The 105,560-nt window shown below is 42.3% G+C and overlaps 4 protein-coding genes across 4 annotated transcripts in view; 1 reads left to right on the plus strand and 3 right to left on the minus strand.

Annotated features, from left to right (window-relative positions):
* The window catches only part of map1lc3b (microtubule-associated protein 1 light chain 3 beta), an 8,149-nt gene extending 7,416 nt beyond the window's left edge, over positions 1–733 (plus strand). The window contains exon 4 of the mRNA XM_054620110.1: positions 1–733. This exon is cut by the window's left edge and continues 1,190 nt beyond it. The gene's annotated coding sequence lies outside the window, so the exon portion shown is untranslated.
* An 11,984-nt stretch (positions 734–12,717) lies between these two features.
* zcchc14 (zinc finger, CCHC domain containing 14) lies at positions 12,718–38,150 on the minus strand. Its single transcript, XM_054620078.1, has 15 exons — positions 37,288–38,150; positions 35,231–35,452; positions 29,540–29,762; positions 26,302–26,372; positions 26,065–26,136; positions 25,684–25,751; positions 24,134–24,234; positions 24,058–24,102; positions 21,821–21,857; positions 21,221–21,725; positions 20,953–21,062; positions 19,548–19,642; positions 19,179–19,331; positions 15,543–16,754; positions 12,718–14,618 (listed from the first exon to the last, which is right to left on the minus strand). The coding sequence occupies exons 1-15, from the start codon at positions 37,780–37,782 to the stop codon at positions 14,563–14,565; spliced, it is 3,465 nt and encodes a 1,154-aa protein (XP_054476053.1). The 5' UTR covers positions 37,783–38,150; the 3' UTR covers positions 12,718–14,562.
* A 4,382-nt stretch (positions 38,151–42,532) lies between these two features.
* Positions 42,533–85,563, minus strand: jph3b (junctophilin 3b). Its single transcript, XM_054620468.1, is given in 8 exon segments — positions 42,533–42,619; positions 52,340–52,415; positions 52,417–52,985; positions 52,988–53,325; positions 54,381–54,505; positions 66,220–66,585; positions 69,788–70,274; positions 85,182–85,563. Coding segments are annotated over 8 exon segments (2,424 nt in total). The 3' UTR covers positions 42,533–42,538.
* A 9,168-nt stretch (positions 85,564–94,731) lies between these two features.
* klhdc4 (kelch domain containing 4) lies at positions 94,732–103,662 on the minus strand. Its single transcript, XM_054620264.1, has 13 exons — positions 103,415–103,662; positions 102,951–103,042; positions 101,989–102,067; positions 101,687–101,785; positions 101,119–101,255; positions 100,715–100,807; positions 99,449–99,611; positions 99,234–99,312; positions 98,925–99,133; positions 97,054–97,291; positions 96,771–96,959; positions 96,421–96,549; positions 94,732–95,102 (listed from the first exon to the last, which is right to left on the minus strand). Exons 1-13 carry the CDS (start codon positions 103,511–103,513, stop codon positions 94,930–94,932), a joined length of 1,779 nt encoding a protein of 592 aa, XP_054476239.1. The 5' UTR covers positions 103,514–103,662; the 3' UTR covers positions 94,732–94,929.
* Between the last annotated feature and the right edge of the window lie 1,898 nt (positions 103,663–105,560).

The raw sequence follows: 105,560 nt of genomic DNA on the forward strand, positions 1-105,560 counted from the left end.
GTGTGAATGGAGGATGATGATAAGGTGTTTCTGTAAATGCTGATGAGGGGGAGGGGGTTGCCATTTCCCCTTTTACTTTTTCGGGTCCTTTGTCACAGGTATTTATTAAGGTGATCAAGGAATGGAGGAAGGTCAAACAAACAGTGAAACAGAGACAGGTGGATGAGCATCGTGTCTGACTGTTCATCTGTGTTCTGCCTTTGAGCTACAGGGGCAGATTTCCCAGAGCTGTCACTGTTGTTTAGTTTCACTTCGCTAGAATTCAACAAGCACTTTCACTCTGTACACCTGCCCAGCGGGTTTCCAAGGGCTGCACTCTAAAAAAAAAAAAAAAAAATAGAATATCCTGTCTGTCTATAGATGGTCCTTCACACTGTGCTGTGCTGTGCTTCTCCTCCTCCTCCTCACTACTATCTTCTTACCAGATCGAGGTTTAGCAGCTTTTATATATCGCGGTATTTTACCATTTTGGTTCTTTTAATTTTATGTGAGTTTTATTTCATTGTACGACATGTCTATACTCTTCGCTGTCTACAGTATGTGATGTAGGCCTACAAAGTTTTCCTGACTAGTGAAAGCCACTGTGTGTTTGTTACAGAGGGGTGGAGCGTTTGTTTCTGTAGTCTTTTCTGCCTGCTCCTCTGTTTCACACACACACACACACACACACACACACACACACACACACACACACACACACACACACACACACACACACACACACACACACACACACACACAGAGATATATCCACAAACGGCAATATCACACAGCCTCTTCTTATGTATTTATGTTGGTATTTTGTAAACAATAAAAAAAAAAAAAGTTATTTTGAGTAATCTGGCATCATAATGTCACATTTTTCTGTCCAATGCTTTACAGAGGCACATCAGTTGTGTGGTGCCTGTGTTTTTCTGCCTTTAAACACTTATCAACATGCTCGTTGTTAAAAAGCTGTCATAACTTTCAAACATGAATGCTTCATATTTTGAGTAATCTGGCATCATCATAATGTCACATCTTATCACATGCTGTCCAATGCAGTTTACAGAGGCAACTCCCCAGATATCACTTGTCTCACACAGTGTATTTTGACTCTGGAGGGATACTGAACTACTTGATTCTGCTAGGATAGACTAAGTATATTGTTCTCTGCTTTCTTAAAATTGATCTTAAACTGTACCAAGCCTGCTTAAAAAAGGGTTAGTGACTGATGCTGATTCTCTTGATTCTACTGTTCTGACATTCTCTAATCAGGAAGTGTTTGATGCTCTGTTGTCCTCCTGTCCCTTTAATCAGGAACTGCTTTGAGAGGTGTGCTTTAGCTTCAATAGGTCAATTGTCCTCTTAACTGCTAGGGGGAGTGGCTTACACTCCTGGCAGATCAGGAACTGCTTTGAGAGGTGTGCTTTAGCTTCAATAGGTCAATTGTCCTCAGTGGCTTACACTCCTGGCAGACACATGAGCAATCAGTAGGTAGGTCCTTAACCACTGCTGCTGGCTGGAAGCGTCAGGCAAACGAAGGCTAGGGCGAACAAAGGCAACAGGGCGACTTATTCAAGCCAGACTTCGTCAAGCAAAGACTTCTCGAGCGTGTACTTGTACGGGTCAGTAATTTGTTTGTATTGACTACCATGTGTCTGCATCCTATTTCTGTCTGTTCCTCTGTCCGGTGGTCACGTAGACAGTGGGTCACTCCCAGGTGCCGTGACCCCACTAACCTCATCTATCCCACTCTCTCAGCCCATGGTGAGCAAGTGGTGTCGGGGGGCTTTGGAACTGCCAGTCGGCAGTGCCGAAAGCTGAGTTCATCTCAGGCTACGCATCCTTGCTCTCCCTCAACTTTCTTGCTCTAACTGAGACCTGGATCACACCAGAAAACACCACCACACCCGCAGCTCTCTCAGATGTGTACTCCTTCTCTCACACTCCCAGAGCTGCGAGGCGAGGTGGTGGCACTGGCCTGCTAATTTCCCCAAAATGGAAATACTCTCTTGTCTCTGTTCCACAGTTCTCCCCTTCCTCTTTTGAATTTCATGCTGTTACTGTCACTTATCCAGTCAAGCTCACCATTGCTGTTGTGTATCGCCCACCAGGCCCTCTTGGTGAGTTCCTGGAGGAGCTTGACACACTAGTCTCGCACTTCCATGACGATGGCTCCGCGCTCATCATGCTCGGCGACTTCAACATCCAGACTGATAAGTTAGAACCTCTGCTTTCCCTCCTCTCCTCCTTTGACCTCTATCGCTCTCCCTCTCCTCCTACCCACAAGGCCGGCAACCAGCTGGATCTTATCTTCACTAGACACTGTTCTACTGCTAACCTCTCTGTCACTCCCCTCCAGCACTCGGACCACTACTTCATGTCCTACTCCCTCTCCCTCTTTACTTCCTCCACCTACCCACATGGTTTCTACCCGTAGTCACCTCCGCTCCCTCTCCCCCGCTGATCTTTCCTCTTCCGTTACCTCTGCCCTCCCTGACCCTGAATCCTTCTCTCTCCTATCCCCCGATACTGCTACTGATCTTCTCCTCTCCACCCTTTCCTCCTCTTTGGACAACCTCTGTCCCTTCACCTCCAGGCCTGCACGGCCAACTCCTCCTGCCCCGTGGCTGTCGGACTCAGTGCGTACTGATAGACGGAGCCTAAGAGCGGCTGAGCGTAAATGGAGAACAGGCAAACTCCCGGAGGACCTTCTTAACTTCCAATCTCTCCTTTCCACTTTTTCCTCCTCTCTAGCTACTGCTAAAGCGGCTTTTTTCCGCTCTAAAATCCTAACCTCTGCTTCCAATCCTAAAAAAACTCTTTGAAACTTTCTCTTCACTCCTCCAACCCCCACCCCCTCCTCCTACTTCCTCCCTTCTCCCTGATGATTTCGCCAACTTCTTTGACAAGAAGGTAAACGATATCAGATCCTCCTTCTCTCAGCCCCCTCTCCCTGTCCACCCTCTCCCTCTCTACCCTCTACAGCTCTTCCCCCTCAGCTCCCCCTTCCCTCTCCACACCCAATCTTACCCCATTTTGCTCCCCTCTCCCCTAACGAGGTCCTCGACCTTGTTACATCTAACCGCCCCACCACGTGCTCCCTTGACCCGATCCCCTCCCCTCTTCTTCAGTCTATTGCCACTGAACTCCTTCCTTTCCTCACCCACCTCATCAACACATCTCTCGTCTCGGGATGCTTTCCCTCGGCTTTCAAGACTGCCAGAGTCACCCCCTTCTGAAAAAACCATCACTTGACCCCTCTGATGTCAAGAACTTCAGACCGGTTTCTCTTCTACCCTTTCTATCCAAAACACTTGAACGCGCTGTCTCTAAACAACTGTCTTCCTACCTCCACCAGAACAACCTCTTGGACCCCCACCAGTCCGGGTTCAAGGTGGGTCACTCGTCAGAGACGGCCCTCCTTGCGGTGACAGAGTCGCTTCACGCTGCGAGAGCGAACTCTCTCTCCTCTGTCCTGATTCTCCTGGACCTGTCAGCGGCGTTTGACACGGTGAACCACCAGATCCTCCTCTCCACCCTCGAGGGGATGGGCGTCTCAGGCTCTGCACTCTCCCTGCTTGCATCCTACCTGACAGGCCGATCCTACCAGGTGACATGGAGGGGGCCGTGTCAGAACCACGCACGCTGTCTACGGGGGTTCCACAAGGCTCAGTTCTGGGCCCCCTTCTCTTCTCGCTCTACACAACATCTCTGGGTTCTGTTATTCGCTCGCATGACTTCTCTTACCATTGTTATGCCGATGACACCCAGCTGGTCTTGTCATTTCCTCCCGGTGACACCCAAGTGGAGGCACGCATTGCTGCGTGCTTGGCTGACATCTCGAAGTGGATGGCGACACACCACCTGAAGCTGAACCTGGACAAAACCGAGCTACTCTTCCTCCCGGGGAAGGGTTGCCCGCACCAAGACCTGTCCATCACCATTGATGATGCCGTGGTGACGCCAACTCGGACTGTGAGGAATCTGGGTGTGACCCTGGACGACCAACTGTCGTTCTCAGCAAACATTGCATCGGTCACACGCTCCTGCAGATTCCTCCTCTACAACATCAGGAGGATTCGCCCCTTCCTCACTGAGGAGACGGCGCAGGTGCTCATCCAGGCTCTGGTCATCTCCCGCCTGGACTACTGCAACTCACTACTTGCCGGAGCCCGGCGTCGGCCATCAGACCCCTGGAGCTTGTCCAGAAAGCTGCAGCACGTCTGGTGTTCAATCGCCCCAAGTTCTCTCACACAACTTCCCTTCTCCGTTCTCTACACTGGCTCCCTGTAAGAGCTCGCATCCAGTTTAAGACTCTGGTGCTAGCCTACAGGGCAGTGAAAGGAACAGCTCCTTCCTATCTCCAGGCCTTGGTCAAGCCCTACACCCCTGCCCGACCACTTCGCTCTGCTGCCTCGGGCGATTGGTTTCCCCGTCGCTCAGAGGTCCCTCCGGCCGATCCACCCGGTCACAGCTTTTTTCTGTCCTGGCCCCTCAGTGGTGGAATGAACTCCCCACCGACGTCAGGACAGCAGAGTCGCTGCCCATCTTTAGGCGCAGGCTGAAAACTCACCTCTTCAAGAAGTACTACCCTGAGCCTTCCTCGTAGCACTTATTGCACTCGTATTAGTTGTCGCACTTACTGTATTCGTATCAGTTCGCAGCACTTATTGAATTTGTATTTGTTTACTGCACTTATCCTATTCGTAGTAGTTTGTAGCACTTACTATATTCGGATTAGTCTGTTGCAATTATTGTTTTCGTAGTAACTTGCCTCTGCACTATACTTTTGCTCTGGCTTATGCTTTGAGATGCTTGTTTAAGAAAGGAGATGCACTTATGACTTCTGGTGACTAGTAGTTCTCTTGAATACCTATGTTGAATACACTTCCTGTAAGTCGCTTTGGATAAAAGCGTCTGCTAAATGACTGTAATGTAATGTAATTTACACCTCAGAGGGCAAGACTGAATGTTTCATTAGAACCACAGTCACAGAGAAGGAGGGAGGATGTCAGCAGAGACATGTAGTGGAGGGTTGTGTATTATAAGGGCAAATATCAAATGCTATGATCTGATTTGTGTTGTGCTACTTGCAGCGTGTTTCTATATTTATTTGCGTCCCTTTCTGCTGAACATAAAGAAAATGTTCCCTTATGTCTAGGTAAAAAAACAATGGTCACCACTTTTTGGCTTGCCAACTGGTACCAAAATAAAGGCACATTGAAAGTAATTTCATGCAACACTAAAGATGTTTCTTTATTCTTTAACATTCTGAAATCATACATGTGTAAATATGGGTCTATTCCACTGTCTGCCCTGTAATTTTCTATGGACGAGAATGGTTGTTTTTATCCATGACAAAATGAGACCTGTAATCTGAGTGTTGCTGATTACAAGTCTTCTAGTCCACTAGTAAAGTTTTAAGATCTGACTATTTAAACACAAATCTTATGAACTTTTATTGGATTTATAGCAGAGTTATTCATGAAAGTATAAGGGCAACAGTAGACCTGTACCAAGCATGTAGAGGTGGACGTAGCAGTTAGATACCCAAGCCTTGCGGGTGGCTGTGGTGTAGTGGAGAGCAAGGTAGTTCTCCAATCAGAGGGTCGGTGGTTCGATACCCGGCTTTGGCAGTCGATGTGTCCTTGGGCAAGACACTTAACCCCAAGTTGCTCCCGAAGGCTTGCCATCGGTGTGGACTGGATGTTGCATGAATGTTAGTTAGAGTCTGATGGTGGCACCTTGCATGGTAGCCTGTCATCAGTGTGTGAATGGGTGAATGATATGTAATATACTACTGATTGTAAGTCGCTTTGGATAAAAGCGTCTGCTAAATGACTGTAATGTAATGTTGCTAAAAGTGTTGTTCTTTATGTTGTAGAGAGATCTGATTATGTTCATCGATATAAATGAAAGTTCAACCGTTTTAAAGTCTGCCGTGATGGAGCCATTCTTCTTGATTGTTAATTATTTTTATGAAGTAGTATACGTTCACTTGTGCCAATTCCCCTTTTTTGCAAAGTAGGGGATATGTTGAGTAAGGGGAAAATACTAATAGGTGAATCAGTAATCAGAGGGCAGGTATGAGGACCGTACTGGCAGAACATACTATACAGTTCAGTTAGAACACAGGCCGTTTAAGGAAGAAGTGGGTAGTTCTATACAGACTAAGGTTTGATCACACATCATCCTATATTTACAATATAAATGATAAACAAAGTTGGCATACATAACTGATTCCATGTCAACCTATAACAGCAGCAGTACAATTTGGCACAGAAGTTAATTCAGATCAAGAAGCTACAACTTTTTAAAATATGTGAATGGTTCTGTCTCTATGTGTTTTTGTACATCTCCGTCCACCAGAAAATACTGGAGGAACAGCCTATGAAGATCCGGAAGGCTCTTCAGAAGCAGCTCAGCCGCCTCCGAGAGGACATTGAAGTTGGACAAACTTGCAGAGAAAGAAAACACCAGAAATACAAGATTTTTGCTCCATACTTTTCTTATTGTTTCAGATTTTTAAATTTGTTTGTAAAGATATATTATGCAGCATTTTAGCCTTTTTATATTGATAATAGGGGCATTACATAGTATGTATCAAAACCACTTGACTACCTGGACATGCATGCTATGTTTATTGTAGATCTGTATTTTATTATATATGACTTTTTTTAACCAAATTAATAGACTAATCATGTGTGAGTCCTTTTGTTTTAAGGTGCCTAAAATGTAAGTCACTCCTAACTCCTTGTCATAATTACACATGGCACATTGTGATAACATGATCAGATTATCAGTGTATGACCCAATATACCTACCTGTGTTTTGTGTTGTTGAAGGTTTTGATTTGTAGGCCATGAAAACTTGTGTAAAATATCTTTAAAAAGTGGTAAACCAGAGTTTGTATTTAGAGTCAGAGAGACTTTGTGTATTTTGTAAATGTTGGTGTAAATGTGTCTCTTTTCTGTCCAGACTGCTGGATGAACAAAGGGACTTGAAAGGCCTGGAGGAGAAGAGAACTGAAGCATGGAACAAACATTTGGTAACTATCAAATCAAGTAGTAGTAGTAGTTGTTACAGTTGAAGTTGTGGTAGTTGTTGTTGTAGCCTAATTAGTAGTTATTCTTATGGTAGCAGTAGTACCAGCTGTAATAGCTGATGTCGTAACATTAGTAGTAGAAGTTGTTTTTGTAGTTGTAGTAGTCATTAAAAAGTCATAGTATAGCAGCTCTTAACACTATAGTATGACATAAAGTGTCACAAAAAAATCGTAGTATAGTACACCATAAAAATGTGGTATAAAATGCCATAAAGAATTCATAGTATGAAATGACAGAATATTATGCCATTAAAATTACATAAAGAATGTCGTAGTAAAATCGGGGTCTACTTTACCAAAAAAATGTCATAAAAAATCCTTTCAAAAAGACATAGTATAGCATTTAAAAAATGCATCATAAAAATGACTACTATAGTAAGTCATAAAAACATCATAAATAGTCATAGTTTAGCAAGCCATAATTTCATTAAAAAAGTCATACTATAGTCTGTTCAGAAAAAACTATAAGAAAAGTGATGGCCAAAAAGTAATTGTACAATATGGCGATTAAAGTATTTAAAAAGTAATAGTATTGCATGTTAAAAAATCACAGTATAGTATGCCATGAAAATGTATTCCAAAAGTCATAGCATAGTGCGTGCGTCCAGAAGGCATGTCAAAAAGGGTTAGTTAATCACAGTATAGTATACCAGGAAAGTCCAATCATAAGTCATAGTGTATTATGTAAAAAAAAAACCAACTCATGTGTCATGGTATAGCATGTCAAAAAAGTAAGAAAACAGTAAAGTTTACTATACTTCATAAGAAATTCTAATGAAAGAGTCAAATGGCCTAGTATAGTATGTCACACTCCTCAAACACTGCACTCCACCAGCACTCCACCCCCACTCCAACAACCTACAGCACACAGCCCCCACCCCCCAACTTGTCCCTCACAAATAACCAGGTGAGAAAAGAACTGAGGAAGATAAAGGTGAGAAAGGCCACGGGTCCAGACAGCATCAGCTCAAGGCTCCTCAAGTCCTGCGCAGACCAGCTGTGCGGGATAGTGGAGCACGTCTTTAACTTGAGCTTGAAGCTGGGGAGGGTACCACAGCTGTGGAAGACGTCCTGCGTGGTACCAGTCCCAAAGACCCAGAGGGCCAAGGACATCAGCAGCTTCAGGCCGGTGGCTTTAACATCCCACCTGATGAAGACCCTGGAGAGGCTGGTCCTTGTGCACCTCCGCCCCCTGGTGAGCTCATCTTTGGACCCACTTCAGTTCGCCTACCAATCTGGCATCGGGGTGGATGACGCTGTCATCTACCTGCTACACAGATGACTTTCTCACCTGGAACCTGAACCAGGACTTCATAGGATGGTGCCAGTGGAACCACCTCTAGATCAACTCTGGTAAAACCAAGGAGCTGGTGGTGGACTTCCGCCGGGGTAAACACTGTCCTCCGGAACCAGTGAACATCCAGGGACAGGACATTGAGATTGTGAAATCTTATAAGTACCTGGGTGTTCACTTGAACAATAAACTGGACTGGACTAATCACACTAACACACTTTACAAAAAGGGTCAGAGCAGACTCTATTTGCTGAGGAGACTGAGGTCCTTTGGAGTGCAGGGAGCACTCCTGTACATATAATATTTCAGTTAGTGTATATTTTACTGGGTTTTTTTTATTGCTTATTTATAATACTTGTTTTTTATTTCATTTTATTTTATCTTGTCTTTCTTTTACTATGTCTCTTGTGTGCACTATACCCTATGCTGCTGTAATCCTGCAAATTTCCCCGCTGCGGGACTAATAAAGGATTATCTTATAAAAAATAATAAACGTATTGTATGCTATAAAAAGGTCATTAATAAAAGTAAGTGTATCATTACAAGGCCGTAAAAAAGTGATAGTATGGTACATAAAAATATGGTATAACGAGTATAGTATGTCCCAAAAAATCATAAAAAGTCTGAGTACATTATGTCGATAAAAAAGTAATTAGAATGTGATAGTATTACATGTTAAAAAAGTCACAGTATAGCATGTTAAAAAAGGTAATTAAAAAGTAATTGGATATTATGACGAGAAAAAAGGTCAATAAAAGGTCTATCATGAAAATAGTAATGTAATGTAATGTAATGAAAAATTATATCATGCCATAAAAACGTATAAATAAATTATAGTAGTCTGTTGGAAGAAAACATAAAAATGTCATAGCATAGTGTACTATACATTTTCATTAAAATGTAATCATGAAAGTCATAATGTTATAGTAAAGTTATACAATTTCATAGTACAGTACTTTGTGGAAAAAGTCCATAAAAAGTCACATTATTGAATGTTGGAAAAAAAGTCATAGTATAAAATACCATAAAATTGCCATAGTATAGTATACCATAAAAATCAATTTAAAAAGTAATATTATGGTATGCCTTTTTTTCGACATACCATACCATGACATTTTTTTTAACTTTTTCTTTGATCAAGCAGCAACCTCTGTATGGTTTACTTTATTCTCCAAATGTGCAAAAAGCATTTTGCTGCTCCAGAGGGAACTGTGTGAAATCTGATACATCTCCGTCATTTCCTCATCGATTTGACGAGACTAATGTCACTTCACAATGCGAGATCGGGGCAGTTCACTTTTAAGAATTCAATTCAATAGGTCTTTTTCACAGCAGACAATTTCATAAAAAATTTCATAAATTGTAAATCTCAAGATGAATGACAGATGAAGTTAATTTACTGTGTCAGTTTCATGTATTTGATTTTGTTTTAAATGGCGGATATTACCTATAAACTTAATTAATTGGGCTTATACACAATGTGATAAAAGACAACAAGAACATATTTTATTACTCACCTCAAGGTTCAGATAAAACATGTTTTAAAACACATTAAGTAATGAAAAAGTCTGACCTACACATGAACTGTGTTCAAACATTTGCAACACAAATATTCCAAAAGCACATTTTACTTAAGATGAACATGGATGCTGGAGAATCAGCTAACCAGGCACTGTTGTGATTTTTACACATTCAAACTCATGTCTCGTTTAAGAAAAGTGCAAAAATCTGCAGAGATGACTTATGATATTTTTGAAGGCCAGCCCAGGAAGTTATCATCACACTGGTTCCCTGGACAAAGCCAAATGGGATTTTCCATTGGGTTTTGTATTCTTGCAGATAATAAGCTCTGTGGCAAACACAAATTATAACAAGTTTTGTTTAGCAAGATCATTTTCACAAATGCACAAAACTTTTAGAATTTTATAAGAGGCTAATGTTAGGTTATAAACAAACTACACCATGGTTGCATGAGTGGAAGTATACACTACAACGCTGTAAAGGCAGACTAGATGGTGGGACAATGTTTTTGTGTCTAATTTAGCAACTTGTTAGCAATTACCTTTTTTAAAGACATGTAAAAGCTTCCAAATTCAAAATGGATATTTACTGACATATTAAATGTCGTAGAACAAAACATTTAACTCTCTTAAGCTTGTGTTCACCACCGACCTTATTTCAGGCATCTAACCAATAACCCATTCAAAAGACCCATTGACTTCCAGACAAGGGAACCTTGAGTGCAAAACGCTAACTCATTTCCAGCTTTTAGGACTCATTTCTTTCTGTGACACATTTGACCCTTGGCTAAGCCCCGCCCCCTGCTGCTACTGCGTCAAGCTATCAGAGCTACCACGGAACCCACACTGTCACTAACTGCACTCCGTTAAGAAGTATTATCTAAGTTAAGGGAAAACGGAAAAGCGTTTTTAGAGAGAAGCAGTCAGATGGGTCTAAAATATGTGCTTGAAGGACCATCACATCACCTGGTGATCAGACAGAAGACAATGAAATTAAGGAGCAACGTTGTTCCTGTAAAGCCTGGTTGGTCTTTATTTACTGTTACAATCACTAAAAGGGAAAGCAACAGGTGTATACATTCAGCATACAATCAGGAGCTAGCGAAGTAAAGAAGTGATAACACTATACACAATGTTTTAACTACAACTAGCTCCAAACCCAAAAAACCAGCCTGAACATGAAGAAAACGTCTGCATGAGAGTCTATGGAGCAGAACCAGATAGTAACCGGACGCTGGTCAGAGCAGGCTGATTCTACGCTATGATTGGCTAGTCTGCATTGGGTGGGCGGGATTTAGCAAAGGGTCTATTTACAATACAATACAAAAGCATTAGTTTGAACAACAGACAGAAGTTGTTATACATACTGAATTTTCAGTTTTTGCTATTTTAAATAAAAACCCTGTGTTTCTCTGGTGGGCCCTCCAGGGGCACAGATAGAGCTTCATCTTAAGGACCAGCTGTCCTCGTGTCTATAAAACTCTGGGTCCTGCCCAGGGACTCGCTCCCTCAAGAGTCTTCAATACACTGTGAAACATTTTTTCTAACTTACTTAGACTCTTCCCAATTTTAACAGTGCTGAATTGTCATTTGCATAAAGACTGTACATACTGTATTGATTACAAAAAGAGTCAGATCCACCTCTCCAGGAGTGAGAACAAGTTTAGGATTGTCGTCCACTCAACCTTAATTCACTTACACCAAACACATGGAAAAAGAAACACTATCAAACTGAACTGAAAACAAATCGACACTTTTGAAATGTCCAACACAGGTGTGATCTGAAGATTCAAAGTTATTCTGCAGCGAAAAGTGTCGGAAAATATTTACCATGCATTCTGATTGTCTTGGTATAGAAGTTCTGTATTTGGCACTAGAGGCCATTTTACCATCGGGTTGGCCCAGAGGTAGAGAGGCTGCAGATCACCTGAAGGTGATGGTTTAGCCCCAGACTCCGGTGGAGGAGGTTCATGGACAAGAATGATGAATGAATCACTTTGTTATCCCTCAGCTGCTGAAAAAGGAGACTCCAGTTTCCAAGTGTGACCTGACCACACAGACACTTAAATGATGACGGTTATGCCCAGCACAGAGGTTACATACACCATGTGCATATTTCTTGAACCACTATGTCTTTCTTGACCCATATCCATCATATGTTGTTTTGAAACTTGAAATGTAATCCTTGGTGCAATGGAGTTTGTTTGTTTTAGCACTTCACCAGCCTTTTAATATCACATTGTGGTCATAAATCTTTGAAGCGCCTGAATGCATCGTCAGTTTTGTACTTTGTAGGGATAGACAACATGTTGGCGGGTGGAGCAGTAGGTGCAGAAGAACCTCAGGTCCTGCTTCAGCTGATTCCTTTTGGGGATCCAGCCCTCGAATCAGGGGGACTTAGTAACTTTTAAAACATTCCCTGTGAAGTGTTTTTGTAATCAAACAAAAGTTATGTTTCCATCAAGTGTGTCTCACCATAAAGCATTGTGTGTATCCTTAGTACTTGATCCTATATTTAGAAAAACCTGCACTGTTAACATGCATTTTTACCACAAACCTGCTGATAAAATAAATGTCTCTATAGAGCTCAACAGTGGGGATCTGGAAGTTCCCATTCTGAATAAAGTATTTTGATTATTAGCAATTATATCGTAACCATCCCAGGTAGATTTACTCACAAGCTATGAGATGGTGAAACGATTGTAGATGATCCCCCTAGAACCGCGTTTTAAGAAAAACACGTTTTACTTGCAATGTCATGGAGAAGTACTTTTGCTCCATGGTCTGCTCCCAGATTTCAAAACAGACCAATATGGCGTCTCGTTTATGAAAATAGTTTAGCAAAATGTTCCTGAAAACATCTGAAGTGAAAAATAAGGCATGAAGTTAAACTAAATCTGTCTTTGTTTTAGATCAACAACGGTTAGCTTAAAAGTTTTGGGGATTTTCCAACGGTGACGAACACCATTCTCAATGGTTTATGGAATGAGTAGTTTCTTTACTCTAAAAATAGTTATGTAACAGTTTTTCATTCTTATTTTTGTTGCTCCAAATCAAATGTTTTTTGGTGACGATTCATCTCGTAGTTGGTTTGCTTGGGTCAATTCCTAAAACTTTATTAGGATTTTCTGAAACATTTATTGAGTGACTGAATGGGAATTTCACTTCCAAAACCCAAGCTGTTCAACAATTGGGCGGTCAGTGACTGTGTTTACATGGACCGGGATAATACATTTATGACTTGGTGGATTTCACACTTGCACAGATAGTCAGCGGTGCACGATAACCCAACAGTTTCTTTCAGAGTACTCCAGCTAGCATACTTGCGTTTCCCATGAACAGGATGAGGGCTTATCCCAGTTTCTTAAAACTAGATATGGTGTTTATAAGAGCAAACCCCAAAAACCCAATCATAAATGAGTCATTCGTGTCCATGCAAACACACTCACTGTTGAGCTCTATAGTGCAAGTGGTAAAAAAGGTACCACAGGGAACCTTAAAGTGACTCTTTTTTCCTCCTCTTCAAGGAGGATGAGCAAGAAAGCGATAGAGCCGAAAGTTTACTTAACACTAATGACAAACCTTAATCTTGAGCAGGTTTTGATTTTGTAGTGCGGCTACACTGGAAACATGACAGAATTCTGTATATTCCAAATCGTTGATATGCATACTAAGTGTGTTGTTGATGGATACAACTCTCCCACAATGCAATGCTCAAAGGAAACACAGGAACTGTTCACAGGTGCAAAAACTTGCAATTGCAGGTGGTATTTAAGCTTCTCTTTGAGAACTTTAATTGGCAGTGGCGCTCTAAAGTCTGACTTTGATTGCCTTTGCAAAAGTATTGCAACATTTCCTGCTGGCATAAAATGAGAAAACATTTGGTTGATTTCTAGCTGCAAAAACAGTATACTCTAAACATAAGAATATACTCTAGATAAGTATAGTATGTGGCATGAACTGGAGCACAGCTCTTGCGACTGGACTCTGTTGTACAAAATAGCTGTTTTATTTTAAGTGTCAAGGCGTTGAAAAGCATGAGAATTTTTATACCAGCATATTCAGTCAAAGTGAAGACAACACTGGTGCTGGGCGAACATCCAAGGTATCCAGTCTGTCACCATAAGGACATGATATAAAACAAGTAGAAATGCACTTGCCTCAGTGCCCAGGAAGTTGTTAGGATACTTGAGTGCTGTGTCTTTGCTTTGTGAAACACCTAGAGGACCATAAGTGCTGAGTCATTGAGCTGGGAAGCAGATTTTGAGACTCTCTGCTTGCACTGCTGCACCATAGGTAACATGACAGGCAGAGTTCCAGCTACGTCTCTGAAAAGAAGCGAGGCAGAGTTTACAAATCTCCAGCTTTGTATTCCCAGAGAACCGAGGAAGGATGAAAGCTAGTCTGACGACACGGACTGTGACAATCTGTTTCTTTTCCGTCCTCCTCTCATTTCTCTGTTAGCTGCTGTAAAAAGAGTTACAACAGATGCAATGGGTCTGTGCCTTCATATCAACGGCCTTTTTTACAGACTCGCTTTGCCTTGTTTGTCCCCAGAGGCAGTCTGTCTGTGGCTGCTGCCTGCTAGCTTCAGCAGGAACATGAGGTACAGTTGTGTCAGGAGTATGACAGTTCTAACCCGCTGGCGTCTCTGCTGCTTAGTCCCCCGAGTCCTTACTGTCAGAGTGAGGAGTGTACTTCAGTCGAAACGTCCCTGTGAAACAAAACAGAGAAACACAGTGGCAGTGTTGAATTTTTGGCAACGCCCAAGTCTTAGATGTCTGAGCCAAAGTCAAACAGTAGTAGGCCGTTGTTTTCTTGATGAAAAACCGTAGGGCTGTAACCAACAATTGATTTCATTATCGATTAATATGTTGATTATGTTATCGCTAATCAATTTGTTGTTCGTTAGAAAATTGTGAAAAATTTCGATCAGTATTTCCCGAAAGGGTGTCCTCAAATATCTTGTTTTGACCACAACTGATAGATATTCAGTTTAACTGTCAAAGAGGGGTAAAGAAACCAGAAAATAATCACGTTTAAGAATCTGGAATCAGAGGATTTGGACTTTTGTTGTTCTTCCTAAAAAATGACTCAAACCAATTAAATGATTATCAAAATAGTTGGCGATTAATTTATTAGTTGACAACTAATCGATTAATAATATTAATAATATTAATTATAACTTTCTCTGTAAAAATCACAAAACGTTGTTAAAAATGTAGCATAGAACTTTGTATAAAAGTATTTGGCAATCAGGGAATCTGAAGTAGAGCTGAACAAAATAAATAAATGTGCAAAATGTGTCACAGAGTTTGAGAAAAAATGTCAAGCACTATGGTAAATATAACTTTTTAGGTAATAAACAAAACATGTTTTACATTTACTGATTTTGGAGGGTTATTAAATAAAAAGATGACACATTCTTCTTTTGCACTAATACAACTGACTTCCTTAGTTTTTGATTATAATCAATTAACAAATGAATAAAATTAGCATTGAAAGCATGCATGAGAAAAAAACAATACATTTGCTAATTTATAATTACAAATGAATAATTATTTTCTATAACGGAACTATAGTTGATTATCATTGAATCAACAAGTTGATTCATGTGTTCCTTCCTTCCCTCACTCACCTTGCTGTGCTGAATCCATGGCCGGCTGTTTGCATTCCTCTGCCCTGTGTCCGTTGGCACCGCAGTTATAACACGACACGTTACCTGCTGACCGTTTGTGGCCTCCAATTCCCACGATGCCATGAGGCTGGTAGAAGGCAAAGGCCTGCTGCTGGTCATGTGACACAGGGCTGTGGCGGTAGAGGGGCGGAGGCACCATCATTGGGTAGGAGAAGGGCGTGGCCCCGTTGCCGGCGGCGCTGGACGAGGCGATCAGCGGGCTGAGATGGAGCAGAGGACCCAAGGTGAAGAGCGAGGGGCCGCCGGAGAACGGCTGCAGGTAGCCGGCCGCCGCGTATCCAGGCAATGCCCCATAGGCACCACAGTTACCGCGGCAACCGCAGGAGCTGCAGACACACATGGAGGGGGTGTGACCTGAACTTTGATCCAAGGAAGAGGCAGAGGAGGGGGAAGGGGAGGGGCTAGAGGTGGGCTGGGCCGGGTAGTAGGTGTTGCCGGGCACCGCAGCCACGGGGACGCTGCTTGCTGTTGCCATGGGGACAAAGCCACCACCACTGCTGGAGCTGCCAGACTTTGTGGAAGGACAGGAAGAGGAGAAGGAAGTGGCTGGGTAGGAGTAGAATCCAGATGGAGACGGGGATGAAGAGGACGAGAGGTGGAAGTGCAGCGGGGGGTGAGAGACGTGGTGAAGGCTGTTGGAGGTGGAGGTCAAAGCAGAACTGGTTTCCACCATCAGACCCACCGCACCTCCAGCCAGGCCACGGCAAACCAGCGAGTCCTGGAGTGCGGAGGAGCCGTCCATGTTCAGCCCAGGGAACAGGTTCTCCAGCCTCACCCCCATCCCCACACCCAGCCCTGACGGGAAGCCTGCACCGGCTCCAGGCGGGCCCGAGCCCAGCGGCTTAGTCCGGTCATCCGTGCACAGCGGAGGGGGCCTGGGCTTACGGGGGGAACTCAGGATGCGTGCTTGGTTCGAGACCGGGGAGAGCAGGGTCTGGGGGTAACTAGACTGCGGGTGGTAAGGAGACTGCGGAAGGCCGAGGGGGAGGTGGGAGGAGCAGGAGGGAGGGTGAAGAGGAGCTGGGTCGGTTTGGACAGGTAGGACCTGGGCTGTGGGTCGACTGGAGCCCGTGGGGCAGCTGGAGTTCAGGATGAAGAGACAGGACCGGTCTTTCTCTGGACCCCCTCCTGAAGCGTCAGGACCTGACACACCTGGAACACAAATACACAGTGATTTGTTGAAAGCTAGTTTCCATGACAATGTGTGTGTGTGCGCAAATCTGTTGGGACTGAATGTCACATCTAAACAGTATTATTAGTTATGTTAGGTATCAAGGATAAGCATTAACCATTAAATCTTTTCAATTACATCACTTTTAATCTAAAAAGTTCCTGATAACTGTATAAAGTGTAACAGAGAAAACAGTACCTTGTTTTCACTGTACGTATGTTGGAGTGTCAGAAGTTCTTGGACTCCAATAAATGTAAGGAAACACAAACACATTCATTTCTTTCTGTTACAGACTAAACATGAAACTGCTTGGAAATGACATACAAAGATTAAATTCTATCTGATGGATTAAGTAGTTTGGCGTAAGAGAGGTTAGCTAACACAACAAAAGGTAAAGCTGGAGAATTAGAAAAGGCAGAAGTCTGATCGATTGATTAACCTCAGCAACCTTGACGTTTAAATCTTTCATCTTGAACTTTTGGTGTCTGAAATTCACATACAGTGGGGCAAAAAACTATTTAGTCAGCCACCAATTGTGCAAGTTCTATGAGACTACTATGAGAGACAAAATGAGAAAAAAAAATCCTGAAAATCACATTGTCTGATTTTTAAAGAATATATTTGCAAATTATGGTGGAAAATAAGTATTTGGTCAATAACAAAAGTTCATCTCAATACTTTGTTATATACCCTTTGTTGGCAATGACAGAGGTCAAACGTTTTCTGTAAGTCTTCACAAGCTTTTCACACACTGTTGCTGGTATTTTGGCCCATTCCTCCATGCAGATCTCCTCTAGAGCAGTGATGTTTTGGGGCTGTCGCTGGGCAACACGGACTTTCAACTCCCTCCACAGATTTTCTATGGGGTTGAGATCTGGAGACTGGCTAGGCCACTCCAGGACCTTGAAATGCTTCTTACGAAGCCACTCCTTCGTTGCCCGGGCGGTGTGTTTGGGATCATTGTCATGCTGAAAGACCCAGCCACGTTTCATCTTCAATGCCCTTGCTGATGGAAGGAGGTTTTCACTCAAAATCTCACGATACATGGCCCCATTCATTCTTTCCTTTACACGGATCAGTCGTCCTGGTCCCCTTGCAGAAAAACAGCCCCAAAGCATGATGTTTCCACCCCATGCTTCACAGTAGGTATGGTGTTCTTTGGATGCAACTCGGCATTCTTTCTCCTCCAAACACGACGAGTTGAGTTTTTACCAAAAAGTTCTATTTTGGTTTCATCTGACCATATGACATTCTCCCAATCCTCTTCTGGATCATCCAAATGCTCTCTAGCAAACTTCAGACGGGCCTGGACATGTACTGGCTTAAGCAGGGGGACACGTCTGGCACTGCAGGATTTGAGTCCCTGGCGGCGTAGTGTGTTACTGATGGTAGCCTTTGTTACTTTGGTCCCAGCTCTCTGCAGGTCATTCACTAGGTCCCCCCGTGTGGTTCTGGGATCTTGTGATCATTTTGGCCCCACGGGGTGAGATCTTGCGTGGAGCCCCAGATCGAGGGAGATTATCAGTGGTCTTGTATGTCTTCCATTTTCTAATAATTGCTCCCACAGTTGATTTCTTCACACCAAGCTGCTTACCTATTGCAGATTCAGTCTTCCCAGCCTGGTGCAGGTCTACAATTTTGTTTCTGGTGTCCTTTGACAGCTCTTTGGTCTTGGCCATAGTGGAGTTTGGAGTGTGACTGTTTGAGGTTGTGGACAGGTGTCTTTTATACTGATAACAAGTTCAAACAGGTGCCATTAATACAGGTAACGAGTGGAGGACAGAGGAGCCTCTTAAAGAAGAAGTTACAGGTCTGTGAGAGCCAGAAATCTTGCTTGTTTGTAGGTGACCAAATACTTATTTTACCGAGGAATTTACCAATTAATTCATTAAAAATCCTACAATGTGATTTCCTGGATTCTTTCCCCCCATTCTGTCTCTCATAGTTGAAGTGTACCTATGATGAAATCTCTCATCTTTTTAAGTGGGAGAACTTGCACAATTGGTGGCTGACTAAATACTTTTTTGCCCCACTGTATCCAATATGAGCAGCTTCATCTTTTTCATTTTCATTTGACCTGATTTTGTAGTTCTGAAAAATGCTACTACTAAAATTTGAACTTGAATTAAGTTTTTTTCAACAGATTCAAATTTTATGTCAGAATTTTAACTTGAAACTGTTGCACAACATGCAATTATATGCTGGAAATTTCAAAGGGGAGAATTTGAACGTGCAAATTCAGACATATGGTTTTCAAAGTAAAATATTTCAATGCTAACTTGGTTCTGTTTGATATAAAGGAAATATCACTAATTTGCCACTAATGTCACTTTGCAGCAGCTGCTGTCCTTTTTTCGAAGATTATCCCTCTGTGATAATTCAATAGCTTTGGGAGAAAAACTCACGTCTGTGAATGTCTCTGGTCCTGTCGAAGGTGGAGTCACAGCAGAGTGGCGTTCGGGGGGAGCAGGGAGAACTGGAGTAGCCTGAGGACGAGCTGCTGTCTGTTGAGACGGGGTGATGGTGCGGCACAGAGTCCACCTCCACTCGCAGCTCTCCTGCAACACAGATCGATACACTGACATTTTAGGATGTTTTAACCTTGTTTTTCTATAATCCAGGGAACTAAGCATTATGGCTGTTTTACAATTATACAAATCCATAGATTCACCCTGGGAACTGCTTACTGCAAACACTGCCTCATACTGCTGGACACAAGACGCTTCACATTTTAATTACATTCAAATGAATCAACTCATTTTGAACATTGTTACCTGCAGTGGAGGCGGGATGTGTTGAGGGTCCCATGTGACTGGAGGGCGTCACCCTGGCGATGCCGCTGCAGGGCCGCTTCTCCATCTGCATCTCCCTGCAGGGGACACACACAGGCAGAGAGGTAGGATGCATCCTGTGGTTCATCCTGTGTTCTCTACATCCCATTTTCCCTTTTCAGAAGCTTATTCTTATCATAAAAGGAGATAAGACATTTGCTGTTTTTAAAGGAATGTTCATGTGATGGATGGACCTTTTCTTCTAGACTGGAACAGAAGAAAATATCCTAAATACAGTGCATTTCAAATTGTATCGTCTCCTTAAATCAGGGTACAGGTAACCAAAACCCTCTCAGTTTGCACCAGCTTGTGTCCACTTATCACCACCAGGGGGAGACATTATCCACTCAATGTGCTCCTCAGCATCTCAACTGTTCTTCTACAAACACATCTGCAAACCCGTCCCATGGTGTCTTTTTCAAGTATTCACACACACACACACACACACACACACACACACACACACACACACACACACACACACACACACACACACACACACACACACACACACACACACACACACACACACACACACACACACACACACACACACACACACACACACACACACACACACACACTAGTGGAAACCTGTTGATTCTGGGGATGGAAACATGATCGAGAGATAATTAAGGCAGGTTCACATGTGAAAAACCCAGGTGTGTCTGTGCGCCGGATGTGTGTGTGTGTGTGTGTGTGTGTGTGTGTGTGTGTGTGTGTGTGTGTGTGTGTGTGTGTGTGTGTGTGTGTGTGTGTGTGTGTGTGTGTGTGTGTAAGTAAGAGAGTCGGAGCATGTGGACGCATTTGCTTCCAAGTCCATGTTGTTGTGGCTTTTGCGTGCGTTTCTGTTGGTTATCTTCTCATAAGTATATCTAATCTCTACCACCCACTCACAGCTGGTTAACCATTGACGATGTATGGACCGTTTCTGCTGTATACTCGCCTTGGAAATCAGCAGCTGATCGGTCTGTCTGTTAATCGTTAATAGGACAGAGCGTCTGCTAACTTCACTCTGCATTGCCACAAAGATCTGCACTGGAAAGGATTGCAACAGTGTCACCTGCCAGCACATCACCGCTGCAGCCATACTGAACTCAGCAACTCCACTATATGGGAATTTATTATTTGACAAAAACAGTTATTTTACGTCACAGAACACAGGGGATGCTGGTTTGCTATAATAACTGTTTTTGTCAAAAGGAGTCCGGTAGTTTGGAAAAGAGCACAGATAACGGCTTCAGTTCACCGCCAGAAAGGGCTGTCTGACAGCAAGATTAAAAGCGGTGAAAATATTCAAAATATAGCGTACACTCAGACTGTGATAACAGCAGCTCACTATACTGACTTTTGGATCTCTAGTTGAGTCTTTTGTAGCTCTAGCTGAGTCTTGAGTTTCTTCTTTGCTCCTTGGGTCAGGTCGTACTTGTTCAGGTCCTCCTCCGTCAGCGCTAAAAACTGAAGGTGACACAGAAAAAATAAACGTATTGGTTTGGGTAAAAAGCTTACACATGACCGCAGCTTGAAATACTGATTTTAGTGAGTGATTGAGTGTACTTGCTCTTTCCTTTAATAGATCTTGAATAAATAAATGATAGCATCTAAAGCCGACCCACCTCCTCCATGGTGAGCTGTTTGAACACGGGGTAGTATTTGTGGAGCCGAAGCCTGCGGAGCCAGTCCAGGATGCCGTTCTGCTCTCCCATGTTGGGCTGGGACTGGCATGGTGCCTGTGAGTGGGACTGGGAACGAGACAGGGAATGCGACTGGGGGTACGAAAGGGACTGGGAATGTGAGTGGGACGCTGGCTGGGAATGGGACAGGTGCAGGGACTGAGGGGGCGCGCCTGACTGACCGCTGGTTTGAGGATGGAGGTGGTGCTGGGAGTATGAGTGTGATTGACTGTGTTGAGGATGTGGCTGGGAGGAGGGATCGCCCCCACCAGCCAAGGAGCACTGGGCGGGCAGGGCTGGCACATGGGGAGGGAGGTAGGGCAGCTGGGGAGGGGGAATGGGGGGAGGAAGAGTAGGAGGGAGGGAGGAGAGGTGAGGAGAGGGGCGAGTGGAGACAGAGCTGTGGGTGCTGACGACCGGCTGGACGCTGGCCACTCTGTATACGGCCCTGAGAGAGGACGAACATACAGAGGAGGCTAAGATGATGATGATGATGATGATGATGATGGATGACAGAAAGACGAAGAGACAAGGAAAACGTACCTGTTGGCTCCTCTGTACTGAACCATACAGCCAAGATCTGAGGGACAGAGAGAAAACAGAAAGACCTTCATCATTGTCTCCATCATCACCACCAAACGTTCATAAAAAGCTCAAGTGATCAAGTGAGGTGAAACCCAGATGCTGCTTGTTTGAAAGAAACCAACAGTTAGACTCTGGTATCTTAAGGCCTTTCATTTACAGTATTTTACAATTGCTTTTGCTCAGTTTTCTCAACAGAGTTTGAATGTGACAAAATCTCAGCTTTGGCCTCCACATCTCGCATAGCGCACAAAATAAAAAACATCTGTATCGAATGAGGCAATGCAAAAATCACACAAAAGCACAAATTTAAATCACGTGTTTACCAGAGATTGCTCATAATTGTCTTGGAGATGAGTCATAAAAAGAAAAATGATTGATCGACTCAAGAAATCTTAGTCCTCCAAGACCTTAACAAGCAAGTAGTCAACTAAGAGGGGGCAGCACTCGTTTAAATGCTCTCTCCCAGTCACAGACTGGTTTAAAGCCCATCCCAGGATGGAGTCACTTTTCCTTCCACCTTACTCTCCATTCCTTAAATCCATAAAGGATTTATTTTCCTCGTGTAGGTGGAAAGTTTCTTCCCCAACCATGCTCAGATATCCCTTCTTGGACACAATGCATGCTGGATGTCTGGAAACATCTGCAGAAGATTGCCAGGGATGGATCAGACATGCAAAACGATTATTTCCCAGATGTCCAAGAGAGGACAGAAGAGGTGTTGTTGATGACGTGTGACCAAATGCACTGTTGTACTTTCTATAGTATGTATGGTGAATACTGTATGTAGTTTAGCTGGAATTACTTTTGGGAATTTTGTGCACTTGGAATCGCACTATGATAAAACTGTAATGTATACTGCAACATTTCTGATTTATTTGTAATTTTTTGGTGCAATTCTTGTTGTTTATGCTAAATAAATCAATATAAGATACTTCACACACAATAGTGATACATGTTGCTGATGGTGTTATTGTTGGGAGACACAAGCACATGTTTTACTGCTATTAACAAACAAATTGTGTTTGTTTACAAAAAACTCCACAGGGTCCTTTTAATATTTTAATATTGTTGGGATTTGTTCTTTGCATCTGCTGGCCATTTAATATGTGATGGAATATTATTAACCACTATAGTATGTACCATCTAAATACAGTGATGTACTAGGCATTATCAATATTTGTTATTGTTTCTGCTTTCATGCTCTACTTATGCTGGTGTCAATGCAAGGTTAATCATTTTATTATTAAAGCTTAAAGGCTTGCTCATTTTTGTTCTTGTCTGAAAGCAGTGTCTGCTGTGTATTTAGTGATATAAATCCATTACCCATGTGTTCAGGGCAATAAATATGATATCGGGCGCCTCATATCGTGCTCATGAACACTGGACTGTGAAATAATGTGATGGGGGCACGAACTCTGTGTGTTTGTGGAGGCAAATTACAGCTCAGTTAGACAGATTCATATTAGCCCGGCTTCCCTGGGGTCTTATGTGAGTCTGGCACATGCACACACACACACATGCACACACACACACACACACAAGCATACACAGACACTGCACACAGAGGTAGAAAAATGCCTGGGAAAGCACAAGCATACACAGATATACACTGCACTGAAGGCTATAAATACTCTCTGGGATGAAGTCACACTCACACACACACACAATCACACACACACACACACACACACACACACACACACACCAACATTAGGTCACCTCACTCTAGTCCTCCCAACACAAACATGCCACGCTGAATTCCCACACCAGACTAAAATAGACCCGGTCCGTTCCCCTCCAACACCTCCAAAACACAAAATGAAAATCCTGCCTGCAATCTCACCTCCCTCACCTCTTCACTGCCACCAACCAAGACCTAAACTCACGGCCTTGTCCTCGTACCTCTCTTTACACTCTCTCTCTTCTCCAACACCAAAACCCAAACATGAAGTCTTTCATCTTGTCCCGTCCCTTATTGGCGCCTTCTTTCCTTGTATCTAGTATAGAAGGGATCTCCTGTCTAATATCCCTGTCGCCCTCTTTAGAGACTTACTGGTTTTATAGACACATTCACAGCCACCTATCTGATGTTATCTGCTACATATAATCTATTTTTCTACATAAAAAAAAAAAACAAGAGGAGAGATCCAAATATTCAAGTATAAAGATATGAATGACTATAAAAGAAGACTTACTAGAGCTGGAGGTGAACGGAGAGGTTGGAGATACAGGAGCCGTAGTAAGGGAGGAGGATAATGGAGGGAGGGGGGGGGAGGGAGGCCGGACAGTTGGGTGAGAGAGGCCTGGTGGAGGTGAAGAACAGCTGGACGCTGTGGTGCTGGAGGACATGGCAGGGCAGCGCTGTCAGACACCTGGGCGCAGGCAGATAGACGGGCCAGCAGAGGGACAGACAGGGAGTCAGAACTGGCTCAACATATTAACGACCAGACAAGAGAATGAGGCACCATAACAATGCTGTTGTGTGTGTTGTAGATGTAGGGCTGGGTATTGGTACTCGATAGCTTTAAAGAATCAAACAAAATAACCCACTGTCAAGTGGTATGAACATTTCTCCAGTCAAACGATACCTGCAATCGATCCTTTTTGTGCCTAGATCTAGAAAAATGTGACAATAATAATGGTTTTGGTGACAGCCAATCACCAAAAGAGTTCTGCAATTGTACAGTACCAGTCAAAAGTTTGGACACACCTTCTCATTCAACTACTTTAAAGAATCTAAAATATAAAACATATTCTGGTTTGATGAGCATTTGTTTGTTTACCACATAATTCCATATGTGTTCCTTCATAGTTTGGATGTCTTCAATATTAATCTACAATGTAAAAAAAAAAAAAGAAAGAAAGAAAGAAAAACCATTGAATGAGAAGTATGTATGTAGACAGTTACAAACCATACAGCCAGGGTTTCCTGCTTCCACACAACTCTGAAATAGAAGATGTCTGAGCTGGTGGCTAGAAGCTAACGGTATTAACAGTGCAGACCAAGCTAACAATGGCAATAGTTTTAAACTGGGGGGAACAGCATGGTGGGCGTCATGCTTCCACATCAATGCGCTCCCGCCATGGTGGCTTGGGGGTAAGTGTTATCAGCGGTACGCGCTATATGGGTGCTGTGCAGCTTCCATTCACATGATGGTTATCAAATGAAGTACTCTATTGGTATCGGTATCACTTTAAAAAATATACTGGTATTGGTACTGGCATCGTAATACTTTAAACGACACCCAGCCCTAAATTTAAGTAAAGTCAATAATTCAGCAGAAGTAAGTTATTGTAACAGTTTGGCTCTCTTAAGTTGTCCCTGCCTGTGAACATCACTTTCTTGTTTGCTAGCCGGACAACGAGCAAGTAAGCAAAGCGCTTCTCACAGGCAGCTGCTCCTAGCCAAATTATAGTTTTTTGTATATGTACTGGAGTTGAGAATTGTTTTATAAAGCAGTCCCCTTTCTGTTTTCAATCTTGCTTATGGTGATGCAACACACATTCATGCCAAGTGTCATGCTATTTCAATGACTAGCAGGTGAAGGCAGTAACGCACCTCAGAAAAGTAAAAAATGCACCCACTAAATGCAGTGGAGAAGACACTTAGCAAACATAGACGTAAACAGTCCAGGGTTTAAATATTTAAAAAATGTGCTTTGCAGATGCTTTATAAGGAACAATAAACTCTTAACTCTGCGTGAAAGAGTTCTAGCAAATACCCTTACTTTGCTCAGCTGGAACACAACTCTTCATGATGAAACAACACTTTTTAGATGGCATAAACAAACAGGAAGACAGGGGGGGGATATGGGACTAACCTGGGGTCCAGCTCTATGGACTGAGGGAAGAATTTCTCCACTGCGTCATCAGGAAATGCTTGTGACATCTTAGAGAGAAAAAAAACCATACTACACTAAACGCATTGTGATACAGTATTACATTTTTATGCTGATGATATTGCATTATTCAGCCCTAAAAAAGCTGACTCTTCAATCAGCTCAAAACTCCAAATGAAGACCAAATATCTGTTTACCATAATTAAAACAGAAACAGAGGACAAAGTCATACATCCATTCAGAATTGTAAAGGATCTTTAACTTATAAAAAGGTCCATCTGTAAATTAAACAAAACTGAAGACCTTTTACTATTCTCTCAACCTGAGCGTAGCCTGAGATTATGTTTCAGTGGTGGTCCTGACCTGGGTCAGCAGCTCTGCCACCTCCTGCTGAGTTCTGACAACGGATGACACAGAACCATCTGACCAGCTGGCCTGGAGGAGCGAGTGGAAAGGAGGACGGATGAGGAGAAGGGAAGGTGAAGGTGATGGATTAGAGGGAGAAGAACACCAGGGGAAAGGAAAAGGGTAAAAACATGAAGAGATGAACAGAGAAGATTTGGAATAGTGAGCAGGCGTCTGTGTATACACTGGACCCACCTCGAACACATATTCACTGGTGTCTTCAGACGTGTGGGTTACTCCTCTCAGCGCCACCCTCTCAATCATCACTGAAAGAGGCACAGATCGTTTCACAGATGATCAACCACACTTCACATGTTTGAGACAGCTGCACCATCACATCAGTCATTTAGAGCTGATTAGTTTAAATGGCATGAAATGATGTGAGGGCAAAACCAGTAATATTAATCATGTCATCGGGTATAACTACACTGACTGTGATGTGAGCTGGCCAATCAACTGCAGTGTAGAGTGTGTGCATAAGATTGGGATCTGCCATGACTCCATGTTGATTGCATTTTAACTGCTAAAAGATTGAGGACAGTGCTATGGGTGAGTGGTTGGTATTGCAAAACATGTAATAATTACACTGTTAAAAAGGACAAACAGTGTAATTATTACTGAACTGTGACACAGAAAAAAACTTTCCTAGGGTTCTTAATCTTATGAGATAACTTACTCCTCATTATTGTCAAAGGTGTCTCTTCTAAGTGGACAGTAAATGTTGTTGCAGTTCTATACTTACATATATTACTAATTTAATTCAGTCATTATCAAGGCAAAATGTCAAACAATCATTTGTTCCAGTTTCTTAAATTTAAGGATTTTATGTTTATCATCCGTTTTATGTCATTGTAAATGGAATATTTTTGTGTTTTTGTCTGTCTATGTGTATCAATTTCATAACACTGGTGCTGGCCAAGACCATCAAGGCAGTTACATCTGACAATCTCTGAGTAAGAATCCAGCCCTCAGTTCTGGAACGCTATCCTCTGTCTCCTTGTTCTGAAAATAATATTTCCACTCCTGGCAGGCCATCTATAATTCACCCCCAATCATCAGGTAAGCTTGAGAGAACATACATGTATTGAAAGTTGATGAATTATGACTGACGAATGTGGGTTAAATGGCATGATGGCTCTTATTTTTTGTACATAGCACTTGTTAACAATTAAATCGCACATGAGTTAAAAGGTTGTCTCAAATTTTTTTGAAGTGGGTTTGCATGAGGTACATATTCCATAGTTAGTGTATAACCAATAATACATGGCGTTCAACGTGCCCTCAGTTTGGAGAAAAAAGTACCAGCAAGGGAGCAACGCAAGAAGTACTGGAGCAAAGTACTTCAAAAACTCTGAACTATCCCTTTAAGACAATTTGCATTCACACATCTTGGATCATTCACTCATATTGTCTACTTCTATGTCTGGATGCATGCCTCAGGTGCAGAGGCAGGTTAGGGCTGCTCCTCTGCCATTGGATCCGTGTCATTAGTGAGCAAGTGAGAATGAGTTGAAATGTTGGCGAACGTTAAATAGATGGGTGTGTTTGAGCAGAAGACCTGCAGGTATAGAATTCGACGTATTCGGCTCTGAAACCACGAGAGGCGTGTCGAACAAGCAGCAGGGGAGGGATGGACTTGAGTCAAGGAGGAGACGAACACAGGGAATAAAGGACAAAGGAGAGAGTCACTCTCAGCGCACACACACACACACGCATCCCTCAACACCTTGCTGTGTGCCCGTTGGGCAGCAGCTGTGGAAGGCTCTAAATGCCGCCTGCCATTCACACTAATCTAGGCTGACACACACACACACAGAGAGAGAGAGAGAGAGAGAGAGAGAGAGAGAGAGAGAGAGAGAGAGAGAGAGAGAGAGAGAGAGAGAGAGAGAGAGAGAGAGAGAGAGAGAGAGAGAGAGAGAAATCCAGGCGTGTGTGTGCATCACGGCATCAAAAGAAAGTTTCAATCATCTCCTAGAGAGATAATATTGTATCTTGCTTAACATCCCTCATGTTGCCTTGTGTCTTTATGACTTTACAGCTACAGTTTATGTGTGTGTGCCAGAATAACACGTAATAAAACCAACACGAGGTGTGGCTCATTCTGAGTCTGAGGAAGCAAAAACTGTAAACACACACAGGGAAAATGGTAGGGAATGGCATATAAACTAAATTGTTTCTGCCTGTGTGAGCATGTGTGTACGCTTCTCTTTGTGCTTTATGTGTTTTGTGCATGCTGAATACAACCCTGTGTGTTTTGTGTGTGTGTGATTTATGCTGGCAACAGCTATGTGTGTGACCATGAGGTAGTGAGATAGTTGAGTATTGTGTTACAGAAAGAGGCAGGGGGCCAAGACAATAACAGACTGGAGAGGCTTGCCCCAACCGAAACCACATACTGTACACCCAGAAACACCAGCTGGTCCCTGACTGATTGACTGATATCAAATTAATGATAATGGAAAATATCCTAGGTAATTAAATGGTCTTATGAAGACCAAGAGTTTAGTTTGAGTGTGACTGTGACTTAGAACGGAGAACAAGACACTGCTATCTACTTCGTCATAATGTGTGTTTAGTTAAAGGTGCTACATACAAGTTTGGAGTATTTCTATTGCCTCTCAACAGCTCTCAACATGGCAACGGCAGAGTAGGTGGCTCGTAGCTTACGGCACTAACAGTGCCTACTAAGACAGAAGTGTTAACAGAGCTAACAGTATAACCACCACTTACAGTGTTTCCAGCAGCTACTTTTCGTAAACAAGCTCTGATAAATCAACTTCAAGCCAGCTATTCAACAACTAGTAAAGAAAAAGTCAGCTTCTTGCATTTAGCAGCTAAAGATCAAAAGTTGGTGGAGCCCAAAACAGAGCAAAAAGGAGAGTATGTTTGTGAACTGGACTGAAACACAACTCCAAAGGAATGCTAATGTTGCTCTATGTCTGCTGGATGTGCACATATGCTAAAAGTTTGCTAACACCTTACGAAAACATATTAGTGTGGATGTATCCTAAGAACTTAAAACTTACCTGATCAATATTTAATTTAAGATAATAAAATAAAAAAGGGACACTGAGTGTGAGATCACATACACACACACACACACACACACACTTGAGCCTTAGGGCAGCATTCTTGAGCTTAGTGGTAGTGTTCAGATGTGCTAGCATGCCACATCTTGTTCAATTGGGCTTAACTGGTTGTATAACTTGACACACACACACACACATTTCATGCTGACGTGCGCAGATGGAGGCTGGAAGTGAGGTCACACACACACACACACAGACACACACACACACACACACACACACACACACACACACACACACACACACACACACACACACACACACACACACACACACACACACACACACACACACACACACACACACACAGAGAGACAGTTAGATGAAGAATAAGTAGAAAGTACTTTTTTTGTGGTTCTTGGTTGGCGCTGCTGCTCCCTGGACCTGTCCAGCAGGTAGAGGAGGAGGCGGCAGATGAGGAGGTGGTGGTGGTGGTGGTAGTGGTGGAGGGGGAGGAGGAGGAGGAGGAGGGACGTCCGGGTGAGGAAGGGTGAGCTCCTGGCTGACCACTCGGTCCCGTCGTCCCGTGGTGACCCCTGAGACTGCTCCGGCCTCTCTGGTTTGGCTCTGGAGAGCAGAGGGTGAGAGATCATTCAGTTAAAGAGAGGTTAAAACCACAGAGCAGAGGTCAAGTAGATACAGCGCAGGACAGCATTAACTCCTTTGCCTCGAGGACAGCTTGTATCGCACTGGAGCATGTGCGGTACCGATATAACTGTGAACTCAAGGTGATACGTCCTTGCTCACAGACTGCAAAAAAGCACATAGGGAATTCTGCGTGTTGTCACAGCTTTGACAAACTGGAACACTGATCAACGCTCCCTCCAGAGCTGTCACAGTGCTAAGACAAACCGATACTTAACCAGGCTCGTCCACTCAGAGGGCGCTCTTATTTATAGCAACATTCTCGAGGAGGAGTTGTAGGGAGAAACAGTTGACATTCAAACACAATATATATTTGTGCCAAAACAGCCCTGACCCATTTAGCTTGTTTGTGTCACATGACTCCGGAAAACCAATGTGCCATTAGAATCTGGCGCGCAGCGTCGCACAGTCGCATATTTCCACGCCAAACGTGTGACAGAATTATGAAGAGAAAACGTAGCTTAGTGGGATGCGGTGCTACTCTTCACCTGTAGATAGTAAATACAGCAAGATTACCAATTTCTAAGAATTAAATGCCAAGAGCAACACACAAGTAAACTCTTCAAACAAGTTACCCTGAAAGTTATTAGGGTTAATATTTAATCAGTGTTTATCTCAAAATTTGACTTTTTCATTTCACACTTCAACTTATATTTGATTTTGTAATAGATTTGTTATTGATGGCCGGTATGTGTCACGTGATTTCCCTTTAAGAGTCATGATTTTTCCTTTTTCATTCTGAAAATGACCATAATTATAAAAAAAAAAAAAAAAAGAAATCACAGCCCATTTAAGAAAAGATCAGTATACGTAGATATCAACAAGTTTGGTATGGTCCATTTCTAATGTTACGTTACTATACATTATTTGAATAAAATGTTATGTTCAAAAACAGTTTGTAGATGCAGTGTGTTTGTTATGTATCTACCCTTTTTTTAAAATAAAAGTTGTTACTTGCTTTACAGATCAACTGGAAAGCCCCTGAAAATGCTTATTCATGGGATTAAGAATGAAAGATTACATTACAGTTATAACTGTGCAGCTCTTGATTTTTCAGAGGGAAAACCAACATGGGCTATTGCCTGCTGCAACCGAAAACACACGCAGTGTAAAATCTGAAAACAATTAAGTGTGCTACTGCCACATCCGCATGTTACTCGCCCGACCTGCCAGCTCTGTGCTCCGTCGGCTGACTGTTAGAGTCGGACTCTGTCACATTGTAGGTACATGAAGTAAAAACAGCTCACATGAATCAGCTGGGAAGGATTACAAGGAAGAAATGGGAAAACAAGGAGTGTGGGAATGAAATTAAGAAACATTCCAGATAACTGAGTGAGCATGGGAATCTCCCTGCATGCTGCTAGTGGCAGTTTTTACAATGAAAAAATCAAAATCAAAACCTGAAAGCTATGAAACTGCTGACAACAACTTCCCCTCCTTCTCCTATAAAAGTACGCTTAACTGTAGTAAATTCTGACACAGTTTTTATAGATGTATAAAGCACTCATATAATAGGGTAATTATTCAGGTTTGTTCAGGCCCAACAGATGTGGCCAGTGTACTGTAAGCGTTGTTTATGCTGCTGCACTGTTGCGAAAATCAAATTCAACTATTCTTTCCTCTGGAGTGACTCGGCGTCCAGCTGCTTCGTGTTAAAATAAGCTCACGCGAGTTGACTTAAAATCCTGAGGGAAGATCAGACTGTAGTGGCCGGTCTGTGCAGTGGTGGAAAGTAAGAAAGTGCTTTTTCCTTAAATGTATTCAAATGGAATTTTGCAGTATTTAGACTTCACTGAGTATTTATGTTTCATGCAACTTCATACGTTTTCTCGACTATAGTTTAGAGGATCTAAACTACGTTTATCTAACAGCTGCATTGCTTTGTAGATTAAGATCTTCTACACAAAACCTATGATGAGCTTGTAAAACATTATGCCATAACCCAATAGCAACCAAAATAAACTCCACAACAAGTTAAATACTGCTTAGATGTTAAAGAAAATATACGTCCCTTTATAAGAAGAAATCACACATGCTTTAGCTTACATTTAAAAAGGTAAAATCCATAAGAAAACGCACACTTGCTCATGCAGTGAACTTAGTTGTTTTAAAATGAGTCTTGCTTTAAGGCATCATTAATAATAATAAAAGGTTTTTCTTTTAAGCAAAATGTCATAAATGCGGGACTTAAATTGACATTGTGGCATTTTTACTACATAAGTGTTTTTCGTTTGCATATCTCCAGAATGGTTCATTGGATCTACTTCACACTTGGTGGATGTTTTGCTAGGGACCAAAGGGTGTGTAAGATGGTGCAATTCGGAAACTTGACACATTCAATATTAATGAACTTTGAATAAACCAGCGATAGCGTTAATTTGCAGCAGCAGGGGACGGGGGTTCAAGACTCTTTGGACTGAGTGTAGCATGCCGTCTGCAGAGGGTCTTTACAGGCTGTGGCTCATTGACTACAGTTCACTTTGGTTGATATTACAACCAAACTTATCTTCTATTTCCTGAAGTCAACAAGCAAGTTTACTTAAAGCTGCAGTAATTGATGTTTTGGACACTTGGGGGCAGTGGAACAAGATATAAACCCAACTTTATAAATGTGTTGTAATAAACTTTTTGGGCCAACGACTGCCTATTTATACAGACAAAGGGAAACATTCACATTCATCTGTAGCTTTGTTTTTTTTAATACCCGACAAAGTCCATTAGTCAAACAGCTCATTAGCTGGCAAATACTTTACCATGTTCACCAGCTAGTTGCTAAATTTCTTTCTGCGCCATTTGGTGCTGAGCAGTGGTTTTATCAAAGCTTTTTGCATTTGAAAAAAAAAGCTGCTAGCCACATCCACAAATGAAGCAGATGAGAGCTGTGGGAGTGAGCCAAAACAGGGAAGTTGTTGAGACGTAAAACCAAAACAATGCGCTAAAAGGGCACAGGGTTACTATGACTAACCCTGTGCATATTATATGTCATCATTAAATTTGTTGTTGATAAACAAAATATTGATTAGAGCAATTTCTAAGAGCCTTACTAATAGAAATGATGGCAAAATATCTCAAGGAAAAAATCCATCCAAAAAACACAGATACACTTGAAATTGTTGCCCGTTTCCATTTGGGCTAATGTAAACTCTGATACAAAAGAGATACACACTGATTGAAAGCTATTGTGTCACATATATATGTAAAGTCGGTGGCAGTAGTCCTGTCTTAAAGCTGCTCTACTGTAGATAACGTATGTGACTGCTCTGGTTTACAATGAAACCCTGTCATACCCTTCAGAGTACTGAGGGAAGGAAAGAGAGCCACAGAGGGGGAGAGAGAGAGAGAGCATTTATAACTTCCTGGGGATTCACTGGAGACACACACACATACACATACACATACACACACACACACACCACAGAGGGTTGATTTCAGCATAGAGAAATGTGCTGACCTGCACTAAGCAGGAGCCAAGGGCAACAAAACACTAAATACAAACGCTCCACTCTGAGCTGGGTACTTTCCCTCTGCTGCTCACACATGTTCAAACACTATTCCTGCCTGCTTCTGTGTGTTAGTCTACGTCTGTGTGAATGAAGAGAAGAACAAAATACCCAACGTTATACTTCTTTAACTTTCTTCTCAGATTTCTCTCAATCTCGCTCACATCAATAGACTTAGATTAGTTTCTTACTGTTCCACAATTCTCTCTGTCGTGATTCGTGTCTGAATAATCCGTCATCAGCTCTGGGCAAGTTGATCCCAGATGTGATTGTAACAGAAGTTTAATGAGCCACTTAGCTCCCTGCATCATTGGGAAATCCCCACCTCTCCCTTCCCCGCTATGATCTCCACATTTCATCACAACTCATTCAGCAGAGGGACCACATACAGCCTTTTTCTTCCTGTGCTCTTTGTCCTTTACTCTCAATATTTGGATTTTTATGGTTGACCACTGATGTTGTTGCAAACCAAAGTAAACTGAGTTTGGATATCACATATATCTTATGTTTACCTTACATTTCCTGTGAGTTTTCCTAATTGATATGATGCAACAGCTGTTCAATGTGGAGCCAGTTCATTAAAAGCATTTATGTTTGCAACGCAAAACAGCTGGTGAGTGTTAACTAGCAAAACTCGAGCAATAAAGAAGTGACTCTTTTTTTATAATAGAGAAGAAAAACTAACACGTGTTGTTGGCATGAAAGCTAGCACCAGTGGTGTATAGTTGTTGAATAATATGGACTGTTCAGCCAAAATGACTTGCTAACAGTTTAGCTAGCTAACATCCTCAAAACAATAGTTTATAGCTGACTACAAGTGTAGTTTTATGGTAAAGGAAGAATGTTAAAATTCATTGTTTCTTACCAAAGCACATTGGACAAAGCTGTAAGTCTTGGGTACACGGGCTATGTGTGCGTATCCATGCACAGCTGCTATTTGGGTTTGTGTATGTGAAGTAGCGCAAAATGCAAAAGGACTGGCTGAGGTGGTGTATCATTTGGAGGGTAAGGTTGATTGACAAATCAACCTTATCAGCCAGTCAAATCATTGGTATCATCATTCTGACACAAGGAAGCTTGACAACAGTGTCTTTAAGGAATAAAAAAATGATCATTTGTATATGAATTACTCACCTCGTGTTTTCTTGAACGCTTGAAGAAAACTTTGGTTTTCTTGAATGCATCCATGGTGAGCGAAGAATCCAAATAGATTAAAAGCTCTTAATAAATTCAAGTAAATGTAGCTCACTAATTCCCAAACCCATGCAATTTTGCCAAAAAACGTACAGTTTCAAAAACCTTGGACTTGTCCTGAGCAAGCTTGAGACTGTTTGTCCTTAAGTTGTGTGAGAGTTTGTAATATGTCTTTTGATATAGTTTGCTGCAGATGGTGTGGTTTTTTTGTTGAAATAAATAATGAAATGCTTATGAAACCATTTATAAGACTGCATCAATCAGTCATAATCATCCAACCATTCATTATCTTTAACCACTTATCCTGGTCAGGGACGGGGGGGGGCTGGAGCCGCTGACAACCATTCACACTCACATCCACACCTACGGGCCATTTATAATAATCATTTAACCTGGGCTGCATGTCTTTGGACTGTAGGAGGAAGCCGGAGAACCCGGAGAGAACCCACGCTGACACGGGGAGAACATGCAAACTCCACACAGAGGGCCCATCTAGCCTGTCTGACCATACTTTGACACCACCCGCTTGCACCATTGCACCATGCATTTCAATAAGAAACCATGAATCACCAATTTTGCTAAAAGTGAAGGTTGAAAAAAGAGGCAATGACACACAAGACTGATGAGCCGCTGTGAGACAACGTTTGGCGCGCTGCGTTTCTTGCACCACTGAACTCTGCTAGTGTCGCTCCATACCTTGTGCCAGCAGGTGCAGTGTGTGTGGCAGGGTTGGCAGGCAGATAGAGGCCGGTAGGCAGCGCTGGTGTCGAGCACGGAGCAGGCAGCGGGGGACAATGAGGCCAGTGGCAGGGACATGGTCTGATGGTGATAGTGGTGATGTGGCTGAGGGTGACAGGTGGCAGCTCGATCCCCGCCAGGGCCTGCTGCTGCTTGAGCCTCTCCTCCTCCCTTGCTCACCTGCAACAACCAACATGTTCAGTAAGATGCCAAATGGGAAACACAGCTAGAGTAAGATATGTCTTATATAACCCTATCTCCTTTTCTACTTATCTGTAGTGATAAAAAGGTATTTTGCCATCTTGTACCAGTTAGCAAACCAACATTCTCAAAGTTCTCCATGATCCGCGCCCATACAAGATTGTTTGTAGTTAGAAAATGTTTGGATCTGCATGGACGGGAGTAAACATGCCTAATGGAACCCCCGGAGGGGCGTGTCTGATGGTGTGACGTCGCTTTGGCTGTGTGTGTGATGCGTTGAGCTATTGCTTTAAAGCTTAACAGTGCAAACAACAGCAACAGTGCTGACAGAGCAAACAGTGTGCTGGTGACTTGTAGCCAACCGTGCTTACAACACTAACAGTGAAAACAACAGCAACAGTGCTGGTGCCCGCCCTTCGCTTCCACAACGCCATTGGTCGTGGCGTCTTTATCAGCTGTACTCGCCGTATGAGAGCAGTGCAGAGCTACGGCACGAGCTAGCCAGTGGGGCACGCTCACATGCATTAAAAGCACCCGTTGCCGTCTATGTCAACAAAGCACAGAGAGGCTCGGATAAAAACACACAAAAAGTGAGAGTGACTTTATTCTCAACTAAGGTAGACATTACTCAGCGATATCTCTACGTAGCAAATAGTTGTTTGATGCTATAATAATGCTCTGAGTATCATATAGAGAACCTTTAAGTATGTTTTTTGAGGAGCAGGTTTGTATTTTTATAGGATTTTCATCATATACTCCTGCTGGCCGTCAGCTTTCACCTACAAGCATGTAATTTGTTGTTCACCACATTGAGTTACACATGACCGAGTTCTGTTGTGTGAACTGGCAGCCTGTCATTTGACTATGTCTCACCTTTAATTTTGGTGTATAGTTAACATGTCAGTGTGTTGTAACATATTTCCTCTGCCAGGAAGTCTTTTTCAGAAAAGCCTGAAATTACATTGTGTTTCACCTGCTACAAGGACTTTTCCTTTCCTTTCCTCTGAGTGGGTGAAAATCTCACCTGTGGCCCCGGGGCCTGATGGATGGGCGGACGTGGTGATAACTCCCGCCCAGTGCTCTGAATTTACGGGACTCTTTAATCCCGAAGCGGGCACCTTGTCAGAGAGATGAGGATTCATGGCAGACATCCTGTAGCATGTTCACCATGCTGTCATCTCACCTGCTTTATGAGCTCTTTCATGTCACTTTTTGTTCAGACAGTGGGTAACCAGATGTTCTCAGTCAGCCATGGAGGGGAATTCTCACTAGTTATAGTTTTTTTTTTGTGTAGGTCATTCACACCCATAAGATTTTGGGGACCGTTTTTGGAGCTAGTACATAATACACAACGAAATGTTCTAGAGACTTGTATCACCTTTTACAGTCTGTGTCGGTAAATTAATGTGTTGGCAACAGAGTGGGACAATCCATAGAGAAGATAAATTGCATTTGTATAAGACAAGTTCTGTGCGTCAAGTTTAAATACTAAGAAAGTTGCATTTATTCCCAAGAAATAAAGTCAGTGTGTTGTAGAACACAATCGTCTTGACCTATCCATTGACATAGAATTTGATTCAATGTGATTCAATGTCATAGTCTGTGTTGTGTTTTGAAACATCCAAGTATTTTCTACACTTCACTCTGCTAGTATAAATAAAACAATTGAATTGAAGAATGTAATTTAGTAGTAGTAGTTATTATTCTAAGCAAATCTTTCTCTCAAAAGTGAATGAATAGTGGGTTCATTTTGTTCCGATAGGCCTTGTGTTGTTCTGCTCCTGATAACCTCGTGCTTGGGGCATCCCTCTCACCTGTAGGATTTCCTGGATCTGGCTGAGCTGCTGCCTCAGCACCTGCTTCTGGTGGAAGCTGAAGGCCGGGTGGTGAGAGGCCATGGTGAAGAGCAACAGAAACTGCTCCTCGGTCCTCCCGTCGTTCAGCGCCAACCCGTAGTTATTGATCACCGTGTCTATGTGAGTCAGGGTCCGGTACAAGACCCCCGCCGCCTCCCTGTTGTCCGTGCCGAGCAGGGCGAGCGACACCAGCAGCTTGCTGCGCACCACCTCGTCCGTGATGTTGGTGAGGCCCGACAGGTCGGCGGGGTTGTTGGCTTTGATCTCTGCATCCCGGAGGGAGTGGTAGTCCTTGCGGGCCAAGTCCTCCAGGCAGGAGCCGAGGAAGCGGAGCTCGATGGGGACGCAGAGGTCCAGAAGGCCGCACAGGAACTCTGCTCTCTGGGCTGAGGTGAGGGAGGAGAACCAGCGGTAGACCCCCTCCCTCTGGACACAGCTCCGGCTCTCCACCATCCTCACGCTCCCACTGCCAACGGAACTTGAGCCCACGGTTACGACAATAGGTGGAGTTAAAATGTCAGACTTTCCAAAAGGAGAGGAGTTTGTTTCACAACAAAGGGGAGCGCGTGTATATGTGTGCGTGCGTAAATTGCGCAGGCGCGCGCGAGAGCAGGGCGCTACTCTTTTGAGCTGGCCAAGTCGAGAGCTACTTTGTCAACTCGTACGAACTGCTGAGTGACGCCGTCTCTCGCTTCTCACTCTCGACGTTTGTTTCCACACAGTGCTGGCCGCACGGCGCTGAAATGAGAGAAGCAACAGGTTTTTCCTTTGTTGGAGAAGAACCAGCGGCGACAGAGCAGCAGGCCTTTCCGAACCATAATCTCAACAAGTCGCCATCAAATATGAATCCAAAGTGGTCTAGTTTTTGTGTTCAGCGCGCAGCCCCGCAGCCGGGATTCCCTCTCCGCCGGTCGGACCGCTGCCCGCTGCCCCCCCCCCCCCCCAAGACAGTACTTTTTTTTTTTTTTTTTTTTTTTGCAGGATGGCGGAGCGGATCAAAACACACCGCCCCATTCAAGGAGACGCTCATAGAGAGACTTTTGGGCCGAAGCCGCCCCGCTCTCCTGTCCCACACGGCACAACAAGCCCTTCCCGTAACGTTGCTCCTCCGTCCTCATGGTTTTCCTCAAATTTGAGCGAGGAGCAGTCCCCCCCAAAAAATAAAAGTCCCAACCGCTGGCAAACTAGGTTTAAGTTTAAGAAACAAAAGTACTGTGGCCTGCAACTACAGCTAATGCAGTTGGAAATTAATATTAAAACATTTCCAAGAAATTACGGTGACAAACGCCGTTGTGGAGAAAACAAAAGCGAAAAAAACGGTCCATGAATGAAGTTAGTGCAACATGTTGTTCTACGCTCCCTGCATTCTGCCATGAGTCTTACAATCGGGAAAAAAAACAACAGCTGTGGATAACATTAACCCAGCAGCGAGACCAGCCCACCGTACAGAAATGTCTTCTCTGATTGGCTGCGAGTCCCGTCTGCATGCGAGGCCTCTCTCGTGATTGGCTCAGAGGGATATCCGCTGCCTTGATGTGCCACAACTTTTTCTCATGCGCTCATACATATCTCAGCTTTATTACTGGAGCTTAAAAGTACCAGAATGGCCTGAACATTAAACTAATGCTATGTAATCTATTTAGTATGAAAGTCTCACCAATGAGAAAGTTATAGTATACACCCCAAAGACTATTTCAGTTATGACATTTAGTATTGTTTTGCTTTTTTCTAGTTTTCTAGTGTAGCTGGCACATTCAGATATGACAGCAAATGTACTTTTTAAAAAAAATAAATCCTATTATATAGTACCATGACGTTTACCTCTGAATATTAAAACTACAAACATATAAATACACAATATTTAAGAACTAGTATTATTACCAGAGTTACCAAGTCAATTTAACCATGAAGTCACAGTGATGAGTATGAAATGGTAATATTAGTCTATAGAAATATAGTTTTGGAAAGAGGATGGAAGTTATGGAGGTGTTATTTCTTTGCAGTCTGGCTGGTGATTCACTAAAGCCCCTGTATAGATTAACATACTTTATGTCTTTGGTGGTAGCAGCAATGATCCATATCATATCTACAGTTAAATATTATCCTCATAGTACACTCCTCCAAAGGAACGCTGTGTTATTATGTAGTTCATATGGAGGACCAGAAGATGGCAGCAGACGTCCATGTTGAAATAGGATGCAGCAGGACAATTGCTGATGGATGTGGTGTTGCATCCTTCGTGACACCTGACATCCCCCTCAAAATATTTTCAAATGTTGATTAAACACATAAGTACTTAATATACCATGCTTTGCCCCTCGTTTCCCCTCAACCACTCTTCTTCTCTTGTTTCTTCTGTCCTCCATCCTCACTCTCATTGATAAGGTTGGTCTCGAGAGGTAAACCCTGCCCCCGGACACAGGCCCCGCCCCTCCACTGACGGAGGAAAATTCAGTTAAGGTTGCTATAGTAACCATTCCCCTCCCTCCTAACCAGGCCCGTGCCACTCCCTCCCTGCATCAGGGATGCTGCCTGATACACAATCACGCCCAAACTAACTATGAAGACACAACACAGCATCACGAAGGAGGAAAGAGATAAAACACAAGAGCCAGGAGTCACTTTCTTTCAAACACTTTCATTATTTTCTCCACATAACTCAAAAACAAAACAGAGTAAATTCCCAGAAACATAAAGAGAGAAAGAAAGAAAGAAAGAAGAAAGAGAGAAAGAAAGAAAGAAAGAAAGAAAGAAAGAAAGAAAGAAAGAAAGAAAGAAAGAAAGAAAGAAGAGAGTCAAACTATAGAGAGAGCTTGGCATGCTGTAGCATGCTGCGGACGAACAGGGTGACGCAGGGCATCGTCACCAGGCTGGTGGCATACAGCGGAGCTTCTTGAACCTTTTTTCAGTCTGGGACCAAAAAAAAAATTAAACGAAAATACATTGTTCTGCCTCTCGCGGTGCAAGCATGTTAGACTGTACTCTTGTAATAATGTGTGTGTGTGGGGGTGGGGGGGGGGGGGGCAACACCAGAAATGAGCCAATAGCCGAGTTTGGGTTCCAGTCTAGTATAGTTTGAGGGCCGCTGTGCATCGTACAGAAGAACAACAGCGAACCTCCCTGCCCCCCCTGGAAGTTGTTACCGATGGCAACGGACTGCGCCATCCCGTCCCATCATGTGGAGGGAGGAGGATGAGCGCACATGCAAACAGACACAGGCTGGTTGGTATGAGACACACACACGCACATACGCACACACACAAACAAACCCGGTGTCTTCACTCGACTATAAAAAAAAATTGTGACTGGTGTCTATGTCTGTCTGTCTGTCTGTCTGTCTGTCTGTCTGTTTTGACATTGACGGTCTGGGATAGTCGGAGGAGAAGCTGATGAATGGAGGCAGTAAATCCTGACCTCAATCCTTGCCGCTGCTCGCTACCACACCACAACCGACTTGTATCATTTCACCAAAATCTTTCCAAACACTTAGTTCCTGCTCGGCTGTTTGGAGAATCACTTAGCCCGACGTAGAGGCTTCAATTGGTTTCATTTAACCCAGAAAAGATCAATAACAGCCAGTAAGAAGCATTTTTGACTCTGCTGTTTTATCCCAGCATCACGATTGGTACCAAACAGCCTCCTCTCCAGACACCAATCAGAACGCAATACGTCGCAAGTGCTTCTGAAGCTTTTTTATCTTCATCTTCTTGCTTTCAGATTCAACGCACGACTATGATATTACATTACAAATGCATGCATTGTTGTACTTTTATCAACTTGTGCCACAAAAGCAAGGCGGGTGGCCACTAGATGTTCTTTTGTTGTTTTTCAGACATCTTGCAAGTATAGTATAAAAGATGTTTCTGATGTCTTCAGGTAATGTGTTTGAGAGAATCAGTGGGAGACACTGACACTTTGCAAATTTCCCCGCTGCGGGACTAATAAAGGATTATCTTATCTTATCTTATCTTTATCAGTATGACATTGCCTTTAAACCATATTTCTGTTAGTACACACACAGGCTTGTCTTCGGTGGATGCATTGTTTCCTCTGAATAGCTCTGCTAATTGTACAGTAGGTGCAGCGCGCCGCCACCACCAACGACTCAGAGGAAGCTCCGTCCTCTGACTGGTGCGGGTGGAGGTGGGAGAGAGTGGGAGGGAAGAGACGGAGAGAGCGCAGCCGTCAGCTGATGCTAGTAGTCGGCGGGATGTGTCCTCATGAGATGCTCTTGTGAAGTTCATGAGAAGCGTGAAAGGCCACGGAGCTACTTGGGAGACCACACACACGCCCATTCAAACACATTTCCAAACACATACATTTCATGTTAAAAACACACTCACATTCTGCACAAATACATCCCTTTTAAACACATGCACACTGCAAAATCACACACGTACAGCATACACTCCCAGCATGTGATGAAGAATGAGAGGAGATGGATATCAGCGCGGGGACGGAAGAATGAGACGGATGTGGTGAAAGCAACGACTCACCAGCTCACACACACACACACACACACACACACACACACACACACACACATGAACACACACCTCGAACCATCGGTAACAACACCCGGGTTAGGCGGAGGAACCAAAAAGGCAGGAGTTATATAAAGAGGGCTGAAGGGTTACAAAATAAAGAATATATCCATCAACATATTGTACATGAGAGAAAAAAAAATGATGTTAATAAATAAATAATAAGTTACAAATCTGTTGAAAACTATGATTTGAAGATGAAAAAAAAAGTCTGTCTTGTCAGTCCTGTCTGCAGACAGTGGAAGCAGACATCTCGCTGTAATGCCAGCTGCAGCTCTCAAGGCCTGGGGATCGGACCGGTTCAGCCCATTTGTCTTTTATGTGGAGCTACTGGAGCTCACGTCAGTCCAGTATCTGGACTATATTGCCTCCTCACAGTCCAGCTTCCTGGACTGTTTTACCCCTCTCTCGTCCACTTCGTTCTGCACTCCAGCATCTCTTCCCAGACGGCTGGACCAAGCTTAGCGAAGGTTAGCCACGGGTCGGCTACCTTTAGCCCAAATATCGGCCGGCCCTCCTTGGTCCTCATCGTCCATCAGCCGGTCGCAGTCCTGTCGTCGGGGAACACGAAGGGGCTGCTGGGGGTTTTTTTTCCGGCGTAATACTCACATCAAATTTATAGTCGTTGTAGCATAGATAGGCTGACTCTGAAAGCGGTGCTGTCTTTAAATAAAAAAGTGGATAAACAAAACAGCCACTCCAATGTTGAGCAGAATCACCATGACAACCAGGATAGAGCTGTAGGCCTGCGTGGGAGAGAGGAAAGGGGAGAGTGTCAATAATTGGTACGCACATACACACACACACACTCACACACAAAGCTGTTTTCATAAAGACAGTTTATCTAACCTTCTCATACACAATTGTTCACAGTCATTTATAGTCATCCATTTACCTTATTTAAAAAAGCAAGACATTTCTCATTACCACAGTTGGTCATTAATATTTCATATATGTAATGTAAACATGCTATATGAATAATAAGGGGATTATATAATATAAACCTCTAAACCAACTTTCGGTTGAATATAGTGGGTAAGTTGCTTTGTGTAATCACAATTTAAAGGACCAAACCATTGTTTTTAACATAAAGGTAGATGATTCTCCTCTATTGTATCAATGTATTCAAATTAAGATATTGGTGATTAAGGATTTTTGTAGTTGTGTTGAAATCATTTCACACTTTTAATAACACATTTATTGGACCTTTCATAACTGCAGGCACATCACTCATCCCACGGATGTCAAGTGGATTCTGGTAACTGTCACTTTCGCTATAGGAGTCTCTTTTATTGGTACTGAAAATCTTACAGCCCTGGGGTTTATATATATATATATATATATATACACACAATGCTCGCACATTTTGAAGATGTTTTCACCTGACAGAAGCAATGTTGTCGTGTATTGAATAAATGTTGATACTTTCCTTTAGTGCTGCTGTGTGGTACTAAAACTAATGAACCTGGAGTACAAGTTGTCAGTCACAGTGTGGTTGATGTTCTCTTCAGATATTTTTTTTCCTTTACAAATATTTGGTATGCTCACAAATCAACGGTTATACTCTGTCTAGCCCATATTCCCTTGGAAATAGCATGCAAGTATTAGTCAGAAAAAACTTGCATCTATCAGCACATTTCAAAACCAGGGTTCATTGAACCAGTGATAAAACAAAAAAAACGGTAGAGAATCAGAACAAACCAGGGTAAGCGAGCACTATCTGCAAGGCTTAATAAACGTATATGGTATCAGCTACTAACTATTACAGTAAAAGGATGGAGCCTTATTGTGTGACCCCTTACATTTTGAATTCCATCCTCAATTTGAGAGGAAGCTTGTGTGGGAGCAATGTTGCTCGAGCTGTTTTAAAGATATAGGGGAATAGCTTGGCAATGTTTCCAATGGAAAAATCCCATTGGCTTTTTGTCAAAGGACCCAGTGTGATGCTACCTTCCGGTGGTCGTCCAACAAAATTGCATTATCCCTGCAGCACTCTATAGGATAAATGGGTGGAAAAACCAGAGCTGTACTAGATATATCAACCCTACTTCCTCAGACAATCTAACAAGATATCAGTACGAAATAGATTTTCTTCCCACTGTACCTCTATCTCTTGTTATCTGGTTTGCTTTGTGTTGGTGGTGTTAAGAAACATGAATCCAAATTGTCCACATCTAACAAAATGTCACAAAAAAGGCAAACAAATTGTTATGCTGGTTAATATTTGTAGTGTCTGTAGATAAGACCCAGCAGCGACGGTGATACATGTTACGCGGCGCAACGATGAAGGAGCAATTTGCATCTTAAGATAAATAATATAATCCTGTGTTGATCCCACGGGGAGGCCCAGCGTCTCTGACAGAGTCAGGTCAGAGGGCGAGCTTGGCTGCAGAACGGCAGCCTGAAGCCGGCGGGAAGTCAGTGTCTTGCTCAATGACACTTAAGCAGATGCTTGCTGACAACCTGGGTCATGTGGGTGAAGGCCAGCCTTTCCGACCACCTGTCCACTCTGGGTAAATATGTGAAAGTGAATTGAGTATATTCACTGACATTATTATCAATGCAGCAGATTTCTTTTATTTTACCCTCATAAAAAGTCTCCTCTGTTTGGAAATGTAACATTTTACAAGTATTTACATAGAGTGTATTGCGGTCTTATCAAAGGATTTACCTTCAGGACTACAGTATGGTTTTAATTGAGTCTAATCGTTTTAACAATAGCTGCAGTGGGAGGGGAAAATGGGACTTGGAGAACACTGTGCACTGATATCAAGCAGAATTAGTGCAACATTTTTGTAAATTAATTTGTCCAGAGTGGCTGCTAACAAGGTTTCTGCTGATCAATCTGGTGAAAGGCTTATCACGGAACTGTGTTATGGATGATAACCAGGCCAGGTGGAGGAAATCCTCTGATCATTAGCTTTCTCTACCTCTATTTAGGAAGGAAATCTGTGCTTTTTATGCACTGTAGTACAATTTCCGACTTGTAGATATTAATGTCCATTTCCACTCTTTTAAAATGGATGTTGATTATTTAATAACTTGATTACTGTTCAGTCTAGTTATCTCATTTGTGCCATAGGAGCATAATCATTTGCAATTAGTATTTTTTCAATGAGGAAATCATATGGAAACTCAGATCAGCAACAAGATAGGTTGTAAAATGGACTTATCTGATGCAACGCTAATATCTGTGCTCTTAATGAAGCCACAGCCAGCGGCAGCAGCAGCAACTTGTTGGTTTTTCTCCTAGTTTTTGTATAAACAAACAAGATATAGTGTGTTAATTAGTGAGCTTTAGAGGTGCTGCTAGGCTAACTTTCTTACCTTTGGAGAAACTCAGGTTGGCTGTTTCCCCCTGCTTCAAGTTTTTATGCTAAGCTAACCTATTGCTGCTGTTGTTTTGTATCTCTTTGTGTTCATTTTTGTCTCTTTGTATTTGTTTTGATTCTCTTTGCTGTTGTTTTATATCTCTTTGTAGTCAAATTTTTTTGTGTCTGTAGTTCTTTTGAGTCTCTTTGTTGTTGTATTGTATCTCTTTATGATTGTGTTGCTCTTTATCAGAGTCAATAAATGTCTCTTTGTGGTCTATTTGTCTCTTTTTAGCAGCTCTTCTTGTAGTTACTTTTGTCTCTTTGTGTCTCCTTTTGTGTGTCTTCATGGTCGTTTTATGTTTCTTTTTGGTAATTTGTCTCTTTGTAGTTGTTTTGTGTGAATTTGTAATTGTTTTGGTCTTTCTGTAGCTATTTTTGTCTGTGGCTATTTAGCCCCTTTTTAAAGTAGTTTTGCATCTCTTTGTGGTTGTTTTGCTCCTTGTTATAGTTATTTTGTGTCTCTTTGTAGTTGTGTTGCCTCTTTTTATTGTGCTTTTATTATATGGACATTTTGAATCCCTTTCTGGTTGGTATATGTCTGGAAATGTATGGAGGGGTAGCTGTTTAAGTTGATTCATTTTAAGGAAATCTCCAAATGCCTTTTATAATTGTTGTAATTTATCTATTATTGTATTACTGCAATGTGATTCTAAATCAATCTATTTTAATCTTTAAGACTGGTACAGCACTCTGAAATCAGCTTTATTATTATTTATTCAATCCTGATGTCTGACTAAGTAGAAATGCAGACTTGCCATCAAAACTGCTGAACTCACAACCTATTTTTTTATATAACTACTATCTACTTTTCAAAAACACGAGTCATTTTTACTCTTAATCCACCTTGTGTCAAATCATTAAAATGCACAGAGCATAGACATAGTACTCTTCAGAGATAACAAATATTCAGGTTAAGTACGTAAGTTAACAAATAGTGTAAGCCCCCATTTGTTTTTTCTTTTCTCTTTGCTGGAAACTACTATGAACCACTTTGCTGCCGTTAATAGAGAGATGCAATTTAATCTTCCCAGCAGCTCCCCTGACCCTACCAAACACCTTTTATAACAGAATGCTTATTATCCCGAGGATGAAGTGCTGGCAAAGAACAAATCATTTTCCTGCTTACTGGCATCCCCTGGAACTGAGAACTGCCACTGTGAAGCATCTCTTAAAGAAAAGTTACTTATATCCTTAAGGCCATTTTCAAACACTTATTCAGTAAATTCATTTGTAAAGCTATATTAACTTTAATGTTTCACCAATCAATGTTTTTATATTCATAACTTATAAAATGACAATGTGTCTTGTAAAAACGGTTCCTCGCAGTGGTTGCTTCATCTAATCTTTTTTCTTACGGCCTACAGATTTATCGTTTTGTTTTGTTTTACTGCTCTCTTCTTTCAGTAGCAGCAGCAGGCAGCTGTTTTTCATAAATTACTCAACTCCACTTGCTCTTTTTTGATTTTACATTAGAAAAAGTAGTGGAATCTCGACCGAGGTGGACTGAGCCCATACTAGAAGTTAGAGTTTAAACACTGCAGACCATTGATTAGTCAGATAGAATCATCATGAGCACTACATGGGACACCTGCCTAAGCCCAGCATTTTTAAATAACCAAGTTACACAAAGCTACTGCAGTAAATTGGGACCGCATTCTTTCTATGAAGTCCCAACGTTTCTCTCTGTGGTTGCCAATGAAAGAACCCAGGGACTATTGCTCTGAAGAGGGTGGCTGAGATTGGCTGAGAATCCTGCCTACACTGAGTTCTACTATTCTCAGTGGAAAAATAAATAGAGAATAGTACCTTGTACCAAGAGTGAGACAAGTGAAGTCGAGCACAACCAAAACAACACCAAGCTCCATTCCAAGACCACTGTTGTTCTGACTTTAAATGTAACCATTGAAAATATAATCAGAGAATTCACTTTCATTGCCATACAATTTTGCAGGTTTAAGCCGCGCAGTGCAGGTCTGGGACGAAAAAGCGAATCCCGTACTACTGCTTGAAAATGACTACATGGCTACACCACCACCCACCCTTTTATGGCACAAACTTTCCAACATCTGATCAAAGACAAAAGTTTTTCATAATTGGAGCACAGGCACTGAGACAGAATTTGTGCGGTTGCAGTATCCTTGACACTAAACATCAAGCCCCAAGCTAGTAACCTTGGTCTGCTTTTTGATCCTCGTCCGAATTTTGACGCTCACATATTAATATCACCAGCAGTCCCTTTTATCTTCTTAGGAAATACCGCAAAAGTACAGCCACATCTTTTAGATGCAGATGCCGACAGACCTATGCATGCTTTTATCACCAGCAGGCTTGACTACAGCACTGTAATGCTTTCTTTTGTGGCCCACCTAAGACAGCTTTACATAAACTGCAGACCAGCCAAAATGCAGCAGTGTGTGTGCTGACCGGAATCAGCAGGAGAGGACATATTATGTATAAATACACCCGTTTTAAAGTCGATTTTTCTTTATACATTTCAGGATTCTGCCCTTGGTTTTCAAATCATTCATTGGTGAAGCAAATTATATGATGTCAAACGCGCTTTAAAGACGTGTCCCTGCTTAAATCTGTTCCTTCATTATAGGCTCAGGCCTTTCACTTGTTCCATGATTTTCCACTAAGACCGATGGAGAAGCAGGTTGGGGTGTCTATCTTGGGTTGACGATAGCATCACAATCTGTCATTTTCAAGCAAAGCTCTTAAGTTATTATGTTCACAGTTACTGGTTTGTCCACTAACCTGTTCCTTCATCTTTAATGTCATTTTATTTTGTTACTTTGAGGATCTCTCCATCATCATAATAGTTTTTGTTATTGTGGGCCATGAAAGGCTCGGTCGTCTGGGGACACGTCTTACTGAGGTGTTGTTCCCGTAAGTATGAGCCTTTGGGATGCACGCAGGTTCATTTCTGTGTTCCATGATGACGACTGGTTCATGTCTTTGAGTGGACACAGAGGTGCAGTGCTATTTCGGTACAGAGGCTTCATACTGGATAGGGTAAAAAAATGGAAGGCACTTTTGTATTGCAATCTTGCGCAAAAAGGCACCATATCAATAAAGTTGATTGATTGATTGATTGATCAGTAAAAAGAGGTCCTTTCTTTGTATGTGTGTGTGTTTGTGAGCAGCCCCAGTGTTAGCATGGTGTTTGCAGCGTATTTATTGGACTGTGATAGTATCTTTGTGTGCTGTGAACCTGTCTTACACAAATCTCACTTGCTTCTCTGCGGCTGCAAACACACACACACACACACACACACACACACACACACACACACACACACACACACACACACACACACACACACACACACACACACACCTCCACCCACCCCCGCCCCCCTGTCACTGACACACGCCCACCGATTGGCCGCTGTTGAAGCAAGGCATAAGCTGTTCCCTAGCAACAGAGCGCTGGTTAACCAATAGGGGGCCTTCTGGTGAGGAAGGGGCTAGTTTGCCAGTCTGCTGTTACTAAGGTGCAGAGAGGACCGCTGGGGGTTCTCTCTCTCCGCCTGTATGTCTGTGTTTGGTGTGTTTTAGGCTTCATGTTTTCAAGTAGTAGGTAGCAGCAGCATCAGCAGCCACTAAACTACAGAATAACCGACTTCATCCACAGTACCAGTCATCATACTTATGCACACAAATTTGAATTAAAGTGAGCAAGATGTGTAAGTGGTGTGGAACTGTGGTTAACAGTGTACACACAAGTAGAGTGAGTGTGTGCGAACGCAAGAGAGAGAGAGCTTGTATTTATAATGTGTGGCTTTCACTTGCAGCTGATTTTTCACTTGGTTTCATTAGCTAATGCTGCGAACGTATTATCATCCAGGATTAGCGTGGTTGGGGCCGTCCACCAGCCTGAGTCGAGACGTAGCCAAAGAAATTATATTAAAACGGCGTAATCCTCCCCCTGCTTGCTCATAGTACAAAAAAAAATCTTTCTTTATTTCACAAGGTTAAACCTTGTGCTTCTCCCGCGGGATTATCTTAATATGTGGGATAACATTGTGTTATGTCACTAGGGATGGAATGTATCCTCATGACAGTGGGCAACAAATCCTTTTAGTCAAATCAATGTGTAGCAGCGACATGACAGATATTACGAATGCACCATTCAGCTGCTGTCCAGGGTGATTATAAGGCCAGACAGAGGTTCAGACCAGGCGCGTAGCAAGTAATGGGTCTGGGTTTGGGCGGCAGGAGCCCACCCACATTACTCAATGGCCCACCCAGCCAAGTTTGATGAAAAAACATTTTGTTACAAAAAATCTGAAAATGTATCTAACCAAAAGTAAGAGACCAAACGTGAATTATTTATTTGATATTATTATATCAAACCCATCCGCAGACTTCTCGGCAGTTGAAGAAAAACCTTAACAGCCAAATTAGTGAAGAATTGGAAATCAAGGTGCTTCTCATCAAAGCGATATGGAGAGTTTTCTTTAAAATGTGCCTATTTGCGAGAGAGGGGTTTGTGAACTGAAAGCAACCTACGTCAGGCATGCAAACAATGAGCACCACTCCGTTTCACTGGGCAAGTTTCAAAGCTGGCCAGGGAAATGTGTTGTCATGGACTATTCATTTAACGAGAGGAATAGGGACCATCTAAAAGTCGTTTTGGATACATGGACAAAGGGAAAATGCAGACGATCTACTAAAGGAAACTTTATAGAACTGTTCAAGTTCAAATATGATCCACAGATCAAGGATCGTCCAGAGCAGCTGCACAGCAACGGAACTTTCATGAACCCAGATGTTCAAAATGAGCTGCTGGATTTAACAGCCTCCGTGCTGTTGTGCAAGATCAAAGCAGAAGTCCATTAAAACACCAGGCACCTAATATGTCCGTATGGCAGAAGAATATGAAGACGGGTCAAACTCACAGCTGTTTGTGTGAGACATGTTCACGCTGGCAAAATAAAAAAACGAGCAATCGGGTTCATGGACACAAGTGGTTTTTCAGAGAGATATTAGAGGTTATTGAACCACTGCAACATGACCCATCTCAGGGCGTTGGCTTCAGTTTCTACAGGGAGTGAATTATTTCAGGAAACGATTTGCATGTGATTTAAAAAAAAAAAAATCCTCAAACCGTGTATGTCCACTGTATTGATTTTGGTGTCTATGCTGTAGTGCTGGCCGATATGACTTTTAAATTATTTCCGCTATTCCGCGATATACGAAATATGTCTTGATATTTTTATATTTTCTATAAAATAACAAAACTTTTAGATTCAGCCCTTTGCTGCGTATTATAATAACAGTGTGATCATTCTAGCAAACCAATTTCAACCCTAAGGTGGTGTTCTGTCATTTTGAAGTCAGATTGGACTATTCATTATCATAAAGTTTTACTAATGAATCACACAATTGAAATTCAACGTTTCTCTTAAATACAGTTTGCACTGGCACCCAATGGAATTGCATTAAGTAATGGTGTGTTGTGTATTAGACGTATGGGACTACTTTTAAAGGGCAACATTGTTTATTTTAAATGAGTTGATTTTCAAAAAGATTTCACTGTATGTGGTTGATTAAAAAGTTCCATTTAAGATATTCAGAACATTAATATAGCTTCAAACAAATATCTGTTTTGTTAAGTTATAGTAGAGTAATGTCAACCTGAGCCAAGAATGAATTCACTCTCCCTCTGTGTGTGTTGTAATTGTGCATTTTAGTACATGTTAGAGAATATAAGCATGCTCCACTGGCTAGCTCATGGCCTCCGCTCTGCTCTCCTCTCATACAGTGTTTAGAGATGATAACACAGAAGCCTACTGCCCTTCCTCCAGCTCTCCTTCTGGTCAACACTGTTAGCTCTATTAGCACTGTTGACGTTGTTGATACTATTTGCACTGGTTGCACTGTTAGCCCTGTTAGCTGTGACCAACGCTTGGTCAGTGCCCATTTGTGTGTGATACCAATGCACCAGGGCACTCTTTAGCATCTGTATGAGTCGCAGCGGGCTTTCAACTAACTCCAATGTAAAGCCACTCGTGTCATTATTAGACAGTCAGAGCAAACAATGTAGTATAAAAAGCAAGAAAGTCCCCTCGGGGAGGAGGTTGGGTTGGATGGTTGAGTCAAACAAACACAGACTTTCACCCAGGAGACTTTTGTTCAAGTCCCTTGTGAAACCAATTTGACATTGACTTGTTTACCTACTATTTTTGTTAGATATATTTAATTAATGCCAAATACGTCACGTAACAAGCATACTAATTATCTTTCCTTTTAACCAATATTCAATGCTATAAATTCAGTTGTATTAGGGCATGAAGCATTCACTAGTTATTACATTCCATAGCGTAAGGTCAATTCAAAATTTGATGGCATTTCTTTGCTTCCATATTTTTACATAAAAGTTCACAAAAGTTATATAGTAGTTTGAGTGATTTTTTTTATCCTAAATATTACATGTGCTTCATTATATTATGCCTGTGTCCCAGATACATTACATATAAACTATATTGGCACTGATATTCTTTTAACTACAGTATTGATTGACTTCAGGTTTTACAAGGGATGAAACAGACTCTATTGCAGTCAAAACATTTGTGATGTTAACTGAAAAACAAAAAAAACTCAGTGTTTTAAAACTTTTGATCCTCTGTAAATTGGCTCATGACCCTCTCCACACGGAGGTAAGAGAGCAACAGCAGCCCTGCAGCTGATAAGGACTCGGAGTCTCACTGAAGGACACCAAGCAGAGTGGAAGCTACTTTGCTCCCTACTGACGTCATGACCCCTAAAACAGTGCACCAAGAAAAACATTTTAATCGTCCAGTCTAATTTCTTAAAACCAGGAACTATTCACAGGGTTGAGAGTTCATCAGTGACCTCTTTTTGGAAATGTAATGTTATGGCGGTTTGTTCACAGTGGCTGGTGAGATTTTAACTCAAACTGTGCACTAGAGGGGATTTCTGTGACTATACAAAGCACCTGAAAGTAAAGTGCAGAGTCATGTTTAGGACACCAGCAGTTTTGTTAGCCACAAATCTTGTGTAGCTTTAATCTCATCTTTCAGAGTTTGTGGAGTGTTGTATTTTTGTGCTAAGTTTGAGTCTTACCGAGTTGCCTTTGCTCTGCATGAGGCTGAGGTCATGCTGCTCCGGTGTGATGGGGGAGGACTTCAGAGGGGGAGAGGGTGAGGTCCCGACGCAGAGGCCGTGAGTCCATCTTTTCCCCCGCTCTGTCCAGCTTGTGCCCTGAGTCCTTACCCCCTTCCCTCCCCTCTTTTCCCTCCTTCCCCTCCCGGTTCTTGTGCCTCTGCCGCTGCACTGTGTGCGAGCGCCCCTCTCCGTGAGCTTGACTGTGCCCCGGCTTCTCCTCCCCGTGCCCATGGGGCTTGTGGGTGGTGGAGTCTCTGGGCTGCAAAGGCTTCATCTCCATCTCATAATTGCTCATTTTCTCCTCATCCTGCTCCAGCAGCCGGCCCCCCCGGCCGTGCACACCCCTGTGCCCCGACGTCCAAGAGGCCGATGAGGACGACTCCGCCCACCTTTCCCCTCTGGCCTGTCTGTGATTGGATGATCCATGCTCCCGGGACTTGTGATTGGAGGAGCTGTGTTTGTGTCCGTTGGTCCGGCTTGCTCCTCGTCCGCTGAGCCCACCTCCTCCTTTTGACAACACCCCTCTCCTCTTGTCCTCGCTCCAGCTGTTGGCCCGTGGGTGCTCCCCCTTCCCGCCTCCTCCTCCGCCTTCCCCTCCCCCGCCTCCCCCTCCATCAACACCTGGATCTCCGTCTGCCCTCCTCCCCCGCCTTTCTCACCCTTTTCCCCTCCATCTTTCCCCTTGTCCGTGTGGTCCACGGCGATCTGCCGGTGGAAGCGGGCACTCTTGCTGCGCTGGGATGGCCGGGCAGGGGGAGGCGGGGTGTGGGTCGGCGAGGAGGATGGGGGGCTGAGGTCAGGGGTGGCGGCGTCGTTGGAGGGGTCGTCGGAGCCCGCGCTTTTCACGTAGAGGTCGGGGCTGTCGGCGGTGCCGGCGCTACTCGACAGCCCCTCGCCTTCCACCTCGCTGGACACCTGGCGTTTGGGGCGCTGCACCTCCATGCCTGCAAAGGACAGATGACATCAGAAAGGTGACAGACATTTTGGGAGGCGGTGAGGTGGGGAAGCTATGAAGCTGCACTACCCTTGTTGTCATTACACAGCGATGACTCCTTTAGACTTGTTTAAATGTTGAGCGCAAGTATCAGTACAGCCAACGATGACATGCATATTATTTCAGAACATGGGGACTAGGGACTGATTGAAAATAATTGATAATGCTTTTTTTAAAAGCAAAATCCCCCTTGGACATTACTATATTTTCTTTCGACCCCATCCTCGACAAAAAACGGAAATTCAACTTAAGGAAACATTAAAAAAAAGATAAATAAGTCCATCAAATCAATTACAGGACATACTGAGTAGCATGACAAGGCCTGTTGGAGACTTTTACTCCAGACGGATATTCAAAAGAGTGCAGCTAAAAAAAATAATTAAAAAAACGTGATGTAACTATTTAATCTTTTAAAACATTTTTTTTTTTCAATAAATCTCTCAATAGTAAAAGTGAATCCAGGATAATAAAAAAGATTTTAATCCTTATAATTTCTGCACAGTCCCTACGATTGTGAAGGAAACGGTTAGGCACACGATGATCCAGGATCTACGCATCAACACAAACATGTTGCGAAATGTCAGCTCTGGTACTTGTCAACATAGATGTCCTCGCGATAGAAACAGACAGCCGCGGAGAGCGGAATAGATGGCAAAAGAACAATCACTGTCATCTCAGGTATCCGTGTGTGGGAGTGTACAGTACGTGTCGTATGTCAGGGTGCGTGTGTGTGTGTGCGTGTGTCACTGCGCTGAGGAGTGAATGTTCTTGTGGGTTGGCTACCTGCGGTGCTGTACAGGTGTGAGTGACAGAGGCAGAGACGCAAAGCTGGAGGGTGGTTTGCACTGACCTTTATCACCGTCCCACACACACACGTATGTTTTGTTTGTTCACGCATGTGTAGGTACACGTGTTAACTTTATGTCTCCTTAGCTGCGTTCGTTGATTATGGACATATGAGTGAATATGCATGTTGGGATTTTGCTGAGTTGTGTGTATGCCCACCATTTCCTGGGTGCTGGAAGGACGGGGAGAACTGCTTGGCGGTGACCCTCGCCATGCGACTCTCCTCCTGGGCCTTCTGAGCCGCTCCCATCGCTGCCTCTGCTTTACCCTGTGCATGAGCCGTCCTGACGCACAGAAGAGAGGGAACAGAATGTGCAGAGTAGAATAAATAAATCAAACTTTTCACTTTGAACATTCAGAGTCATTGGCTGGCAGTGTATCTAAAACGAGTTCCTTTGAGAAAAAAGTGCAGCGCGGTTGAAGGAGGAAAAGTCAATCTCGTTCAAAAGAGCAGAACAGAATAGAAAAACATTGTCCAAAAGCGCTGTAGGTATAAAAAATAAAAAAATACAATAACTGACCTTTGGAACAATAAAGGTGCAATAAACCGTGCACCACAGTATTTCTGTTTTTCACTGATATAGCCCTGGTTTAATAGAACGTTATCAACACAAGTTTCAATACACACAAGACTCTCAGAAGGCAACCAGTTCATCTCCACTTTGTATTCATCATATTCATCACCGGAACTAGGGTGGTCCGCATTCCGCAATTTTGTAATCTCACTTCCGTTTAAGAGAAGTAGTAAGACAATTTACCATTACTTTCTAGAAATGTGTTTTAAGCTTTTAATTTAAAATTATTTAAGATTTTATTATTTTTCAGGCGAGAAAGTAAAAAATGTAATTCCCAATATCGGATCAGTTTATCAAATAACGACTATTTGGAAATTTACGGCAACGTTTTTGGTGCTGCGAGAAGCCGCTGGTTGTGTGAGGGCGGCCGGTTAGCGTACAAAAAGTACACAACCCTTGGTAGTCTCGCTTATTTCGATTTATTAGCGGACAGTACACAGGCCACTTTGTTAGCAGGACAGCACAAAGACATCCCACCTAACTATATCTGCCAATCCCAGGTATGCTCTCTTGTGCCACCTAACCCCCTTAGGAAACTAGAATGATTGACAGGTTTGACAGCTATACAGGTCATGAGACCTTCCCTGACTTCCTGAACTCAGTAAATGCCATAACTATTACTCTTAACTTAAACAACTTCTTCTTGTAACACATTAACACTGATAACATAACAGGTTAACATTACATGTCACTCAGTCCGTTACAGTATTAATACATTACAACTATCTGTGCAGACCTTTGTCTTCCCCTCTGGCAGTGGGAGTAATTACGTTTTAGTAATGTGTCTTTTGAATGCAGAGTCCGACCGGTTCCAGATTCAGAGCATATAAATGATTTGGGGATTGTATCCACACGGTTCTAAACATGGGGACGGCTTAGCAGGTCGGCGGACCTGAACTTGAGGGTGGACGCCTTTCCACCGCGAAGGCGGCATTGGTCAGGACTGCGTTATCAGTGCACATCATTTTCACATGCAAAAAATCGGGGCAGGGTTATAAATGGTTTTTTTGCCCATTCCCATAAGTGACGTATCCAAGCCACCGACATATTTTTTCAGTTGACAGCCTCTGCGGCAGTGTTTGTTAGGAGCTGCTTAAGTAACGTTTTTCATATTGACCAAAGCTATCTAGCTAGCTAGGAAGATGACCCACCAACTTTTAATCGCAGTTGCTAAAATCTGAGATCTGACATTTTTTATGGAAACTTAAATGATACATCTCCATTCACATCCCCATTGAGCCCACGTACATCATTTTCTTCTCAGGTGCCATTTTGTGAAGAACATGCAGCGTACACCCCTTCATTCATATCTGACTCATCTGCTCTATTGTGTGTTGTCGTTGCTGACGAATCTCATTATAAAAGACACCTGAGCCAGAGGGTGAGATAAAAAACACACGCACACAAACACCACCAACAGCATGACATATTACATGATACCTCACACAGTAACTTATTTATTACAGAGCTACAGTATGTATTGTATTTGTCTGTTTAATCATTTTGCTTGCAAAAAATAACTTGTCTCGCTGCCTGTCTGTCGGGCTTTTCACATCTCCTTCATCTCTCTAACTGCTCCTTCACAGCCTCCTTTTCATATCTCCCTCGCTCTTTCTTTTATTTTCTCCCATGTTCCTTTATGCCTCTACCTAATTTCTCCTTCCATCTTTATCACAATCTCCTTTTCATCTGCCTCTTGTACCTCCCTCTTTCTCTATATCTCTCTCTCTCTGGTCATATCAAATAGATCTTTTCTCTCAATTACAACCCTCCCCTCACCTTTGTCTCCATCTTTCCGTTCGCCTATCTTTCACTGTCTTTCGAGTGGCTCTCGACTTGTGTAAAATAACCTCTCCATCCCTCCCTCCCCTTTTCTCTCTCTGGGCAGTAACAGTCTTGATGCAGTGTTGCATGTCGATGGCTATTGATTTTTTTTTCTTCCTCTCTCTGCCTCAGTGTTTCTCCCCTTGCCCCTTGCTGCACTCTCTGCCAGCTCTGCTATGCCAGGCCCACAGTATACTCAACACCACCATGTGTGTGTGTGAGTGCGCGCCTGTTGGTCGTGGGGGAGGCGAGGTGTAAGAAGAGAAGAGAAGAGAGAAGAAGACGGTCTTCTTGTTTCACATGACTATTCGCATGTTGACATTTTTGACAAAAGTATTCCAAAGGTTTAAAGATGAATAAAATGCTGACCATGCAAACGTACTCTTGGCATAACCCGCTCTCTTCTTAGTGCTCCCACCAAACCACAAAACACTCTCTTTAATCTTCGTCTCTCCCTCTCTCTGTCTCTCTCTTTCTTTCCCTTCACAATTTCCTGTCTCACTACCCGTCTTCCCGGGGAACAACCTGTTTCAGGATGAATCAACTGCCTGGAGAGTAAAGAGATGCCAGTTCAATGGGGGCTTGGTGATACAACACACAACATCCTGTCCAAAAAGAAAAAAAAGAGTTGCTGATGGAGGGCAAGAGGAGAGAAAGGAGTGAGAGGGAGGAGAGGGTGCGACAAAGAAGAGGTACAGAGGGTGTAATGGAGAAAGGCATGGGGAGAGACTGAAAGGGAAGAAAGAAGATGGAGTTAAAAGGTGTTACGTATTCAGCATCAATGAATCATTACCAGATTAATTGTGAGACAGCGTAATTACAGCAGTGCCCAAAAGATTGACAACCTCTGCATAAAAGCAAAAAGTAGAAAGGAGGAGGTAATGTCACAAAGGAGCAGGGTTTATGAGAAAGATGGTTTAACTGTAGTTTTAAGAGCCACATGTAATGGATGCATTAAATAGGGATGGCCATTGTCTCCGCTCTGGTTTTCTATAGGGTTGTTTAGCAGGCCGCTCTGTTGACCATCTAATGGTCAAATTAAAAATATTCGCCTCATGGGGGCACTAGAGAAAAAGTCAGTGAGTCCTTTTGCTTCATTCTCTGGGGACAATGAATGTTTGTATGACATTTCATGACAATTCTTTTAAAACTTGTTCAATCTGGACCAAAATTGTGGACCAACCCCAGATTAACTCCACTTGTGTGGCTAAAAAGTGAGGATTTGCTGTTTTTCCCTCTTCTATATATATGCAAAAATAATTCTGTCATAATATTAAGTATTGTGGAATTAGCAAGCTAGCTAACTACCGCACAGCTAGCTAGTTAGTTAGGGTGAGGATGAAGCATAACCTGGCACCTAGCGATTCAGTTACGAATCGCAATTCTTGTGTGTGACGATTTTTAAATCGCCACGCTGCCTCCCAAATCGATATTTTGTCTGTAGCCTATTTTTAATTATTTTATTCAAGGCGGAAAAAAACGTTGCCGCTTATAATCCTACAGATGGCGCAATGCAATCTATGCAATCTATTCGTTCATGATTTCCTTCCGGCTAGAAGCGCAGCTTCACACGTAGTAGCTAGGTAGGAATACAAAGGCTAACATGTTGGACAGCAAACATGTCAGACGTTAGTCCCGAGATTCATGCTGCACCTCAACAGTTTAAATCGCACTTTGGAAGAACTTTGGCTTTCATAATTTATGAGGAAAAAATGAGTTAGACATGAGCAATGCTGTCTGCAAACTATGCCACGGAAAGATAAAGTATTGTGGTAATACGACCAACATACGTGCCCATATCACTCGGCACCATCCTGAGTTATCAGACAAAACGGCGGAGGAAACTTTATTTCAATATAAACTTGATTTCAAAGTTTATATTTTAAGTAAACTTTTATTCATTCTATTTAATTTACCTTTTATTTATTGTTTAAAAGTAGCCTAAGTGGCATACATTTCTTAATCTGTCAGTTTGTGAGCAGTTGACAGGGGCTATACAATAATAGGGCACATTTTTATTTATTTTCTCTATTGGCTGCCCTGCAGTCATTAAGTTAATGTTAAGATTTAGGAATTAAAACTTGAAATAAAACTTGGAAAGCTCTAAGTGAATTTGACTGTGTTGTATTTGAAGGTATGATTCAACTGTTTTCCATGGTCCAGTGTTTTAAAAAAAATAACCAAAAGAAATCGCAAGAAATCGTAATATCGAATCACAATACTTACAGAATCGCAATACCCACAGAATCGCAATACATATCGAATCGCCACCTAAGTATTGTGATAGTATCGTATCGGGAGGTCCCTGCTGATTCCCGTCCCTAATAAATACTGTTCGGGGAAGGGGTTTAGCGAAGGGTCAACTATACTAAAGTATTGCATACACTTACACAAAGGTATATGGATGCTTAAAATGCTATATATAGCATATTTAAGAGGACAGATCTACAGAGCCACAAAGACCAAAAGGACGAGGGAGATAAAGGGGGACAGCAAAGAAGACCGGAGCCACTGCAAGCAGTAGATGAAAGAGATACACAAACACACACAACACACACACACACACACACACAGATGACAAACGCAGGTGCGCTGAGCTGAGGTGAAGAGAGAGAGTTAAATCCAGGACTCATGCTAAGCCCCTTCATCATCTCTGTCATTACTCTGAACCAGCTGATGACTGCGATTCATACCTGAATATCTAACTGAGCTTTCCGGTTTGCCTCACTGCTAATACTGTATGTATGTGTGTGTGTGTGTGTGTGTGTGTGTGTGTGTGTGTGTGTGTGTGTGTGTGTGTGTGTGTGTGTGTGTGTGTGTGTGTGTGTGTGTGTGTGTGTGTGTGTGTGTGAGTATGTATGTGTGTGTGTGTGTTGCACTTTAGGCTCGCTGATGAAACCAGGTCACAGGATTGCGGTGAATGGCTCCATCCACACAGCGCAGTGAGTCACCGGTGTGTTTATCTGGTGCCAACTAATCACAAACAACAACAACTACCAACTAATCACAGGTAGTCCTGACGCCACATCAGTTCCGTCAGCACATGTGACCGTAGTAATCAGGGCACATATTCGCCTCGTATCACATGCACACACATACAAATCGGGGATTTACGGTAACATCAGGCACGTGGACAGCTGACACAGACTGTCTACCAGCTCCAGGATTTCGAACGGAACCTGACCTTTGACCTCTCTGCCTCCTGACATGGAATCAACATTAAGAAATTGCATAAACGTTCATAAAAAGCCTGTGAACATAGTTAGAAACGCACACACTCCAGTAAAGTTGGACAAAGTGCTGCATCATCCTTGAACCAGATTGCTTTAATTTTGCTCCAAGAGTATCTGCAGCTAAAATCCTGCGACTGTGTTTAACCTCTCTGGGTTTCTCCTGGTGTTCCACAAGGAAATACCCTGCTGCACTGTTCTGGGACACAGGGAGAGAGAGAGAGAGAGAGAGAGAGAGAGAGAGAGAGAGAGAGAGAGAGAGAGAGAGGAGAGGCTGTCCTGTCCTGGGCTATGCTGCTGTCGGAATCTGGGTTAGACATTCCTGTGTGTGTCTGCGCATGTGTGTACCAGGGAGAAAGAGCTGGTTTAAAGACTAGGCCACAACTGCACTGTATGTACTGTACAGTTTGGAGCATAACTGTGGCCTAATTTGGTTTAATATTAGTTAAATATGCATCTTATGTTAAGACTCAGAAGTGTCAAGAGCACTTTAAGCTTAATAAGATCTCATCAAAGACATAAAACAAGAATGTTTTGGTGTACATTTTAGAAAAACAATTTTTTAAAAATGTTTTTTAGGAGACAACATCAATATGGCTATATAATATAATACATAATAGAAAAAATAAAAAGTGCAACAGGTGAAGCAGTCATCAGTAGGAAAGACTACGCATTGTATAGTTATGCATTTGACTTTTGCAAACTGGCTTCCCTCTAAATGCACCTTGAGGGAAAGATAAATAAAGTTTTGAACTGAATTGAAAGTAACATGTCACAAAAGAGAAATGCAGTGAGTTTTCTAATGTTGATCTAGAACAATTGCATAAATCCAGCTTCATAGTTTAGTCTATACAGTACAAAGGAACGGATGGCTTTAGCTAAATGTACGGACATTCATGGTCCCCATTGGATGAATCCTATAACTTTGATAATCCGCTGACCTTTTGTTATTGTCCTCCCCAACATCAGGAAGAGCACCTTTGCTGAGTGCTTTGCCTCACAGCACCGCTAGCCTCGCTGTAGACTCTTGGTCTTTTCTCTCCTCTGCTACTTTGATTGCCCTCATGAAATAGGTTCATTCAAGTACTTTGGGTATTTCGATCTGTGTTTATCTGCTTTAAGCATGCACAAGGTGGCACCCTACTTTAAACAAGGACACTCTGTCCCTCCCCAAAAATAATTTATGCCCCCCCCCTTCTTGTGCATGAGCTCCTGCCCTCCAAATATCCAAAGGAGCACAATCCTCCTCAGCATACAGCAGCTGAAGTTTGGATCTTTTTTTCCCTTTAATGTCTTAAATCTGCAATATTCATCTGTGAGTGGGTTCTGCATTAAGTTTTGAGAGAAACATATTTACTCCCGGATTACCTTTGCAGTTTTAAAATGCAACAAAATTACTTAGTTATGTTTAAGCAACAAAACTACTATAAGGTTTAATAAAAGATCACAGTTTGGAATAAACATTTTGTAATTTAAATTAAGTTCTTGTTGTTGACTTTTCGGGACACAAACAGCAGCCTCCTGGGTAAAGTGGGGTTGTGGGAAATGTGGTTGTACAATTGATAAAACAACTTGCTGTCAGATAAATGCTATTGCGAATATCTTGTCAGGTGTTTTCAAAAATGTATAAAAGTATCACATTTAATTTGATGATTAAATATTGATAGTAAAAGTAAAATGCCATACCTTTTAAGAATATATCTCAATTATAAGTTACTTGCTTATTTTCTGTCATGACCCCAAAAAAACATTTTATTTCTCTGTATTGAGTATTAAGTTCAACATGTTTAGCGTAACGTAGCACAATACAGGAAGCAGTAGGAAACAGCTAGCCTCAAAAACAACAAAAATATCTTATTGAGGAGTTTTACGAATATCTAGGACCATTTTCTGTGTAATAGGGAGGAAACTTCCTGATCTACAAAGAGTAGAGTTTTCACCTTGTGAGTCTGAGTATGAGTCATCATGGCAAAATGTGTTCCTGCAGACACCTACTGTAGCAGGAACTACCTCAGGTGTTTATAGTTATGTCTCTCTGTCTGTGGACAGACTTTGTGGTGTATTACATGAGGTCTCATATTCATAAAACCACAAAAGAATCCTTTTCTTTGGAAAAAAAAAATATTATATTGGATTGGTTGTCTATTGCTTTGCATTAACGATCTGTTTGGAGGTATATGTTACCCGCTTTGTATATTAATACATCTATATTACAGCCTACTTACTCTATTAGTACTGCAAGTATAAATCACACATATAAACTCTCTAGTATAGACTCATGTCTGAGGTTTTCTCTCCTTATAAGAGTGCAAATGTGGGAGTAATGTGGTGTTAAACACAGCAAGACAAATCTTTTTAAAGATCGAATTAATATTGGACTACATTTATTCACGTGAGAAGACATGAACCAGGGACTGTGAATTTAGACACGCCTTACAACAGGATACTTGACTTAATGCACCGTTGAAATCTGTGTGGGACATTTCTGTATTACTGTAACACACTTGCTGACAGGCTCAAACTGTGAAAGCACTGACGTTAGACTGTATTCAAATTGACAGGCTGCTTTATTTTACAACCTCACAAAACAGCGCCTGAGGTCTCAATCTGTCGCGACTTAAAAATGTCAAACCATACAAGCGGGGAGAGATCTAATCGCCGTTACATAAGGACTTTATTGTTTCTACATTTCTTTCTTTGAATACCTCAGCTCTCTCTCAGGTTGCCTGACATTGTTGGCTTAACGTAGAAATCTCTCTCACTCTTACTTTTTCTGTCTCACTTTATTATCGTCTTTTTCTCTCACACTTTTACACTCTCTTCATCTCTGTGACTGTTTGTCACACTCTTGGGTTTTTTCTCTTTGACATGCTTGTCCATCTGCATCAAAACAGGGGATCTGCAGATGCATATACTGTACATACATGTCAGTTACAGCTATCGACCATGATGTCAGTGTGTGTCACAATATTGATCTGTTTCAAGGTCAACTGCTAATCAGATCCCTTTTTTTCAGACAGCCGGTTTCATTCACAAACTCAGTGTCACTTTCCCGCTATCTGAGGCTGCTTTCGCTCTGCTGCCATTTATCCCAATTGTTGCTCATATCTTTCCTTTGCAGGACAGGACATCTGTTGTACAGCATAACCTAATAGAAGCAAAAATGTGTGCTGCCAATGGGAGGCATTGGATTGGATAACACTTAAATAACAGTATCTGCTTCTTTTCCATTGTTGAGTGTTCAAATACAAGTCACTGCTGCTTGCAAGTAACAGGATTTGGAGCAAATATCCACACAGTTCAGGTTTGAAATGTAGGCTTTTGTTCTTTTTCTTTTTTTTTAAAATCTGACATTTGGACAGAATGCTTGCTGCACACGTTGCATTAGGCATACTGAATGTCAGTATTCCCAAGATTACCCATTCTTCCTGCTGATACCTCACCACTTATTGCATGTATCCTCAGTATTTCTGTTTGGCAGTTTATAAAAACTTAGTTCTGGTTTCTTTACCTTGTTGGCAGTGCATCCCACCACACAGCAGCTTTTAGGCAATATACTGTTGTTTTCTAGCAGACGGCAGGAAACAACTTTATGCAATACAAAGACAATGGAGTGCAATGGATTGATTTCCCCATCGGTGTGGAGGGGACTTTATTGCGCTCTTTCTCTATGCCTGTCGGAAGCCACCAGGAAGAGCCCTGGGCTTTGAATAAAAATTTCACATAGTGGTATTACAATTGCCGGGTCCGTCAACTGATACCATAGTGCCCCAAAATACTTTTCTTTCCCATAGACTTATTTTGGGAAAGAAAGGTCTGTGCTTCAGCGGAAAATGTATCTTGAAGTAAATCAACTTCCCATTACAAACACTTTTCAACTGAATTCTTAACTTAACGGGAGATCTACTCGGATGCTGCTGATGGTTTGTGAGCTCCTTGGTCGGAACAATAGGGATCCTTGTATCAACTACTGGTAGTAGTATTCCTTACCAGGATTGTACTGAGTTAACTTCTGAAGACTTGTACTTTACCTTCAGAGTTAAAGTTCAAGTCCATTTCAGAAGCCTTTTCAAGCATGGTCCCTAACCTTTAGGCCAGAACCTTTATATTAAATACATCATATCAAGTCACTTTACTCAGGTTTTAATACTCAAGACTGTTGCTATGGTATCAGGGAAATACTGTTTAAATAACAATACAGCCAGTGGGCAGCTAAGATAGATATTTTACTTGTGACCATCTGTATTCATTTCAGAACTGGCTCAGGCAAGCCATCTTTAAGCAGATATAAATTCTACTGTGGAATGAGATTCCTGTGAAGCAAGCAGCCTAAATTGCTGGCTCAGTTTGTATCCCTGGATGGAACTCATTAACCAAATGTTCACCTTGACACTTGTTAAATGTTCTTATCCAAACCTTGCCGTACAAGCCCAGTCTACAAATGATGTTTGGAAAAAGAAGCTTTGACAGCAAGCGCTGCCACAGAACTACTGTGTCTATGGCCCTAAAACCTGGTTCCCTGGGACAAGGTCTGGGACCAAAATGGGTCATAGGCCTACTTCTGATGAATCCCCACACGACAAGAGTATCGATGCGTATCCATGACTACAGGTCCCAGAACAGCTAATTAATTTCTAAATCCTGAGCCGAAAAACAAAAAATTGTTGCTTTATATTCCCGTCCAAACGTTTCATGCTGCTGTAAAGAAGGTCAGGGCACGCCTATTAACATCGTAACCCCAACTGTGCTCATTGTTTTAGTAGAATTATAATGAGAGCCGGCTCTCATTTCCATTCAGCAGAGCAGCTTCATCAGAGTCTTAACAGCTCCTGACGGCCTCGCTTGTTGTTTCACTTGTACCATCACCTCCTTAACCCTACGTTCCTCTTAACCTTAATCCTGTCTTTAATCCGTCATTGATCTAAATTATAATGCGAAATGGGGCCGTCCACGAGGGTATACATGTGTAAAGCCAACTCCTCCATTGATTCAGAAACATGGAGCCATCAGTAAGGGGTAGGGTCCCGAATTACGAGCAGTTGTCCCGAATCCCAAATCCAATAAATAAGCCTAAACCCAGGTACATAGCTGTTGTAGGTTTATTTTAGCCGTGTACACTAGTGCAACAAATTGATGACGACACATAGCTTTGATCTTTTTGAATAAAAACCATTTACGGATGGAGATTAAACTATCGATGATACATACCATATCCTGACATGGAGCCTGATATCTTGGGACTTGGTGAACGTCCAGCAAAAAAATTCCAAAAACGTTACTGCCCCCATAGATCATTGTCGCCTCACAAGGTTGAAAAAAAGCATTTTGCAAAGTCTGCAGGAAAGACTACTACTAATATTATAACTTCAGTTTGTTGACACTGAATGTAATGTACTGGAAGCAATGCACACCGTGGCAATGTGAACAGGCCCACCCCCAACTCCCTTGTCCTGAATATCACCCATTTTCATCTGGTCAACCTAGCAGGGGGTGGACATTGGTACAATACATAGATATCGAGAGTTAGTGGCAAGAAAATTATTACATTATGATTGTCTTTCAATGTCTTTTATCACACTTTTTAATGAGTAAGTAACATACTGTTTGTCGCAGCTCCACAGTCTCCCCTGTTAGAAAGCTACCCATTCAGTTAGTGACAATGGTGATTAAGTATAGTCTGTTCAGTTTGAAGATTTTGTGTTCAAGATTTGTTTGTAGATGTACTGAGCACCTCTTGTGGAAATGTGAAGAAAGAAGTGAGTGAGGTGATTGAAGCTACTAGTACCATTAGAGAAGTGCAGCACTGTGTGCTTTCTAGTTAACAGTCAAAGGTGCAATATGGAAGCTGTAAGAAGTTAGCTAAAACAATAAGCTAAGAAGCATCAATAGTTTGATTAATCATGAAAACTGATCATTGCAGCGTAGTGTTTTATGCAGACGATTGTTGCATAAGCTTTGGTAAGTTGGAGCATCTACAACAAAGAATGACCTGACTTCACAGGTCTACTAGACCTGACGGATAATTTTCGAAATCCTGATTGGCCGGCAGAAGTACCAGACATAACCTTTTCCAACTTAGTCGCACCCACTTCCAACCAGTAAGAGGAGGCAAACAAACAAAACACAAAAGGAGAAATCTCCCATGTGCAATAAGAAAATCGGACTAACTTTGGCAGAAATGTTTGCGCGGATATGGGGACTATAGGGATATCAGGGACTTTTAAGAGCTTTGTCAATTTAGATTATACGTTCGCCATGACCTAGCCAGCATCGAACACAAACTAGACTTTTACTTCAGCCAAAGGAATGGAGGGAAATGTCAAACACAAGAGAAACAGACTCATCCACAAACCACCATAAAGCCACTACCTGGACAGAGCGATCTCCGCCTTCTGCCGGGCGATGTCGGCTGCTTTCTGTGCTCCCTCAACGGCTCGGTCAACCTTCTCTCTGATTTTACTGGCCCGGAGTGGGATCAGGTTCTTCCTTTTGCCGCTCACCAGGATGTTCTGTTTGTACTTCCCTTCCTCTTTCGTGCCGTCGGGAAACGCCGTGCAGCCGTAGCCGTGGCGCTTGTTGCTAAGCCACTCCCCCTCGTACTGGAGCCCATCTGAGCGCCGACTCACACCAAATCCTGTCCGCTTGTCGTTCTTCCACTCCCCGCAGTACGTCTCTGTCGCCGTGGCGTCCACGTCGTCGTCTGCGACAGCCAACTCTGCATCAGCGTCTCCGAGACTGGAAAGGTGAAAGGTCACATTGGATTGGCTGGATCCTACAGGTAATCTATGAGAGCTCTAACATAATGTGCATTAAAATAAATCTGGAATCAGGAAGTGGTTAACTTAGCTTAGCATAAAAACTGGAAGCAGGGAGAAACAGCTAGCCTGTCTCTGTCCAAAGTTCAAAAATATGCCTACCACCACCTCTTTTGTTAAAAAAAACAGAATTTTTTTATCTCGTTTGTTTAATTAGTACAAAAAGACGTGTTAAAATAAGAATTTGTGATTTTAGGGGGAGTTGCGTGTGAGGCTTAATAATAATAATAACTTTATTTATATAGCACCTTTTAAAAACAAGGTTTACAAAGTGCTTCGACAGACAAGCCAGCAAAACAGTGCAATAGAAGAAACATTAAGAACAATCGTTCTAAACAAAGAAACAAAATGAAATAACAAGAGACAATCAAATAAACGAACAAAATAAATAAAATCAAGTGAAATAGGTAAAATATAGTAAACAAATATAAGATAAAATACTAAGACCAAATAAAAATGAAACAATAAAACGATGACATCACATATAAGCCAATCTATAAAAATGTGTTTTAAGAAGTGATTTAAAAGAGATTACTGATTCTGCAAGCCTTATCTCCTCCGGCAGGTCGTTCCAAAGCCGAGGGGCCCTTATGGCAAAAGCACGGTCGCCTTTGGTTTTCAGTTTCGACTTTGGAACAACCAGAAGGGCCCCACCTGAGGATCTAAGGCTGCAAGCTAGCTCATACGGGGTCAACATTTCTCCTATGTATGTCGGGGCCAGACCCAGACGTGCTTTAAAAGTGATCAGCAAAATCTTAAAATCAATTCTAAAATGAACAGGGAGCCAGTGAAGAGAAGCCAGGATTGGGGTGATGTGATGTCGTCTGTTACAACCAGTAAGAAGCCTAGCTTGTGGTTAATGCCAGAGAGGAGGGAGTTACAGTAGTCCAGTCTTGAAAAGACAAATGCACGTAGGATTTTTTCCAGGTCTGGGGGAGTGAGGATAGGTTTTATTTTGGAAATGGTTCTGATTTGGAGGAAACAGGACTGGACTACTTTTGTGATGCGGGGTCTGAAAGTGAAGTCGGAATCAAATAGAACTCCTAAGTTCCTTGCCGTGGATTTTATATTTAAAGACAGAGGACCAAGTGCATTTACAATAGGAGTGATGGGGTTTGGGGGACTAAATAAAATGATCTCAGATTTCGAATTATTGAGTTGAAGCCATCCAACAGTTGATATCCTTAAGACAGTCTATAATAGCAGCTAGGCTTCTTGGGTCGTCTGGTTTCAGTGGAAGGTATATATCTGTGTGTCGTCTGCTTATTAATGAAAAGAGACATTATGACGTTTGATGATTTGACCTAGGGGGAGCATGTATATGGAAAATAAAATTGGACCTAAAATAGAACCTTGCGGTACACCACAGGTAATGTTGGAAGTAAAAGATGAGTAATTACCTATGGTGACCGAGTGGGTTCTGTCAGTGAGGTAAGAATAAAACCAACTAAGTGCAGAGTCCTTGATGCCAACCCAGTTCTTAAGACGGTTGATTAAAATGGCATGGTCTACCGTGTCAAAGGCTGCACTTAGGTCCAAAAGGATTAAGATCGCTTGGTTGCCAGGTATGCTCTGTGAGCCTGGGTTGATCTTTACAGGCATGAAGTTGGCAACCTTACCGTGACAATAAGATTCTCGAATGCCAGACTTTTGCTTGCCAAGAAATACTTCCCACAGGAAATTCCCCATATAACCACGGAAATGTTTTTGCATATATCTGTTTACTGCGTTGTATACATCAAATTAATGAGATACAACCTAAACATCTAGACGCTGTTTCGTCTTGTTTACAGTCTTATGCTAAGCTAGGCTAACAATGTCCTCACTCAATCGACATACTAATCACATGGACAGGAGATTGGTTCAGGGCATTTCTCAAAATGTGGAACTATTCCTAATAATTTTAGTGCAAAACATCTTGAAACAAATATTTAAATCAGAGATCAAATCCCAGAATCCCAAATGGAAATCATCTTTTTTTCAGAATGTGTCATGAAGAATGTACATCTAAAGAACTTGACAATACAGTCAAAGTGCTTCACAGATATTTCCCCCCTTATTCCCTTGGCCCTGTCTATTCATATGACACATTCCTTGGTTTAACACTCCCTCATGGTGAGCCACTGCACAGTCCTTCTGAAGTTGGTAGGGAATAAGAAGTGTTTTGCTCAACGAAGCTTGTTTTCATCTCGCCTCTTCTGGCCCATTAATTAGTTCTCTACTTCCCTTCAGTATGTTTTCACTGGCCCCGGCATAAGATTTACCACTATAATATGTTCAAATGAGAAGAATATGTAACATATCAGTAAATAATTGATTAATTGCAACACATTACATAAAAATGTTGTATTTGATCTTGCATTCATACATTAGCCCTTGGAGGCCTTTTTTTTAAAGTTTCCAGCAGTAGAATGGAAAAAAGAACAGGATTAAGAGGTGTTGACTCGTGTCGTCTAGTAACTGGTGCCACCTCAATCCAACTTACTTGGAATTTTACACTAAGTCTTCACCTTCAAGTGAAGGAGGCTGCTGTTTTCACGATGAACCCAGCAGCATGTCCGCTCTGTTGCTATGAGCTGGTCTGTCCAAAGAAAACCAAGTGGACAACAGTGATGCAGAGAGACAAAGACAACAGGCTTATCGCTGGATAACACAATGTAAACCTTTTATCAGGCCAGCTGACCAGGAAGCTGACCTTTTGACCTATTGGCCCACTTTGGGCCGCGTGCCAATCCATTTTACAGGCACTTAGGTAGGACAGATGCCTGTTGTTGCCTTGATGTCCTTCACATAAAGGACGGCTTCTCTTTTCAGCACGTCATTCCTCCTTGTCCTTTGACTCCACCCTCCTCCCCACTTTCATTTATTCCATTACCTCACGACAGAGTTGATGTGACGCACTCTTCTCTCCAATTATTTAGGTGTTGCTTGTTTTTCTAAAGACTTTTCATTTTCAGTGGGTGAAACAGGATTCTGGGATTCTTAATGAAGGGTTGGGTGGGTTGCCCCAGAATCCTATTAATGCAGGGTAAAAGATAATTTCGACATAATAATGTGTTTTTAAAATTAAAAAAAAGCAGTTTTGTGTATTCAAATGATACATCATCTTCTCCTGTTGGTACCTGATAGTAGAGTTGATGTCGGATGCAGCAGAGGACACGGTGCTCATCCCGGCCTCACTCCTGAACGAGCTCTGTTTGGACCTCTGGGAGGCCAGGGAGCTCCTGGACTCGGACTTCCTCAGCTTGAGCCCTGACAGGATGGACCTGCGGAACAGCCCGCCTTTCCTCTTCCCCTTCAGCAGCTCGGCCTCGCTGTGAGCCGTGAGCACGAAACCCCCGCGAGACACAGCGGGGCTGCTGCCGCTGCTGCCCGTGCTGCACATGGAGACGCTGGTGGTCAGCGTGCCGGGAACGGGAGGAGGACCGGGGACCACCGCCCCGGTCCGGTCCAGCAGAGCTGTGCCGTTGCTGTGCTCCGAGCCGGAGCGGAGAGAGTTTATGGAGGTACGGAGCGGTGAGCGGATGACGGCCGCCATGCCGTAGGGGACACTCTGGCGGACTCCGTAGCCGTGCCGCATCCCGCCAACCCACTGGCCTTGAAATGTCCCTAAAGAAAGGGGAGAAAACTCTTATCAACACAAATTCTACATATATTCTTTTTTTAAATTTTCTATTTATTAGCCTAAGTATGATTATATAACAGGATTTTAATGTTAGTGCTTCACAGGATGACTAGAAAGAAATCTTTTGCCATATTTCCACAGCCTGATGCGTTAGCTAGATAGCTTGCTGCTAGGTAGGAACATGACCTTCCCACTGTTGATCCCGCCCACTAAGCAGTGATTGGTCAATTATTTTCTCTAACTGTTGGAAACAGCTGTCGGTGGCATTATTTCAAGAGAGGTCCAGCGCTAGTTTAAACACTTTTACTCTGATTTTTACTTTATATTTCATATACTTGTTGGATAGTTCAGAATACATGTGTGTGTTTATGGAGGGTCAAACTAATTTTGCCACCTAAGCCATGGCTGGATTAAAAAGTAACTTTGTTATTTATGGTGATGAAATTAATCTCATTGACAAAATGTTATGGTTTTTGGCCTGAGTACAACTTGGAGAAACATCAGCAGTATCAGAATAGTTCACCTGCTCTTTGTGATGTCGTTTTTTTATGAAATAATTTGACAAATTAATAAAAAAAATTGTATTCTGTCCATCCACTCCCATTCATTCACAATGTGTCTCTGCACAACCTGCTCTCACTGCTGCATAACAGTGCTTACATCCCCATGCTGCTGAAAAAGTAGGCCATCTGAGTATGTGTGCTTCTGTCATTCCTCTCTCTCTCTCTCTCTCTCTCGCTCTCTCTCTCTCACACACGCACTCAAACGGAAGTGTGTGTTCCAACAAGAGTGCAAGTGATCCATCCCGCCTGCCCGTACCTCTGATGTAACAGCACTCTGATTCATTCTATTGCAAACGCACACGCTCCTTACCAAACTACATGGCCATATAAGGAATGCAACCACGTTCTCCGTCTCTATCACAAACACAACACACACACACACACACACACACACAAACATTTCCCTGGTGGGCTCAAGTGTCAGTGAAGTGGGAAGCGCTGAATGAAGCCAATGTCGTGAGCCATTCGTATTCTTGCTTACGTTCTCAGATGCGCTCACACGGGCACAACAAGCACATCCACCTGCACTGTTAGAAACATAAAAAGACTTGAGTGAGAAGCGGTGTTGTCTCCTAACCTGCCCTTGTCATTAGGACAATATGCTGCCTCTTATCTTTCCCACACACACACACAGACAAAAGAAAAGTCTGTGTCATAGACAGCTGGCCAGCACATCTGGCCAGGCCTTTGTAATCACGTCAGCACACAGCTGTAAGACCATATGACAGACAGATCAAAGAGCACACCCACACACACATAAACACACGTGCAACAGCATGACAAGATTACCGTTTTATTTAATGGCCGCAAGCATGCTAGAGCAGGAGAGTGAGACAGAGGGCGACGAGAAGAGAGACAGTTCTGAGCATACAGAGACAGAACATCACCTGTGTTTCTCTGAGATAGTGTCTCTGCTGACCGTGCAGAAAAGAGGTAGAATCAGACAGGAGGAGAAAAAAAAATCAGCTGTCTGCTACAGGTCATATTTCTGGTCAAACAATTAATGAAAAGTTGATGCTATGCTAAGCTAACCGACTCTGGCTGTAGCTTCATATTCACTTATTATCATGAAATTGGTATCAATCTTTCATTTAGCTCTCGGCGAGAAAACAAATAACCATTTTTCATAAATTTGATTTGTAGTATGATTGACATCAGACAGCACAATAATTCATTTACTTTTACCATTAAACTGTCAAGTAAGTTGATCTCTTGTTTACTTATTGCTAAAAGAGTCCTGTGGGGGGGTACTGCCGGAGTATGAGCTCTGTCCATATTCGGGGTAGTACTTTAATTGCATTTTAGCAGGTATTGGATTCGGCAAGGGTTGTTCCTTGGCACCGATTGTGTCGGTGGTTTTCATGAACAGTTGTATGGAGCAGAGTGTCCATTAAAGGGACCCCAGAATGGCCTTTTCTGCTCTTTGCAGATGATATGGTAGTAATATATTAGATTTACAAAAATCTGGAATGCTTTTTAAAATTTGTATCTATTTGTTATAACAAGTTTGTTAAAAAAATTAATTAAATTAAGCTTGACTTGCAAAGAATGAACAGTGTTAACGGTAATTGATTTATAAAATGGGTTGATTTGTGGCAAACTTTTTAAATAACACACTTTTAAATCTTAAGGCTTCGAGGAAGGTATCAATTATTTGTAAGTCAAAAGCCTCAAGTCCAAGCAAGTTATTTGTGTTAAAGTCCAAGTGAAGTCTTAGTTTGATTTTGTCAAGTCGAGTCTGAAGTCATCACATTTGTGACTCGAGTCCAAGGCATGTAATTTAAATCCATACCTCTGGTAAATAGAAAGAAACTTATCAGAATAACACAATGCGTTTCAACGGCACCACAGTCTACAGTCTCCAAAATTGCCATAAAGTTGACTGAATACCTCTTTTAAAAAGTTTCAACAAAAGCTGAACCTTATAACCTTCATGACTACCGGTATTTATCACAAGGCTGTTGTATCAGTCTTAGCGGTGTGACTATGAAATTGGCAATTTAGAGTGTGAGTGAATATATGTGGTTTTTTGTTTTTTTTTTACTTTTTCATGATTCCTTGGAAGCATATACCACACTGGACCAGTAATGCCTCAGTAAATCAAATATTCAGTGGGGCACTAGGCTGCTTTCTCAATGTGGGCCTGTCGCTCTCCATGGTGCTGAAAGACACAGTCTGAGAGGCAGGCTGTTGTTGCTGATATTCTTCTAAATCAAACCCATTTACAGTTTGTGTGTGAAATCGCTGCATTACACAGAAAAACACATAGAAAACATGAGCATATGTCAGACTGAGGCACTCACATTAAACAGAAAAAAACAGTACATTTTTGCACTTTTGCACAGAAGCGCTTCGACATGCAACGGCAGATTTGAATTTATCCTCCTCTCATCATGAACTTGTCACAGCTGTATTGAAAAGGAAATCGACCTCTGTATATGTATATGTAAAGGCCTCGACCCCGGGCCTACAGTTGTGAGGAGAATCTGCTTCACAACTCGCATGCCAAAACGATTTCAGTGATTCCGCCTGGAGGCCAAACAGGAAGCACTCTCGGATCATACGGGCCTGTAACCCAGGCCGAAGCTAACGCCGGCACGAGGCAGCCGCACAGAAAGAGTTAACGCGTGGAGATCAAAGCTGCGGAAACATCAGAGAGGCACAGCGATTTGATCACGCGCCAACCCCCGGGCTGAATTCATAATTGTCTCTTTAACAAATGCGCGCGTCTGTTTTCTATTTCTAGGTTAAAAACCATCTGTCTCCTAGGGTCTGTATTTCATTGTTAAGATACAAAATCTGTCAAAATCTGTAAATTCTGCCGGGTTGTTTGAAATGTATTATGTATCCCATTTATCCAATCCTTTCACTTGTTCCAGAGGACTCAAGGTAGTTCATGTCCTTTTATATTACCGCATTGTAGCCTCTTTTACTGCTTTACACCTCGAAATATTGATCTGTGAAGCACAGCAGCAAAAAAGAGAGAACTTATGGAGCAAAAGAAACTGACTGAGAGGGAGTTGAAATTGGTTGCTTTATGAATTATTAATGTGTTGTTTCACCACGTCAGCACTTCGCATGTCGAAGTCTGTCTATGTTCGTGTTTGTGAGAGAAATGGGGGAGGGCTCGTAAGATTAGATGACACAAGGTCAAGTCTCGCACACAGTTTACTTCACGTCTCAGATTGTTTGTGACCGTGGCACAATTCAAATTCTTCAGTTCTAATCACTGCTCCATAACTGCAGCTAAGACATGTATAATTACAACGACAATAATACAAATTTAAATACCAATAATTATAAGGAATTGTATGAAAATTATTGGTTAGGGAAGGGGGCGGAACCTTCACTATATTTTATTATTTTGCACCTTGTCCTTGTCTTAGAAAGAAAAAGGCAATACCCTTTCCCAGTATCCAAAGACAATTGAATAGCAGTGGTACAACAATTCACATCAATAACTAAAAAAGCATGAAAAATTTTATAGAAATTTATTCTACTTTATAGAATAAAATATTTCAAAATGTATTTTACTTAATCTGCAAGCGGAATGTGCTTTCCCAAAATTAAAAAAAGTGAGACTATTCTCATACAGTCATCTTATAATTACGAGCTTTAGAGAAGTTGCAGTACCATGCCATCCCAAGTGCTTTCAGGGCAAACTCGGTCATTAGTATGTCCAGTTAGGATTTTATCAGCAGGGATGGAGGGCAGACTTCCAAGATAGATCTTTAGAGTTTTCATGTTTCATACTGCACCGCTAATCCTCACTACAAACATCAAACCACTCTAGTTGCATAAGCTAAAGCCTGCAGTGGCAGTGGGGTTGTTTTGGTAGTAGATGAGGTAGGTATTAGCAATGGCCAAAAGGGCAGAATGCTTTTGAATATTTTTCTTCACTGTGCAATTGAAGCGCTTGTGTGAGAAATAAAAAAAAGCGACGTACAAATGCTGATGAGGTGGATTTTCTTTGACTCCACCATTTATGGATGACGTGTCACTTTGTTTCTGACCTGAGCAGAAGAAAGTCTGGCGCATTGCATGTGTAAGAGTGTGTTCTTGAATGGGAATGCTGGTGGATTTATATTTTGTATCACTTGCTATGAAGCGGAAAAAGAGAAAGAAACAAATCTGTCAAGATAACCAATCACACCAGCTAACTGTGACAAAACAGCAGGGGAGGAAAGACAGATGGGACCTCAAGACAGGTAGACATGACAACGGACAGACAGCAAGCCACACAGACAGGCAAGATAGGCAGACAGATAGCAGACAGACCAGCTAAACTGTGGGCAAATCACCGCACGCTGAAAGCAAAGGAAGTCATTTCAAAGCTAAACCTCTGCCTGTGTAAATCACAGTGTGGGACCATGATCCGTTTAAGAGATTTCGCTTAGGCCCTTTTTCTGTCTGAGTCTTTCAGATTCCCATTTGAGGATTATACATCTGCTAAAAAATGTCATGAAAAGGACCCATGATAACATGGTGGTGTGCCGTCGGCCTGACGTTTTGAAAATGTCCGCCCTTGTTAGTCATTTTGTAACCAATTTTGATGACCTCGTTGCATATTATAGTTTAGTATTATTTATGAACACAAATAACTCAAATAACTAAAAATGGGTTGTCTTTACTTATACATTTTTGACTCTCCAAATCAATCAATTAAATACGTGTATATAGAGGATGGAAAAAAGGTAATTCTAATAATTCTAATAATAATAATAATTCCACATTTTTTTCTCACTGAGGAAGGCATGACCAACCACTAGTTGCCTGCTATAGCTGGGTTGGTTAGGTTTTGGCAGGAGGAGTAAGATTACTTAGGTTTAGGGTAAGAAAATTAGGGTAAGCCAATCAGAGGCAGAGTAGTGGGGTAATGCATTCGCCAATGTAGGACAAAAAAATATTGGGACCGGAAGGTCTGGTGATGTCATCCGCCTAATAATTAGCCATGTGCTTCTGTTCGTTTCACGGAAGTTTTGTGTTATCGGAGCAATGGGCTATCGGAACAACGGAAGATGGTTTCCAGGATAACGGGCTGTCAGACAAATGGGCTTTTGGACAATATGACATTTTACTGACTATTGGGACAACGGAATTATGAGCCTTTGGAATAATGGCATGTCACCAAAAAAGGCACCTCGGACATCAGGGGGCTGGCAAGAACACACACTACAGTGGCCTCAACAGCAAGTGGGTGGCCGAATCTATGAGATGTTTGCCCTCTGAGAGTAACAATCTTTCAGATGTTGTGGTCAAAGAGACAGTCCTGTACTTGAAAAGTTATGGTTTTCCGCACTAGCCAATGCGTTCCCCAACATCAACGCACTCTTTTGGACCATCCTTCACCAAGATACAATCAAAGAAAGGATATACTTTTTCTACTTAGAGCCAGGGTTGATTTAAAGACGGCCTGTGGAAATTAGGAAAGGCAGCAGGACCTGCCAACATATGTCCTTTAACAGCAAAGTGGACAAGGATCGGAATACAGGTCAACCTAAGCATTTGTGCAAACTACAAAAGGGATCACACTCACTCACCCATACCAGGAAAAGTGCTCAACAGGATCATCATGAACAGAATAAAGGAATTAGTCAGCATTTAGCTGCATTCAGCAACAGGAGCAGCACATTGGATTTCAGAGAGACAGATCCTGTACTGACTAAATCATAACTACAGTGGGGGAAATAATTATTTGATCCCTTGCCGATTTTGTAAGTTTGCCCACTGACAAAGAAATGAACGATCTATAATTGTTATGGTAGGTTTATTTTAACATTGAGAGACAGAATATCAAAAAGAAAATCCAGAAAATCACATTATATAAAAGTTATAAATTGATTTGCATTTGATCGAGTGAAATAAGTATTTGATCCCCTAACAAAACATGACTCAGTACTTGGTGGAGAAACCGTTGTTGGCAAGCACAGAGGTCAGACGCTTCTTGTAGTTGGTCACCAGGTTTGCGCACATCTCAGGAGGGATTTTGGTCCACTCCTCTTTGCAGATCTTCTCCAAATCCTGAAGGTTTTCGAGGCTGTCGCTTGGCAACTCTAAGCTTCAGCTCCCTCCACAGATTTTCTATGGGATTAAGGTCCGGAGACTGGCTAGGCCACTCCATGACCTTAATGTGCTTCTTCTTGAGCCACTCCTTTGTTGCCTTGGCCGTATGTTTTGGGTCATTGTCGTGCTGGAAGACCCATCCACGACCCATTTTCAGTGTCCTGGCTGAGGTAAGGAGGTTGTCGCCCAAGATTTCACGGTAAATGGCCCCGTCCATCCTCCCCTCGATGCGGTGAAGTCGTCCTGTCCCTTTAGCAGAGAAACACTCCCAAAGCATAATGTTTCCACCTCCATGCTTGACGGTGGGGATGGTGTTCTTGGGGTTATAATCAGCATTTCTCTCCCTCCAAACACGGCGAGTTGAGTTGATGCCAAATAGCTCGATTTTGGTCTCATCTGACCACATTACCTTCTCCCAAGCCTTCTCTGAATCATTCAGTTGTTCATTGGCAAACTTCAGACGGGCCTATACATGTGCCTTCTTGAGCAGGGGGACCTTGCAGGCGCTGCAGGATTTTAATCCATTACGGCGTAGTGTGTTACCAATGGTTTTCTTGGTGACTGTGGTCCCAGCTGTCTTGAGATCATTAACAAGTTCCTCCCGTGTAGTTCTGGGCTGATCCCTAACCTTTCTCATGATCATCGATACCCCACGAGGCGAGATCTTGCGTGGAGCCCCAGACCGAGGGCGATTGATGGTCATTTTGTGTTTCTTCCATTTCCGAATAATCGCACCAACAGTTGTCTCCTTCTCACCAAGCTGCTTTCCGATGGTCTTGTAGCCCATTCCAGCCTTGTGCAGGTCTACAATCTTTGCCCCGACGTCCTTAGACAGCTCTTTGGTCTTGCCCATGGTGGAGAAGTTGGAATCTGATTGATTGATTCTGTGGACAGGTGTCTTTTATACAGGTAATGAATTGAGACAGATGTCTTTCATACAGGTAACGAGTTGAGATTCAGAGTACTTTCTTAAAGTGAAAGGACTAATCTAACCGATATGTGGGAGCCAGAATTCTTGCTGGTTGGTAGGTGCTCAAATACTTATTTCACTCGATCAAATGCAAATCAATTTATAACTTTTATATAATGTGATTTTCTGGATTATTTTTTTTATATTCTGTCTCTCACTGTTAAAATAAACCTACCATAACAATTATAGATCGTTCATTTCTTTGTCAGTGGGCAAACTTACAAAATCGGCAAGGGATCAAATAATTATTTCCCCCACTGTATGTGTATCATGACTGAGCAATGATTGAATATAGCTGTCTGATCCATATCCATGTAATGTAGGATTTTTTTAATGGCATGGAAAGAAAGACTTTTTCGAATATTCATCAACAAAAACACATTATGAGGCAATAACCTCATAATAAACTCACAAATGCTTTTGAGGTGAGGATTGGGGTCAAGGACACCTACTGGACACCTTTTCCATCCTAACTGGCAATTGACAAGATTAAAAGACATTCCAAGAGCACAAGAGTTTGGACATAGCTGAACAACCTGTACTTTGCAGATGACTTGGCATTACTATCCCATACTTATCAACAGATGTATGATAAGACGAGAACATTTAGCAGCTCATTCTTAGGAAAGACTAAGATACTCAAAGTAAAAACAATCAACGCCAGTGCGGTAACAATGCAGCCCAGTAACTAAAATAGTCAAGAAATGCAATATATTGATTTTGTGTACACGGACACAAATTGTCCTGTTCTGCCGTGTTGCTCAGCACGAAAATGATGCCAATGGAAAGTCAATTAAGATCCTTTTTCGTGGTGGACCCACAAATTAAACACATCCTTGTGACTAAGCAATGGTCAGAGCTTGTGACGTAGTATTAAATAGCCCCAAAAAAAGAGAGAGTGGAGGGGTCCAAAAAACACAGGACTGTCCAAAGTGTTGTTGTGGCTTTGTTGCTTTAACCTTACGGTACATAGTTTTTTTCAGCCCAACCATGGTTTTCCTAAACCTCACTTTCGTTTCGTAACATTATGTCGTCCAGAAGAGAAGGCGTTCTGAGATTCATGAAAAAACCAGACAATTCTATTTCATGTACACGAAACCAAAAGATTACATTTTGGGACTATTTCACAAACTGCTGTGAGATTGTGTTGTACAGTGGCAGGTGGAGGTTAGGTGGAAAACTTGCTCAGTATCATACGCAGTATAATTGACAACTGACCATCAAAGATGCTGCTGTATGAGCTAGAATTGGCAAAGCAAAAGTAGTAACCTGCAGTTGAAACTACCCAGGATTAGGCACTTTGAAACCAATACCCAGTCAGTCGTACTTTATGGAGACATTGAGGGTCACCATGACTGCATGTCCGAAAAGATTGCCACGGCTGATAATTAACCTGTAGAATCCCCAAGGGTGATACAATGATCGGTTGGTAGCCTCAGCAAGAGCCCCGAGGGGGAGAGGAAAAAAATCGTCCTGGATACTTCCAATCTGAACACAACCCATCTACATGCATGGCTGAGTGGTCCAGAGACACACGTCTTAGTTACAGGATGATAGAATACACAGAGGCCCTGAAGAGCTTCCTCCCACACGCTCAAATGGGCTGCATATATACCCTCTTTTCTACGCGCCCGTCATGGAGCTTCCAAACATCATGTATAATCATTACACAACCCAAAGGAAGCAGGTCCATGACTTAATTTGGCCAACCTATCATATCTCAGCGGGGCTAATAATTTATGTAGTTGCTAGGTGTACTTAAACATGAGAAGGGAATTTATTATGTCAGCTTACATAACATGGTCAGAGCTGGAATAATTGGAGCGCTGATAGCGGCCTTTAGCAAGTTAGCAAGATATGTTAATGTGAGACAATTATAATGTGGCGTATTTGCCAACAGCTGGGGGACAGGAGGGAGGTTCCAGGGGCTGTCACGAGAGTCGTTTAATGAAGCATCTGCGATTTGATGTGCCCCGATATGAACGCTGTTTTGTTTTTTCGGTGTGTGGTGGAGTCTTCATGGGGCAGCAAGGTGAGTTTCTGTGCTTTCGACACTGTGTGTGGTGTATTAGCTATTCAGATAAAACAACCATTGCTGCTGTAATCGCTAGATGTGCGATCGTGGTAAACAGCAACAGTTGTAATCTCTGCCTCTCCCTTTGTGACTCACTTCATTTCTCACTAAAATGATTACTGAAGCGGTCTTTTCATTTTTCTCCTTCACTCTCTCTCTCTCACTCTGTCTTTCGGGTAGTGTATGTGTTTGTGTGTGTGCGTGGTTGGTAATCAGTCAGCTTAGCTCTTCATCTCAGTAAACACCATTAGCCCGGAAGGCCAAGCCAGCCAATCAGAGCCCGGCAGAGCCGGCTGGGCGGCCAATAGCGGCGAGGAACACTCGGTCCCTCGTGACACGCTGACCTGCTGCATGTCGGTGAGCGTTGCTATGGAAACCCTACTGTACAGAGCGGCTCCGTGGAAATGCAGTGTAGCGAGGGAGGAAAGCGAGAGGTGGGAGGAGAGAAGAGGAGAGAGGAATGTTGGCAAACGTAGGAGAGGAACCAAAAGCCAAACAGCAGAGATAAGATAGAGGAGGAGTGTTTCCGAGGAAACATGGCATCAGGTGTAGTTGGAGGGGAGAGTGGGACTGGCAGTGAGCTTAGACCTGGCTGTGGGAAATGAAGCTGGCTCTAAAGTGCACAGCGTGGTCCAAAAGTATGTAGGCAGCAGAGCATCTTTGGATGTCTTGGCTCCTGACTCTTATTGCTTTGGACATTACAGAGTCCTAAGGTTTCAAAGATAGACTCTCCCTTCCTGCACAGTCACACGTGCAAATGCAGGCGAGTGACCATCGCCTGCCGACGCGGTATTCACGTCGAGGGTGGGCAGTGCCAAGTGGGGTCAACCACACACGCCTTCGCTGGCTGGCTGAGGGCTACCAAACGGAATTTCGTTGTATCACTACAATGACAATAAAAACCTCTTTATCTTTATCTTTATCTCTTTATTGTTTTGGGGCTGCAACTTCTCCGGTCAATAATCACAAAAGTTCAACTCAACGCGGTGAGAAGATGCAAATCTGCTTTACTACTGTAAGGAAATGTATTATTTTTGAAGTGAAGGTAGGCTAATCATGCCAATGCTCTCTTTGCGAATGTGCGGGACGATAACAACAAAAACACAAGCTCTCAAACTTAACTTAAACTTGTGATTATCATTTACTGATAAAATACTTTAATGCGGTATTCTTTTCTAGTGAAATATGAGGACAAAAATCCGACACGGATTTCCATTTTATTGAAACGGGGGGCTATCTTGTAGCTACAAAATAGCTATAAGATAGCCCATAAAACAAATTTGCTCACATGTATACAAATTAATAAGATCTAAATAAAATAGGAGAAGAAGGTACATTCCCAATCAAATCCCTGTAGCTAGATGGTCAGAGCGTCGGACATTTTTATGTGTACCGTTGCTATTGCAAGCTTGTAGTGGGCTAACTTCCATATAAACCAAACCGACTTCCGGAAAGTAGCAGACTAACTGAGGTGAGGTTTTGGAGTAACAACTTAAAAGAGCAGTTGAGAGTAGAAACGAAGTACTAACGTTATGAAGCGTTGCGAGTGAGAGTAAATGAGAAAAGTGTAATAACTAAATGATTCATCCACACACTCCTGTTAAAGTGTAGGAAAACACATTGCTGTCGCCTGATGAGTAAAAACTCTGTTCACCTCATTTTCTGTTACCAGTGTAGCATCAAAGTAGCATGGAAGCTAGCTAGCTAGCTTACTACAGGACAGCTGGCTAGTTAACTGACTTTGCAATTACGCCATACTATAAAAAGTGTAACCAGTAGCACTTTTGTGATTGGTTGAATCGAAGGGGACAAAATAAAAGTAGTTTTAGTTTTGAAATTCGCGATTAAGGGAGGATACTGGCCGTTTGTGGGGCTGGCGACCATGCCTGTAACCGGTCACTATAAATCTCACCTTAGATAACCTACCATTTGCACTATCAACCTCCTGACTGAGGGCAGGTCTGTGGCTTTCTGTTGTTACTTTTTGACGAGATTGTCTTTTGCATCTTGACCTGGAGATGTCAAATGAAATTCAGTGTTTTGCCAACTATAACCTGTGATGGAGTTGTTTGGAAAATCAGCTCACTGCCATATGATTCACACAGCTTTCCTTTACCGATATTACTTAGGATGCTAAGCTAACACAAGTCATGACTAGCTACCAACTAACAAACGGATGAGGGATGGCTGCTAAGTTCAGCAGGTAACTTACTTTTGCCAACTATCTTGGAAAGCAAACTATGCCTATATTTCTCAAATGCAATTAAGGGCTATTTGCATGAAATTTTTTACACATTTTAAAGGGGCTCTTCTAACAATGTCAGCAACACACCGTTAATCTGTAGCCTGAAGCTCAGTTCATCTTGAAACTTTTGGAAGAAACCAATACCATAGATAGAGGAGGAGGTATGATCTATGACATAATTAGAAGACCAAGTTTGACTCACAATGTAAATGATCTTAACTACATATTATCTTATTAAAAATAGGAATAAAGTAAAATATAAAAAATTGCAGATATCAAAAATCTGGTGGGGCAAGACGCCTGTTTATTATTAATAATTTTGGCATTATTTCTTATAATTTTACTTTTAAATTGTGTTCTGTTGTGCTCTGGCTTAATCAATGACTCTATTTAAAAAGAAAATGTGCCTCATACATTTATACAAAGGACAAACACATGCTGTTTTAATAAGGACACGGTGTACTGTTAGAGCAAGATAAACACTCATAACTAGGCCAATCTCTGCTGCATTTACAGTATGTGGGTTCAATTACTTCACAGAGCTACGGTGTCTCTCCAACACGTTCCTCTCTGGGTGGTTTTCTTTTCACTTTTTTTCCTCTCCATTTTGTTTCCCTTTCCTTCTGTAATGATCTCTCTCTTCCCTTGATTAAAGTGTATCTCTCATCACAATAATCATCCATCCCTCAAACCTGCCATTTTTCCATTATCTGTTCATCATTTAACTGATCCATCCATCCATCAATCTGTACATCTGTCAATCCATCCCTTCCCACCTCCGTCCATCTGTCCCATCTGTCTGGTTATCTTCTCCTTTGTCCTGATTCAACCCCCGAAACTGGTCTGGTCTGCAGATTTTTATCGGGCTGCTCAGGACTGTTTCTTTTGTGTGTGTGTGTGTATGTGTATGTGTGTGTGGTCCAGGCCGGTGTTGTAAAACGGTGTGCTAGTTATAGAGTTATGTAACAAACCTTTAACTGCATGTATGCTGCTGTCAGCTCTGTTGCTCAACTCACACCGCCAAATTTCATGTGTGTGCATCTCTGCACGAACAATGTGTGTGTGTGCGTGTGTGTGGGTGTTTGGGGTGTGCATGTGTCTATTTTTAAGCAGGAATCCATATGGTGTGCAGTGTCTCATTTACAGTGACTGACCCAAGTCTTGGTCTAAGAGACTCAAAGTGCATTGATGGCATTGATCAATTACAGGGTAAATCAGATGTATTAAGTAACAATCCACAAATTAAAGGTCTTTTGAGATGAAAACATTTATATTCCAGTTTTTACTAAAGTCACATTAAAAAAACAGAGTCATAGATATATTACATGCATTAAAGTGGCCAACCCGTCATTTTGGGGCCAACAGATTTAGAGATATTGAAAGTGTCTTTTGCATCGTACTTCTTCTGGTTTTTATTTTTAGTTATGCCATGCTGATCAGTCGAACCACCACAACATATCTCAACAGCCACTAGATGGATTGACACAAAACTTTGTACGCATATTCATGGTTTCCAGAAGACGACACCTAATGACTTTGGCAATGCTGTGACTTTTGATCTAACCCCTTCATTAGGTTCACAGGTTTAGGTTTAGGTTAGGTTTCTGATTTTGAGTGAAATGTCACAACTGTTGCATGATTACAGACATTCATTGTCCCCAGAAGATGAATTGTTTTAACTCTGATCCCTTTTTTTCAAGCGCCATCATTTGGTCAGCATTTAAATTCATGCAATACTTTGGTTTATGACCAAATACCTGACATTCCCATCAGCCTCATCTAAATGTGTAGATTAACTTCTCCCAAGAACAACCTGTTCTCACTCCCAAATCGTCAAATACTATACAAATCAGGGTCGGAGCCCCTGACGTTTTATAAAAAAGCGAGTAAGTCCACTGAGGGTGGAGATTGGGGTGAATGGTTGACCAAACAAACCTAACCAAGCCTAACCAAGAAGTTTTGTTGCAAGTAAATCTACCATGGAAGTTGTTTTTGGAAAAGACAATGAGCGGGAGATGTACATTTCTCGTGAACCTAGAAGTTTATTTTGAAAAGACACTATTTATGTAATGAGTGGAAGCTGACAAGCCTTCTCTGACACTAGAGAGTGTTGTCAAGTATTGTTAATAAATATACAAGACTTGGGTTAATTAGCAAATGTAAGCATTCTAACGCTCTGAACTAAGATGGTAAACTTTATATTAGCTTAGCATCAGAATGTTAGCATGCTGATTGAAGCATTCAGCCTCACAGAGCCACTAATGGGTGAAGAGTTCCAAAACCACAGCTAGCTACATTTCGTGGAAAATGAGCCTCCTACACTGCCACTGAAGTGTGAATATTTTGTTCTGAAGTGTATTTGATATTTTACAGAAAACAGGAGTGATTACACTGGCATGGTACATGTTAGTTGGGAAATGGAGGGTGAAGACATGGATCTGATGTCTCAGCCCTCCGCCCAACTTTGTCTTCTAAAACACCTTGTTTTCTTAGGACTTGTTACTTGGGAGCTGCTGTCTTCATCTGTCCCTCCAACCTTTTATTCATCCCTTAAGACTGCATGGCCTGAATTGAAGGCCTCCAAACACACAGTGTGTCCTCATGCAGCTGAACCGAGGGGTGAGGGTTGAGGTTGGGAGGAAAGAGGATGAGGAGGAAAAAAGAGTAGGGACTGAGAATCATTTTCAAAGCCTGTCCTGATGTAACCCCTCACCTCTGGATGAGTGTGTGACCCGAGAAGACCTCTGGACAAACTCCTCATATTGCCCATCTGTCACATCTGTAACCGTCATCGACATGTCAATCATTCTCACGTAACGAGTCATTTTCACAGATGACAATCGTCAGTCAATCCCAAATAACGCTCCTTGACAGGCGCTGGTTGGTTCACACATCCTCACATACCCACACTTAAACCAAACCCCCAAAACACCCACAATGCATCTGCTTGTGTGTCTCCCCCCCTCCCTCTCTTACCTCCATCTGAGTACGTCTCTGTTCCGTATCCGTCCTGCAGCCCGTTGTTCCAAGTTCCCTCGTACTTCCCGCTCGTCCCCGTGCTCTCCCGCACGCCGTAGCGTCCCTTAAAGCCGTGCGTCCACTCGCCCTTGTACACCCAGCGGCCCTTGTTCTCGACGCCCACGCCGTGTCTCTTGCCCTGAGCCCAGGTGCCCTGGTAGGTGTTCCCGCTGGGCCAGGTGTAGACGCCCAGCAGCTCGAAGCCGTGGGCCCAGGAACCGCAGTACTCGCCCTGGCCCTTGGGTCCCGTGCAGATCCCGTGGCCGTGCGCCTTGCCCTCCTCCCACCCTCCGCAGTATGACCCCCCATCGTCAAAGTTGAACCTGCCGCCAGTGGACATGCATGAAACAGGTCTTGGCAATTCCCCTGAAGCCTCGACAAAAAGAAGAAGAAAAGAAAAAGAAAACGACGGGAGAGGGAAGAAGGACAGGTTGGTGCTAGAACCAGTCCACGGAGCCGAGCTCGGAGGTTGGTGAGGTCAGGGGTGAGGAGGAGGTGGAGGAGGAGGAAAGAATGGGAGGGAGAGGGAGAGAACTCCCACGCAAATCGAGCAACGCCACCCTTTGTTTTCAGCTGGATTTGGAGAAGAGGGAGGATAAAGGAGGTAAGCAACAGAAACGTGGCCCCTTCCTGGGGGTGTCAGGGGTCTCCTGGAGAGGTGGGGAGAAGGGCGACGCTGTTCACACCATCCTCTTGGTGGGCTCCTTGTGGCATCGGCTAGCACGTTCCAGCTTCTCCGAGGCAGACGCAGGTGAGAGAGGAGGAGAGTGGGCCCCGAGCTGCCATTATCCTCTCTCAGCAGGGGTTTAAACCATGAGGCAGCTCCTCCGGCCGGGCCATCGGCCTGCACAGTCTATGACAACTGTTCCTCCTACTGCTGCTTTACTGCTCAGACCCCCACGCCTTTCAGCCGCCTCCTACCTGATGATGCCTCCGCCTCTCTGGGGTGTAGAGCCGAGAAGTCTCCCAGCCCTTCAAACCTCCGAGCCTCCAGCATAGAAGCCTCCCTTGGGCTCTCTGATCAGCACCGATGCCCAAACTGGAGCTGTGACATGTTGTGTGATGAAGAAAGAAAGAAAAAAAGATATTTTCTTCAAGCCCGGTCCGGATGATCAGACAAAAAAAAGACCATTTAAAGTCAGACTCTGTAGCTCACTTCAAGCTTCACCATCCTGGTGCCACACACACACACTGCCTGGTTGTGCAGCGGAGGAACACACACATGCATAGAGAGAGGAAGATGGAGAAAATACATAAGGTAATCTGCTTGGTTGCCTTCTTGTGGTTTTTTTTTTGTCTGTCCTGTGGTGTTGGAGAGCAGCAATGCAGTCTCCTGCCTCATCCCCCCCCCCCCCACACACACACACACACACACACACACACACACACACACACACACACACACACACACACACACACACAAACAGTCTTTCTGACAGCAAGTGCGCACACACATACAATGAAAATAAACAACTGAATTGATTAATTTCTCCTTCTCTATTCCCCCTCTCCCTCTCTCTCTCTCTCTCTCTCTCTCTCTCAGTCTGTCTGTAGGTCTTTAATCCACTGCATCCATAAGTGGTTTATCTTCTGCGTGGTTTGCCTCCAGGTTGCCGGCTCGATGAAATACCATCCATCTATATGATCCTGTTAATGGTGTGTTCCGTCCTCTTCAGCATCTCCTGCTCATCTCCATGTTTCCCTACAGAGCGCCGGCTGACGCACAGCCTGCCTTCCTGCCTGCTGTCTTGGTCTTACAATCTCCTCTCCTCCTATGGCTGGATCTCTGTCTCTCTCTCTCTCTCACTCTCTCTCTCTCTCCCTCTCTCTCCTGATCCGTCTGTGTGTGTCTCTCTCCCAGAATCTCTGCTCATTAAAGAGGACTGTTCCAATGCAGCCAACCAATCTCCCCCTCCCTTCCTCCTCTAGCTCAATAGCCTGCTCCAGCTCTTAAAGAGACACACACACTCTCTCTCTCTTGCTTCCTCCCTCACCTGTAGCTTTTCATCATTTACTCAGCCTTTGTCTTTGTCTTTCTGCATCTCGCCTCAGTTGGCTGTCAGATGGTTGGCTCCATCTGAGAGCCTAGAGATGACTGCAGCAGTAGCGATACATATTTTGCCATCAGCATTTTTTTATTAACTTTGGACAAATCCCAATGCTTATGCCAAGATAAGCTGCAAAGACGTGAGAGTGGTGTCAATCTTCTCATCTATCTCTCGTGCAAATAGGTTCTTCCAAATTGCTAAACTATCCCTTTAAAAAGGAAATATAACCATTAAATCTGTACCGGCCTCAACAGCGACGCAGGTATTGTTTTTACCTAGTTAGTCTGTGTGCAAGTCACCAGGTGTTTATGTGTCTGTCTGTGGACAGATTTTGTCTCCGCAATAGCGTCACAGCTGTGCAAGATGCAGTCATGAAACTTAGTTTGTGTAAAAATGAGGCTTGAGCTTGAAGATGGTTGTGGTCCGAGCAAGGGGGCGGACGTATCTGAAATGTGCAAGAACAGAACAGAATTGCACATTGATGCAATTGCATCGCTTATACTCCTTACCTTGCATTATCTCTGACTTACCTTAAGTGGAAAATATACAACCTCTCTACCACTTGGATTCTGCTGCATCTGCAGTAATGTTAGCTAGCGCTCTTAAGAAAGATCATTGTTTTAAAAATACCAGAAGTACAATACTGGACCTCTTGTCCATCATAGAAGATAGAGGCCCATTAGCATGAAAGAATAAGAGGGATATTTGAAGAAACCAGGTCTTAATGATGGTCAATATGCAGCGGTCACCCTCTCATCCCTTTTTACACCTTTTGGTGCTCGTACTGCAAAGGGATAGTGCTTGATCGCATAAAAGTACAGTTAATGTACCCAAAAGGTATTGATGACCGATTGTGATCCTATCGGCCAATCCACCACAGGAGGTGGTCAGGGACGCGTTGTGACCACTTTGAACACAATGGTAAATGTGTTCAACTACGTGGACGGTAATACATATTGCTAAGGCTGTCCATACAATGTATATAGGAAGTGGACGTATCACGTCACTCATTGGTTTGGGGACTGCTGTTTTGCATTATCTAGTTTGGCATTTTTTATCTAGGCTTTTTGCAACCAGAAGTTTCACAAGAGGGCAGAGCTAAGTGCAACCAAGTTGATCAAGACATTTCTAGATGACCAAATAGGTTGCAATTAACTGTCATGAACTGAAAACCCACTGTGAAAGGGTTAAAGTTGTAAAACACATACATCTCCCAGACCGGACAAAGCAGTAGTAGCCACCTGTCAACCACAAGGTAGCCACTCCCTAAAGCATACCCTGCTTTATGGTCTATTTGACTCTAAAAGGGACCATCATTTACAAAATTAACATCATGCTGTATTGAAGAAGACTTCAAACTAGAGATTGAGACCATACACTCATGTTTACAATGTTTACTGCGGGAAGAAGGGTCATTTTTTGGATAATGGATTTAATTTTCTTACAACACACGGGTATGAGGGTAAGAGATCAGCTTCTGTGGTCTATAAAATGATTAACCGATTGCACCACTGACAACCTTATTCAGATGTTTACATCACATCATGGTCAGCCATTACAGCCACAGTTTATTACTGGTGCCCACCGAGGAACTTGCTTTCACAGTTGGGAGTTAAAGCTGGGGTCGGAAACACTGGAGAAACCAGCAAGAGTACACTACATTTTAAAAACGATCCATCCTAAAAAGCCCAGCCCAGTGTTTGCAGCGTTACACTTGCTCCCCAAGTCACTAAATGTAGCGAAAAAAGCACCAAGTCTGCAACACTGACACCCTGTCCCTACAGGCCTCCCTCCATATTGTTAATGAACAAAAACAACTAACATGACTATTAATTTCATTCAGGCAGAATGAAGTGATTGGATGGGATAACTACAGTCGTGTGATAGCTACAAATACCAGATTATTTTTCTTTTTTTCAGCAAATCTAATAAAAAAAACATCACCTACCCGAGCTTTAAAGGGCAAATCTTCACATCAGGCAGATACATGCTGCTGCACTGTTTGCTATTCAAACTCTCACCTTATATGTCGACACTTAAAGTTTAAACACATCACAAGCTGCAAGTAAAAGCCATCAAGCCTTACTTTTCAGGTCAGTTGAAAGCAATTTACAGTTGAACTTGGTTTCAGCTGGCAATGTCTGAAAGAAGGGGGAAATCACGGATGTATTAGGAAAACTGGATACTGTGCTCCGAGATGGCACCCCATTAGTTCCAATGTAAGTTGCTAACTGGGTATAAAGTTTTTTCAGGCTCCCAAAGGCTTCAACGAATCGGGCCAATAGAGCATGTCCTCCTGACTTGTGAAATATCCATTTATTTAACTTCTTCACTGCCATTGGTGCACATTTTTTGGTTTATTAGCCTCCTATTTGAGTTTTGTGCCCATGTGGCCTGTTGTGATGTTGGGATCTCATTATGGGCAGAAATGAAACGCCAGATGATACTAAAATGATTAAGGAATTAACTCCCCTGTCTGTCGCCTCCTACCTCTCCCCGACTGTCCTCTCATCCTTCCTCTCTTACACTTTTTCCCATGTCCTCCTTTCCCTCCTTTCAGCTCCTCCCTGCAGCTGTCCCTGTTGCTGTTGTTGTCCTTGTCCTTCTGTCCGCCAGTGTCTGGGAGAGCTAAGCCAATTCCAGCACAGATTACAGTAATAAAATCACTGTGAGGCTGGGGATTAAGGTTTAGGCCTCTAAACACACTGGTAGTAGAGAGAGAGAGGGAGGGGGGGAGGGAAGTGGAGGAGTGTGAGGGAGGGAGGGAGAGAGAGAGAGAGAAAGAAGGTGGGAAGGTAGCTGAGAGGAGAGGCAATGCGCAGTTAGTGTGATTTCCTGACCACAACAGAGGGATTAGGATTTAGAGGTAGTTAGTAACACAAGTGTCTGCACACACAAATCCATGACATACTCTGAACAGAGTGACTAAGAGCTAAGAGAACAGTGACACAAACATGGATAACAGTTACTGGGTCACATATTGTAAAAAAGCAAAGCATTGGTGAAATGACACCAGGAAGTATGAGGGGTCATAAAGGTCTTAATTCAACATTATAACTGGCTTAAGTGTGTCACAATATTATGTATATATTTCTCATTTTTGGATGCATGACTCCCACTCTTCTGATCCATGTGTAATGGTGTTCTTGAAAGCAGCTAAAATGGAAGAGAGGTATTGACTGGTCTCATAAAAGTATACTCACCTAATAAAACTAGTTTTTGATGTATCACAAATATGTTTCTTATCATAGAAAGTCCAAGTAGGGAAGTGGGTTACACAAACACAGGACAATCACCCAGGAGGCCACTGTTTATGTCCCGTATGAAAGCAAATGTCAACATTTACTTATTTTTATTTACAAAATCAAAGTTCCTTGTAGTAACAATGAATAACGTAACATACTAATGTTAAAGCCAAACCATGATTTTTTTTATTTTGTTTCAATTTACGTTAATCATGTCTAAACCTGTTTCCCTAGGCACTTGAAATGAATGCAGTTATGAGAATGTAGGATTGTAGGAGATAGGATTGAATATTCTAATGTGGAACAAACTCTGGGTCAGCCTCTCCTTCTAAGGCATCAATGATTATGCATTTATTGATACACACAAAAAGTGACGGATATTGGTTTGAAGATTAAAAAAGAGCTCCAGAAAGAAGTTTAACCCTGATTAATACTCACCTCCACACACCCGGAACAGAGTTAGCAACCAGCTGGTTGCTAACTCTGTTCCTTTGCCGTTTGGTGCTGATCGGGTACTGGTCAGTGGGTTTATCAGGGAGTTCTTCTGGAAAAGCTGCCCTTTGCTGATGGTAGTGATGAGAGCAAACCAAAACAGCACAGTTGTGGGCCTGTAAAACCAAAAAGAAAAAACCTACTGTATCGTTCTGTAACGCTGAATACAACTGCACAGCAGGGTGATGCTTCACTGTGGGTTCATCACTACAAGCAAAGCCGTTCACAATATATGTAGCCACTCGATCCAATGTTATTATTTAAATATTGATGAGTGAAGCTTTAATGTAGTTTAACTCTTAAAGTTTAACGCTTTTGTAATCAAAGAATATATGTTTAAGATTTTCAATAGTGTGCATGTGTACATTCAGGTTCTAATGGTTTCATAATGTGTGGGAAAACTGCAGTGTAAATTTTTGCCGATCTGGCAACTCCAGAGTAGAAAAAAAGACTGATCAGACATTGACAAAAATGTAAAGCCAGCGCTATATATATTGTAGTTCAAATGTTCATTTCTGTTCAGGCAGTCTTGTCCAACAGCGCGCTGTATTTGCTGACCATCTGGTCTGTCTGAACAATGAGTGACATCTCCAAGCAATAAATAAGGAAGCTCCTCTGGGTGGTCAATAATAACGTACGTGTGCATTGGAATTGTGCACCTTAGGATTGAAATGACTGAACCACCAACCAGACTTTGTGCAAAAATAATGGAACTAATGACCTTGTTGGGTTGCTAGTTTTAGCCACTATGACATCATCATCCATGACATCCTGGCAGCCAAAAGTGATCCAGTTCTTCTACATGTAGACTTTATTAGTATCAAGCCTGACAACAAGTTAAGAAAAAGCTAGAAACGTCCTCCTTCCTTCCCCTTACATACCAGTAAGTTTCTCACACACACACACACACACACGACTGACGTATCTCTGACGGTTACACGCTACGTGCCCCCCAACGTCAGCAGGGCACCCAAAAAAGTGTCTCTTCTCTTTAGTTATTTATAAAATCTTTTCTTGTCCCGGAGTTAAAATAAAAAAAGGGGCCGCAGAAAAAAAAAAAAAAAAAAAGGGAGAAGAGGGGGCCGTGAGGGAGGGAGAAGTGAAGGAGAGGAAGGCAGCCTCATTCTCATCCATCTCTCCCTCTCCTCTATTATTCATCAGCCTCTCCTCATCCCTCGCTCAACATGCTGATGGAGGATAAAATAGGTCAGAGGGATAGGCTGGTGCTCGCAACAGTGACTGATGTCTTCCCCGACACGACGCACACTCGTCCCCTCCTCCTTCCCAGCATTCCCTCGCTCACCCTCTCCCTTTTTCCTCCCCTGCTGGCGCCGTCTCGTCGTCCCATCATCTTCTTCACCCATTCTCTCTACCTCCTCCCCTAGCCTCCCATCTCATTGTTTCATGATACCTGAATGCTTTCGTTCCTCTGCTCAGATCACCTGCCTCTCTCTCTTCCTGTTCTCCCCCTTGTTTGTTGCAGAGGAGTAGAACTCAAGACAAAGGGCACGTGTTGCTGCTAGTCATCTGCAGGGGGGCACATCAGACCATCATATCATAACTATGAATCAGTTATCTTGTCATAGGGAACTTGATAACTTGGCTCAAATTATGGAAAAGATTACCAGTTTCAAGCATGAAAGTTTTAATCAGAGGGAACGACCAGATCATGGTTTTATTTGGACTTTACTGCTTCGGGGTACTTTTCCCTCCTCTCTGCTCAAACCTCCAATAAAACTTGTGGTCCGCAAATTTCAGGTTGGGCTTCAAGTAGAAAAGTAATATGACCCCCACCTCTATGTTCATTTGTTTAGTTCTAACATACTTGGTTTTGCTTGCATATCCCCTCAATATTTGCAAGTTGCTAAAACAGTCTTAAGCGCTGTTACTGCTTTTCTCCACCTGTTTGACTGACCGCACTGACAAAGATGTCCACCAGATGGAGGCAAACCTAATCCAATAAATACACATGTACATGGTACCTTAAAAAATATTGGATATTTGGGAATTTATCAGTGTTGTAAATCAGATTTTAAAAAGCACCTTTTTATTATTTATTTTTTTACTTTCATTCATTACTCTGATGCATAATCGGACATGGATTTTTTTTCAGTTGGGTTTTCACTTTGCATTTACGCTTATTTTAAATTGTGAAACAGCGACTTCTTGCAGAAGGAAACCCAACAACTTTTGGAAGCATAGGAATAAAGTTGATCACCACTGGGCTATTAAGCTGCACTAATTAATATAATCATACCAACAATGATCAAATGACTATGTGTGAACAAACCCAAAGAGAGTTAAAAACCTAACTGTGCGGTTCCCAATTGCAGCCAAAGTTAGCAATTAGCTGGTGGACATACAAACTACACTAAAAGGAGACTGAATGCAGGACTTACATTTGTCAGGTGGCCGGAAACATGACTGCAAATGAATGCTGATGTTGTTCTCTTTATCTGCTTGGTGTGTGAATAGGCAGCTGTTTGCCAAAACATTCACAAAATTCACTTTACATGATGATAATAGGTCAATGTTGTGCTTACAGCCTGTTCTGCTGCCACCAGGTGGACAAAAAAAAAGCAGGTTTGTGTCTAGAAAAGCTGTAGGTTTTGGCACATCTGATGGTTTGTTTCACAGCTCGCTGCACTTCTGAAGAAATCTGAGGAAAGCGCGCAAGCAGAACACCCACTGTGACATTACTGATTGGATCGTAAACCGTAAAGGAAGAAAGCTTCAGGAAACATTCGACAGATTTTAGAATATGTGTAAACAAAGAGCTGCATCATTGAGAAGCTGTACAACTTAACAGTGTGTAAAACCTCCAACTTCTCCGTCCTCACAAAACCACATCCAATTTCATTTCAATACTAAGACGTGGGTTAACGTATTTGAAGACTATTGTTTGCCTTACATTTGCTTCACCACACTGGTCGGAAAATTGAGAGCAGCAATATAGTTTAGAAATTTCAAAGGGATAGTTCTTATCCTTTTCATGTGGAGTTGTATGGGGTATCCATAGTGATTGTATTAACAACAGGAGATGGTGTTTGGACAAACAAACTGGAGTAACTGCACGAGAGCTAATCAATGTTCTGCTGTGGATAAAAATATGTAGACACCTAAAATAATCTATATCAATTTAAGTGTGCGATATACTTAGATATTTTCGGCACTTAATTTTGCCGACCGGTAATTGTAGCCATTATCCCAATCTATGCTCCCTTTAAAGCCCCAAGACTCCTTTGACAAAAACTGTAATTTTTACCTACCAGAACAAAGGAGTTGCTGGTCTACGGCTGTGTTCTGTGAGGTAAAAATTACTGTTTGTGTCAAAGGAGTCCTGTGGCTCTGAAGAGACCACTTTGAAAGGACTCTCTGGAGGTAATGTAAATCACTGAAAATATTCTAAATGTAGCGTACATTTAACCCGATATTGATTTATTTAGATGGTCCCCAGCAGTACATGCTCTGCTCCCGTGCTGGTCCTCCTGTCTGTTTCTCTCAACTGGGGGGGGCGCCGACTACATCTACTGAAGGTAAAACAGGGAGGATGGATAAGTTCCTCATACAACCCAACTTCGAAAAATCTGAACTATCCCTTTAGTGTTGAATATGATCTAATAGGATTTATGATTTATTTTATTGAAAATGAATGAAAACTGTTATGCTCAACAAACCACAATGTTCCATCTAATGTAATGATATATTCACAAACAGAAAATAGTCCGTATATTCAAATTTAATTTGATCAGTGGAAGAAAACAAAGTGTTTTTGTTTTCTTTTTTAAACTTGCTTAAAAAGCATTTCTGAATATTTGCAGTACAGTTCAAAGGACATGTTTTAAAAAAAAAGGTCATTTTACACACACACAGTCTCACACACAGTCACACAGTCATGCACACAGTTTGGCTTTATCCACACTATTGGTCTTCAAAGAAGACTTTAGCCATGGCGAGGGCGACCTTGGCGACCTTTTTGTCCTTGGCGTCGGGGCCCATGTTGGCCCGTGCCAATCCCGTCCAGTACTGCTCTGTGCGGGTCTGGTAATCCGTCACTGTCTCTCCCTCCTGCACTGCGGGGTGATCCTCTTCATCTGGAAACACACACACACACATTTTAAAGAAACAAAATCATGGTCAGATTTACTAAGAACAGCATTCTAGCTGGTTTCTTGCCAAATCAAACATCATCTTAAAAAGGAGTCAATCTGCTCCAAATCTCTAAACATATATGATTCAAGTTACTAGTAATGGCTTAGGTTAGGGCTGGCCCAACTTCCTATGTTAAAGGAGAACTCTTAAAAAGTACTACTGTGTGTACGACTGTGTATACTCGTGTTTTCTGACTCGGAGGAGCTTAGTCAAATATGAGAAAAATAACCTATTAATAAGGAATATTTCACACACAATATAACCTATTACTCACCCTGTGTTACGTTGGATTCTTAGAGAAAACTTTATTTATTTTTTGCTAATGCCTCTACGTTGAACGGAAAAATAAAAAAACAAAAAAGTCTAGGTGATAAAAGTCAGCCTCATTGCAACAATGTACTTATTAGGCCGTTACCAATACCAACAATTGAGAGTCTTAAAATCCTAGAATGCAAGTAAATATAATTTTTTTAACATGAACACATAGCATCCGAAATTTTGTGACGGTGAGCCTGCATACATGTTAGCAGGACCCTGACACTGAGGCAGCTAAATGGATTTAAGCCAACATTGATTCTTTTATTTACATCCTGTGACATCATAAAAATGTCTGTGAACAAAAGCTTATTGTCGGACGGTCATCGGGGGCCAACACTTTGATTCAAAATGAGATATCTCAATAACTATTGGATGGACTGCACTGAAGTGTTGCACTGACATTCATGGTCCCCAGCAGATGAATTCTACAATTCTACTTTGGTCATCACAGCTTTTCATCTAGCGACGTCATCAGGTCAGAATTACCCTATTAATTGCTAATAACTAAAAGTTAGCATGCCAACACGATAAAATTAGATTGGTTTACGTTACACACTTAACATCAGCATGTTGCCGTTGTCACTGTGAGTGTGTTAGTGTTATATATTAGCATTTAGCTTGGAGCATCACTGTATTTATATTTGCAATAAGCTAATGGCCAATACAGACTGAAGATGTTGGTTTCTATTGAAATCGACATTTAGCATCTAGAGTCACCTATTGACGCCGTATCAGATTTCTTATAGGAGATGTTTTCTCATGTGTTTGTGAGGTTTGTTGACCTTATATAAGTTATTATATTATTTATATTACACCTTATCATGTGTTTAAAGTCAAGCATCCTGATCTGCATCCTGTACTTGTCACTCGTTAAAAATAGCATGAAGTGAAAAATAAAGACAGATAATTATAAGACAGCGAAAGGGAAGAATAATCCCTTGCCTTCCTCATCATCGCTCTCCTCTTCAGACTCCTCCTCCTCTTCCTTTCCTTCTGCTCCTTTCGCCTCCTCCTCCTCCTCCTCCTCATCTTCTTCCTCTGACTCAGACTCCTCCAGCCACTCCTGTGTCTCTGTGGAGAAAATAAACAAACTCATAAATCTAAATGAAAGCTCACAGAGTTCTCTGCCGTCGTATCGTCCTCCAGCTCCTCTCCTGCATCACAAGATATTCAAACAAGACAAATCAGCATACCGGCTGCTTTAGAGCTGACGCCAAATACATTTCATATTATTTTTTTTTTTATCTACGTGTGTTACTTCACTTATGTGTTCTTGACTTTTTTTCACTCACTTGGGTCCATTTCCACCAGAACCTCCCACTGGTCCATCTTGTTGAGGTCCAGAGAGTAGAAGTCGTTCAGGGTGAACTGGCGGTCTCCAACCTCGAACATCCCTCCGTACAGGAAGAGCTTGCCCTGACGCGCCGTTGCCATGGCGCTGGACCTCGCGCAGGGCTCCACCAGGGGGGCCGAGGCTGAACCTGAAGAGATAAAAAAAAAAAGAAACCCTGTGATTGTCCGAACTATCTATATTCTCTCACATCTTAAATGTGTTTTGTGTGTGCTTTATCTTGCCATCGTCCTCATCTTCCTCCTCCTCTTCTTCTTCATCCTCCTCCTCCTCCTCCTGAGCTCCAGGGATCACTTCCTTGATGGTCATCACTGTCCCGTCCTCAGTAACAATCTCCTTGATGACCTCAGTGGGTCCTTGCGGTGCCCCCTCCTCCCCCTCCTCCTCCTTTCCCTCTGCTCCCTCCCCCTCTGCTCCTCCCTTCTTCCCCCTTCTTCGTTTCTTCTTCTCCGACTTGTTTCCCTGGAAACGAAAGGATAAATAAGTCAATACCCTGCAGTTGACTGGCAGCTCCCGTGAGAGGTGTTGGCTCCAATCAGTAGTGAGCACTTTGATAGAACTTATTTAACCATTATCATAAAATGGTTGGCTATTAATTTGTGTGTGGATCATTTATTTGAATGAAGCCAGCCCAGCAGTGCAGCGGGGATGCATCATACAGTAAGGCCCTGCATTGATTGCTCACATACATGCAAGAGCACATTTCTAGTAGATTACTTGGTAAACTCAAATGCCGCATTCCTACTGTTAACCATGTAATCCGTGCAACTAAAGGTCAACGGTTGGAAGCTTCATTCATCACGTTGACATCCGCATTCCATATCAACAACTGAATGCTGCGGAGCTTCTATATATATATTTTTTTTTTTACATGTCTATAGTTTCAGATAAAGATCAGACTACATGTAATGTATAAGTATTATACTATTTCTAGGAATTGATTCCAGTGGTGCTTGCATGTTTCTTCTTCAGTTGACTTGTGTGGTACAAACAATTTCAACAACTCGAGAGTGTTGTAAAATCCAAAAGTCAATAAAAAAAAAAAAGATGTAATCATTTTGAATTTTCTTTTCAACTAACGAAAAATTCTCCTTAAATCCATATTTCATGGCGTCTCAGTGAGACAAACCTCCAAATGATTTCTTTACAAACTGTTGAGAAAAAGGGGAATTCACATGGACACAAACGAAGCAACATCATTTCATTGGATTTCTGATGAAATGATCAAGAGATGATGATGAAGTTGTGCTGTTGTGTCACTAGATAACAATTCTGTATCTTTAACGTTCAGAACCACTAGGTGTTGCACTAGAGCACCATGAACGGCAGCAGTTCATTATTTTCAAGTTGAACACTTTCTGAAAGTCAGCTTTAGATGGTAAGTTTAAATGTCTGGATTTATCAGGACTGTGCAAGTTTAGCTGTTATCAGCTTGTGGCCTTCATCAGGGTCCGCCGATGACAATAAAGTTTATACATTTATACTACAAGTGTCCCTGGTGTTTTGACCTCTTCAGACTATTTCCCTTTTCCATGCCCCCCGGAAGTAGGTGAAGTTGTGCCAGAAACCCAGACTCTGCTTGAAAAAGATTGATTTCTTTGAAATTATAAATGCGGTCAAGTTGAGTCCAAATGCAATTGGAATAAAAATACCCTCTGTTTAAAAGTAGTAATAAAGGTTGAAATGTTTAGACTACAAATAGTTCCAATGGCATCAAGGAGTAAAAATGGTAGTAAAATGCACCCCTGTTAAAGGCATGCAAGAGGATGCACATCTTGGCTCTCCTTTAGTTGGTTGGAATAGAGTCATTTTATTTACACATACATGCTCACACACACTCTAGTATTGAGCTTGGTAAAAAGTGATTTCTTTGATCTACCAAGTGACGTAAATCTGAATTCATTTTCTGTTTAGGACGCCATTACGCCAATATTTCTTTACAAAGCAAAAAATAGTTTGCTTCTATATTAATGTTAGTCTCAGATATAGAACCTTTACTTATCTACAGACTCTGGAGCCAAAAAATATCCTTTCATTTAAACAAACTTACAGACACTCATTCATTCAGCAGGTCCATGTGGCCTTGTGGTCTTACCCTGAGCTGTCCGGGGAACCAGCGGTTCTTCACCGTATCATACAGGTAGAGGTCGTTGTAGAAGTCGCCCTCCAGAGTCTCCTCCTCTTCCTCATCGCAAACCCCACCAAACAGCACCGCCCGCCCCGCCGGGCCCACTGCCACGGAGAAACCAGAGCGGGGATGGGGCTTTGTTCCAGAGGGGCTCACCCTGGACCAAGACCACTTCTCTGCAGGACGGGAGAACAGTACATCAAAGTTTAAAAAAATAACCATGAGCGAAGACGCTGAATATTTTTTATTATTTCAATACTGTAAGTATTTAGGTACCTTGGCCATCTTTACCCTCTCGCTTGAGAAGGAACATGTCTGAGTGGATGGTTCCCTTATCTACGTCCTTCTTGACTCGCTAAATAAAACGCACACAATCAGGCAGACCACATCACAAAATGTAATGCATTACAATACGGATGAGGCACACACACACACACACACACACACACACACACGCTCACACTCTCACACACACACTCACACACACTCACCACTTTGGAGTACCCCCCGTAGATGATGACACCCATGCCGTCGGGCGTGGAGGTCATCTGAGAGGCGGAGCGCGGGGAGGGGGCAGAGCCTGATGGAGCGAGGCGTGACCAGGAGAAGGTTTCCAGGGAGAAGGAGTAGACGTCATTGTAGTAGATAAAATCCCTGCAGGGGGGGGGGAACAGGTCACATTTAAGAACTTTAGGACTGTCAACTTCACGACCTTTTGCAAAGTGATTGCTGATTAGGTGAAAGTCTCAATCTCTTTCTTGAAGCTGCTTTATTTGTTTTTTTGGCCGCTTGGAGGCAGAACTTCATAACAACTAAATTTCACACAAACATTTGTCCAATAAGTCAAATATTTGCTATCCTTTTAGCTCTGTTTTAGCTCCACAGAGCTAAAACATATTATTGTAATTTTAATAACATTTTTACGCCACTGATATAACGAGGAATCTCTGGCTCTGTTAACATAAATTGCACTTAAATAAATATTAAACATCTGACACAAGGGTATAAAGAGTCATTCATTCCTTAACAGACAATATCCTACCAATCAGTTTCACTTTAACAAAAAGTGCTATGTTACAAAATATGAGCTATAAGTTAAATATAAGTAATGTCCACATTTTGTATGATAAGTCGATAAAGTTATTATTGTGACAGGACGACTAATGCTCCACTAAGTTCACCAACTAGCTGCTAACTTTGCCGTCTGTTGTTTGGGTTGTGGTAGGTAAGGTACACTGAGTTTATCAGAGCTTTTTTAACTGCAAACAACTGTCAATGAGCTGAAAGACACACAAATTCTGACGATAATTAATCATTCTCAGCGAGTTTGTCTCTACAAGTGACCCTGTTCATGACGCACATCCAAATTTGTCCCATCCCATTAGCATAAAAATATTGATAAGTGCAGCTTTAAGTTACACTAGAGATTCTCAAGTACAGTTGCTGTTTGCCACAGTGTCTTTTTTCATACCACCACTAGAAGTCGCACTTATTCCATGAATTCTATACTCATTCACAGAGTCCAAGTATGCCCCTATAAATAAATCCAACTTATTTAATTGTATGTATTGACTAGAAGAGATAATGCTTTGCTGATCTCTGTGGGTTTGTTTGTAAGATGAACAGGCTTTAGAATAAGCTGTCTCCACTCGGGAAGGAAGGAAGTAATGATGTAATTGAACATGTTACCTGTCCAACGTCAACTCCATTACAGACATGTTGTCCTCGTTTTTATCAATCGGTAACCCTCTGCCTACCTTGTGCTCTCATGGAAACCTCCAAACACCAGCAGTTGTTTCTTGCTGAGGACCATGCGGTGGCCGCTGCGACCCGATGGACCACCAGGAGCCCTGGGGGGGGGATATAACACAAAAAACTGAAATCACTTTGGATCACTCATGTCTGCAAAGTGATATCAATGCAAAGTAAACATCCACAACACCGTGTGAACCTATGGGACTTGATTTTATGGAGCTGTAAAGTTTTAATTACCTAAGCAATCTACTTATCTACTGATAAGACTGATGAACTCATTAAGATGAAATAGTATTTCTGGTCACCTTCAGATCCCTGTATTAACCTTCATCCTGCAGATCAGTACTACCATTTAAGACTCTTTCCGTTCATCATCATCTATTTGTATGACCCCCTCTGCACTCACTTGATGTTCTCCCACGTGTGTGTGGCCAGGTGCAGCACCCAGAGGTCCTTGTAGTGGTAGAACTGCTCCCCGTTTGGAGAGGCAAACTCTCCCCCGAACACCCAGAGCTGACCCCCGCCCTGGGGAACTACCACGGCCTGAGAGGGAAGAAAGGAAGGGAGAGTTCAGGAGGGGGGGAAGATGAAGGGAGCGGAGGGAGAGGGCTGCATGAACAGAGCCAGATAACAAGGTTTGATGTCCTCTGATTGAATTTGTTTTCTTGCAACATAATGGCCATGATGATAAGTTTCCTCTACATCCGCCTGACCCCTTGTGGTTTAAGCGGGGAATCACACAAAATATCAACAATTTCAAATAATGTTGCAGAAGACAATAAGTAATACTACATGGGTCTATCAAATTAAGCTGTAAATCTGTCATTTGATTTTTATTAGGCACTTGGTCTCTGCTTCCATGGCAGTAACTAAAACTGTTTCTGAGAATCAAGTTAGACACAATAAGGCTAAGAGCTCACAGGGGCAGAGGGACAGACAATGAGCACTATAGAGAAGCTTCAAGATCCTCGTACCTGGTGGGAGCAGCGTGGTGGAGGAGGGTTAGGGATGTCTGATTTCACCCAGCTGTTCTTCTTGATGTTGTAGAAAAACAGATCGTTGTACAGGTATGTCTGTGAAAAGAGGCAACAGCAGGTTTTAGGATGAGGGATTTATGAGATATTTATTATTTATTATAGTGACCAAACTCCTGTGAGCTTCATAAAAGTTTTCTCAATGTGGACGATGGTGAGACCAACTGTTTGTAAATGCCACTACGTTGAGCCGTTGAGCTAATTGCCTACTCATTCAGTCATTCAAGAGTATTTTCCACTACCTTCTTTCCATTGAAGAATTCTCCTCCAAACAGGATGAGTTCATCTTTCTCGGGATGGGGAGAGAGAGACGCACTCAATCTGAAAAACACGGAAAGACATCAGAGACTGGAAGGGTGCTGTCACACCTAAGCTGTTTGGCTTTGTTAAAACAAAGTCAGGTTGTTTTGCCCGCGTTGAAGCTATAAGTTTTATGGTGTGTAAGCTGTCAATCAAACCAATGATTGACAGCAGTTGTGTGATTTCAGCCTGTAAACTATTAAGAAATGCATCTGCTGATTACCACACCTGGGTCCTGATGATGCAAGATGACAATCGCCAAAACTTTCCAATACCTGTCAGTCTGTATTACTTCATGTTTACTCCTCTTGGTTCATTTGTAATAAGTGAGTGTGAACAGGAAAAGGACCAGATTTAAAATGCAACAATGTATACGCTTTTTATCGCCTTGGTCTGGACCAAATTAATTAAAAACAAAAAATGTAAGAGTTCAATCAGAATCCTCCGTTCACTTTTCTCTCTGGATGTTCAACATTATACCTGCTAAACATCAGCATTTTGGCATAGGAACACAACCGCAATCAGAAAAACAGCCTTGCAGCAACCGCAACTTCCTTTTAAAACTAAACTAGATTGGGCGGTGTGGGAAACTCATGAAACTCTTCAACAACTCTATGGTAGCGTCAGGCGTTACATTTCCCATTATTACTTGGTTCGGTTGGAACATAGGTTCACCCCTATTTTCTCAGGGCATGTGTGTCGCTTGATATAAACTAACATAGTTAGTGATTTGTAAGGGCATCTTCACAGATCAAACGGCAAAAGAACATGGGGAGGTGGACGAATAAAACTCAGCTGGAACTGTAAAAATCTGTTTCGACACTGTCGTATGTGAGACAACTTTCCCAATGGGGACACTGAAGACACTGAAGTTGAACTTGAAGAAAGTTGTGCAGTCTTTCACCTCGGCGATGGAGGCGGACACGTCGTCTCTACAACTATGGTCTTCTTTGCATCCAGATTCTGAAACTCAGCAATCAGAGCCTCCAAATCCTCCTGGAGACAGAGAAGGAGGAAAGGATGAAAAGCAATGAGAACAAAACCGGAAGGATGTAAAAAAAAAAAAAAAGATATTAGAGATATGTTGTGGGTCCTGGTAATATTTCTAATGTTAATATAAGTTGCATTACTAATCCTGATAATAAACATTTTTGTTACCTGGCACTAATTTAGAATGTCATTAACATTTGTGGTAAACTATGCAGTTATCAGACCAGTAGCTAAAATCATTTTCACAATATATTAACAGTCACTTGTACAAAGCTACAAAGCTATTTGCGCGTGAGTGTCCACTTTGTGTCATATAAATATTACAAATATGAATATAGTTAGGGTTCGTAGTTCAGCCCATGTTAACATTGACGGTACCTCCTCTCGTTTGGACCTCTTAGAAACTTTCTTCTCCATCTTGGCAGCTGTCTTCTCCGCTCCCTTCACCTTCTTTTCTTTCTTGCCTTTTTTGCCCATGGCTGCCGCGATGCAATGACAGATGTCGTTTAATTTCGGTGTGTGGGGGGGGGGAGTTATTTGTTGATTTCAATGAGGCCGGTGTCACATGGAAGTCCAAAACAAACTCGCATGCAGCATGCCGATGCCTTTCCTGGCAAGTGAGATTTACTTCCCGCAACAGACTTGACGTCAGCTCAGTGTGGAAGTGTAACAGCGCACTCTGGCGGGGCGGAGGACACTAGTGGCCTCAGCAAAAACCCTCAAAAGTACCCTGTTGAATGCTCCCATGGTAGAAAAAACCTTATGAGATGACTCTATGTTGCCCTACCAGTAGAGAAAACGTTATGAAGTAGAGAAAACGTAAGGAAGTGCCCGCTATGGTGTCCTTCAAGTAGAGAAAACGTAATGAAGAGCCAGCTTTGGCGTCCTTCAAGTAGAGAAAGTAATGACGGGCCCGCTATGGTGTCCTTCAAGTAGAGAAAATGTAATGACGTGCACGCTATGGTGTCCTTTAAGTAGAGAAAACGTAATGAAGTGCCCACTATGGTGCCCTTCAAGTAGAAAACACGTAATGACATGCCCGCTATGGTGTCCTTCAAGTAGAGAAAATGTAATGACATGCCCGCTATGGTGTCCTTCAAGTAGAGAAAACGTAATGACATGCTCGCTATGGTGTCCTTCAAGTAGAGAAAACGTAATGACATGCTCGCTATGGTGTCCTTCAAGTAGAGAAAATGTAATGACATGCCCGCTATGGTGTCCTTCAAGTAGAGAAAACGTAATGACATGCTCGCTATGGTGTCCTTCAAGTAGAGAAAACGTAATGACATGCTCGCTATGGTGTCCTTCAAGTAGAGAAAACGTAATGACATGCTCGCTATGGTGTCCTTCAAGTAGAGAAAACGTAATGACGTGCACGCTATGGTGCCCTTCAAGTAGAAAAAAATTGAATGAACAGCCTGCTATGGTGCTCTTTAAGTAGAGAAAATGTAATAAAGTGCCCGCTATGGTGACTTTCAAGTACATTAAAACGTGATAAAGTGCCCTCTAGGTTGCCCTTCCAGAAGAGAAAACGTAAGGAAGTTTGCCCTGGTTACTTTCATGGTTGAATATAATTTATTCTGAATAAAGAGTGGCAAGAAAAACACAGGGCGAAGCAGATCATGTTGAAATTTTATTTAAGTTGAGGGAAAAGTGAACGTTTTACTTACATAACAGTATTCCCTTGATGTGATCCGTATATAGTATATACACACATATATATATATACAGGCATATTTTTTATACATTCATGTGAGTATGTATGAATGTGTATATTTTCAGACAGATAAACAACCTGAGGTCATTGTTTCTCACTTTGGACAGTTATACCTTGTAAAGCAGTTATACCTTCGGCTTTAACCAGCTTGTTGATGATGATGAAGATAATGAGGACAACGACAACAACAATGATACACACTCTGTGTTGCCTCTGTCCGCATGTCTGAATACACGTGTCCTTTTATCTTCAGTGTGTGTGGAATGTCACAGAGAGAGACGACAAGTGCTATGATGAGCAGGAAAGTGTCTTGACACCTTGATATGGCATTTTTAAAAACCCCTCTGGAGAGGCCCTGCAGGCCCAAAGCAGCACCGATCTCTCCTGTTAACTAAAGTTGCAACATTAACATTTTTTAATTTTCAGCTAAAATGTGATGCTTTGATGCTGAAAGTTAAGTAACCTTTCTTATTCTCAAAAATTAATCAAACACCAGGAATAACAGTGCTTATTATAAACAGAAAAATATAGTTGTATGTTGCTATGGACCCAGTCGTTCCAAACCTTTAAGATTGACTTGAACTGCAGCATTACAACAGCAGGGCAACTTCAGGCTCCATAGTGTTAATCTCCTTTGGTAATTAGAGTTTGAGAAATATTTTAGTACCTGACATTGAAATATATATAAATAGATAAAAATGTCCAACTTAAGCAATGCCTCAATATTGGGTAATGATATCTGGAGGGAGGCTCTCTTTACAGAGATATATTGCCAACTGCAGAATTCAATTTGGCAGTCAAACGATT

This window comes from Anoplopoma fimbria, chromosome 19, assembly GCF_027596085.1.
Source record: "Anoplopoma fimbria isolate UVic2021 breed Golden Eagle Sablefish chromosome 19, Afim_UVic_2022, whole genome shotgun sequence".
Lineage (NCBI taxonomy): Eukaryota > Metazoa > Chordata > Actinopteri > Perciformes > Anoplopomatidae > Anoplopoma > Anoplopoma fimbria.

Excerpts from the sequence above, each read along its gene's own strand:
- zcchc14 (XM_054620078.1), bottom strand. The coding sequence starts at position 37,782 with ATGGTGGAGAGCCGGAGCTGTGTCCAGAGGGAGGGGGTCTACCGCTGG. Across the intron at positions 21,063-21,220 it reads AACAGCTCACCATGGAGGAG|TTTTTAGCGCTGACGGAGGA; the intron begins GTGGGTCGGCTT and ends TGTCACCTTCAG. Across the intron at positions 19,643-20,952 it reads ACTCAACTAGAGATCCAAAA|GGAGATGCAGATGGAGAAGC; the intron begins GTCAGTATAGTG and ends TGTCCCCTGCAG.
- klhdc4 (XM_054620264.1), bottom strand. The coding sequence starts at position 103,513 with ATGGGCAAAAAAGGCAAGAAAGAAAAGAAGGTGAAGGGAGCGGAGAAG. Across the intron at positions 103,043-103,414 it reads AGAGGTCCAAACGAGAGGAG|GAGGATTTGGAGGCTCTGAT; the intron begins GTACCGTCAATG and ends CTCTGTCTCCAG. Across the intron at positions 95,103-96,420 it reads GGAGAGCGATGATGAGGAAG|ATGAAGAGGATCACCCCGCA; the intron begins GCAAGGGATTAT and ends GTGTGTTTCCAG.